This window comes from Artemia franciscana, chromosome 11 (genome assembly GCF_032884065.1).
Source record: "Artemia franciscana chromosome 11, ASM3288406v1, whole genome shotgun sequence".
NCBI lineage: Eukaryota > Metazoa > Arthropoda > Branchiopoda > Anostraca > Artemiidae > Artemia > Artemia franciscana.
The window spans coordinates 40,063,491-40,171,972 of record NC_088873.1 but is presented as its reverse complement, the minus strand read 5'-3'; the positions used below and the strand labels follow the sequence as shown (position 1 = coordinate 40,171,972).

The 108,482-nt window shown below is 34.6% G+C and overlaps 1 protein-coding gene across 1 annotated transcript; it reads right to left on the bottom strand.

Moving 5' to 3' along the window:
* Positions 1-215: 215 nt before the first annotated feature.
* On the bottom strand, positions 216-95,744 carry LOC136033218 (uncharacterized). Its single transcript, XM_065713928.1, has 14 exons — positions 95,645-95,744; positions 84,375-84,561; positions 72,467-73,623; positions 67,571-67,973; positions 56,978-57,306; positions 55,990-56,332; positions 48,119-48,304; positions 44,295-44,456; positions 41,504-41,653; positions 35,635-35,745; positions 33,119-33,181; positions 22,002-22,039; positions 14,015-18,384; positions 216-344 (listed from the first exon to the last, which is right to left on the bottom strand). The coding sequence occupies exons 2-14, from the start codon at positions 84,544-84,546 to the stop codon at positions 338-340; spliced, it is 7,491 nt and encodes a 2,496-aa protein (XP_065570000.1). The 5' UTR covers positions 84,547-84,561; positions 95,645-95,744; the 3' UTR covers positions 216-337.
* Positions 95,745-108,482: the final 12,738 nt, after the last annotated feature.

Sequence of the window (108,482 nt, the reverse complement as noted above, 5' to 3'; positions counted from 1 at the left end):
AGAGAGGTTCCTCTTGAATGATAAATATTATCATTTACAACTCTGTGAAATCGATTAAACTCGAGATACAATTACCTCTTAGCACATAGTACCAAAAAGAAGACAAAAACACATTTAAGCACAAATTTTCAATGAGTTGGAATAAGATACCAACCTGACAGAAAGAGTCTAGGAAATAAAACAAGTCAAACTGTGTCATCTAACTTCATTGTGAGTCAAATATTTATCACTTTATTTATCACTTCGGTTATTCTTTAATATTTCAAGTAACATGCACGCATAAATAGAAGGACATACTCTCTAGCTGACACCAATCTTCCGTCCATTTCTCAGAGGGCTACAACCTAAAATCATCAAGTGCAATTAATTAGATTAGAAATCTCAACAAAACTTGGTTCTCAGAAGACACGACATTTTAATTGCAACAAATGGCAACAATTCACAGAAATTAAGGTATGACAAACATGAATTTTTTAACATGTAGGGAGGGGGTAGTAATTTTGCTAACATTTCAATGTTAGCACCCAAAAACAGCCACTTCTCAATGAAAAATGACAAGAAATGCATTTTTCAAAATTTAAGGATGATTTTTTTTTGAAGGGTGGGGAGCAATACCCTCTTCCCAATTGACACCACCAATCGCAATGTAGTTTTTACACTAAGATAAAAATTAACCTAGGATGGGAGATTTGGGGGGGGGCAATGCCCCTTTAGAAAATTGACGCAGGTGGAGAAATTCAACCATCACTGCGACACTTTATTGCCTAAACTGTAAGTTTTGTATGCTATCAAAGATGATTCTGTTTCAACCGTGTCAGCGAAATTACCGACTTGAGAATTAGAAACCCACTTCTGAAAATGACAAAAAAAGTTATAATTCACAAGCTTATCTAAGGATATCAATTGATTTTTTTATGTTGACTCGCGGAGTTGAATACGAAGTAAGTAAATTTTAATAAAGAACTAATAAACCAAATTTCTGAAATACAACTTGGTACAGTACGGCTGTAGAAATACAAAACGCGGTATGTGACATAGCAGTCAAAAAAACAAGTTATATATCAATCCACGAACGCCCAGTCCATTGGTTTAATCAGTATGTACTTATCTCCTTTGGTTCTCGAGATACTTGCAATCATAGAATCCTGCAAAAACCATCTATAACCAAAATTTGAACATTTTTCCAGACCAAAAAGCGTTAAGTGCACGACTCTTCCACAGCAATGAAGACTGTCACATAAGGCCCACAACGAGGTGACCAGGAAGGCATGATAGGAGCTCGAAAGAAACATGGAGGTATATTTTCCAAAACAGTCTTTTGCTTTTCCTGAATACTTTGAAAAATGTTACTCAACGTCTTTCGTATTTCCACAGCAGAGTAGGCTATTAAGTATAAGATTTTTTGGAATACAAATCCTTATTTCTAGTAAGTTTTCTTAGGTACATTTCCAGTTTGAAGTCTTAAAATTTACTTCTTATTTCCTTTTCTTTTTACAATCAACATACAACAAATGTGTCAATGGTAATTTAATAATTGTGTAACTTTTGACACCCAATGAATATTTTCAATGCTAAAATGTACCTTGTATACAAGCAAATACTGCGTTACTTCGCAAAAAAAAAAAAAAAAAGTTTCCGATTTCTCTCTCTCTTTTTTTGAAGGTGCCTTATGTATATGGATCAAGTACCAATTAAATCTATATTAATCAAAACAATATCAGTTAAGTATCAATGTTAGTCAAAAATAGCAATCTAATTTTTTTGGTCTATAAAATATATTACACCTTATGTTTCTATTAAATTGAGGCTGCCATTTTATAATTGAATGTCATTAAAGTTTTTCAAAACTAGATATTTACTTCCCAGGGACTCTAAAACTTATTCAGCAAGTGAGTAAAATCTTGTTAAACATGCACCTTTTCGACAACTAGCGTACTTCATCATGTAAGAGCAATCGTCGGAAGTCTTCATCATTATCATCGCACAATTGTGCAAATAAACACGTATTCAGTGCACTAATTCTACACTTCCCTCCCCCCCACCGACAATTTATTCTTCAAATGTAAAATTGAGCGGCCAACTAGAAAATTAAAACAAAACAAGAGCTCATATGGCACTTGTGACGAGGCTGGAAGAGCCAAGAGCTCATATGGCATGATCTCTAGCAAAATTCTAAGAATCAATAGATTGATTTAAAAGGAAAATAAGAGGCGTAATGCCGGTCGGGATTTAAAATAAGAGCTCTGAGACACGAGGTCTTTCTAAATATCAAAATTCATTAAGATCCGATCACCCACTCGTGAGTTAAAATACCTCACTTTTTTCTAATTTTCTCTCTCCCTTCCGCCCCTTAGATGGTTGAATCGGGGAAACATATTTATCAAGTCAATTTGTGCAAGTCCTCTTCCAAGTCCTTTTCCAAGATTTCCGGTTTCCCCCTCCAACTCCCCCCAATGTCACCAGATCTGGTCGGGATTGAAAGTAAGAGCTCTAAGACATGAGTTTTTTCTAAATAACAAATTTCATAAAGATCCGGTCACCCGTTACTAAGTTAAAAATACCTCAATTTTTTCAAATTAACACCCCCCCAAACTCCCCCAAAGAGAGCGGATCCGTTCCAATTATGTCAATCACGTATCTATAGCTTGTACTTATTTTTCCTATCAAGTTTCATCCCGATCTCTCCACCCTAAGCGTTTTCCAAGATTTCCGGTTTCCGAGATTTATGTTTCCCCCTCCAGCCCCCTATGTCCCCGGATCCAGTTCGAATTGAAAATGGAGCATCTGAGACATAAAATCTTTCTATATATCAAGTTTCATGAAGATCCGATCACCCATTCGTAAGATAGAGATACCTCAATTTTCACGTTTTCTAAGATTTCCGGTTTCCCCCTCCAACTCCCTCCAATGTCACCGGATCTGGTTGGGAATATGAATAAGAGCTCTAAAGACCAAAATTCTTCAAATATCATATTTCATTAAGATCTGATCACCCGTTAGTAAGTAACAAATACCTCATTTTTTCTAATTTTTCCGAATTACTCCCCCCCCAACTCCGCCAAAGAGAGAAGATTTAGTCCCGTTATGTCAGCCAAGTATCTTGGACTTGTTATTATTCTTCCCACCAAGTTTCATCCTGATCTCTCCACTCTAAGCCTTTTCCAAGATTTTCCGGTTCCCCCACCCTAACTCCCTCCAATGATGGATCCGGTCGGGATTTAAAATAAGAGATCCGAGTTGCGAAGTCCATCTAAATATGAAATTTTTATTAAGATCCGACCACTCCTTCGTAAGTTAGAAATTCCTCAATTTTTTTTAATTTTTCAGAAATAACCCTCCCCCCCCAACTCACCCAAAGAGAGCGGATCCGTTCCGATCATGTCAATCACGTATCCAGGACTTGTGCTTATTTTTCTCACCAAGTTTCATCCCGGGCCCTTCACTCTAAGCGTTTTCCAAGATTTTAGGTTTCCCACTCTAACTCCCCCCAATATCACCGGATCCGGTCGGGATTTAAAATAAGAGCTCTGAAACACGATATCCTTCTAAATATTAAATTTCATTAAGATCCGATCACCCGTTTGTAAGTTAAAAATACCTAAGTTTTTCTTATTTTTCCGAATTAACCGTCTTCCAACTCCCCCCCCCCCACCAGATGGTCAAATCGGGGAAAATATTTGTAATTTAATCTGGTCTGGTCCCTGATACGCCTGCCAAATTTCATCATCCTAGCTTATCTGGAAGTGTCTAAACTAGCAAAACCGGGACCGACCGACATACAGACAGACCGACAGAATTTGCGATCGCTTTATGTAACTTGGTTAATACCAAGCGCCATAAAAAGAACGAAAAAGCGCATAATTGTGCATCAGCAATTATGAAGGAATGGCAGAGGGTCTTTGCTTAGGATGGGGGAAGGAGCTAAAAGAGCACATTTAAATGCCCAGATGGAGATACCAAAGACTCAACAAGCCTTCAGGTATACTATGGGTCGGGGAAGCAGAATTAATTTACCATGCTCGTCTCAATAAAGGTGCTGCAGGATGATACCTCCCTTCTTGTTCCAAAAGATTTTTTCTAACGTTTATTTATAAGCTTTATTCAACTAAACAAATTTGCTTCATATTTCATGAAATTATGTCTAATTATGTGTAAATGTTAATCAGCTAAGGAGTTGATGCCTCAAAGAGTATATTTTATGGCCAAGCATCCTAACTCAAATTAAACCTTTAGATAAGCAACTAATTAATTCTAGAAAACGGGAAAGGATGTGGAAACCGAAATCTAATCCCTCTTGAATCAGGGATTATCTGTGGTCTACGTCTTTATTATTAAAATAAGGAGAAGAAACAAACTCTAAATGAACATTTTTTTTCCGTATAGAAGGGGAATACCCCCTCGTGGTCGTAGAAACTTAGCAAGATGCTCATTCGATCAGAAACTGAGAGCTCTAGTGCAACAAATATTTTTCCTGATCAACTGAAAACTTCCAGTCGCAAGTCCCTGAGCCTAGAGGACTAATGTACGAACAAATTATTCAAACGATTGGTCACTTTGAGATTACCTCCCGCTCTGACAAAGGAGGCTAAAAAAGCACCAATTTTTTTTCGATTGACCTGAAACTTACAGCAAACTTTAGGCTAAAAGGACCCCATTGCAGAAGTAAAATATTGTTTCACCTCAAAGTGCAGATCAAAAAAGGACAAGAAAAGTGACAAAATGTTTTTCCGCCCACTTTAAATGGAAGGGGCTATTTTAGAAACTCGAGAGGATCATTCGAATGACAACTGAAAGTTCTTGTGTCCTATATAAAGGCCGAAAGGAACTGGAGGGCAATAAGCCTCCCTTTCGGTTTCTTTTCTACTATTAATGTTTCCATCCTCTATGATATCGAATCAAATTCTGAGATATCCGTTTTGTTCAAAAGCTTCAAAATCTCTAATAAGTTTGCTTTCGGGATCAATATCATCCCCAAAGCCCCAATGTTAAACTTTACCTTACCCTGCTATGATACACCAGCGCCTAGAAAGCCAAAAAAAGAATTAGAATCGAATAGAAATATAAAAATAAATACTATAAGACATTCTATACCATATTTTTCCCTATTCGGAAATCTTTCTTTTTTCATTATTTATCACACTCTCTCTGGCTGCTCATTTGGCATCTGAGGAGGGGAATTTTGTCCGGAGGAAACTGTCAGGGGACAAACAAAGTTAGCACTATTTTTTTTTCGTCTTGATTGTTATAAAGATACTTTCACATAATCTCAGCACTAGAATAAGTTCTGAGCCTAAATGTTTGCTTATCTGTCGAGTAAATCGAAGCTATTTAGATAATTTCCATACACCTAATATGACAGAACTCGAGAAGCATTGCTTAGATGAGATGAGATGCGCTAGAATGGAAGGACATTGTTAACCAAGAAATACCAACTATGAAAGGTAGACAAGTGAATTTCTTGGAATGGTATTCGTGTATAGCACAGCTTAGATACCAATACAGTTATGAAAACTCGATTTATTTTTGGGACACAGTGCACCGTAGCGATGCTAGCGGCTGGAGACAAAAAACTGGCAGTCTGAATCTAAAAGTCGGAGCAATTGACAGCTTAGATACCAAAATTGAGTTCCCGCCTATGGTGTTGAAGTACGATCTACGCGTCGGAGCGCGGGATTGGAGGAGGTGCCAAGTTCAGAGCTCTGTACCAAAAGCTTCTCAAGGGCAAGGTAGGAGTTTTCATAACTGTATTGGTATCTAAGCTGTGGTGCATAGCTAGATATTGTTGCAGTACAAAGAATATGAATACCTAAAGAATTACAGTCTCTCTTCAGTCTCTGACCTGTTAAGACATATTAAGACCTTTCAAATAAGTAAGGCTTAAACCTGTGTTGCAAGACTAAATGACGAAATCAAAACAATTTTGTCCTGAAAGCAGATTATGGGTTACTTCAAACGCAGTCAAATGTGTTAATTGCAGTTCTTAGTTCCATGCAGGGACTGAAAAGTGTGCTAGGATAGAAATCACTAGTTGGAACAACTCCTGGATGTGCCTAGATTGCTATACTAAGTCTAAGGTAAATTGTAATTCTTCTCCAGTGCTTTCTATCCCCCCATCCAGAACTTCTCGGACACTCCGTACCCCTGTTGAAAGAAGAAGGATTCTTAGCATTCTAAGTGAACTCAGCAGCCCTAAACATCTTCCAGACACTCCGCTCAGCCAGTTTCCTCTATTGACTGAAGAACCAACCGTTTCTAACAAGGCTGGCACTAGTTTGTGTGATCCTACAATTTCCCTTGTCCCTCCCCAGCGCCGAGGCTGTTCTGAAGGGAAAACAAATGCATCTTGCCAAACAATTGACTGTAGCAGTGATAAATCAGTTCAAACGGACACTGTCCCTACAACCAGATATTACCAAAATCTTGGTTTTACGCGAAAAGTTGACGGATGCATTAACTTTCATCTCCAATTTTTTGACAATTCACCAAAGCGATCTAGCAAATCAACCTGAATATAATTCAATTTTGAATGAGGTTAATAACACTTTCATCTCTAACCATAAAACAAGAGCTAAGAGCTCATATGACACTTGTGACAAGGCATGAAGATCTAAGAGCCAAGAGATCATATGGTATGAGCTCTAACAAAATTCTATGAATCAATAGAATGATTCGAAAGGAAAATAAAAGGCTTAATGCCGGTCAGGATTTAAAATAAGAGCTCTGAGTAACAATGTCCTTCTAAATATCAAAATTCATTAAGATCCGATCACCCACTCGTATGTTATACCTAATTTTTCCTCTCCCTTTAGCCCCCCAGATGGTCAAATCTGGGAAAACGACTTTGTCAATTCAGTTTGTGCAGCTCCCTGACACACCTACCAATTTTCATCGTCCTAGCACGTCCAGAAGCACCAAACTCGCCAAATCACTGAACCTCTCCCCCCAACTCCCCCAAAGAGAGCGAATCCAGTACGGTTCCGTCAATCACCTATCAAGGACATTTGCTTATTCTATTCACCAAGCTTCATCCCGATTCCTCCACTCAAAGTGTTTTCCAAGATTTCCCCCTCCAACTCCCCCCAATGTCAAAAGATCTGGTCGGGATTTGAAATAAGAGCTCTGAGACATGAATTCCTTCAAAATATAAAATTTCATTAAGATTCGATCACCTACTCGTAAGATAAAAATACCCCAATTTTCACGTTTTCCAAGAATTCCGGTTTCCCCCTCCAATCCCCCCAATGTCACAGAATCTGGTCGGAATTTAAAATTAGAGCTTTAAAGTACAAGATCCTTCTAAATATCAAATTTCATTAAGATCTTGTCACCCTTTCGTAAGTTACAAATACATCAATTTTCAAAATTACCCCCCCCCCCAACTCCCCCAAAGAGAGCAGATCCGGTCCGGTTATGTCAGTCACATATCTTAGACAGGTTTTTATTCTTCCCATCCAGTTTCATCCTGATCTCACCGCTTTAAGTATTTTCAAAGATTTCCGGAACCCCCCAACTACCCCCCCCCCAATTACACTGGATCCGGTTGAGATTTAAAATAAGAGATCCGAGTTACAAATTTTCACGTTTTCCAAGAATTCCGGTTTCCCCCCTCCAACTCCCCCCCAATGTCACAGGATCTTGTCGGAATTTAAAATAAGAGCTTTAAAGCACAAGATCCTTCTAAATTCATCAAATTTCATTGAGATCTGATCACCCGTTCGTAAGTTACAAATACTTCATTTTTCCAAATTACCCCCCCCCCCCAACACCACCAAAAAGAGCGGATCCGGTCCGATTATGTCAGTTACGTATCATAAACTTGTTTTTATTCTTCCCATCCAGTTTCATCCTGATCTCTCCGCTTTAAGTATTTTCTAAGATTCCCCCCCCCCAATGATGCTGGATCCGGTTGAGATTTAAAATAAGAGATCTGAGTTACAATTTCCTCTAAATATGAAGTTTCATGAATATCCGATGACTCCTTCGTAAGTTAAAAATACGTCATTTTTTCTAATTTTTCAGAATGACCCCCCCCCAATAGAGCGGATTCTTTCCAATTATGTAAATCACGTATCTAAGACTTCCGCTTCTTTTTCCCACCAAGTTTCATCCCGATCCCACCAAGTTTCATCCCGATCCCTCCAATCTAAGCGTTTTCCATCATTTTAGGTTCCCCCACCCCAAACTCCCCCCAATGTCACCAGATCCGGTCGCGACTTAAAATAAGAGCTTTGAGACACGATATCCTTCTAAATATCAAATTTCACTGAGATCCGATCACCCGTTCATAAGTTAAAAATACCTCTTTTTTTTTCAGAATTAACCCCCCCCCCCAACTACCCCAAAGAGAGCAGATCCGGTCCGGTTATGTCAATCATGTATTCAGGACTTGTGCTTATTTTTCCCACCAAGTTTCATCCCGATCCCTCCACTCTAAGTGTTTTCCAAGTTTTAGGTTTCCCCCTCCCAACTCCCCCCCCCAAATGTCACTAGATCCGGTCGGAATTTGAAATAGGAGCTCTGAGATATCATATCCTTCTAAATATCAAATTTCATTGAGATCCGATCACCCGTTCGTAAGTTAAAAATTCGTCATTTTTTCTAATTTTTCATAATTAACTTCCCCTCCCAACTACTCCAAAAGAGAGCGGATCCGTTCCGGTTATGTCAATCATGTATCTAGGACGTGTGCTTATTTTTCCCACCAAGTTTCATCCCGATCCCTCCACTCTAAGTGTTTTCCAAGTTTTAGCTCTCCCCCTCCCAACTCCCCTCCAATGTCACCAGATCTGGTCGGGATTTAGAGCTCTAAGACACAATATCCTTCTAAATATCAAATTTCATTGTGATCCGATCACCCATTCGTAAGTTAAAAATACCTCATTTTCTTTAATTTTTTAGAATTAGCCCCCCCCGACCACCCAAAAGAGAGCGGATCCGTTCCGGTTATGTCAATCTTGTATCTAGGACTTGTGCTTATTTTTTCCACCAAGTTTCATCCCGATCTCTCCACTCTAAGAGTTTTCCAAGATTTTAGGTTTCCCCCTCCCAACTCCCCCCAATATCACCAGATTCGGTCGGGATTTAAAATAACAGCTCTGAGACACGATATCCTTTCAAACATCAAATTTCATTAAGATCTGATCAACAGTCCGTAAGTTGAAAATACTTCAATTTTTTCCGAATTAACCGGCCCCCCACTCCCCCCCCAGATGGTCAAATCGGGAAACGACTATTTCTAATTTAATCTGGTCCGGTCCCTGATACGCCTGCTAAATTTCATCGTCCTAGCTTACCTGGAAGTGCCCAAAGTAGCAAAACCGGGACCGACAGAATTTGCGATTGCTATATGTCACTTGGTTAATACCAAGTGCCATAAAAAGTGCAATGTCCATAAACCAAATGAATATTGATGAAGGTCTTAGAGGATTAAATCCAGTGATGCCTGTCACAACAAGTGACACAAATCCGGAAATTTTCATTGAGCTCAATCCACCCTTGATACAGCCTAATTATAATGGTAACCTTGATTACCACATTACAGATGCCCAAAAACGTGTGGACATTAACAAGGTGAAGAGCCTGCATAATAGGACTATCTCTTCTGATAATAAACTAAAATGTGTTAATATAATCTTGGCAGGTTCTTGCCAATTAGGAGACAATTGTGTATTTGAACACGTTTTTTCTTCAACCAAGCTCCAGCCAAAAAGTGTTTTCGAAAATAGAGTTAAGGCAAATTACACTAAAAAAAATGAGCTCAGTGATTTTCAACCAAGTGCATCAACAAAGTTCCAGCAAAAAAGTTCAAAAAAAAAAAAAATGTGATATGCAAACATTTTAATCATAATCGTTGTAAATTTAGTAAGCAGTACAAATTTTTACATATATGTCGTAATTTTATTTCAGGTAGTTGTGGTTCCGTTAACTGCAGTTTTGACCATGTGAAGCTTTGACCAGTTTTAGCTTGTAATAACAAATATTATAGTTTTGCCCATGCACCAAAAGTAGATGATGTTAATTCTCCTCCCTTGGGCCCTGTTCCAGTGTCCCTGTCAAAAGATAAAGATTGTAAGAGCCGCTCATCTCCCTTCCGCCGTCCTTTTTTAGTGCACCCCACTCAAGCAAAAATTTCTCATCAAAGTTCATCAGGCACAGCTCAAAAACTGACAAACCCTTCCCGATCCCGAACTCCTCCCTTATCCTTTGTTGCCCCCTCCCCCTCCCCGCATACAGAAGTCCTATTTCCTCCCCCCTCACAGTATGCTGCCATATACCCTCCCTACTCTGCCACAAACCAGCAATTTCTTGACGGACATGAATCACTATTCCCAACCAGCCCCCCTTTCCCAGCACCTTACGAAACCCCACCCCCAGCCCATTCGTTTTATCCCTCGTGCCTACCCTGTCAACATGACCCAGGTCTGAGACTTTTTGCATTCAATAATTGTCTTGTAATGAATCCTAATTGTTCTCCTCGTGCTTCATCCATATCATTGCCCGACCCCCAAATCCCCAAGACAAATCCTTCTCTTACTCTAATAATTCATCTATCGATGTTGACTCTAATATCCATCCCATAAAAGTCAAATGTGCTCCCTCGGTCCCTTGTTCTGACTACATTAATCTGGCCCCCGCTAAGAATCCCACCACACCCCGTGTACCCATTTGTAATTTAAATAAAGTTAAGTGTAAAAATGGTACCTTTGCAGGTCGTTTTAAATTTCCCACGCTTTTGTTAAGCAACGCTGAAAGTCTTAATTTTGAAAAACTTAATGAATTAAGACTCCTTTCTAAAATATATAGATCAGACACAATCGCTATTACTGAAGAACACGCTCAAAATTCACACATGTTAAAAATGAATAATTTCACCCAGTTTATTAAACTCAGACCCGAAACCCATCCTCTGGGTAAGAAAGGGAGTGGAATTCTTTTCTTTGTCCGTAATGATTTTTATCCTTCAGAAATATTAGTTCCTTGTCTTACTCCCTTTGATGAAATTTCGTGGATTTGTGTTCGACCTAAGGTCTTACCACGTCCTTTCAATTTGATTGTCCTATGTTGTTTTTACTACTCTCCTGGGCAGAGAGCGGCTGAAAAAATTAATTTTACTGAAAAATTGCATGGCAGTGCTGACTATGTACTATCTAAATACCCAAATGCTGGAATTCTCCTCTTAGGTGATGCAAATGAATTAAAACTTGAGTCTACATGTAATACTTTTAGTCTAAAACAAATTGTAAAAGTCCCTGCTACCAAAGGCAAATCTACTCTTGATTTAATATGCACCAATATGTCAAATTTCTACAGACCCGTCACCGTTCTTCCCCCTCTCGGGGGTAGTTACCACTTTAGCCTACTCCTATCTCCACTAGCTACAGTTAAACTTTCCTTTACTATTACTGAAATCGTCTTTAGACCTCTAATTGACTCAGGACTCTACGATTTTGGCTCTTGGATCAATAGCAAAAATTGGTCCCCTGTGCACCAAACAAATGATGTCAACTTCAAGGCTTTGTCCCTCCAAAATTTATTGAGGAGTAATTATGAAGCCCATTTTCCGGTGAAAAAAATTAAAATATGCTCTACCGACAAACCTTACATTACTGCGACTTTTAAAAAACTAATAAGGAAAAAAATCAATTTGTTCAAGCAAGGACATATCACACAGGCTAATGATCTAAGAAAGTTCCTGAAGAGAAAATTGAGAAAGGCAGCTTCTGAGTATTACAATAGTAAGGTTAAGGATTTGTATTCTAACAAGCCCAAACAATGGTACAGGAAAATTAAAGGGATTTGCGGAAAAAACCCTGTTGAAGTTAATTTTCATCTCCCTGAGCCCCCTTACAAGATAGCCAACGATTTGAACCTGCATCTTGCGCCCATAGTACAAAGTCTCCCCCCTTTCACTGGCTCAGGTCAAACTATTCCTCTCTCCACCTCTTTCCCCCTCTGATGTTATAAATAAAATCCGAAAGCTCAAAAAATCAAGTACTTGCCCATTAGACATCCCAATTGACTTGATAAAGCCTTTCCAGACACAATTGCTGGACCTTTATCTGATATTTTAAACCAAATTACAAAATCTGGTAAATTCCCAAGTTGCTGGAAACTAGGTTTTATAACACCCATCCCAAAGAAATCTTCCAGTCTGACTATAACCAACATGCGTCCTATTACACTCACTCCAGTTTTTTCTAAGCTTTACGAAGGGTTCCTTTGTGACTGGCTTAAAATTAAAATTATACCACGCATTGACATCCGACAGTTTGATAATTTAAGAAAAACCTCCACCAACCATTACCTTGTACACTTGATTCACACGATCCTAAGTGAACTAGAGAAACCAAATGTTTGGCTAAACCTGGTTTTAGTGGATTTCCTAAAAGCGTTTGACTTAGTTGACCACACTATCCTAATTCGTTTACTACATGATAACTTTGAAATTGACCCACTTTTAGCAAATATTGTTATATCGTTCCTTTCAGACAGATCACAAGTTGTAAGATACAAAAATACCTTCTCTAACCCCCTCTCTAGGTACTGTGGAATACCTCAAGGAACCTTATTGGGACCACTATTATTTCTTGTCATGATTAACGAAATTGGCAAGGAATTCCCTCAAAGACGGAAATATGTGGATGACTTGTCGATCCTTGAAGTATGTCACAGGAATATTAAAAGTGACCCAGTTGAAATCCTTACCCAATGTTCGGATGAATCTAAGAATCTAAATATGACAGTAAATCCCAATAAATCACAGGTAATGACGATCAACTTCTTGAAATCTACTCCTGCTTTTTGCGACCCGATCCCAAGCGAAATGCTAGTGAAACATGTTAAGCTTCTTGGTGCCACAATTTCTAATGATCTTAAGTGGGACACACATGTTTCCAACATTGTTAAACAAGCAAATGTTTCACTATCCATTTTTAAGCAGCTAAACAGATTTAATTGTCCTAAGATACATTCCCTCCGTGTTTACTTATCCTTTATCAGGTCGTTATTGGAATATGCATGTTCGGTCTGGCATTCGCAACTTTCAAATGAACTTAGTGACAAAATCGAGTCGGTCCAAAAGCGTTTGCTCAGAATCATTTACAAAGAAGGTAAAATTCCATACTCCTTCCTCCTTAAAGCTGCACGCATTACCACCTTAAAAGAAAGGAGGGAAAAAATTTTCCTGCTTTTTGCTAAATCAGTCATTTCCAATCCCCATACTGAGGACTTACTCCCTGATTTTCACAATCCCATTAGACTCCGACTCCCCCGGTCAGCCTCCTAAGCAATCCCAACTTACTCTCCGATCCATGCTGTTACAGAAAGGTTTCGTAAAAGTTTTATACCCTTTATTCTGGAACACCTTAATAATAATTCGTGATTATGTACTTGCCAAATTCCCCTTTTCCTCTATTGCCGTTTTTTTTTTTTTTTATTTACTGCAATGTTTTTGTAATTTAATTGTTAAGTTTACTGATTTGCTCTTTATCTTTGATGATTTTGCTTTTTTAATTTCTTTTAATTTTAAGTGTTTGACTTAATGTACTGTTTTGAATGATTTTTTTTTCTTAGCTTTTACTGACATATAAAGCGAATTCGGCTCTATAGAGCTTGTGATAGTCTTTTGAAAATAAATATTATCTTATCTTATCTAGTGGTATCATAAGTGACGCTTGTAAAAAAAAAGAAAAGTTATGTGAAGTTAATAGATACGCCTGCACATTTTTATTAGATTATCTTCGTCTTTTAATTGAGATTGTGGCAGTCATATCATACATAGGAAAGTCTTTGGCTTTTTTTTCTGCTAGGACCTATTAAGACCCCCTTTTTTTAAGATATTGCTCTTTGATAGGAAAAACATCGGGAAAAAAGAAGGACAAATGAGTGATAATTTATTAATAAGTTCTAAAGTGATGACTTATAACTCATTTGTGCAGACACGTTCATTAAATTAATTAAAATATAATTATAGCAGTTAAAAATAAAAATTCTTAGAACTGAAAAAGCTACTTACAAATCACTCACTGACTTCTCCTCGTCTTCGCAGGGAACTAGGCGTCCTTCTCCTTCAAAACATTCCATATCCTTCAAAACATCCTTATCATGTCCTGTATTCTCACTGGTGTTACAGTCAATTCCATTGTCAGTTACATTATCTGGTTTTGTCGATTCTACATCAGATGTTATTGTTTTTACACAAATATCCAAGTTGGTTTCTCCATTCATAATCTGCGACTCATCAAAACAGGAAGTGAAATTGTAAACAGAAGCCGGAATCTCTTTCAGCTTTTCATGGCTGATGGAACTCAAAGATGGGACTTCCTGAAGAGTTTCTTCAACTTTTATGGGATCTGTTATCTGATAATCTTGAGCTTCTAGAGAACTTAGAGGTGTTACATCTGGGACAGTTTCTTCCACTTTTGTGGGACTTACTTTTGGCAAATCCTGAACTTCTGCATTATTTAAAGACGGTACGTCCTGGGGAGTATCATCAGGTTTTATAGGACTTTTAGTAGGAGAATTTTTAACGTCTACCATGCATGCAGATGATGTATTTTGAGGAGCTTCACTAGTTTCAATGTCACTTTTGCTTGGTGAGCTTTGAGTTTCTAATTTCCCTGGAGAAAATGCAGCTCGATGGGCTACTTCGGGTTCTGCAGAGACTTCGTCAAAAGAATCTCGAACCATGACGTCTACCATGCATGCAGATGATGTATTTTGAGGAGCTTCACTAGTTTCAATGTCACTTTTGCTTGGTGAGCTTTGAGTTTCTAATTTCCCTGGAGAAAATGCAGCTCGATGGGCTACTTCGGGTTCTGCAGAGACTTCGTCAAAAGAATCTCGAACCATGACGTCTACCATGCATGCAGATGATGTATTTTGAGGAGCTTCACTAGTTTCAATGTCACTTTTGCTTGGTGAGCTTTGAGTTTCTAATTTCCCTGGAGAAAATGCAGCTCGATGGGCTACTTCGGGTTCTGCAGAGACTTCGTCAAAAGAATCTCGAATGACTGTCTTGTTAGGAGACGGCATTCCCCTGGGAGCTTCTTCAAATTCTTGGGTTGTTCCCAACATCGAATCTTTAATTTCTATTTTACTAAGAGGAGGTATATCTCGAATAGCCAGAGGGACCTCGTACAATTGGGTATAATCAACTAAAACTGTCTTTCCAATGTCAATCAAATTGCATGTGATCTTATCATGACAAGACAAAATACGGGCCCGTTCAAATTGTCCATCAAGTTTACAAGCGATTAAATCGCCTACCTCGGCATTATTGATAGAGTTTAAAGGAAGTTCAAAAGCTGCTCGAATTGCTTCCCAGGCATTTTCAGTCACCAAGCTTTCATCTTTACTATTCTCGTATACTAAACTGTCGATATCTTCTTCAGCTACAACACATGCTGAGATTTCTTCCACAAAAAGCGGGCGAATGTTTTTGACTAGTTCTGGTATTTCTTTCATATTGGCAATATCGGTCACATCTTCATTTCCATAGTCAATAAAAATTACACGAGCTTGATCATCATGGATCGACTTTATTTGCGCCCTATAATAAAGCTTATCCAGATTGAAGACAGCGGCAACTAAGCATCCTTCTTGTGGTGCCGTTTGCAAAGGAGAAAGCTCTCCTATAAGGGCATCTTGGATTTTTTGTTCTAAAACTTCGATTGAATCCTCTCCTTTTGGTTCTTGCTCTTCTAAGACAAGTGCAGTATCTGAGTCATTATCAATTATTTCAGGTCGGAGCTGAGGTGGGTAGCTATAAATAGAAGAAGGAATTTTCTTCAGCTTTGTAATAGCGACTGTACAAGTTTTACCATAATCTATTGAAAGCAAATCTGCATTTCCCTCGAGAAGTTCCATGACTTGAGCCCTGTAAAATGGACCTGCATCGTCAAAAGCGGCAGCTACAAAGTCCCCAATCTGTGGTTCTTTCTTTAAGGGCTCAAGACCTTTCTTCAAAGCTTCACTAATGATAACTTCCACTGGCTCCTTCGATATAGCCTCTACTTTCTCTGGCTCCAATGTTTTAAGACCTTTGCCTGAAGTCTCATTGATGACAGATTCAGCTTCAGCCTCTAATTGCGGTGGTATCTTACATATAGATTCGGGAATTTTTCTTAAATTTTTTACTTCTGTAGTATCTTCATTGTCATAGTCCACAAAGTATACATTTATTATGTTTTCTTTGATAGAAGAAATTTCTGCACGATAATAAAGATTATCTACACTAAATATAGCCGCAACTGCATCACCAACTTGTGGATCACCTAACAACGGTTCAAGGTCACCAGCCAATTCCTTGGTAATTTTATCGATTGGTGTTTCTGCTGAGCCAGTGGCAGGAATAGAACTCGATACTACCACTGCAGTTGATTCGTGTAGATTAATTTGTTCCCGCTGTGGTGGTATATTACGTATACTTTCGGGTATTTCTCTTAAAAGTTCGATATCTGTGGTGTCATCATTGCCGTAGTCAATAAAGTAAACATTTACTGTATTTTCGACAATACAAGAGATTTCCGCACGATAATAAAGATCATCTACACTATATATTGCTGCAACTTCATCACCAATCTGTGGATCACCTGACAATGGTTTAAGGTCACCTGCCAATTCCTTAGTGATTTTATCAATTGGCGTTTCTGCTGAGTCAGTGGCAGGAATGGCACTTGATACTGCCACTGCGGTTGACTCGTGTAGATTATTTTGTTCCCGCTGAGGTGGTATATTACGTATACTTTCGGGTATTTCTCTTAAAAGTTCGATATCTGTAGTATCATCATTGCCGTAGTCAATAAAGTAAACATTTACTGTATTTTCGACAATGCAAGAGATTTCCGCACGATAATAAAGATCATCTACACTATATATTGCTGCAACTTCATCACCAATCTGTGGATCACTTGACAACGGTTCAAGGTCACCTGACAATACCTTAGCGATTTTATCAATCGGTGTTTCAAGCTGAGGAGGAATGCCGGCAATCGAACTAGGAATTTTCCTTAATTCTTCAACTTTTACAGCTGACTCATTACCATAATCAATTAAATAGACATTAGCCTGACCATTTTCAATAGACTTAATGTTGGCACGATAGTACAGACCATCTTCATCAAAGATTGCTGAAACAAAATCGCCAGCCTTAGGTTCAGAACCTAGTTCTTCAAGAGGACTAGCTAACGCATCAGCTATTATATTAATGGGTAAGTGCTCGGGTTCCTTTAATACAACACCAGCTTCAATAAGGGCTGACGCAACATCGGTACCGTCAGAAACAATTGATACAGGATGAAGATCATCAACCGGCTCAAAAGGGATAATTTGGACAACACTTTTAGCAAGAAGTTTTGATTCAATTATGCTCGAAGTGTATGACTCAGGAACAACAACACCCTTTAACTTACATCGCAAGGCTCTAGCTGGTAGGTCAGCAAATCTTGGATGAAGACTGTGGAAATTCTTTTTATCATAATGTATTTCATGAGCTCCGTAATCAAGGAGTAAAACAGTAAGTTTCTGGCCTTCGATCTGTTCACATATTGACCTGTTCCACTTGCCGTCGTCTGCTGATCGAACAACAAAAACAGCCCCAACTTCAATAATGTCCTGTTTCATTTCGGACTCAGTCAATCCATTGTAGAAGTCATTAAGCTCATCAAAAAGTCTATTAAAGTCGTTTCTTTTGGAAACGTTACCAATGCCAAAACAAACAGGTGACTTGTAATAACACAAATACGAATCCTGAGAACTTCCAATCGTGAACATGGGTGGCGACAAATTACCGTGGAAAGGTGTTTCTACACCTAAACCGCCATATTTGACGTTAAGTGATTCACCGTCGTCTCTTAAATTCACTAAGAAAGTTCGCGCCGAAGGGATTTTTCGTACTACAGTAAGAGAGAGCGATTTGGCACTTGTTTCCTCCTCAAACCGAGATTTCATCTCTTCACCAGCATCAACAAAACTAAGAGCACATTTACATGCTTGAGCTGGGAGCACCACCTGATCTTCCTCTAAATCTCTCAGATCAGAGAATTCTGTTTCTTGTCTATTCCCGTAGTCAACAAAATATATCGTGGCAGAATTTGCACTAACTTTCTCAATAACCCCACGATACCACATTTGATCTACCGTGAATTTTGCACAACAGACAGTATTCTCTTTGAACTCCGTTTTGGGAAAAATATTGCCAGAAAAATAAGAGTTAATCTTTTCACTCATTTCATCTATTTCGGGAATGTTCTTCTCTAGCTGAACATAAAATTCCTTAGGTGAGTTGACGTAAACAACTTGACATTTCTCGGTGGCTCCAACTGACAAGTTTACAGGTTTAAACTTCAAAGCTTTTTTGGCCACTGGGAAAGCAGGAGTTGATACCTGCAAAGAAACAATAGTTTTAAAAGTCAAGACCCAGTGGACAGCCTCTTTATAATTGAAAGTAGTTAAGGGGTTTTAGCCCCCTTCTCTAGCGAAAGAACGTAATGACGATAGATTGTATCCATACCCAAACGGAACCCCCCCCCATATTACAGAACGTAAACAATCCAATCCAACCCATATGTGAACTAATGCATATCCCCTTGAATTTATAAGGGTAAGAGCCCTTCAGAAGCCAAATTCATGTTCATACAACACACCAATGGAGAATTTGAAAAGGAAGTATTAAGACCTAGCTTTGATATTCATAGACCAAGCGTCTTTTTTCTATTATTACGTCTTATAATATGGGCAAGGAGGTTTTGAGCCTTTTAAAATGGATAAAGTCATATTGACTTCTGAAAAATGATAGACAATAATAATAATAATAATAATAATAATAAAATTCCTGGAATATTCCCAATTCAAAAAACATAATTGGACGAATAAAGAAAACAAACAAAAAGAAAAGGGCGAAGATAGGAAAAAAAGATAAAAATTAGGAATAGGGAAACATACACTAAAAAATTAAGAAATCCAGTTATCTGTAAAAACGTGTTTTTCTCTTTTTCATAAAGGTAAAATTTTCGAAAACGCAAATCGTAGTTAAAGGAACGTTGGCTCTCTTTCTTGCGAGCAAAACAATATCGGTCTTAAAACACAACAATGATATTCAAGCGTTAGAACACGAATACTCAGCTGATACAATATTTATTTTAAAAAAAGACAATATGCATTTTTCGAGCAAAAAAAAAAAAAAAAAACACATTTCATTTACAAACAATTTAATTTATATATCCACACTTTGCCTTACGTAGCTTCTACCCTACCACTACAATCATCGTCCCATACAACCTAAAATAAAGCGGCCAAGTTCCAAGACTAGGAACAAGGCACAAATAAACATAAACTAGGCACAACCTAAAATAAAGCGGCCAAGTTCCGAGACTAGGCACAAGGCACAAATTTATTTATGTCTCTCCACCACTTATTACTTTTTTAGGAATACTAGTGAAACTAGTTTCACTTTTAAAGTGAAACTAGAAGGCCATAGTAGGTCTGGCATTAAAAGTAAATAACCGTGTGTGGCCCCATCCTGGCTCTCTTGCAAATACGTACGTTTTATATTTTCTCTAAATAGTATAGGGGTCAATGCTTGTGTTCATATGGAGGGGGGCAATCAGGATGGCGAACAGCAAGTAATCTTACTATGATTATTTGGCATTGTCGGGGAAACTGGTATATGCCGCGCTGCGACTTTATTAAATTGCATAGTAAAAGAAAGGACCTTAAACTAAACCATGGACTTGGAAGGACACCTTAGCTCAAAAATAATTCAAAAATGATCGCAAAAAAGTTTAAAACCGAAAGATGATAGTCATTCGCACCCCTTTACCGATGACGCAAAGCCAAGGCAGTCGTCTCAAAGAACGAAGATTTCATTACTATTTTCCTGTACCTTAAAGCCAGTCTCATGGAGATTAAGAGACAGTCTATAACTTAAATGGTCAACACTAATGCACTAAAGCCAGAAGAGTTCCGTATCTGGCAATTGTGTCTCCAGAGGAATTTTACCCAATTAAAGCCGTGAAGAGAGTAGAAGAAGTTCGCTCCAGGGAATTCGTTTATGACCTAATCTTTCTTAAAGCACACATCTCAACCATTTCAATCCTCCTGCGCTAAAATGCGGGGAGTATTTTCCATTTAAATTGGCCATTCCTCAACAAGTCCTGCATAAAGTGTGTTACTGAATATGGCTTCAAGTCTTTGCAGGAGCTCCCCACAGAAACTTAGCACCACTCCAGAGCATACAGAACAGGGCAAATAGGACAGGCTCTAGCACCGTTAAAGACTAACTTCAACATTTAAGGGCTAAGTTTCATATGGCGTCTGTCTTCTTCAAGTACATCCACTCGCTTTCCTCTAAGGAGCTTCATCTTCTTTTACCACCAAATCACGGAAGTTCGACCTGATTATCCGTAGGAGGTAAAGAATAGAAAATAGAACATGAACAGCAGTTTTTTTTTTGGTACTGCACATCCATTTGGAGCCATTAGTGAGGAGTGAATTCCAATAAGGCCATGTGTACATTCTTAAGAGGAAGAACTAATAAAAAAGGATCGTAATACCAGACAAAGTGGCTGGGTTATGGCTTGTAGTAGATTGGGAACTCATAATTTACCAGGTACTGCCAAGAGTAAAAAGAAACTTTTCATTTTTTAGACATTAATGTAAGACATCACATTTAGTGGTGTACTCATCCCTCCTCCCTCTCCATTTTTTACATTTAGACTTAATATTCAATTGTGCCCCCCCCCCCCTCCCACGAAAACGCACCCTAAACAAAGTTTTACATTGCGCGAGTTCGGAAATATGGTGTTATACACATATTGTGCACATATAGTATAAATTATTTTACATCAACAAAAGGTATTGGGAAAAGTAACCGCATAATAATTCACTAATACAGAAAAAATAATAGGAGAATACTTTCTAATAAAAGTTGCATTTTTACAGTTTGAAAATTTAGCAGTGAGCATTGAAAACATTTTTTTTTATTCACAAGCTACATCATATAGTTAACTGAACTTCAAAATTTCATCTCATTAAACGTTGTTTATACTGTATTACAAAGTCTTTACAAATAAAATCTACTGCAAATTTTGTACAATGCCGAGTAAAACCAAAGAATAGAGTAAACCCTTTGAAAATAAAAATAAATAAATCTACTAAAAATATGCCTTAATACACACTGAAAATATTGTAAAAAAAAAAAAAAAAAAAAAAAAAAAAAAAAAAAAAAAAAAAAAAAAAAAAAACCTTTTAAAACAAGAGTTGACCAACTGGTCAACTTTGTTGGTTTTCTTGAAGTAAGCTTTCATTATGAACTGTACATTAAATGTTGCTTCGGAACACTTTTATATTTATGTGGTGGTTTGAGCGAAGCCAAACGAAAGTCGAAGCTCTGACCCGCACACTGCAGCAAGCGAACAGAGCGGAGAAAGGCGAAATTGATCTTCCAAGATTTGGTCACCAGAGGGTTAAAGTCCAAACAAGGGTTGAAAATCAAGACGTCATCAAATCGAAGTAAGGGCCCCTATACAAGTGAGGAATGTCTTGGTGCAGTTCAAGCGATATACCAGCCATTTGGGAGGGCTGACGACCCTCTCTTTTAATGGAGCTACGTAGATAGCAATACTAGTAACCGTCGGCAAGAAGAGATCGTAATGGATGTCTAAATATACATATCAAAACTTATTTTAAATTCTGTCACTTGGCTAAGTTATAAAAACAATCATCATATCTGATAATGGTTGGTCATCCTAATACTAGCCTTTGATCATTCGATTATACATCTGTGGCGTGGAGTATAAAAAGACTATATGTCTTGACCATATGACCATGTGTACTGTAGTAAATCATCCTTTTCAGATAATATTGAAAAAAAATATACGTAAACTATGAAAGACCGTATATATTAGAGTAATTAATATGTTACTAATGAATTACTGACTTTTACTGACCAACTTTAATAAATTTAACTAAAATAACAATAATTAAAATAGAGAATAACTTACTTGGTCACCAGTGTCTGAGGTAGTCCAATCCTTTTCACCTGAAAGAAACGTCCATAAGCTTTAACATATCCAAGGAAGCAAAAAAAAAAGAAACAGGAAAAGGCCAATAATCCTGAAGCATTACAATACATATGATGTTGTTGATGTTACTAGTATAGTAATTGTTGATTCTGGACCACCTAGATCACCCCATCAATTTACAAAGTTTTCTGTTCATTTTACATCATTTTAACATCAAACATTAAACATTTTGAACATTGTCTATCCCGACATTTCAGATGTAAACAGGTCCTTGGAAATCAAAGTTTGATCTCATTTTTAGAATTTTTCACAATATAAACATGGGTCTGGGCCCCACCTAGATCACCCCATCAATTTATCCTATTTTCAATTGAATTAACACCATTTTAAATGAAAATTTCCAATATTTTTACAATTTCATGATTAATTTCAGATTGTTTAGGATTTGATCTTTAACAATTTCTTGTTGTAAATTGTTCAACGTTGAAAGATTAACTGCATCTTCACCATTTTTTGGGTTTACAACATTTTGGTTGTTCAATTTCAGACATTTACATCTTCTTTTGTTATTTTTAAAGTATTATTTTATGATTAATACTACAACCTCGACTATAGTCAACACATTATCGGGTGATTGGTAAGGGTCTATTGGTTAACAACTTCACCCTTGAAATCATATATCAGACAATAGTATCATTGTCTGATTTTGCATCACCTAAATTAATTAAGCGCTTACCCTGTAAATCAAAATTACCATTATTATCGAAAAGTCTACTTCCGTTATAATCTTTACTGGTTATATTTCCTGAAATTCCAAATTTTTTAATTTATTATACAGATAAATGTATTAACCAATTTCATTAAGTGAGTAGTATAGCATTACACGTCAGTAGTACTTAAAACAAGTCAATGATTTTTTTAAAATGTTATTGTTGTTTCTATATTTAAGAGATTCTTTATTTGTTTTATATCAATAAGTCAAACTCCATGCTCCTTTATAGCACGATTAAAATAATTGAAATTTTTTTTTTTTTATGTCAGATGCATGATTTTGTCTGATTCTACCAATTTCGTGCGGATTAGACCATTTAAAAAATGTAAAATAATTACAATTTAATTGTATAATTTGGGGGGTATTAAAATAGCTTTGAGAAATACATACTATTGATGTGTTTCGTTTTCTATCACTCACAAATAAATCTTCAGTGTTTTTCTTATGATTGTCAATGATAACAAAATTCGTATAATTATGGTTTAAGTCATCTACTTCTACAATATAGTCTTTATCATTAGTTGCAAACAATATATTCTGTCCACTTTTTCCTTCTAAACAGTTTATGGTTTGAATTAAGTCTTGATATTCGGTTTTCTTCAAGATCTTTAGCATATAAATAAACTTTGTCGGAATATAAATAATCAAACATTAAATTTAAAAGCGAATTGGTTTTACCACTACCTGAAGTTCCGTAAATTAATAATCTAAAAGGCCATTGAGGTGCTATGCGATTTGCTACTCGTATGTTTAAAATCATATACTTTAATAGGCGTTACTATTTGTTTCATTTAATTAGTATAACACTTTTAATATATAAAGTACTTAACTACCTAGCTAACATAACTACCTAAATAAATTACTTGCTTAACAAACCTAACTACCTAACTAACTTAACTTCCTTACTAACTTAATTATCTAACAAAACTTAACTTCCTTACTAACTTAATTACCTAACAAACTTAACTTCCTTGTTAACTTAACTTTTTACTAACTTAACTACCTAACTAACCTAACTACCTAACTACTCAACTAACTTAGCTATCTAACTAACTTAACCAACTAACTAATTTATCTTCCTAACTTACTTAAGTACCGAACTACTTAATTAACTTAACTCCCTAACTAACCTAGCTAAATTAACTTACTAACTTATTTATCTAACTAACTAACTTGACTATATGATTAAATCTTAAATCACCGTGTTAACTTTATTTTTCAATACTTTTCTTTTAGTGTCATTAGGGTCTAGAGCTTTTTTATTCCGTTTTTCTAAGGATATTCTATGTTAATTTGTTCTTAAAGCGTACTGAGTTTTTGATAAGATTTCCACTTTTCCGAATAATACAACTTTATAATTCTGTAATGATATTTTATCTTTAACGATATTCATTTTAATACCTTTCAATTTTTTCTTTGCTTTGGTTTCATCGTCACCTCCTTTTAAATAAGCGTATTCTTTTCATCTTAATCTACAAACTCAGACATTATTGCTCAAGATAATTCATCCTACATCATATCTATCACTTTTTTTAATGACTTTTATAGTTTTCTATTTTGTATTTTGAAGAATTGAATTTTCTTGGAGGTCAGCTTTAATGTCTTCGTATAAATATCCTCAGTTCGAATATAATAAATAAAGCTATCCATATAACGTAAGTCAATGTTTTCGCTATATTTTGGCATCATGTATTCATAATGAAATTCAACATCAGTAACTTAGATAACTCTACTATTGCAAATACAGTGTAAATAGGTTTATCTCTAATTATATTTTTGATTTAGCCATTCTAGCTGCTGAAAACGTATCGCTAAATATGATTTCAGATCTAAAGTTGGATTTTTTTTACAATTTTTCGTCTTTGCTCATCATTAGTAATTATTTCAATATTTGTTCTTTTTCTTACATTTTCCATAGTCTTTCCAAAACATACATAATTCAAAGTTTAAAGGATTTTTTTTTTCAAAATATTTCTTTATGACGTAGTTTAGTATTACGATTGATATAGCCTTTTTTATAATCTGCTTCTGAGAATACTAGTATTCTATGTACTTTTTTAGAACTAAACAATGCTTTAAATAAAATTCTAAATTCTTAAAATGTAAAACAAAATTCGTTTTATTATGTGGAGTTATAACAATTTGTACTCATAATGCTCAGGAGCTTGAGATAAATCTTAATGTGGGACATGTAATTGCCTTGGGTATTCTAAATCAGCTTCACAAATTGCTTCCACATTATCCGTGTTTATTCCTGATTGGACATGTTGTTTTAATTGTTGGTAGTAATCTAAGGACTTATTCTCTTTTAAATACTCGGGTATATCAATATATTTAAAATCATTTTTAGAATAATTTGGAAGTTGTGCTTTATATAAGTTTTTTTCTATGTTTATTATTTACTTTAGGATATCTTCTCATACGCTGAGACACACCTCGTCTTATACCTTTTTCAATAAAGGTTTATATATCTTAATCAGAAATGATGGAATTTTAGCTTTAGTGTTTGAGAAAAGCTTCCCATGTTAGTCCTGGTGCTGGAAAGAAGTGCAGTGGATCTAGTTTATAATTATTTAAACATACATTTATAAAATTTTCAGCGACATCTGATAAAATTAAAACATAACTTTTTAGATATAATTTAATATGATCTAAGAGTGTTTTAAATTTAAATAATTTCCAAGTAGGTTTTGCTCTTTTAAAATATTCTTCAGAAATATTTTTTCCTGTTAATCTAGAATAAAAGTCGTCTATTGAAGGTGATTTTGTATAATTTATTTTTCCTAGCTATCAATATAATCATAGGGGAAAATCCCTTTCCTTATTATTTCTTTAAACTCTTGAGTATTTTATACATCAGAAGTATACTTAAAATCGTTTCTTAAACAATTGCAATTTACTTTACATTCACAATTGTAATTTACTTTACTTACACGATTGCAATTTACTTTTCATTCACAATTAGCTAAATTTTCAGAAAGGTTATCTAACGATGAAGCCATAAAACAGTAAACCTATGAACCGCATTCCGTATCCGATTTTATTAACAGTAATTCTTTTATAAAATGATACAAAGCTTTCCGCTAAATCAAAGACGCTATTATCAGGTACTAATTCTCTCAGAAATAAATGAGTCATATTTTGAGAGGTTATGCATTACAATAGGGATATGTTTAGGAACTCTTAAAGTTTTTATTACATTCAGCATGTGGAAATCCATGTATATTACCAGTCATATGGTCGAGATCTAAATGGAAATTATTATCTATTATTTTTTTCACAAATATGACAGCTTATATTAGTTGCATTATTCGATTTCCTTTTACTTGTTCTTTTGTATAACTATGATCTTTCTGTCTATTTTCATACTCATTGGCTTTTTCTTTACACACTTCTTTCAAGGTAGTTACAAAATGCCCGCTAGCATCTTTACCAAAGTATTCGTAATATTTATTCTGTGGTGTATCGAAAGAGCAACATAATTGGAATCCACAAGCAAATGGCTTTTGCTCTACTACTTTAATAGGCTTTTTACCTTTCTTTCGATTAACTTCTTCATTATAAGATTCAAAATCAGCTATTATGCAGTAGGTTCATTTGTTTAGCTATATTTCTAAATTCAATTTTAGTTCCTGGTTTTGGCATAATGATGTCAGAACCTTCACAATTTTTCATGTTTTTCAAATTTTTCTTGTTCATTAAAGTGTCTTCCAAAGAATGTACATAGCCGAATTTCATGCCGATTTTTAGTTATTTGAGATACAAGTAATCTACTTATATCTTTAATTAAAACATGATGATTATAAAAATAGAGTAAATTAATCAAATATGTAGAAACTTTTTCATTTATCTTATTTTTAGGAATATGAGCTCTAACCACTTTATTTTTACTTATCTCAAATAAACAAATTTTTAAAATAATATTTGTGTTAAAATTTATAAATATCTTGAGTCTACCATGGAAAATTAGTAATACCTTTAACGTTGAATTTATTTTCATATTTCTGATAGTTTGATAGTCTGTCTACATGATTTTTAGCTGGATGAAGATAAGCAAGTATTGACTAAAGAAAGCATTTATGATCATTATTTTTATATTCATGCAAGATTTTTTGTTTTTTACAAATTCAGGCAATTCTTTGTAAGTAAGTCCTACATAATTTGGTAATCTTGTCGTTCGATAATCAATTCCATCTACTCTTTGTGAATTGTAACCCTAATCTGGGTGTATTTACTATGACTAATGTGTGTATATTCCTGTGATTACTATTTAGTTGGCTTTGTTGGCTATTTTTATTACAAATCCAGGAATAGCTATTATAATGAATAGGTTCGATTTCTTCATTATCCTTCTGAGAATAAAATATCACACGTGTTGTAAATTGAACTCTGTAACTACCTCTATCATTCATTCTATTTTTAAAATCTCCAGCAGCAACCTGTTTTGATTTAAAGAAATTTTTAAGTTCAATATCTAAATTTCTCATAGTGTTAAATTGATTTCGTAAGTCCAAAATGCTTTTATTCTTTTCTATTATTTCATTTTCTAACACTTTTTTTTTTTAACTGGAACAATATTAAATCTGTTGGATTTCTTATCATCTCGACGCTTTGCATTGCGCTCTAACTCAATCAGATTATCTCCAAGTAATATTTTATTTAAGTTATATCATCTTTTCTATCAACAGCTTTATATAAAACAGTTTCGCTTCTGCGCGTAGTTCATGAATTGTGTGACTTGACGCTTTGTTATTTTTATTTTATATTTTTTATTTTTTATTTTATTTCATTTATTAAAAATTGTTATTTTTTACTTGACACTTTGGATTTTCGTTGTAAACAACTTTGAATCAATTCTGCAATGTCATTCAATTAATAGGCGATAATTTTATTAAACAAATGTTCCATATTTCAAAATAGTAAAGCCTGAGGAATTCCATTGTTTTCTTTTTAGTGATATTTATTATTTAGAAAATTCATCTAATAATTTCAGTCTCTTACAAATGGAAATGAATTTACAAAGTAAGATCTATTGAATGCGATGCAAAAAGCTTAACGCAACTACTTCAACAATCAAGCAGTTGAACAAAAAAAAAAAAAGAAAAAAAAAACAACCATAGGACAAAATACTTGGTACAAGCAAATCGAAGCTTTTGGAAGACAAGGTTTTAGAATTATATTACTTTACATTTTCAGGGATTGATGATTTACATAGAAAATTAAAAGTATATGATTATACTGTTTCGAAAACTAAAATAAAAGAAATATTGCAAAAACAAAATATTTATTCCTTACAATACCCCTCTTATCACACATTTGAAAGAAGACGCGTTTATACACAAGGTAAAGATGAACACTGGCCAGCCGATTTAGTGGATATGTAATAGTATAAAAGGAAAACAATAATTTTAATTACATTCTTATGGTGATTGATTGTTTTAGTAAATATCTTTGGTGTATCCCTTTAAAAAACAAAATGGGTCAAATGAAACCAATCAAAATGATATCAATAGAAGCTAGTGGAAAAGTAAATGAAAACAAGGTATTAAAAAATCTGTTTGCAGACATAGAACCTCAAATAACGAAACATAAATTTAATGTAGATGATTTGGTTGGAATTAATAAGGAAAAGAGCTAAGAGCTCATATGGCACTTGTGACGAGGCCGGAAGATCCAAAAACCAAGAGCTCATATAGTATGAACTCTAGCAAAATTCTAAGAATTAATAGATTGATTTAAAAGGAAAATCAGAGGTTTTCTGCCGGTCGTGATTTAAAATAAGAGCTCTGAGTCACGAGGTCCTTCTAAATATCAAAATTCATTAAGATCCGATCACCCACTCTTAAGTTATAAATACCTCATTTTTTCTAATTTTTCCTTTCCCTTCAGCCCCCAGATGGTCGAGTCAGGAAAAACGACCTTATAAAGTCAATTTGTGCAGCTCCCTGAGAACCTACCAATTTTCATCGTCCTAACACGTCCAGAAGCATCAAACTCACCAAAGCACTAAACCCCACCCCTAACTCCCCCAAATAGAGCAAATCCAGTACGGTTAGGTCAATCACGTATCTTCGACATTTGCTTATTCTACCCACCAAGTTTCATCGCGATTCCTCCACTCTAAGCGTTTTCCAAGATTTACCCCTCCAACTCCCCCAATGTCAATAGATCTGATCGGGATTTGAAATAAAATTTTTGAGGCATAAGTTCCTTCTAAACATCAAATTTCCTTAAGATCTGGTCACCCGTACTTAAGTTAAAAATCCCTCAATTTTTCTAACTTTCCAAATTAACACCCCCCCCAGCTCCTCCAAAGAAAACGGATCCGTTCCAATTATGCCAATCACGTATCTAGAACTTGTGCTTATTCTTCCCATCAAATTTCATCCCGATCTCTTCACTCTAAGCGTTTTCCAAGATTTCTGTTTTCCCCCTCCAACCCCCTAGGTCCCCGGATTCAATTCGAGTCAAAAATGGAGCATCTCAGACATAAGATACTTCTATATCTCAAGTTTCATTAAGATCCGATCACCTAATCGTAAGATAAAGATACTCCAATTTTCACGTTTTCCAAGAATTCCTATTTCCCCCTCCAACTCCCCCCCCCTATGTCAGGGGATCTGGTCAGAATCTAAAATAAGAGCTCTGAAGCACAAGATCCTTCTAAATATCAAGTTTCATTAAGATCTGATCACCCGTTCGTAAGTTACAAATACCTCATTTTTTCTAATTTTTGTGAATTATTCCCCCCCCCCAAATCCACCAAAGAGAGTGGATCTGGTCCGGTTATGCCAGTTCCGTATCTTGGACTTGTTTTTATTGTTCCCAACCAGTTTCATCCTGATCTATCTGCTTTACTATTTTCTAAGATTTTCGGTCCCCCCTAACAGCCCCCTGCAATGACATTGGATCCGGTTGGAATTTAAAATAAGAGATCTGATTTACGAGGTCTTTCTAAATATGAAGTTTCATGAAGATCAGATCACCCCTTCGTAAGTTAAAAATACCTCATTTTTTCTAACTTTTCCGAATTAACCCTCCCTCCAACTCCCCCAAAGAGAGCGGATCCGTCCCAGTTATGTCAATCACGTATCTAGGAATTGGGCTTATTTTCCCCACCAAGTTTCATCCCGCTCCCTCCACTCTAAGCGTTTTCCAAGATTTCAGGTTCCCTCCTCCAACTCCCCCCAATACACCATATCCAGTCAGGACTTAACATAAGAGCTCTGATACACGATATATTTCTAAATATCAAATTATATTAAGATCCGATCACCCGTTCGCAAGTCAAAAATACCTCATTTTTTTAATTTTTTTCCGAATTACCCGTTCCCCCACCCCCTAGATGGTCGAATCGGGGAAACGACATTTCTAATTTAATATGGCCTGGTCCTGCAACGCCTGCCAAGTTTCATCGTCCTAGCTTATCAGGAAGTACCCAAACTAGCAAAACCGGGACAGACCGACAGAATTTGCAATCGCTCTATGTCACAAGGTAAATACCAAGTGCCATAAAAACTGGATATGTACAGCCAGCGAAAATGAAATACAAATATTTCAGTTGAGACTTCCGCTAAACCATCCTCACTGCAAAAAAAAACCCTCAAAAAGCAGTCACTAAATAAATTAAAAACCAAACTATAAAGACCACCGCTAAAAATTTAATATATATATATACACTGATTCTGAAAGAATACATCCTTCCTGAAAGTCATAAAAATTTTGGATTAATTGACCTTAAGGCAAGACGGGCTCTCAAGGAATCTTCCTATATGTTGAACATTTGGAGTTTGCCTGACGTTCCTGAATAAGTGATTTCGGCGGTTTTTTTTTAAAAATATAAAAAAAAATCTGTTGAAATTTTTGATCTAATCAAACCTTAAAGCTGACAATAATTTTTTTATAATTCCGAAATAATTATAAAACCTCTTTCGGGTTTGCATTCAAGATTGCTACACTTGACACTGTTGTTGTGGAGTATCAAAAAATAGAGCAAGAAATATTCTATTCAAAATCAGAAACTTATTTCTATAATATATACTTGCTGGCTGCAGTCCCTTCAGATACTTTACATATTTGTGCTCCGAAGTCAAAAATTCCCCTCAAAAGACTAGATGCAGCTGTAATCGGAGCGCGTGAGAATGCATAAATTAGACCAAGGGATTAGCCACTCGGAATGTTCTTTAGCGGTTCAGTGAAGTATTAGTTAGTTGTCCCGAGAATAAGTGGCGTGCAGACACCAAACTGCCGGTTAATATATATATATATATATATATATATATATATATATATATATATATATATATATATATATATATATATCAGGCACGTACGCATGAATTTTTTTCGGGGGGGGGGCCAAAACCTTCGAAACAGCAGATATAAAGTAGCACTTTTTTATTTAGTAATGCAAGAAGCAAGTATAGCGGAAAATACAGATCCTGTAGTGTTGTAGCGGATGGGGGTGGGGAAGAAGACTGAAGCCTCAACAGTATGTTTTGGGCTCAGGTTATGTTCATAGCGATTTAGAACCAGTGATTAATCTATTATATCCCACTGAAAGGGAAATTTTAGGGTTGACAGTGCAATATGGATTCTGTGGGGGGTAGTTCTTTTATTGCAAAAACGTAGATTTTAATGAAAAATGATAGTTTCCAAAATTGATCCATTAAAAGCTGTACTTTATCCTGAAAGGGGGGGGGGGGGGATAAAAAAAAAAAAAAAAAACAGCACAATTGCTAATTACTTCAAAGAGGGTAAAAAGTTAGACAGAAAATGGGTTAATGATTGAGCAGTGACTTGACCGGATAATGACATGCTGTAAAATCCCCCCAAAAAGGCTTCACACATGTATCTAGATTCTTAATAAAAGTCCTACTTTTGCAAGAAATCCCAAGAAACCAAAGGGAAACAAAACATTTCACAAATTTCCGGGGGGGGCCCGAAAGCCCCCCCCCTCCGTACGTGCCATATATATATATATATATATATATATATATATATATATATATATATATATATATATATATATATATATATATATATATATATATATATACATATATATATATATATATATATATATATATATATATATATATATATATATATATATATATATATATATATATATATTGTATAAATAATTACGAGACGAATCGCTAAGGATAACCTGTGCTTAATCGTAATTTTGAGTGAGAAACCCCCTAAGTTCAACCTTTTCATGTTTATCTAGTTGAAGCGATGAAGAAAACTGATAACTTTGTCTTTGACCGAGTTGCCGCCCCTGAAGAAGAATTGACTAGGGAGTAAAATGCTTGGACTTCCGCTAGGCCTTGAAAAGAGAAAACGTCTAAAATGCTTTACAAAAATTAAAATCTCTGTAATAATCCAGATTTTGGTCTACTATTTATACTTCAAGCAAAAGTTTACTAAATTTTTGTTAATAGTCTTATTCTAATGCTTTAAATTGATGGGTACGGGGGAAAATATTCAAATATACCGTTTTGAATATTTGCATAATCCTTGGATAGGGCTTTTAACTCCTATTATGTTACAACTTTAAGCATGGAAAATATTAATCAGCTATCCCCTTCCACCTACCCTGACTTTTTATTTTTAAGTCCCTTGACCTTCTGAGATATCCAGATACACCCTTTTCACAACCTCGGATGCAAATAGTACAAGTGTCTTTCGATTCAGTTTAACATCCACAAAAACAAACCCTTAAGTTTCAACATCTAGCTCTGAGTTTATTCCTGGGATATCGCAGACACCCTTTTGACAATCTGGATACACATAGTTTATTTTGATTTAGTTTTACATCCCATCAATTTACCCTGTGATTTTCAACTAAATACCCTATTCCGTTCCTGGGATATTGTATCTGTACCATTTTGAACAATCCAAAAATTTGGACAATCAATTTGAAAAAATCAAACAATAAATGGCAAATCAAGAAAATAAATCCGAGTTCATTTGATTGAATTAAATTAATACTTAATTCCTTGAATTAATTAATTAGTTATCGAGTTTTATCTTGTCATGCTTAGCCACTGTGGTCTGAAGAATTATTTAAGCCTATAACCAACGAAATAACCCATTTTCGGGCTTCCAAAACTAGACCAACTGTGAGAAATAATTCCATGATTGGTTGTCAATTCGTTAAAAAAAGTTACAGATTCTCACACATCAATTGGATTGTAAGTTAAATTTTTTTTCATAAATAATGTTTTTTTTATTCACAGAAAAAGCAGCGGTAACAATTAAGCAGCACATAGATGCACAAAAAGCAGATTCACAAATCCCAACACATATTCAATACCTTGAAATTTTGTTTTTTGCAGTTGCCATTGATTTTTACTATTGCTTGTGTGACGGTACGAGCCTTGAAAGCAGCAAAAAAACGAAAAAAAGATTAATCGACTGAATGTGTATCGAAATTTCAGCACAAACAGACAACTAAAAGAGGTCAATTGGGGCGAGGATACAGGGGGCCCTCGCTTTTTGCCCTTCAACCCACATCTTTAAAATAAATCATTGCATCTTCCTTGAAAAAAATACCCACTCATACTCAAACTTAAAAAAAAAACCTTCACCACTTTTCCACACACCACCTTTTCGTGGTTTGGACAACCATGACATAGACTAAAGGTCACTAAATTACCTAACATATTTGACAAGAGGGAAAACCTTGAGATCACTTCATGAGTCGACAAATAATGATCACCAAAATTTGTTTTATTTGTGCTCAAAACATGAGAAAGTATTTTTTCCACATCTGCTAATTATGACTGAGGAAGCAGTCCCTTGCCTGTACATACATGATCGTTTGTTTTTCTAAAGGCCCAAATATCTTCAATAATTCAACCAGTATGCAAGTTATGGCATAGATCGTCATGACGTAGAAAGATGACGATCATATTGGAATTTTGACTGACCTTAAACGTTCTGAACTGGGCTCCTTGAGTACAAGTTACGCAGTTTTGTTCGAACATTAAAGATTTATTTATCAACCAAGTTAGGGAAACACAGTATTGTGTGACAAAGAATATATTTTGCTGGTTCAAAAGGCGGGATATATAGGCTGAGAGTAATACTCATAATGAACAAGAAAAATCCTAAGCCTTTTTTAGGTTGGGAAGAGACCAATGCCAAAGTTATAGTGGTTGGTTACGTGATTGAAGTACAAGGTATCAGTCACAGCCGTTTAATATATATATATATATATATATATATATATATATATATATATATATATATATATATATATATATATATCATAGTAGCTGATTATGCGTAGGAGAGGAAAACTGTAATGGTAGTAAACTATTACAATAATGCAGGCAGAAAAAAAGCTTATATTAAATAAAGCGTTTAGCCACGTTAGGCCATAAACCATAAGTCTGTCCATTCACTCGGTTATATATTTCCCCATTAATTTCGTTGACAGCCAGTTGATTTTCTTGTTTGAGATACAACAAGATTACAGGGCTTATTTTTTTAAACTCGTGACGTAGTGTACCCCATAGAAAAGTCGCATTTGATGCTAGCTCCAACACCTCCACACCTTCCGCGGAAACACCCTGCTTTAACCATCAACACCTGCAGGAAACACCTGCTTGAATCATGCAAGGATTTACGTTCAGTATGATTAGAAAACCATAGTAGCCTCTACATAGCCCTATTCCGCTCCAACAGCTTGTTACCGATAAGGCAACGAACGGCAAGCTGATCTTATTTCTCCAAAGTAGATCTCAGCTGATCTCCAAAGTAGATCCTTAAAGTAGAACCAGAACCAAGAAATCTCCTAATAAGAACCCGGCTGCTGGTCCAGAGGGTAATAAACAAAATAATATACAAAATTATCAAATAGTTGATCCATATTCTTTTTTATCTTTTTCTTAATAAGGGGACAAATTCCACAAGCTTGGTCAACAGATTTCTACAATATTTTAATTCTTTGGATCTTTTTAAAACAAATCAAAAGTACAGTTTTAGACTCTAACACCTTTTTTTTAGTTTTTCCTTTTTAAGATTGTGTGCGTTTTATTTCTGGCACTAACACCTTTCTTTTTAGTGTTTCTTGTTTAACTTTGTGTGTTTTATTATTATGTTATAAATCCGGCTTTCTTTTAGAGACATCCTTTATTATTGTAAATCGAACACTGGTAGGATCAATACACTAAGGCAAGGTATATGAGAATGACTTTATTTATTTTAAAAGTACCACCTAAAAGTATCTACGGTTGGTTTCACGATCAAGTTTATGAGAGGTGCCTATTCAACAGGTTGTTTTGAAAGACAAAATCACTAAGTTTTTAGGATAGTAACACTTGTTGTCAGTATTGGCATGCTGAACTCTGAAAAAATAATTATCAAAAATAATTTGTCAAAATTTGACGATGCTATTCGTTAGTAAAAATTCAAACACTAAATATCTTTTGATTCCAAATGTGTAGCAAGGATTTTCAGTGCCCAGAGACAATATCGATTTTAAAGCCGGCAAGGTGGATTGCCTCTCCCGAGCTAGTCCACTCTTTGGTTCCACTATTTTCATTTTTTTTTTTCTAATTCCATTTCCCCTAATTTTTTCCCTTTTCTCTTATTATTTTTGTCCCTTTTTTCTAATTCGGCACCCGCTACCACCAAAACTGTATATGGAGGCCTTTCATCAAAAATTAGTTTCAATTTTTCTCCGATCTTTTATGGTATAAATATTTGGGAGTCCCCATTAACCATTTCAAGCAATCTTGTTGTATATTCACTGCCCTTGGTCCTTGGAGACAAATAAAAAGATTTCATAAACATAGAATAAAGAGTATAATGTTCGATATTTACCTTCATCACATCTCGATTTTCCTTTACTTGGTTTTCGGTCATTGAATTCACGTGGTTTTCCTCCTGCAAAGTCTCCTCTCTCCCTAGGCTGACGTATGAAAGAATCTCCATCTAAAAACAAATTTTTTTTTAAGGACTGGCGCTAAAAGTGGCTAGCACCGACAACAGAAATAGTAAAAAACAACAGTAACAATAACAACAACAAAACAACAATAAACGGGAAAAAATGATTTGAGAAATTATTAATATTTTGTTGTATTTTGGATGTCCATAAAATATTCTTCGTTAGAACGACTGCTTAATAGTAGTTAAACAACCCAATACAATATTGGATTTTCCATTCTGTGGTAAAATTTATACATACATAAATATAATATATAAATCTATAATGGTTTGCTCGTTTTATTATATTTTATTTTATTATTACTGATACTGTTTTTTTATGATAGATTTTTTCCTTTTCTTTTTTCTCAATAGATAATGCGAAATCGGAAAAAAAAAAAAGAATTAAAAATCGGCAATGGTGACTACAGACTGATAAAAAGCCTGTTAGTCCCTTTAGGATCGATTTCAATGTTACCAATATACAAATCTCTGCATATATATGGTTTTAACTACCTCTGTGTGGTTATGAAGCTTTAGTAGTTTCAACCGTCCCAACCAACCTAGCGAAGAAACTTATATACACAAATGCCAGCTGTTAAGCTGGCATTTGTTACCATGTTACCATGACAGGTTACCATGTTACCAAATTACCACGTTACCGGTTACCATGACAATTGAGAAGTTATTTCCTGAGATCCGTAAGCTCTTTTATACAAAAACAAGATACTTATCAAAATAGAGACATATTATCACGTAAATTATCGAAAGAGGGATCCCCACTCGTGGTCGATATTACTAAAACGAAGATATATTAAAAATAGGTAACTTTTTTGAAGTTCAAATGTTTCAGCTTCCCATCAAGCCTAAAGTAGCCTAAAAAAAGCTATAGATATGACAGAGATAAACAGACAGACAGACAGACAGACAGACAGACAGACAGACAGACACACACACACACACAAAAAAAAAGAACCTTATTGGATGATGTTTAAATACAAGTTTCCTTTTAGTTTATGTGCTGTGTTACTGTCTTTTTCATGTTTTGTTTAGGTTAGTTTTTATTTCTTGAAAAAGGTTTAGGAATGTGAAGTCAAGATGTTCGGATCAAAGTTAAATTATTAATTAGTAAAATCAATGGAAAAAATTACATAAATTTTATTAGTTTCTAAAGTTGCTAAAACGCAAATAAGCCACATAAATTAAATTACGTTTTAGAATAAAATAGTAATATTAGTTATATCCCTTTTTCTCGATTTAGTATTTGTACCTATCCTTCTGATAAAATTTATCAATACTATCACAGACTACTTTAGATTCCTGCCGAACCGATATTATAAACAATACAGAACAAATGAATAATGGATACCACAAATACCTTTTTAAATAAGTCTACATGTAGAGCTACAGGGAAATCGGTGATTTCTTTACAAAAAGAAAAAAAAAAAAAAAAAAAAAAAAAACATGACAATATCCACCCAGTTTTACTCTTTACAAAAAAGATTTTCAACATGTCTAAGAGAGAAAAAAAAGGAAAGGTTTTCAGACGAAAGCAAAGACCGTAGTTGAAACTCCAAACAAACAATAATACTGTGTCGGGGTTTATGCACCGTATTTTTCGCGGTACTGCTCCAAATTAACTACTCACTGCTGTACTGCTCATGATATTTGTACATGATGTACTGCTCACTGCGTGGTACTGCTTATGATATTTCCCTATGTTTGTAGAATTCTGAAAACTAGTGCTTTACTGTTAACACAAAACCGGCTCAACAAAAGTGAAATGGAAACAGGAAACCCCATAAGTGTCCTTCTAAAACTAAATGAATACAGCTTAGTTTTCAGTGAAGTGCTTGTTTTTCAGACTTCTTACAATATAGGGAAATATCCCGAGGCAGTTTGTTTGAAAAAACTTTCCAAAAATATGTTGCATATACCACGAACCAGTAATTTTTGCAAGATTTTTAGGTTTTAAAAATATTGACAGTAAACCTTATAAAAAAATTTTTCCCCCAGCTTAGGCAAAGAAACTCATGAACATGAGTTTTTGCTAAAATAGGGCATTAAATATAGGTTAACTTCACTTCTCTCCTAAGCTTTGCCTTAAAATCAAGGATTTGGGACACAGAGAGTCCATTTATAATTGGCATCTTTGAGGAATTACAAATAAAAAATTCACTTTATGAAATTACTACAAAAAACTCTCATTCTTTTAATTACATATCTAAATTACGTAATTAATTAACTCACAAAAATATGTGTTCTCATTATTTTTGCTTCTTCAACTCTAACATTTAAGGAGAAACTGATCATTGGATATAAATCGGCACTTGAAAGAGAACGCACATTTCAAAAAAAAATGTCCTATCCCCAATCAAAACTTCTATTACCAAAGTCACAAGATAAACCTATTGCCACTAAGCTAGAGCGGTATTTTATTGTAATTTCTGTTCGTTTTGGGTTTAATTCATTAATTTATGGTGGTTTATGGTAGTTTTACGCTTGGAAAATTATTTTAATTTATTTCTACTCATTTTTGGCTTAACGAGGCTCTCTACTATACTTTGACAAACTTGTTTTGTGGAAAAAGTTTTTTATATTAATTTCTGTTCATATTTATTCACATAGTCTTTTTCATAAAAAAAATATTCTATACCTTTTTAAATTTTTTTCTACTAAACTCCATAGCTTTTACTTTGAAGATTACTTGACTTTATTTCTGCTCATTTTTGGTTTAACGAGCCTCTTTATTCTTCTTTAAAAAACTTATGTTTCCCATTAACAAATACTATCTGTAAGTAATTAAATTAAAAGAAAAAGCGCATTTTTCAACTGAAAGTAAGGAGCAACATCAAACCTTAAATGAACTGAAATTATTACGTATATGAAAGGGGTTGACAAGGGATATGAAAGGGGTAAATAAGTCGTCTGTATACTATCTGCTTTTTCAAATCACTTGTTTATTATAGGTAGAAATTTAAGACAATAAGGCAGCATAGACTTCAAAATATTATTATCGTCCGATGCAGCTTTTAAGGGCTCTTTTCCACAAAAAAAAAAACAACTTTAAAAAAAGTTAATAGTTGTGAAATAAGCCATCAAACATCTCTCTACAATGTTGCCAGAGAAATATTTTTATCAGTGGCAATTGAGGGAGAGGGTTCCTCTCCCCCATAGTTTTTGAAATTTTCTTTTTTCAAGTGTTTTATTGGGAGAAGGCACTTTTTGTGTTTCATATATATATGAAAAAAAAAAAAAAAAAAAAAAAAAAAAAGTGCAATTTTCAGTGCACTATAAAGCAATTTATGATAACCTTGTCAAGTCGAATTTATAAAAAAGCGATTGGATATAAAAATTAGCTTTCATATGGGCCCTTAATACATTTCTTTACCATGCTGCAGTAACCTTTCCATTCCCAGCCTCTCCGTTCTTGAAATGGCACCCAAATTGCACTATTAGGGTGCTATAGGACACTTCATAATGGTGTAGCCTAGTAGCTGCTATAGGGCGCTTCATAATGGCGTTATCATGTCGAATTTATAAAAAAGCGATTAGATATAAAAATTAGCTTTTATATGGGCCATTAAAACTTTTTTTTACCATGCTGCAGTAACCTTTCCATTCTTCCCAGCCTCTCATTTCTTGAAATGGCACCCAAATTGCACTAGTAGCTGCTATAGGGCACTTCATAATATCGTTATCATGTCGAATTCATAAAAAAGCGATTGGAAAATTGCACTATTAGGGTGCTATAGGGCACTTCATAATGGTGTTATCATGTCATATTTATAAAAAGCTATTATTTATAAAAATTAACTTTTATATGGGCCCTTAAAACATTTTTTTTTACCATGCTGCAGTAACCTTTTCATTCTTTCCAGCCTCTCCATTCTTGAAATGGCACCCAAATTGCACTATTAGGGTGCTATAGGGCACTTCATAATGGTGTTATCATATCATATTTATAAAAAGATATTGGTTATAAAAATTAACTATTATATGGGCCCTTAAAAAATTTTTTTAACATGCTTCAGTAACCTTTCCATTCTTCCCAGCCTCTCCATTCTTGAAATGGCACCCAAATTGCATTAGTAGCTGCTATAGGGCGCTTCATAATGGCGTTATCATGTCGAATTTATAAAAAAGCGATTAGATATAAAAATTAGCGTTTATATGGGCCCTTAAAACATTTTTTTTTACCATGCTGCAGTAACCTTTCCATTCACCCCAATTACACTAGTAGCTGCTATAGGGCACTACATGATGGTGATATCATGTCATATTTATAAAAAGCTATTAGTTATAAAAATTAACTTTTATATGGGTCCTTAAAACATTTTTTTACCATGCTGCAGTAATCTTTCCATTCTTTCCAGCCTCTCCATTCTTGAAATGGCACCCAAATTGCACTAGTAGCTGCTACAGGGCGCTTCATAATGGCGTTATCATGTCGAATTTATAAAAAAGCTATTACTTATAAAAATTAAATTTATATGGGCCCTTCCCTTAAACCATTTTTTTACCATGCTGCAGTAAGCTTTCCATTCTTTCCAGCCTCTCCATTCTTGAAATGGCACCCAAATTGCATTATTAGGGTGCTATAGGGCGCTTCATAATGGCGTTATCATGTCGAATATATAAAAAAGCGATTAGATATAGAAATTAGCTTTTATATGGGCCCTTAAAACATTTAAAAGCATTTACCATGCTGCAGTAACCTTTTCATTCTTCCCTGCCTCTCCATTCTTGAAACAGCACCCAAATTCCACTATTTGGGTGCTATAGGGCACTTCATTATGGCGTTATCATGTCAAATTTATAAAAAAGCTACTAGTTATGAAAATTAACTTTTATATGGGCACTTAAAAAGCTCTCTACCATGCTAGAGTAACCTTCTAGTTCTGCTAGTCAGTAAACGGCTTATAAGTAACACTGAGGGGGGCTGGGAGACAGGAATATAAAAGAAGGTGGATTGTAAAGCTCAAAACTAGGGTTTCAAACCACGGAGATTATGATAGAACCCTTATCATTCTTCCCAGTCTTTCCATTTCTAGAATGGCAACCAAATTGCAATACTAGGGTACCATATAGCACTCTATGATGGCGTTATCAAGTCAAATTTATGAAAAGCGACTAGATATAAAAATTGACTTTACATTAGCCCTTAAACAGTTTTCTACGATAACAGAAACAGGGAACAGAGGAAACAGAGGCAGTAAAAAGAGGACACATCAGTACTACCCATGCAAAAAGGCAATTTTCCTCTTTGGTTTCGAAACCCGAAAATAGTTTCCGGATACGGTGATTCAAATGGTTTTGATGGTTGTTTCCCTTTTGTTTTTTCCTTTTGATCCAAAGAACTTTTTCGAGTCTTTACGCTCTTTTTCAAAATTGCTGTAAATTTATATATTAAACATGGTTGCAGCGATCACTGCAACCATGATTTTTGTGGTTAAGGTTTTTTTTTTCACTTTAAGTCTTATTTAGAAATTAAACCTGTTTTACTATTTCTGTTTCAGTTGTAAATAAAACGACAGTGAGGTGTCATATCTATTATTTCAAATTCGTATCAGCTCATAAGGCACAAAAACCCCAAAATTTTCTGTTATTACTTGGAAAATTTACACAAAATCGGATGTGCTTAAACCGGATTCGCTTTGTCTCTCTCACAATGAAGAAATAAAGTCAAGGGGCAATAAGAAAATCCCGCAATTTCTCTTTATTTCGAGTAGGCGTCAAATAAATATACATAAAATAAATAGCCAACCTCCAGTGTTCCGCCAATTCTTTGACTCGTAACCTCTTTGCGGACGCTCATCTCGCTTTGGCTCTTTCCAAGTTAATTTTGTTGAAGGTTCTGCATCCCAACCACTTTCGGAAGTCTGTTGCTGTTTCGAATAATGGTCGAAATTAGGATCTTAAAACAAAACAAAAGTCAATCCATTATTCGTTTCGAGTTAAATTTCATTTCTTCCGAGGCTAATTTCCACAGAAAACACAAATGACTAACTATGACTAGCTATGACTAAAATTATTAAGACCAATTTTTATGTTCTAAAGATTTTTATATTATTTTCTAGAGTAATATATCATATAATTTATAATTAATTTACTGGAAGTATATAAAAAAATAGAATAATTAGAAGAACCACGCTGGCTTGCAGGTGACACACCTTAACTCTAAACTCTTCGGAAGTCCGGCAAATATAATAAAATCCCCTAAGATTTGACAAAGCTTGTTCGGAATGGATAGAAATTAGCAAGTAATTTCAACAGATACCCTACACGTGCTATGTACAGATATGCATTGTGTTTGAAAGAAACAATGGCGCAAGTGCGTACTCTCCTTCGTTATACAGACTTTGTCACAACGTCACAGATTTTTCGTTTTTATTATCTTTCTTGAGAGCACACGGATAGCATCAATCTCTCGTGCCGAGCTAAAGAAAATCAATGAACATGTAAATTTAATTTACAGAGATTATTCTTAAGTTTTATGATCTTCAATCACAAGAACATTAAATAGGTTTGTCACAAACCCTATATCTATAGCTATAATTGATACAAGAGCTAAGAGCTAAGAGGTTAATTAAAAGATTGTACTATTTACAAATAACGTCTATCGTATTTTTAAATCTGAAAATTTTCTTTAGAAAAATATTGAATTAAAACTTACATAAAAACTGACTGGAACAACTATTATGTGTGTCATACGAAAGCTGGATAACACAAAAAATTCAAGACATTCCACTTGTTACCCTCCAGCAAGGATGTATTCGTTTTTTTTTTGTTCGGGGGGGGGGGAATTAAAAAAATTGTTGATATTAAAGCAGTTTGTTCCGAGCAATGTTCCTTAAAAGAACTACGAAACGTTTGCATTCCTTTGAAATATATTTTTTTTTTTTCAAAAGAAAGCTTTTATGCTTTCTTCCTAAGTAAATCGAAATGTACACAAAATAATAAAAAAACAACAAACAAGAAGTTTTTTCTTTTGAAAGAACGCCACAAGGTACAAACAAATTATGTTTTCTTCCAAAGCGAAAAAAAAGAAAACAAAAACAAAAACAAATGAAAAATAATAAAAAACACCACAAGTATGTTTTCTTTTGATAGAAACCACTTGTCATTTTTGCAATTTTTTTTAAGCTTTCTTCCAAAGTGAACAAATATACAATTATATATATATATATTTTTTTTTTACAAAACAAACTAGTCTACTGTTGAACACACAAATGGTTAAACATTAGGCAATTGTTTAAAATGGCCAAACAGTATGCAAAAGGATGAAAGTTGGCAGTCCACTGACTACATAAATATTCGATATTTGAATCGATCTGACTACCAAGATTCAAGATCGAATTTAAATTTTTCAATTGTACTTTCAAAAGCTTTACTTTTAAGATTAGTAATTGCTGAATTGTTAAATTCTTTGCTCATAGTAACCTTCAAATCTTTCCAAAGGATCTGGAGAGTTAGTTGAAAATATTATAGAGACCAAAAGGTAAAGAAGACCACAATATATATATATATATATATATATATATATATATATATATATATATATATATATATATATATATATATATATATATATATATATAAATAACAACCAGGCGCAGAGCTAGTTAATATACAGAGCTTGTTGTTCAGATCTGGATGTTCACTTACGTGCAATGAGCACTGAGAATGAGCCTAGGCATATTTAATTAGCAACTTAGTTAAATGGGCTCCTAAAATGATTATACAGCATTCAATTGACGAAGATATTTTCTTAAAACCTTTTGGTTTAATCCTTATTTTTAGAGTATAAGCTAACTAAGGTAAAAACGTAAGACTCACTCAATATGTTTCATGCTAAAATCTTAAAATATGAAAAGTTGAAAACTTTCTTGTTCGAATAAAATTGGGCATAATAAGGTTATATACTTTTCGAAATAAGATTTTAACGTTAATCCCAACATAAAAACTACCAGACGAAATGAAACTTTTGTAATATATTGGCTACTAAATAATAATTTTGCATTCAATTTCCTCAATAATTTTCTCTTTTTTGGGTATCAGTCCATTCTAATTAGATTTTTTGAGAATATTCGCTCATTAGATTAATTGGTCTTTAGAGAATACGGAACATTTTAAGAATTATCTGTAGTTTTTAGAAAATATTTTATTCTAATGAAGGCAAGTTGAATCGATCAAGCACTTGGAAATAGAACCCCAAGCTTCAAAAGCTAACATTAACTAAATTGGATCAACCAAATTTTTACTCGTAGAATTTGTATCTAGATAAAACACTATCTAATTAAAAGGAATATCCCCGGAAAAATGCTATCTGATTCTTTTAAAATTTAGGATAATATAATATCGAACTTCTTCAAAGTGGTACTATTAAGACTTCAAAAATCACTGGGCAAAAATCTGAAAATTCTTCAAGAATTTCCATGCAAATAATTTTTAAGGTTGAACTCAAAATCGAAGTACAATACCATTCAATTCATAGGTGATAAACGTTGCAGATATAAAAGCAAAGAAATTAACTCCCCTCTTGGAACGATTATTACCCTTTTTCTGGAATTTAGAATCGAAGTTTCTTTGAGGCCGCTCATCTTGCCCTTGTTCGCCCCATAATGGTTTTGTAGAAGGCAGCTGGCTCTGAGTATCTTCTGGAGTCGCTAGCCGTTTCGGACGGTATTCTTTCCCTGTTTTCTGATCGGTAATTGGACCTTAAACAAATAAAATATTACCAATAGAATAGATCATAATAATCGCAGACCAACAACTTCTGTTAATGATTAAAAACTGGATTAAATAGGCGAGTTTTAAAGGACTAGAACCAAGGATATCAAGGAAGAATTCGATTTATAATAGGAAAAAGAGCAATTTTAGCACCATCCAATTACTAATTTCTACAAACGTAAGAATTATGTTTACAACCTAACCTGGATACACCGAGATTGGTTCGGGTGACTCCCCGGTCAAATCCTCTTACACCCCACTCACATAGGTTGGATTTATTCCCAATATACTTAAAACAAAAAGAATTTCAGGTTCCTTTCAGAAAACCTGGTGAAGAGATTTTATCCACTCTGAAAAGGTACGATCTAATTTAAAATTTAATTCTAGCTGAATTGTTCAATTTCTCGATGATTCATATGCAAGACCTCTTTTTAGTTCCGAGGTGGTCTCATGGGTGGATCTCTTTAAGATTTCAGAAAACCTTTCAGAAAACCCGATTAGGAGATTTTACTAACTCTGAAAAGCTACGGTCTAATTTAAAATTTAATTCTAGCTAAATTGTTCAATTTTTCGATGATTCATATGCAAGACCTCTTTTTAGTTCCGAGGTGGTCTCATGGGTGGATCTCTTTAAGATTTCAGAAAACCTTTCAGAAAACCCGATTAGCAGATTTTACTAACTCTGAAAAGCTACGGTCTAATTTAAAATTTAATTCTAGCTAAATTGTTAAATTTTTCGATGATTCATATGCAAGACCTCTTTTTAGTTCCGAGGTGGTCTCATGGGTGGATCTCTTTAAGATTTCAGAAAACCTTTCAGAAAACCCGATTAGCAGATTTTACTAACTCTGAAAAGCTACGGTCTAATTTAAAATTTAATTCTAGCTAAATTGTTCAATTTTTCGATGATTCATATGCAAGACCTCTTTTTAGTTCCGAGGTGGTCTCATGGGTGGATCTCTTTAAGATTTCAGAAAACCTTTCAGAAAACCCGATTAGCAGATTTTACTAACTCTGAAAAGCTACGGTCTAATTTAAAATTTTATTCTAGATGAATTGTTCAATTTCTTGATGATTCATATGCAAGACCTCTTTTTAGTTCCGAGGTGTACTCATGGGTGGATCTCTTCTAAGATTTCCACCCAAGCGTAGATTCCTTTAAATCAAATGCAGCTAATAGAAAATCATAAGAATGGTAATATATGTTGTCGACTATCTAAACATTATGTAATCACACAAATTTTAATATGGATTAACAAAGAGTACAATTATTTCTATGGAAGAAATAAAGCAAGCAATACAAAGTGTATTTTCACCTTTTCATGAGTCACCTTTCAACAATATATTACGTCCTAAACGTTTAAGACTGAAGCAGCTTTAATCTTTGGCCGTATGAAAATGGCAAATACTCTAGAAAATAAAGCGCATGATTTTCCAATTCAGAATGAAAATACTTGTATATTTATGATTTTCTAGGTCACCTTTCAGAAAATGTTAAACTTCAAACTTTATATGCCTAGATGAAGCCCTGATAACTAGGGACCCAAAACGAGGTACTTAGTGTGCCAGACAGATTAGAAACAAGTCCAGCGTTCTTATCCTTGGAAAGTTTGAGAAGTTAGAGTATGGAAAGAGTTGGTACGACAAGTCTAACCTGGGAAATCAGTTGCCATTTAATGATAATTTATTGATTGCTTTTATGAAAGAAATGAAGTTTAAAATAGAGAAATATGATGAGAAAAAAAGAAAATCACCTGAAAGTTAGGACTAAAAACAAGGGCTAAAATAATACTGGTACGATCCTGAGTATCATTGAAGGGCCTAGAATAGGCCCTTCAACCAGGAAGTGCAAAGAGAGGTTGGAGCCAGCCATTCTGTGTATCGCACACCCTTCCTGTTTACCTTCCCCAGATTTCTCCAGGTACCTTTTTAGAAATGGGTGAGCTCTGGCTCGTCTTAAAAATCACACCACGGACCCCATTCCAAACCAAATAGCCAGCAACAGTATAAAAGTACATGGACAGGGAATACCAAGTCTAGCATGCCTTCCGGTCGGCTGGTGGTCTGTAACTAATGAATTAAAAGTCTAGCAAAATAATTAAACTAACGATTTATCTTTCCAAGTGCAAAAACGGTCAAGTTAATGTATATGCATATACTATCATGAAAAGAGAAATCACCAATGCAACAGCACAAACACACACACACACATAAAAAAAAAAAAAAAGAGACAGAAGGAGAAAAGGAAGACTGTTTTCCTAAATTAGTGATTAATATAGACCAGCACTTGAATGAGGCCTTAACCCTACTGATCCATACAATCACATAGGTCAAACAGCATAGCCATGCACAATCAACCATAAAGAATAATCCATGGACAGGCAGTCATGTCGTCAATAAGTATAAGTCGTCATTTACCAAACAATAGAAAAAATAATAAAGACAAATAATTCAGAGGCAACAACCCAACACAAGGGCTCATCAGGAGAATACACTTTCCTATAGGGTTTCGCCACTTTAAATTCTCTACCCAGCCAAGTGTTGTGGCTACCACAGAATATCCATGGCATCCCCGCGTCAGGTATCACCCCCAAAATACATGCCTATGAAAAAAAAAAAAAACAGCAAATGTAAAACAACCAAGTAACACCAAAACAAGCTTATCCTGTTAATATATCCTTCTTTTTAGCAACAATAGGTAAACCAAATATGATAAATTTTACCAAATCACAAATATTAACACATTGCAAAAAAAAAAAAATGAATGATCTAGACAATTATAGAATTCATCTTTACCATGTGGCTATTTTAAAAAAAAATCCGCTCTATTAGAAACACAATTCAAAATAAATGGCGCTGCATCATCATTTGTCGAACCTCCGAAATTAGTTGAAAATTTCTTTAAGTATTTCCAGATAATTCTTTTGATATTTATTTAAAAGTTCGTTATAATGAAAACTAAATTTTTTAAATTGCCAAGTTAATTTATTTGCAGAAAAACCTCTTGATATCAATTTTTGGCTTAAGAGTTTACATCTATTTTTAAAATCAATATATTTACTACAAATCCTTGCGTAACGAAGTAACTGTGAGAAAACCGCCGAATACGTGATATTTGAGTGTAACTAACTACCATACGAAATGAAACTTTTGCAAAAAATTGGCTTCTTAATAGTAATTTTATATTAAATTCCCTCAATAATTTTTCTCTTTTTAGGGTATCAGTCCATTCTAATTCGATTTTTAGAGAATATTCGCTCATTAGAATAATTAGTCATAAGAGAATACGGAACATTGTTGAGTCGATCAAGTACTTGGCACTAGAACCTCAAGTTTGAGAAGTTAACATAAAATAATTTGTATCAACCAAATTTTGACTCGTAGAATTTGTATCTAGATAAAACACTATCCAACTCGTAGGAAGAATCCGGGAAAAATACTATCTGATTCTTTTAAAAATTTAGGATAATATAATATGGAACTTCTTCAAAGTGGTACTATTAAGACTTAAATAATCACGAGGCAAAAATCTGGAAATTCTTCAAAAATTTCGATACAAACAATTTTTAAGGTTGGACTCAAAATCGAGGAACAATACCATTCAATCCATAGGTGATAAACGTTTCAGAAATAAAAGAAAAGAAATTACCTCCCCCCTTGGAACAAGTATTACCCTTTTTCTGGAATTTAGAATCGAAGTTTCTTTGAGGCCGCTCATCTTGCCCTTGCTCACCCCATAATGGTTTTGTAGCCGGCAGCTCGCTCTGAGTATCTTCTGGAGTCGCTAGCCGTTTCGGACGGTATTCTTTCCCTGTTTTCTGATCGGTAATTGGACCTTAAACAAAAAAAAATTTAACAATAGAACAGATCATAATAATCGCAGACCAGACAATTTCTGTTAGTGTTTAAAAACTGGATTGAACCGGTGTGTTTTAAAGGACTAGAACCGAGGAAATCAAGGAAGAATTGGGTTTATAATAGGAAAAGAAACAATTTTAGCACCGTCCAATCACTAATTTCTACAAAAAGGTAAGAATTATGTTTCCAACTTTACCTGAATACACCGAGATTGGTTCGAGTGATTCCCCGGGCAAATCCTCTTACACCCCACTCACACAGGTTGGATTCGTTCCCAATATATTTAAAACAGAAGGAATTTGAGGTTGCTTCCAGAAAACCTGATGAAAAGATTTTATCCACTCTGAAAAGCTACGGTCCAATTTGAACTTTAAGTCTAACTGGATTGTTAATGTTCTCGACGATTCGTATGCAATACCTCGTTTTAGTTCCGAGGTGCACTCATGGGTGGATCTCTTAAAATTTTCATCCAAGCGTAAATTCTTTTAAATATGAAATACAGAATGGTAATACATGCTGTCAATCTAAACGTTATGTAATCACACAAATTTTAATATGGATTAAGAAAGAGTACAATTATTTCTATGGAAGAAATAAAGCAAGCAATACAAAGTGTATTTTCAGCTTTTTTATGAATCATTTTTCAACAATATATTACGTCCTAAACGTTCAAGACTGAAGCAGCTTTAATCTTTAGCTGTATGGAAATGGCAAATAGTCTAGAAAATGAAGCGCATGATTTTCCAATTTAGAATGAAAATACTTGTATATTTATGATTTTCTAGGTCACCTTTCAGAAAATGATAAACTTCAAACTTTATATGCTTAGATGAAGCCCTGATCACTAGGGACCCAAAACGAGGTACTTAGTGTGCCAGACAGATTAGAAACAAGTTCAGCGAACGTTCTTGTCCTTGGAAAGTTTGACAAATTAGAGTATGGAAAGAGTTGGTATGACAAGTCTAACCTGGGAAATCAGTTGCCATTTAATGATAATTTATTTATTGCTTTTATGAAAGAAATGAAGTTTAAAATAGAAAAGGATGTTGAGAAAAATAGAAAATAACTTGTTCGTTCCTGCTATGAAAGTAAGAAACACAATTTGCAAATTATGACAGAAACATTTTAAGGTAGTCATTCTTTTGGCAAACACATTCACTCAATCAATTTGTTATCACAGATACTGGTGAATTTTCTCTTATCTTTTTCTACCCGTTCGTGACGAAGTTTCCCTTGTACGTTTTTTTTTTTAATTCTTATTTTTCTCGACTTGTTTTAAGGCCCATTGGAAGCTTGAAATTTTCAAAATGGTAAAAAGCAAGAAAGGGACACGCAAAGCAAGGGATAGGGATGCCAACAAAGATAGGGATACTCAAAAAGCAAGAAAGGGATGCGATTTTTACACTTACAATCATTATTATGCACTTTTTCCTCTTACAACAAAGATAATTGACATATTAAACCAGTGCTGAAGATAATTAAAGCACAATTAGGCCTAGAACACGAAAGTGGATAATTAATTGGCTTGTAGCCCTAAAAACAATAATTGATGCTAAGTATGAGAAATTTACCACCAGCGGAATCCCACATAACAATTCATATAAATTACCTTCAACAAAAAAAAAACAAATAAACACGAAGAAACAATTAATTAAGAAATCAAAACGAGGCTGACTGTCACAAGTGGAAAAGAAACAATGAAAGACAAAGCTCATATTTCAGCAAGGATCTCCGCCAAGCCGTCCTCAGCGCTCAAAAGAAGAACCAAAGGATATACTAAAAACTAACCTTTTTAAGTCAGCCGTAACGACACAGAGAAATAACTGGAACAAAAAATAAGCCAAACAAATGAAGGACGATTCAAAAATTAGATTCATTTTTATGCGCAATAGTCACTTCTATTTTGAAACGCGGGAAAAACCCCTTGGATTGCAATTTTTATAGACCAATTACAGTTGCCTGCTATCGAAGTAAGGTATTTGAATATATTCTTCTGCCAAATATCAATACAAACTGTGACCTTGATGTGAATCAGTTCAGATTCAAATCACGTGCTGGTTGTCAACATGCTCATCGCGCATTACCTACTCTATTACAGGATGCTCAGGCCAAAAGTCACGAACTTCAGATTTGTACGCTTGACTTAGCGAAGGCATTTCATTCTGTTTGCCACGCCCAGCTTTGGCATTCTCTCGCTATATGAAGAGTTAATTCTTCAATTATTTTATTGCTGCGTTTTTGGTATGGTGATCAAACAGTTCGTGGTAACGAACTGTAGTAAGGAGCGACCCGGCTCAATAGCTACCAGAACTCTAAAAAAAGGGGGTTTTGATATCAATAGCTACATCAAAAGAATCGCATTTTAATGCTGATTTTAAATATATAAGTTTAATCAAGTTTAGTCTTACGCATCAAAAGTTACGAGCCTAAGAAAATTTGCCTTATTTTAAAAAAATAGGGGAAAACAACCCCTAAAAGTCATAGAATCTTAACGAAAATCACACTATCAGATTCAGCGTACCATAGAACCCTATTGTAGAAGCTTCAAGCTCCTATCTACAAAAATGTGGAATTTCGTATTTTTTGCCAGAAGACAAATCTCGGGTGCGTGTTTATTTGTTTGTTTGTTTTGTTTTTTCCCCAGGGGTCATCGTATCGACCAAGTGGTCCTAGAATGTTCCAAGAGGGCTCATTCTAATGGAAATGAAAAGTTCTAGTGCCCTTTTTAAGTGCCCAAAAAAATTGGAGGGCACCTAGGCCCCCTCCCACGCTCATTTTTCTCCAAAGTCAACGAATCAAAATTTTGAGATAGCCATTTTGTTCCGCATAGTCAAAAACCATAATAACTATGTCTTTGGGAATGAATTACTCCCCCACAGTCCCTGGGGGAGGGGCTGCAAGTTACAAACTTCGGCCAGTGTTTACATATAATAATGGTTATTGGGAAGTGTGCAGCGTTTTCAGGGGATTTGTTTTTGGTTTTGGGGGTGGGGTTGAGGGGAGGGAGCTATGTGGGAAGATCTTTCCTTGGAGAAATATGTCATAGGGGGACAGAAATTCAATGAAAAGGGCGCAGGATTTTCTAAAATTACTATAAAAAAACAATGAAAAAATAAACATGGAAAAGTTTTTTCAATTGAAAGTAAGGAGTAGCATTGAAACTTAAAACGAGCAGAGATTACTACGCATATGAGGGGTTCTAAAAATACTTTAGCATAAAGAGCGAGGTATTTAGGAGGAGATAAATATCTCACTCTTTATGCTATAGTATTTTTTAGTAATTTCAACTATTTATTCTACGGCCATTCGGATTCAGTGGTCATTCTTAAAGAATTGAGACAAAACTTAAGATTTAGCGTAAAGAGCAAGGTATTAACGAGGGGACAAACCCCCTCATATACATAATAAAAATTTAAGAATATAAAAGTTTGTTACGTAAGCTAATTCTTAAGTTACGTATATTTTTACTAATAAAAACATTCGTTAAAAATTAAAATTCATAGTTGCCTTTTTATGTAACCGAAAAATTGCAGGGCAACTAGGCTTTCCCCACCCCTTATTTCTCAAAATCGTCCGATCAAAACTAAGAGAAAGCCATTTAGCCAAAAAAGGAATTAATATGCGAGTTTCATTTTAATAATTTATGTGTGGAGAGCCAATCAAACATGCATTAATTCAAAAACGTTCAGAAATCACATAAAAAACTAGTTTTTTAAACTGAAAGTAAGGAGCGACATTAAAACTTAAAACGAATAGAAATTACTCCGTATATGAAATGGGTTGTCCCCTCCGCAATCCCTCGCTCTTTACGCTAAAGTTTGACTCTTTGCCACAATTCTGCTATTTAAAACAATTAAAAGCTAAAGTACCTACTTTATTTGCCTCGTTCTTACCGTAATCACGCCATTGTTAGTAAATTCGGTGCTACGGATATTACCGAGTCATATGAAAGATCAAATGTCGTTTTAGCTGATAATGCTGTTTATTCTGTAGGTTGTTTCCACCCGTTAATTAGATTGTTTTACCGTTAGTGACTGTGCACTATATTTGTGTATTTTGAAGTTAATTTATTGTTTCTTTTTTCCCAGTACTCCACTTGCTGTGTTTTGAAGCGGGTTAAAAAATACACTAATTGTCATTATTATTGTGCAAGAAATCTTTCCCTAAGCCTGTTTGTGTTAACACGATCACTGAGGACGGCTTGGTGGATGTCCTTGCCGAAATATCTGCTTTGTCTTTTCGTTGTTTCTTTACCACTCCCCTCATTTCAGTTTCGACATTATTTTCATTTCCGAAATTCATGTATAGCCAGTGTGGTCTTGGAACATATTTCCCTCATAACAACTGTACTCGACTTTCAAATGTCAGGACTTTACCTCCAATTTCAAGACTTGTCTTTCAAATGTCAATAATAAATTTATCCTAGGAAATCACTTGGATTTCAACAGCAGGTTAAAAAAATACATATCAGAGTTTACACAACTTTCACAGTTGTGAAACATAATAATAAATAATAAAGGTACATAATAATAAATAAATAATATAAATAAATAATAATATAAATAAGAATAATATAAATATTTATAAATAATATAAATAAATAATATAAATAAAATAATAATATAAATAAGTAAATAAATAATAATAATAATAAATAAATAAAAAACATAATAATAATAAATAATATAATAATAAAAAGGGTAATAAAAAGTTACAACTGCTGCAACGATGATTATATATTTCTATGCAACAGAGTTTGCTAATTCCAAATAGCCTATAAAATTTTTATAGTACAAATTAACCGATGACGTTATTTGCATAATAACATGAAATTGTTTTTAGGAAAAAGATAAAACACTCCTTACACTGCGTTAACCTCAAACGTGGCGTAATTTAATTTTACATATGATCTATACTCCATGGCCTTAAAGTTATTTTTTTTTTTTCAAATTTCAATGCTTCAAGAAGGAGCGCCCTAAATCAAGACCAATGTCTTCGTATTTTTATGATATTGCCCAAAATTGCAGGGGTTCATTTGTTGTATTTGCTTTCAATAATTAAGTATTTAGTTCAACCTGAATAAAAGGCAATTATTAAATTAAACACATAAAATTACCAACACTTGAAACTGTTCAATTCGAAAATGCTTTAAGGAAAACACCAATCGATTGTTAGAGCATAAGATCTGGGAGTGGGGGTCTTACGAAAGCGGCTGTCCCTCCCATACACTAGATAATTAGCTTTCATTCAAATTTTTAGCGCCGTCTTTTATTTTATTACCAAAAGTTTTTTTTTTAGGTTAAATTCACTGGATTATAAGTAAGTAAAAAAAAAGCTGAAACTATATAAACAAAATTCCCTGAGAGAATACCAAGAAAGAAACTAGTAGAATCTAACCAAACATGACTTCATTTTCGGTCGCCAAAACCAACTATGACCTCAAAATAACGACGAAGACAACACTGCCTTATTTCGTCAATGCCTTATTCAGAATTCGCGGAATTTATATGACTAATAGCTGTCTTGAGCGGAATACAAAACAAAACTAAAAAAAAAGAAAAAAAAAACTAACTCACCAAGAAATTCTTTGGTAAAATAACAATACACTAAAACTATTTACAGTCTTTTAGTTTATAAAAGGGTCTATTTTTTATCATACAGTTTCAATTAATGCTTTAATTTTAGGATTGACCAGCGTCGTTTTTATCATTTTAACCCCTTGATAGAATAGTGGTTTGATGCTCTGCTTGGAAATACGGGCCGCAGAGGCGAGAGGGGGGGGGGTCGATCCCGCTGCCGTGAGTTTAGACGGTAGGATCAGTTTCTGCCCCAGTGAAAAGGACCCAGCAACTGAGGTGTCGATTCGACATCTGATGCATCATCAATGGCTCTGATAGACTTTTACCATATCCTGATCAGTCTTTATCGTTTTAAATAATTGATTAAGATCATAAGTGGACTTTCTGGGTTTTCTTTAACTGTGAATAAGGCCTGGATTAAAGAAAAAATATATATAAAATAATTAGCAGAGAAGCAGTACGGCTTCCCAGTTTTGGTTAATAACAAAGTATTATTACAACCCTAACCAATGGAGTGCTATATCCGATGTGTCGGCTTTATGCATAAATAAATAGAAATTTACGCCAAGTAATGAAAAACCTTTAGACAACAAATAAAAGGGGTAAAATAACAAGAGAGAAAAGACACAATGAACCTAACCAACAGAAGCCAAAAAACCAAAGTTACAACCACAGCCAATGGATTGCAGAGGTCTATACATCGACTTAGCGATTTAGGAAAACTTAAACTAATACCCTATATAAGAAAGATGATAAGAGTGTGGTAATTATATAGGCATTAGCTCGGTTTCTGTAGGAAGCAAATTACTTAGTATGACGATACTTTTTAGACTTGGGAATTCTGTAGATAAATTTTCAAGAAAAGAACAGTGCGGTTTTAGGTAGAAGAGATGATGCATGGACCAAAATTTCTCCCTTAAATTAATAATTGAGAAGAGCTCGAGTCATCCCCCCTTCGGTCATTAGTTTTTAAGACTATGAGCTAGCGTTTGACTCAGACGATAGAAGAACTATAGCGAATGTCCTATCCTTGTATAGTATACAAGATATGTGCGAGAATAACATTGCTGCGGCTTAGATCGGAAAGACGTTGATAGCTGGTTTGGTATTGCGTCCTAAAGATATCGACAAAGGGAGAGCATGGACTCAAATGCGAAGTCAAACTCTCCTAGACAGAGATTATGCTGATTAATTAAGCACCATAGATGACAATGTTAGCAAAATGAAAGGTTTTGAGAGCTCAGAACGCAACAACAGACTTAAAAATTATTGTTAAGAAGATTAAGTCACTTGCACTGGGAATAAATGAAAGTAAGAAAGTGATGCTGGGTAACGATAAGAATGATCAAGAGGATAGCTTCACTTACCTGGGTAGTATTATTGGTAAAGATGGTGGATTAGGGTGTTTTTCACAGTTGAAGAAAGTTTGGAGGAATAGGAAAATAAGTCTACGACTCAAGATTAAGATATTGGAAGTAATGGCCAAGAATGGCTCTGAAACGTAGGCACCCCAAAAGACGGAATAGGATTTATTAGATTTTTCGAGAGGAATTGTGTATGGATTTTTTTAGGTACCTGTCTGACTGACCGAATTCCAAACAGTAAGCAGTACAGGAAAATGTAGTTCTATACAACTTTTTAGGTGTACCATGAGAAAAAGGTTTGAGATGGCTAGGACGCGTTCTGCGGATCGAGGATGACAGATAGGCAAAGATCGTTCATTTCAGCCAACCAACTAGGACCAAACAAAAAGCAGGTTGACTCCAAATAGGGCGGGATATAGTTGCAAGGAAGGATTTAAGGAATGTGTAAAAAGGGAGGTCTCAATTATATTGCGGTGGAGGAGTGCGTGCAGCTGTTTTGGCCTAAGGCACCTGTTAGAAGTAATAGCAGCTACATTATACTAAATACTAAACAGCTACCAATCAATATATTATCTTTGAGCCTTACTCAGGCTTAGTTTTATGCTTTACAATTCGTCCCTAGTCGTGAGGGCAAAAGTAGCTTAAGAATTAAAAAGGAGGATAAAAAAAGGATCTTCTTTAGGTATTGTAATTCGAAGAAAAGAGAAACCAAAACTCACCCAGTCTACTGAAGACACTTCCCTTAGGGTTTTGTTTATAATGATGCTGCGACAACATAGACGCAATTGGCTGATTTTTAGGATCTTCTGAAAATACACAAATAGCGATGTTTTCATCCTGCTTTACTATTTGCAGCTCAACAGATTTGTCAACAAGTAAAGGACTCAATTCGTCGCAGGTGATAATGGGAACATCGGCGTCAAATTGGAATAGGTGACCAAACGGCTTCTGATTCCAGTATTTCATAGACACAGGACTGAAAACTTCCGATCGGTCCACAGTCAAAAAATTTCCGTAGTCAATAAACATCACCTCTACATCTTGTGCTATTTCTTTGAGAACCTGTAAATAGAATAAGTGAGTTCACAGCTTAAATTTGGATGCCTTGACCTATATGATTTAATCCCATCCAACCTCTGTGGATGTATCTAGGATTCTTGTCTTCTAACTAGGAGATGATTATGGCAAAAACATAAAATCGCGAAGAAAGGAAGAAAACGAGGACAATGAACAACCAGTGAAAAATAAAAAAATTATACAAGTATTTCGGTCAAGACCTCCGCTTGACCGTCCTCAGTGCAGAATAAAACTGATAAAAATATAAAAAAACAAACCTTAAAACGAAATACAAAACTGATATTCCCAAGATTTTCCAAAAAGAAGAAGACAAATTACAAGAAAAAGAAAAATACCTGATTTCCTATCCATGAAATTTAAGTTTCAATTTGCCAGAGACAAATTCAGTATTCTTAGGATATTTGCTACCATGCTAGTTCATATCTGAGAAGACATAGCAAAAAAAAGACTTTGTTGCCCCTTTATATTTGTAATGTCCAAGTTAGGGAGGCCCCTGCGTAGCTCATAAGTCGAATTTTTGTGTAGATACCAGGTCTGACAGATTACAGCAAAACACCAGTGAAAAGGTGACATACTGGTAACAGATACTTCACAAAGAGAGATAACAAATATTCAATTTCATTCACATACCTTAGCTCTATAGTATGCATTATCTTCTGGAAAGCGTACAACAGCACAGTCACCAATATGACTCTTCACATCAGCATAAAGAAGTGGGGGATTGGTAAGTGCTTTATACACATCAAGGAGTTCACACTGCATATTGTCCAAGTTTTCATTTGAAAACCGTTCTAGCTGTCCAAAAAACTTATTTTCCGGGAAAACCAGCATACACCATACTGATTCTACTTTATTTAAAGTCAAGCGAGGTGGATTGCGGATAGGCTTTGATACTGCCGCTCTTATTCCAGGTTGAGGTGTAAGTGCATGCACTGCCAATATTTGACTAATTTCTTGTCCTAAAAAGAGAGAACATACAAACATAACATAATAGAGGAAGACTAAAATTAGAGTTCATAGTAACTATAAAATACAGACCATTAAAACTACTAGATACAGTCCAGAAACACAATTTCCGCAATGCCTTCCCATTGCCAACAGATAAAACGCGAGGATAACTAGAAATGTGTAATCTTGGATGCTTAATATATCATTCAATCCATTAGAAAATTTAAAACCTACCCAATAGCATAGTCCGATGGCTTCACATTACCCATCCCCCAGAGAGAGTTTAAATTTAGTAATGCTGAAAGGATTCCAAATTGTGTTTCAGTTATGATACCAAACCCGACTTCACAGATCTGATGTCGGCGCAATCCTCTACGATTGATGGTCCTGTGCCATATACAAATTTGTATCTACATTTTAGCATTGGACTACCCCTAAAGGAAAATTTTCGCAGTGTTGTTGCTTTATTTGATTCTCAAATTTTCCAGTCGAATATTTCAAGAGTACCTACACGTCGCATTTTGAAATTTTTTTCTTTTAGGGTGACTTGAACCGTGTTCTTTAATATATTCTTATCAGTCGGAGCTCTAACTTCAAAAATTACGCAAATGTATAAATTGTTCTGTTCATACAATGTCTGCTACTGCTACCATAAACAACTCACTACAGGACTAGCCGTCTATAATTAGCATAGCTGTGCGTACTCCTTCGCAATCTATTTAAAGTTTCAATCTTTACCCACTTACACAAAGTTCCGTTCTCTTTTTAAAACCTCTTCCCACGCGTTTCGTGCACGACCTGCATTTTTTTCACCTAGATGGATGGCCAAAAAGCACAAACTTTGATGTCATCCTTCATACACAAAACGTGGCCTAACCCTCTGAACCTTTCAACTATTTATAGTTATTATCCAGTCAACCTCAGTAGCTTTAAATGTGCCCAAAGTGCCAAATATATCACTTTGAAATTCTACCCCATCCGGTGCTAATCTTGATTATTTTTCAAGTCTCCCAAGAGGTCCCCCCCCCTTTTTTCTTTTCCGAATCGTGACCCCATTACAGTCTCAGTCTGCTAATTGTTTCTCAATCTCGTTCCCTTTTTCTACTTCATCTCAGTCCTTATTCCTTCCCTAATTTCCTTTTATAATATATATATATATATGTATATATGTATATATATATATATATATATATATATATATATATAATATATATATATATATATAATATATATATATATTTAAAATATATATCCATCAGAAAATATATATCCATCAGAGCTTATTCTTGAGCCTAGTCATGGCGCTGGTCATGAAGATCATTTCTTAGATTTAAATATTAATATTTGTGATAATAATAAATTAAGTTTTAAAATGTATAATAAAACGGATGATTTTGATTTTGAAGTGATCAGTTTCCCATTCCCTGAAAGTAATATACACTCAAATATCACATATTCAGCGTTTTTCTCACAGTTACTTCGTTATGCAAGGATTTGTAGTAATTATATTGATTTTAAAAATAGATGTAAAATCTTAAGCCAAAAATTGATATCAAGAGGTTTTTCTGCAAATAAATTAACTTGGATATTTAAAAAATTTAGTTTTCATTATAACGAACTTTTAAATAAATATCAAAAGAATTATCTAGAAATACTTCAAGAAATTTTTAACTAATTTCGGAGGTTCGAGAAATGTTGTCACAGCGCCATTTATTTTGAATTGTGTTTCTAATTGAGCGGAATTTTTTAAAAATTAGCCACATGGTAAAGATGAATTCTATAATTGTTTAGTTCATTCAGGTTTTTTGCAATGTGTTAATATTTGTGATTTGGTAAAATTTATAATATTTAGTTTACCTATTGTTGCTAAAGGGAGGGATATATTAATAGGATAAGCTTGTTTTGGTTTTACTTGGTTGTTTTACATTTGCTGTTTTTTTTTTTTCATAGGCATGTATTTTGGGGGTGATACCTGACGCGGGGATGCCATGGATATTCTGTGGTAGCCACAACACTGTGCTGGGTAGAGAATTTAGAGTGGCGAAACCCTATATAGGCCAGTGTATTCTCCTGATGAGCCCTTATGTTGGGTGTTGCCTCTGAATTATTTGTCTATATTATTTTTTCTATTGTTTGGTAAATGACGACTTATACTTATTGACGACATGACTGCCTGTCCATGGATTATTCTTTATGGTTGATTGTGTGTGGCTATGCTGTTTGACCTATGTGATTGTATGGATGAGTAGGGTTAAGGCCTCATTCAAGTGCTGGTCTATATTAATCACTAATTTAGGAAAACAGTCTTCCTTTTCTCCTTCTGTCTCTTTTTTTTTTTGTGTGTGTGTTTGTGCTGTAGCATTGGTGATTTCTCTTTTCATGATATATATATATATATATATATATATATATATATATATATATATATATATATATATATATATATATATATATATATATATATATATATATATATATATATATATATATATATATATATTTTTGATACGAGTTTCTATATTTTTTACGTCCTCTTGCTACAAGAGAGGAGAGCTCATTTTTTTGGCCGTTCTGAACCTAAGTATTAAAACAGATAAAAAACAAAATCCAAACTTTGATACTCAAGTCCCAGCTGTTTTTGGGTCTTTGGATGAATTAAACTGAAAGACTTGGTATATATTTAGCAGCTGGCCTCTCCAAAAGGAAACACTAATATATTCTGAAATCTACTTTAAACTTCTTGGGTGTGTTCTGTATAATTAGCGAGTACCCAAAGAGCTTTATGAGTCTAATACAGTTTAGGGGCCTCCCCCAGGACCTTGCCGTCAACTATTCCCACGAGATGTAGCCCCCTAGAGGAAATGATAGCCTAGTAAACGACAAAGCATTCACAAGGGATTCTGATTAGTGGATAATTCTTCTGAGCCTGGTCTGTTTTGACGGACGTTTTCGGGCTGAAAAACCTCTTCCTAGCTAATTTATCTACTATGAGTTGCCTCCTCGTAGTAGCATAATATTTGTAGGCATGAATATAATGAGTCGGAGGGAATAGGCTTAGGACTGTCTGTGCAGGATTTCGACTCTTATTGATAGAAGAGCGTCGCCAAGTACTGAAAACCATGTTGTGATCAAGATGGGCCCAGGATTGCCCAAAAACTCCATTCATATTGGAGGTCCCAGGGACATCTTGCTGCCCGGTTCTAAACTAGCTTAAGCGCTTCGGTGTAGACATGAGAAGATATGTTGATCCCCGTCCTGCACCAGTAACCGGAATCATTGCTTTCCCTGAGACCAAATAATTTCAATGATTTAAAGAAAATGAAAATTGGAGCTTGGAATTTTACAACGTTAAAAATGACTATCGTATTGACATTTTTACTGACGAATCTAGACGATTCGACCTGGACTTTCCCAGGTGTAGGAAGCATGAAATTAGGTGACACAGAATTTTGTTTACTCGGGCAGGAAGGATGGGGTACATAGACAGGGAGTAGGGCTCATGGTGAATAAGGAAGCTGATAAGTCTTGTTTAGGCCGGGAAGGTATTAATAATAGAATACTAATTGCTCATTTTATGACTTTTATGACTAACTGACGGGGATATTAGTGACTCAGATGAATTTCACTTACAGTTACAGGAGCAAATAGACAGGGTTCCAGGTAAAAATCGGGTGTTTTTACTAGAAGATTTCTACACCCAGGTCGATTGAAATAGGTATAGATAGTATCCTAGCCTATATAAATTAGGTGTAGGAAAAGAAAACAGTAATGGATACAGACTTTTGCAATTTTGTAGGTATAACCATCTAGTTATAACCAATACGGTGTTTGGTCATAAAATGGCCCACAAGTTGATACGTACTCACGTGATGGTAAGACAACAAACCTTATTGATTATGTTATAGTATACTGAAGACTGGCAGGAACAATACAAGATACTAGGGTATATAGGAGTGCTGTTATTGATATTAGAAGCAAAGATCACCATCTAGTAGTGGCTAGGGTTAATTTAAATCTGAAATTTCGGAAGGGCAACTACCTCCCGGGAAGTTATGATGTTGGTAGATTCCAGGATGAGAATTTGAGGGAAACTTTCCAGGAACAGTCGAATGCTAGACTTAGGAGTTTAAAATTTGACAATGTGGAAGATGGTTGGAATAATTTTGAAAAAAAACATTTGTGAAGTTGCTGATGGTGTCTTAGGGAAAAAAAGTTAAGACTGCAGCTAGGAATATTAGTGAAAAAGCTTTATGTTTAATAGAGAGGAGAAGGGGTTTGTACAAAAATTATCTTAGTGATAGATCATATGAAAGCAAAAGGAATGTAAAGAAAGTGGAGAAAGCATGAAAATATGAACTAACGAGGTTTGAAGTGGAAGCAATGGATAAAATTGCCGAGGATCTGCAAGATACAGCTAGACGGCGTAATAGTAAAATATTGTACTGGTACGTTAATAAATTGAGAGGCAGTAGTCAATCCGGACTTGTCCTAGTTTAAGATGGGAACGGGGCCACAATTAGTGATAAGGAAAGAGTTAAAGAGAGATGGGCCGAACATTTTGAGAATGTGCTAAACCGAGATACAGTTGCAGGAAAATATGTAGAGGAAAATGAAAAAGTTTGTGACACCTTGGATGTGGAGCAGGATTTGTTTTGTGAAGAAGAATTAGCGACAGTACTAAAAGGATTAAAAAATAATAAGGCTCCAGGTGCTGATAGTGTGGTAAATGAGTTTCTTAAATATGGTGGCTCCGAAGTTAGAAATGAGTTACTGAAGATTATGAATATGATCTTGAAAAAGGGGAAGTACCTAAAGATTTTAGGAAAACCTTAATTAAACCACTGTATAAGAAAGGTGATAAGAGTGAGTGTCGTAATTATCGAGGCATTAGTCTGGTCCCTGGAGGTAGCAAATTACTTAGTATTATGATAATTTTTAGACTGAGGGATGCTGTAGACAAAATTCTAAGAGAAGAACAGTGTGGTTTTAGGAAAGGCAGAGGATGTGTCGACCAAGTTTTACTCTTAGGATAACAATTGAGAAGTGCCTTAGTTGTCAAACACCTTTGGTCCTCAGTTTCATAGATTATGAGCAAGCGTTCGATTCTATTGATAGAAGAACTTAAGCAAAGGTCTTATCCTTACATGGTGTACCGGAGAAATACATTAAAGTGATGATTGCTGTGTACGAGCATAATACTGCGGCAGTTAAGGTAGGAAATGAGGTTGGTAGCTGGTTTTGTATTAAATCAGGAGTTAAGCAGGGTTGTGTTCTATCCCCCTTTATATGGATTATTTTGATGGACTTTGTCTGAAGGAGCACAGGGAAGGCAATGTGAGACCACGGAATCAAATGGGGAGGAAAAACTCACCCGGACTTAGATTATGCTGATGATTTAAGCATCCTAGATGAAAGTGTGAGCAAAATGAATAAGCTTTTAGAGGTTTTGCGAGTTCAGGGTGCTAGAATAGGTTTGAAAATTAATGTTAAGAAGACTAAGTCACTAAGGCTAGGAATAAGTGAAGATGAAAACATGACGTTGGGACGCAAAAAAGTTGATCAGGTGGGCTGCTTCACTTACCTTGCTAGTATTATTAGTAAAGAAGGCGGGAGCAGTGAAGATGTTAAAAGTATAATAGCCAAGGCTTAGGCTGTTTTTCACAGTTAAAATAAAGTTTAAACGAATAGAACGATAAGTCTGCAAACAGATGACGGGGGTCAAGTATGGCTCTGAAGCATGGGCGCTCCGAAAAGCGGATGAATATTTACTAGATGTTTTCAAGAGAAATTGCCTACAGATTGTCCTGGGTACCCGGCTGACTGATCGTATTTCTAACAGTAGACTGTACGCAAAGTGTGGTTCAATCCCGCTATCTAGGGCTATAATGAAAAAAAAGTTAAGATGGTTAGGGCACGTTCTGCGGATGAAGGAAGACAGATTGCCAATGATTGTCCTTTTCGGCCAATATAGGGCTAAACAGACAGCAGGTCGTCCTCGTCTGGGGTGGGAGAATGTCATAAGGAAAGATTTAAAGGAAATGGGAACTTCTTGGAAAGGTGTAAAGATGGAGGCTTTAAATATTTTGGGATGAAGGAAGAGCGTACGTAGCAGTGTTGGCCTGAGACAGCTTGGTGCTGTGGTGAATTGTTAGTAGTAGTAGTAGGTATAAATAATACAGAATTGAAATTGAGAGATCTGTCTTTTAATTTCAAATTCGTTTCATGAGTCGTTGAAAAAAGTTACCTTGGATACATGTGATGCGCCCCAGTCGAATCCGGCATCGAAAAGAAAAGTCCCTATGAATCCTTGGATGACTCCTGGACTCCTTAAAAGTTGGAGGAAGAAAAATAATCTTTGGAAGGCTTACAGGTCCTCTAAGCTATTATTACATGATCCTCGGCTTCAACTTTTCGACTTCAAGGCTTATACAAGAGTTTACAATTCGCTTTGCCGAAAGGCTAAATTGTTGTTCTATTATAAAAAATTCTCTTGCGTGCGGTAAAGACAATATGAAGACATGGCAAGAAATCAAATCTGTTATATGGCCATCTTCTCTGCCTCCTGTCCTTTAAGTATTGTGATTGACGGTGAAAATGTAGAGGGTAAGCTAAAAGTTCAAGATGCGTTTACTTCCTATTTTGCTAATATCGACAAAACTACAGTCTCTTCTGCAAGTCCTTCTTCTTTTCTATCTGATTCTAGGTCCACCTTGTCCTAAATCAATAGGATTGGAACCTGTCTCTGAAGCTAAAATAGCCAGAATTGTCAATAGTTTGAAGGATTCTTCATCTTCTGGCCCAGACTGTATTTCGACTAAGGTTGTCAAGTTCATTCTTCTAGTCATCGTTTCTGCCCTCAAGAGACTTGTCAATCTTTCTTTTGAAAATGGTGTCTTCGCAAGTGCTTTAAAACGTGCTCGTGTTATTTTTTTTAAAGGTGGATCAAGGAACGATCCTGCAGACTATCGTTCCATATCACTGTTTAGTAAAATTTTTGAAAAAAGCTATGCTTTCTCGACTTCTTGATTTTCTTAATTCTAAACACTTTTTTCATGATTTTCAGTTTGGTTTTAGGGCGATGCATTCAACTGAGCATGCATGTGTAACTCTCTTGAATTACTTACATTCAATTCATGACGTTATTTACAGAGGGTTGGGGTATGGCTTCAACCATCTGACACCTTGCAACAGAATCTGGAACACGCTCTCAGAGTCTGCACGAAGTTGCCACTCGTTTGGTATGTTCACAAATTATGTTAGGGAATTTCTATCTAGTAAATACGTTTTTTCCAGTTTCCCTTGGAGTTGATATCTCAGAGTTGAGTTGGATATTTAATTGATTTGATGAAATCATGCACTACACCCTGCCCAGGTTGTCATTTTGGGGATTATTAAGGTGGGCGACTGAATTTTTATTTTTTTTTTTTTTGTGTTGGTATTTTTTTTCTGTTCTTTCCCAGCCATGGAGCCTTATGGGGGAGATTGTGTTGAAGCAGTTTTTTGTTTATGAAATTTATTGTTAAATAAAGAACTTAAAACTCAGTGGTAAGAGGCAGAAACCTGGCATTTATGAATCAACCGCTTCGAACCCACTCAGTATATGTACCTAGAAATAACAGATTCGGTGTTGGAAAATATCCTCATGATGCAAAAAGACCACAACCCTCTAACGGTTTTACAATACCCAAAGGGTAGTAATATAAAGAACGGATGTCCTACATTTCACAAAGATTAAAGAAATTATAGTTTCTTGGGGATTTTTTTTTTTTGAGGGGGGATAGACTGGGACAGAGGTAGGATGAAAAGATAGTAGGATAAAAATATGGTATGATGACAGAGGAGTGTCCACCAGCGCATATGCCACAGGTGACAAAGCACTTAGACAAGTTTTAGCAGGATACCTTTGCTGACAAGACAGTTGACTTGATAGTTAAGCTCTGGGCCAACTTTTCCCTTCTGTTTTGCACTGTATAAAACAGACTAGACTTTGCTGCTTTCATTGTTTTTGATCGCTCTATTGTTTATGTTTGTAATTGTTTTAGTTTTTAGTTTTTTACCTTTTTTTTTAGCTTTTTTAGTTTTTTAGTTTTTTTTCTTTTTAGTTTTTTTTGTAGTTTTTGTAAGGTTCCTTCCTGGAACCTCTCGAACCTAGAACCCCTAGAACCCCAGCCCACCCCTCGAACCTAGCTGTTGGGGTTCTGTCAGATCAGTTCCTTATATTGTCAGTAGTGCAGTTTGGAACAAAAAACTCCAAACTCCTTACTTAAATTCTATTGAATTATTCATAGCAGATTCTGCATCTGGCAGGTCTTTCTCCATCAAGGTTCCAACCTACACTTCATAAGATATACAAAGCACACGCTACGTGGTGCTCAACAGTACCAGTTGAGTACTGGTACTCAACTGGTACCTCAACAGTACCCTGTTGAGCTTTTTGGAAACGTCAAATGATAATTTCATATTTAAAAGAGCTTGAATTGTTCTTACCACTGTGAAACGACCAAAAGGTTTAAAAGTTTTTAGGTTCAACTTGATTACTTACTTTAATCTCTCTCCATTTTAGGCTTCATCTATTCATTCATATAAATTTCGCTTCGTAGTGCATTTGACTTAATAATTCATTTCAATTTCTGATCATTTTAAGTCTAACATAAAAAAAAGTTTAATTCTGCTTATTTTAAGTTTTGAATACTGTTCTTTATTTTTATTCGAAAAAATTCAAAACACTTCTTTTCTAATTAATAATAAAATAAATGTTGTGACAGTTAGGTCACATTTCACGAGTGAAGTTTAAGAGGTTGCCAAAATGGTGCGTTTCAGAAATCCAACTGCTACCAAACTATAAAAGTTAGACATCATAAAAACGGGAGCGGGCCATAAAAACAGATTTAGAGAAAGTGAAAAATTTCTATTGATGGAAAATAAAATGATGTTCTGAAAAAAATGCAGTAGGGAGGGATTAAGCACATCTTCTAAGACATTCAGGCGGCCTAGTGCTGCGATGAGACGTTAGGAGTAGAACGTTAAGTGAGCATTATCGACCACTTAAATAAACCTAATTGTCGTGTTTTAGATTTAGATCAAAATTGCCATTTCTTCAAGTTTGTTGACAATATCGTTTTTCCTGATACAAATAAACAGAAAAATATTTTTGGTTTTTAATTCCAGAATTTGTGGATTTTTTACCAGAACTAGCGAATTTTGAAAAATCAATATACTATTATTTTAACATTTATTTTTGATTGGTGTCACCTACGTGTTTTCACCTTACTAAAAATAAAAAAAATAATAACTTTCGTGGAAAAGTGCCAATGCCTCAAACTTTGATAAAATAAAAATTTAAGGCAGAACTGTCATATTAAATACAAAAATAAAAATAAATTCAAGATGTCAATTTCATAATTTCACAGACAACCTACTTATGAGCTATAGATCAAAACTAGTTATGAAATTAGCAACAAAAATATACTTTTTTTTATTTTGCTTTTTAATTCCAAGTAGTACTTCATGTATTATTATTTTAAATTAGAAACATTTCCTTTTCTAAAAATTTTAGATTTTACCCAAAAATCAGCAACTAAACAAGAGAAAATTATATATATAAGAAAAAAATAAATATAGGTTCCGATTCAGTCCGATAATAATTAGTTTCATGTTCTCATGCAAAGCAGAATTTCACTATGGAAAAAAAAAATTACAAATTCCCCAAAATCAAATAATATTCCCAATAAAAATAAAAGCATTAAAAAATAAGAAGACATCAAAATCGGCATCGACATAAGACTCTAGATTTTTGGGGAAGCATTTATTCCCTAAAAGGGTGACACCTCAATAGGGATTAAATGTCTCATAACTCAAAGAGCGTAATTTTAGGACAAAATTACATCATTTGAGAAAAGGCGATTTCTGGAAAGAAGTTTTCCAAAACAGTGGATAAAAAAAGAAAGTAAATAAAATCTAAATAGGAGTAAACTAGGGAGTTGTAAATTTCTAATCTGGAAAGACTCAAACCAGATTGCAAATAATGCTGAAAACATTAGAGCATGATGAATATGGGATTAGAAATTTAATGATTTTGCTCAAGGAGTACACCAGCTTAAAATAGACAATAGTGAAAAAAAAAAAAAAAAACATTTTACAAACGGACATAAAAAAGTTTTTTTTTTACATTTTTTTCTAGCTTCCATCAGAATCTAGAAAACCATCTATTTCAGTCACTGGTTGCTTAGAGCGTATTATTAAAAGCCTGAAAAAGAAACAAATCAGAAAACTAACCGGATTCCAAATCTAGCAGGTTAACGACTAGCTTTTCTCCGCATATTTTCAACACTGTCATCTTCAACAGTTTATCAGACACCAAAAACTTAAATTCATCCAAAATCGACTTTGGGACACTTCGCCCTTCAAAGCCATCAAGTGTGCAGTTTAAGGCTTGAGCAGGCATAATTGTCACTGTCTCTGTGCGTATTGGCATAACTTTATCAATTGGCACGTAGCTCACGATCCCTGTGTCAACAGATTTCAGGTAAACTTTAGGTTCTGTCGGCTCTGTAAGGATAAGACAACGCTGATATTGTGAGTTTGGTCCAACAGCACCCAAACACGGTTTCATTGCAGACATTTGACTAACCGGCATCTGCTCAAGGCTGCTTGTATAATTCGGCGAGTTTAAAAACGTCTGCAAGAGAACAATCAGGAAATAAGTCATTATAATAAGTAGTATTTGTGTTTGACTAAAGTGCAAACATATGGATAAGAACCAGAACTAACTTTAGTCAACTTGCCACAAGGCATAAATAAGGTAGGGGAAATGCACTACATGATTGAAGTGCTTCCAAGACTTCAAACTGGCCAGCAGAGACCAAAAAGCTTGAGTAATGGCTCTCAACTAATCAAATCCTAACAATTTTGGACCCGAGCCAATAATAAACACCACGAAATTAAGAAGTCTTGGCTTTCTTAAGACACCGGCTGATGGAACTGAGAAGTCAGTTTATACTCGCACACTAAATGCTCGGGAAATATTTACTCCTCTCTAAAAAAAAAGCAACTACCTAAGAAGTAGGCTAGAGATCCTTATAAAAAAAAGTCAGAGCTTTGAACGCAATTGTCCAAGTTATGCTGTTCTATGCTTGTGAGACATAGCCAATAAAAACTAAAGATACGAGCACTTTGGACGTATTCAACCACCACTGACTTAGTTATTTTGTCCGCATTAACAAATGGAACAGAGTACCTAATCAAACAGTTCGTGGCAACAAACTGCAAGTAGAGAGTGACTCAGCCCAATACTTGTAAAAACTCAAAAAAGAAAAAGAAATGCTGACAACCTTGGATACACAAAAGAATCGGAATTTAATGCTGATTCCAGATATATATAGTTTGAATTTTAGTCTTACCTATCAAAATTACAAGCACGAGAATAATTTCCTGATTATTGAAAAAGGGAGAAAACACCTCAAAAAAGTCAAGAGATTCTGATAAAAATCATGGCATTAAATTTAGCTTATCAGAGAACTTAACTATATAGATTTCAAGTTCCTATCTACAAAACTGTGCCTTTAGGGATGATACCATTGTAACTTACAGCCCTTTCCCCAGTTCCTGGGAAAAGGGTTGCAAATTACGTAATTTGTGCATTGTTCACATATAGTATCTGTTATTGGGAAATATATAGAACTTTTCTTGGAGGAGGGTGGGTCCATAAAAAGATTTTCCCGCTGAGAGGAAAGATTTTGGGGGGCACTTTCCAGGAGAAATTTTACACAGGGAGGGTTGGGGGGTTTCAGGCACGTTTGAAAAAATGGCTAGAAATAAAAAGTGCTTTTAAGTGAAAGTAAGGAGCAACATTAAAAAGGACAGAAATTAAACGTATGTGAAGGGACTGTCCCTTCTTATACCTTCACGCTAAAGTGTGACTTTTTGTCACGGATAAAAAAAAATCAACCGAAAGTAAGGAGCAACATTAAAAGTTAAAACAAGTAGAAATTATGATGTGGAGAGTGGCCCCCTTCTCGACAACCTTGCCCTTTTCACTAAAGTTTGACTCTTTGTTCCAATAATTTAAGAATGACTCCTGGAACACAAAAGCTGTTTAATAAGAAAGAGTTGTTTTAAAAGTTCTTGAAAAACTTTATCTTAAAGACCGAGGTATTGAGGAGGGAATTACCCCCCTAACACACCTAGTAATTGCTGTTCGCTTTAATGCTGCTACTTACTTTCAGTTGAAAAACCTTGTTTTTTTTTATTTAATTTCATATCGTTATTTCGAATAATAATGGGAAATCCACCTCTCCATCCATGTGAAATTCCCTTACCCCACGACAAATACTTCCACGGAAAGAGCCTCCTATGTTAATCTCCCCCCCAAAGATGTCTGTATATTTTCCAATAAATACTATACGTAAACAATGGGCTAAGTTCATAGCTTGCAGCCCTTCCCTCAGGAGGGGGGGGGTAATTATTCTCAAAGACATAGTTATTAGATCTTTCGACTATGCTGAACAGAATGGCTATCTCAAAATTTTGATCGTACAACTTTGGGGGAAAAGGGACGCGGGAGGGGTGCTAGTTGCTCTTGGATATTTTTGGTCACTTAAAAAGGGCACTCGAAGTTTCGATTTCGATAGAATGAGCGCTTTCCCGATCTTCTAGGGTCACTGGTTCATATGATGACTCTATTAAAAAAAAAAAAAAAAAAAAAAAAAAAAAAAAAAAAAAAAAAAAAAAAAAAAAAAAAAAAAAAGCTAAGAGCTCCTCATATGGCACTTGTGAAGAGGCCGGAACAGCAAAGAGCTCATATGGCATGAGCTCTAGCAAAATTCTAAGAATTAATAGATTGATTTAAAAGGAAAATCAGAGGCTTAATGCCGGTCATGAGTCACGAGGTCCTTTTAAACATCGAAATTCACTAAGATCCGATCACCCACTCGTAAGTTCAAAATACCTCATTTTTTATAATTCTTCCTCTCCCTTCAGCCCCCCAGATGGTCGAATCGGGAAAAACGAATTTATCAAGTCAATTTGTGAAGCTCCATGACGCGCCTGCCGTTTTTCATCGTCCTATCACGTCCAAAAGCACCAAACTCACCAAAGCACTGACCCCCACCCCCTAGCTCCCCCAAAGAGAGCGGATCCAATCTCATTACGTCAATCAGGTATCTACAATATTTGCTTATTCTACCCACCAAGTTTCATCCCGATCTCTCCACTCTAAGCGTTTTCCAAAATTTCCGGTTTCCCCCTCAAACTCCCCCCAATACCAACAGATCTGATCGGGACTTGAAATAAGAGCTCTGAGACATGAGTTCCTTCTAAATATCCAATTTCATTAAGAACTGGTCACCCGATCTTAAGTTAAAAATACCTCAAGTATCACTTATTAAGCATTTTATTCCCTACTATTTAGGTATGCAAGAATTTGCAGTAATTACACAGATGTTAAAAAATAAATGTCAAACGCTTAGCTAAAAATTGATCTTAAGCGGTTTTTCTGAAAAACAATTTGATGGCAATTTAAAAAATTGTTTTCTGTGTAATGAAATTTAGGAAAATAAACAAAAATTTTCAAGAAATACTGAAGAATATTTTAATGTAATTTCTCTTTTTATTTGTCCTTTAGGATTTTCGTATTTATAAAAGGTTTCCGTACCAGCTTGAAGGACTTTAAATCTACATTTGGTTCCAGGAACCAATAAAGCACTCTGTTTTATAACCCAACTATGGCCCATAGAGTCTGTAATTGTTCCAAATTTGTATTCAAGTTTCACTGACCAATGGCATTCCAATATGGATAGAACTAATCTTATTTTGTATATATTTTTTGAATAATTTGACTAATATGCATGTATTTTACTAGTTTTACCTAACATAGGTATAGCATATAAGAGCTTTATGGTAGACGCTCCACCTTGCCAGGTAAGGAAATTAAAGCTTCGAAACATATTTAGGCACCTGGTATTCCTCTGATGATCCCTTATGGAAGATAACTACATGGAAATATTTCGCTAGATTTAAAGTACTTCTGCTTGTAAATTTACAACGGCTTACATTTATTAATGACGACTTTGCATGGATTTCGACTTGGTTGACGGTTTGGTTATACTGTTTTGTCCTAAGCAATTGAATAAATAAGTAAGGTTAAAACCTCGTTCAAGTGCACATTTATCTTAATTGCTGGATGATAGCTTTTTTCTTCTTTGCTCTCCTTTTTTTGCCAAGTAATTACCTCTAAAACATTACATAAATATAATATATTTACACTATATATATATATATATATATATATATATATATATATATATATATATATACTGATCTCGTACTTTAAATATTTGCGATTTTGAATTTTCAAGAAAGGTTTGGAAACTTTTGATTCAAAGATTCCAGAATTTATAAAGGCTTTTTTGTTGAATATTCACTCAGGTTATACTAAAACCTTCGAGGATGGGAGCTTTTTTATAATTAAAATCAGTTGTTTGCAAAATTATTTATCGAGTTGAAAAAGATAAGAATAGCGCTTCATTCGAAAAAGTTTTAGATATGAGATTTCTTTATTCCTATAGTTCCATAGGTTTAAATTTGTGCACAGAGACGGTCATGGACCCCGATATTTTAGGGGCACAAAATTTCAAACAATAATCTAACGATTACAACCATTTGGCAATTTCTGATTTTTTTTTTTCAAATAAAATAGGGAATACAGTTAATAAATGAAAAAAAAAATTAATAAATCAATAATTAATAAATGAAACTAACAAAAAAATAATTGGATGATAAAAATTAAAATAATTTTGTTAATAAATAAAAATTTGCTAAAATGTTGTGGGAGATAGGGGTAGGCTAATGAAAATTTTGCCCAGGCGCAAGAGAAGCCAGAACCACCATTGTTTGTGTTTGGGAGCCCAAAAAAAGTTTGTCAAAAAAAAAAAAAATTCAATTGACAAGATATAGATTAAAGAAGAACTAACCCTTAAAATTCCCAATCTTTTAAATAAGAGAACTTTTTTGGAGCCAAACATCTAGATTTTTACAAAATTGAATTATATTCCTCAGAATTTTCCTTTGTGGATGATAAAATCGACATATTTTCATTGAGTCCTAAACAAACCTGACCTAAACATTAGAGTACAATTACTTTTAAAGTAAAAAAATATTTAAAAGAAATCTTACTTCAAATGCTTGAATACCACTTTGATCCTTCTCTTGAACAACATAGAAATTGGAAGGAGATTCCATGTTTGTGACTACCACATTTGCTTCAAAATTGCTTTGGATATTCAGTTTCTCATAAGAAGTTGGATTCCCAGGAGCCAAGTCACAAATGGATTTGGGTGCAATCCAATCCCCCAATATATGTGAAACATTCCTTGATTCATAGTACAAATGAACTTCAGGGGGGTAGGTTTTCCCAACTTTGCAGTCAAATATTTTTCCTTTTGTATAAGCTTCAAATTTCTCCGAAAAAATTGCTTCTGAATTGAAATCAATAAGTGAACATCGAACGGAATAAGTCTTTGGGTTTAGAATTTCGCTTGGTATCTCATATAGATTTTTAATAGGCAATACTTCTTTATGTCCGTAATCTACATAGTACAAATGTACAGATTCAGGCGATTTGACTTTAGATATAACAGCACGGTAATATTTTCTATCTGAAGATGATAGGGCTATACATGGGAGCGTTTGACGAGCTTCTGTCAAAGGCTGTAACCTATGATTCTGGGCAATCCTTGCGCTGATATTCTCTATTTCTTGCAATTCATCTGCCAATTGGATACTAAATTTCAAAGGTCCTGTATCTACAGAAGATACCCTCACTTTATGAATTACACCCATATCCAAAACAAGGGGTTCGTAAGTTGTTTTAGTTGTACTCTGAATTGGGGCAGGTAGTGGTGCTTTCGAAACTGGTGGAGGCTGGTCAAGAGCTGGTACAAGAAGCCCTACTTGTAACTTAGCAAGAGCGTCTGAAACATTTCCGTGTTCGTTAGCCATTATCACTGAGTCTATACCCCCTGTCTTCCCGAGTTTTCTTATTGAGAAAATTTGGTTTAGAAGAACGCTTACAATTATAGTATGACTATGGTCTGATAGGTGTTCAGAAGGTAGTAAAAGCCCAGATAGTAAATATTTTACAGCAAGAGGCGGAAAGCGCAAGGTATTACACAGAACAGGATCCAACGCTGACACAGGCGCGACACACGTCAGTGGAACAGTTTCTTCATTTCCATAATCTATAAGCTTCACAGTACAGTCATAATTTGCTGGAAACGCTACAATTTCGCCACGGAACCATTGTTGTCTGTGATATACAAGAACAAGTTCACCTAAAAAAAAAAATAATTAGTCTATGAACACGGTTCAGTTTTGATCAATTCTTAATAATTTAGCTGTATTATTTGTCACGATGATAGTAATGCTTAGGCTTATCTTAATTATGGATTGTAATTTTTGTGGATAGAATTTCCTTAGATTTTTGTAGGTGAATTGTATTAAAACCTAAATCTGGCTATTAACTCATTCATTTCCCTATATATATATATATATATATATATATATATATATATATATACGTATATATAACCCACTTGCATCAAAAGATAAATAGTGGAGTAAACACAAACGAAAATCAACAATAACATTACACACACAAAAAAAAACAATAAATCACCAAAAACAATTAAGCAATAATAACATTAAATCAATAAAATTTATGAAACAAACTAATTAAACCATGTTGAGGCGATAAATGCCGGTACACAGTTTCCGACATCTTTTTGTGTAAACGAGTCAGATTTTCAGTAATATTCGGGGGGTGAAACTTATTTATTATTTTTCTATTCATATACCAAAGAGGAAGATAAAGAAGATATTTACAAGAACGGAAAGAGGTCATCCGAATATCACTAAAATCCTTATTCCAAAGTATAGGATAAAGCCCAGAAATATAAAGAACCGAATGATCTGAAATAGTAGAATACAGCGTTTCAAGGGCAATACGATTAAATTTGTCTCGATTAGCTACAATTTTAGAGCGACCAATCTGGATCTTCGTTCTAGCATCCCGGACGGCACGCTCACGAAAAGTTTTTTAATTTTTGGTAAGTGTAATACCCAACCACCGCATCGAACCTACATGAGGGATGGAAAATATTTTGGAGCTTAGAGGTTTAGGAGAGGATGGAGAATTGAAAGAAAGATGCTCACATTTACCAACGTTAAGCGAAAGACCAACTTTAGCAAAAGAATGAGAAACTTTATAAACCATCTGCGATAGTCTGAGTTTAGACCGGCTAATTAGAAGAATATCATCAGCATAAGCAAGGTATGAAATATCAGTTAACCCAACAAAACACATAAAAGATATAATCTCAAGAATATTAGAAAGAAAAATTTAAAAATGCTTGGAGATAATACTCCGCCCTGCCGTACCCCCCAACGAACAGGGACAATATAAGTAGAAAGGGTACCACTAGTTTTAATTCGAAGATAGGATTTACCATACCAGAACTTGAGAAGAAAAATCAGCGAAAGGTTAATGCCGTGACTATAAAGAGAATAAAGATCCTGACGGTGTACAATATTATCGAAAGCGTTAGAAAGATCAAGGGCACAAATATGAAGACCATGCACTTTAGGAGAAGCATCTTTAACAAGAGCTAAGAGCTCATATGGCACTTGTGACGAGACAAGAAGAGCTAAGAGCCAAGAGCTCATATGGTATGAGCTCTAACAAAATTCTAAGAATCATTGATTTAAAAGGAAAATCAGAGGCTTAATGCCGGTCAGGATTTAAAATAAGAGCTCTGAGTCACGCTGTCCTTCTAAATATCAAAATTCATTAAGATCCGATCACCCACTCGTAAGTTATAAATACCTATTTTTTTCTAATTTTTCCTCTCCCTGTAGCCCCCAAGATGGTCGAATCTGGGAAAACGACTTTATCAAGTCAATTTGTGCAGCTCCCTGACACGCCCACCAATTTTTATCGTCCTAGTATGTCCAGAAGCACCAAACCCGCCAAATCACTAAACCCCTCCCCCAACTCCCCCAAAGAGAGCGAATCCAGTACGGTTACGTCAATCACGTATCAAGGATATATGCTTATTCTATCCACGAAGCTTCATCCCGATTCCTCCACTCCAAATGTTTTCCAAGATTTCCCCATCCATCTCCCCCCAATGTCAAAAGATGTGGTTGGGATTTGGAATAAGAGCTCTGAGACATGAATTCCTTCTAAATATCAAATTTCATTAAGATCCGATCACCTATTCGTAAGATAAAAATAACCCAATTTTAACGTTTTCCAAGAATTCCGGTTTCCCCCAGGTTTTCCCGACAGGTTTTTATTCTTCCCATCCCGTTTCATCCTGATCTCTCCGCTTTAAGTATTTTCTAAGATTTCTGCCCCCCCCCAATGATGCTGGATCCGGCTGAGATTTAAAATAAGAGATCTGAGTTACGAGATCCTTCTAAATATGAAGTTTCATGAAGATCCGATCACTCCTTCGTAAGTTAAAAATACGTCATTTTTTCTAATTTTTCAGAATTAACCCCCCCCCCCCCAATAGAGCGGATCCGTTCCAATTATGTAAATCACATATCTAAGACTTCTGCTTATTTTCCCCACCAAGTTTTATCCCGATCCCTCCAATCTAAGGGTTTTCCATGATTTTAGGTTCCCCCACCCCAAACTCCTTCCAATGTCACCAGATCCGGTCGGGATTTAAAATAAGGGCTCTGAGACAAGATATCCTTTTAATAATCAAATTTCATTGATATCCAATCACCCGTTCGTAAGTTAAAAATACCTCATTTTTTCTAATTTTTCAGAATTCAGAATTTCAGGATTCTCAGTTCAGGGTCACACGACCATATTGGTTTCCTTGTACTTCTTCTCACTCGCTCCTGAGGGACGGCAACCCCGTCAGCACGTTTTAAACACCACACAATTTGGTTGTAGTATTGATTCAATTCATAATTGCTTTTTGTAGAGCGAATATTTAGCTGGAGTAAATGAAAGGGTGCACGTAAGGAACCAAGGAGGAACCAAGGCCAGGGTCGAAATATATAGTGACATATTAGCCGTTTTCCAGTTACTCCAAACAAACCATTTAGAGCCAGGGGAATCTGCCAGGGCTGAAGTATTTGTTCTAATCGAAAAGTAGAGTGATAATGGAAGGTGAACAATATCCTACTCATCTTCGTGGACGTGCACTGTTGAAGATGCAATAAACGGGGAACAAATCACATGAACAATATCCGATAGGCTGCCAGAATTATGGACGTACGAAAAAGATAGATCCTTCGTAATTAAATATATCCCGATTTTCCAGAATTGGGACGTCGGGAAGTGCTCTCCAGATGTTTCTACAGATGTTGGGAAGTGCTCTCCAGATGTTTCTACAGATGTTGGGAAGTGCTCTCCAGAAGCGTCGGGATGTGAATTAAAGCAGGTGACATTTCGGAGTAGCTTTCAATTTCACACTGCATTTACAAAAAAAAAAATGTGCACATTAGTCATAAATATAACGTTAAATAATTTCACAAAGCCGCTTGAGGCCAACTCCCTACCATGGAATTCTAATTTCCTTTAAATCTGCAGTATGATCTCACCCAATTCGGGGATAGCATGTTTTTCGTTTGGCCTTTTTCAATGACCGTAACTTACATCGTTTTCTTTGTTGTCCTATCTTTTTTTTAAATTTGACGTTATAATAATTTTTTAATAATTTAATAATTTATTCCAGAAAAAGCCCGTGGGCCATAGGAAAATTACATAACAAAAAACAAACAACAAATTAACTAAATTAAATTAATACTATAATTAATTAATTAATTAATACTATAGTAAATGTTTCTAAAGAACAGGTATTGCATTTTCATAGTATCAGCTCATTTGAAGTTTCAACACAAGCTTTGTTAGATTTCTTATGTTGTCCTATATTCTTGTCCTAATAATGGATACTGTTAGTTTCTATCCGCTTCTTTGCGTTCTGGATCACAGAAAAATTTAATTCTTTGTTGTCCTATCTTTTTTTAGATTTGACGTCATAGTAAATGTTTCTAAAGAACAGTTTTGAATAAAATTAAGCAATTAGAGTATGCAAAATAATGGGGGAAACATAGTTTTTAGTGAAATTTTGTAAAGGGTAGTAAACCAATATAAATGTCACCTTTTCTTTACAGCCCATCTGCTTCCTTTCATATAGAGAAGAGTACTGTTTTATGAGTCGAAAAATTTTTTTTTTTTATTCAGAAGTCCATTTTAGCATAAATTTCTTATCAAATTGATAAATACAATTTTTTGATAACTGTAAATATTTTTAAAAATCCCAAACACAAATGAAAATTTAAAACGTAAAGCAAAGAAGAACTTCATATTCGTTAATTTAAATAGTTATTGTGGCATTCAAAAATGAACACCAATTTATACTACTTTTATAATTAATTACAAAGAAAAGAGTTCAAGTCAGTCTTCTAAGTTTCTGAAAACACAACTAAAACAACGAAATTAAACGGGGTGTTAAAAATTATGTAAGATGGTTTCAGCTGTTTGAAAGGCTTGGCAGGGCAATGTGAAAACATATGAAAACACACATAATACACATACATAACACACATATATATAATTTATAAACAAAAAAAAAACTATGTTACATTGACCATAGCTTTCAACACAACGCAATAACGACCACAACAATGTAACTAAACGGAGTGTGGAAAACTACGTAAGATGGTTTCAACTATGTGAAAGGCTTGGCAGGCCAATGTGAAAACATAAGAAGACACACTAAGTTACTAATCTGCAATAAGAGCTATACATAACTTACAGATATTTGTCAAATTCCAACAAAAATATGTGATGCTCCTATTCTTGATATAGTATTTAATAGACAACTTAAAAGATCTGGTCAGATTTTTTCAAGAGCTTGTAGATTTTAAGTAAAAAGTTTCAGAGGTTCGTTTAATCTGAAATTCTAAAAAAGCAAAGCTATGCCTACAAGAACTGACGACATTTTGAATTGTACATAATAACCGCAATTAAAAAACTGTTGAAATGAATTCCCAATAGTATTCACGCTGAACTTTTTAAAGAGATTGAACGAATCTTAAAGAAGCCACACGAGGCCGTATCCAGGGGGGTACCGTATTCCCGATCTCCAAAATGCTTTTCCCACTCACAAAAACGTAACAAAAATGAATCTAACAAATTTTGTAGCAATTTGAGTTTTTTTTGTAAAGCTCCCCTGAAAAATCCTGTTGTATCCACCCCAGAAAGGAATTCTGGATACGGACTTGAAGCCACAACATGGAAAGCATGAAATAATAGTAAAATTTGAGTTATCAGAGATAGTTTGCAATGATTAGCCTTGTTCCCTAATGGCAAATGAATCTACGCTTTCAAACAGGAAACAATACCAAAACAAGTGATAGCCATTTACGAAACTATTTTTTAGATTTTTTTATTTTCAATTGATTCCTGCTGGAGCAATGAATCTTACTGTAATAGTTACAGATAACAAAACCCAGAGTTTGTTCGAAAATCAAATCTCTAAAGCAAAGTTGACAATTTATAGCAAGGAAGATGATGAAATTTGTAAATGATTTTTTAATCTTAAAAAAAAGCCAAGAATGGCTTGAGGATCTTTGTCCTTTCATTTTCCAAAATATAAAAGAATAGGGAATCCAGAACAAACTTATATCCAAAAATTACGTACAGTGAATTCATTATAGCTAATGCGCAATTATGCATCACTGTAAACTGTTTTATGAGCCATCAAGTTAATCAATTTAGTTGAATGAAGCTTTAAAAAACTCAATAGCTCAATACATAGTATTTTGACTTTTTTAAATCCATTGGCTATCTCAGAATTTTCAATCGACTGCAATTTGGCCCTCTTAGGAGCAAAATAGTAATTTGGTAATAACAGATAATAACAGAATAACAGTAATAACAGTAATAACAGAAATAACAGTAATAACAGAAACTGTCACTTTCCCATGTCATAATCTTAGGCTACTGTAAAAGGGCACATAGAACTTTTCCGCTCAAATAAGCTATCTCTCGTCTTTCTATAACCATTGATTTTATACAATCACCCCTGAAAAAAAGGATAACATTGAGGAAAATTCAAATTCCATATTTTTGCGGATAAGAAGTTCCTATCCGACAAATTTTGCGGAATCTTTTTCATTTTGTGGAAACCTCAACTACACGGTTCTTTAATAGGACGAGTTTAACATTATGATTTATGGGGGTATTATGATCTTTTTGGAGGTATTCCTCTTTTTTTCATAATAAGGCAGAATCTACTCAGATCATAGCTTTTGATGGGCAGCTGTAAACTTACTGAATTTTACATATATTATATATATGTAATATATATATATATATATATATATATATATATATATATATATATATATATATATATAAATATTGGGCTTTCTTTCAATGTTGATAAAACTGCTGTTGTAGCTTTCAATTTTAAAGAGACAAATGGCCCTATTTTTTTATCTTTAGCTAATGTACATGTCCCCCTTTCTCAAAAATTAGTTTACCTTGGAATGCCTATTGGAAAAAATATGAAAGAAACTGTGAATTTATCCCTTGAACTTTTGAAGAAAAAACTGAGAATTGCTTATGCTTCAATTGCATCTAATATTAAACATATTGATAAATTAAATCTTGCGAAAATTTATAATAGCCTAGTTGTACCTCATCTCCTTTCTCTTTGTCCGGTTTGGCAGTTTTTTAGTGAACCTCAGAAACTATCTGTTCGTAGAGTATATTTTCGTTATGCTAAATTCCTTCTCAGTTACCCTCCTTGGACTAGAAATAGTTACTTAGTGAACAAATTCCGCCTAGTTTCTCCTACATCTATTATTGATAAAAGGCTTCATGATGTTCGTTCTTCTATGTCGATAGTGTCTCACCCATGGTCAGCATTACTTATTTAATTGTTTGATTGTGTTGATTTGTATTTATTTGTACCTTTTTTTCTCTCTTATTACTCCATCTTAAGGGCGTTCCGCCCTCTTTTTGTAGATGGGTTATAAATAAATTGATTGATTGATTGATTGTTTGATGTATATATATACATTGAATGTACTATGTATTTATCTTTTATGTTTTACCAACAATTTATTTCACACATATATACAAAGCAAAAATGAACACAGTTCGTTGCCCATTAGTGTTGCGTTCGACCGTCATTACTCTCTCGTGTCTGACAAACATAGCAAATTTATCTGTCATTTTATTGTCAATCGATTTATTGTCCATTCAGTTGGTGTATTGCTTTTTAGCCATACAATATTTTACGAACAATATATTTCACACATATACACAAAGCAAATATGAACACAGCTCATTACCCATTTAGTGTTGCGTTCGACCGTCATTACTCCCTCGTGTCTGATATACATAACAAATTTATCTGTCATTTTTTGTCAACTGATCATTGTCAATTGAGTTGATCTATTGCTTTCTAGCCATACTATGTTTTACAAACAATATATATCAACAATATATTCCACACATATATACAAAGCAAAAATGAACACAGCTCATTACCCATTTAGTGTTGCGTTCGACTGTCAGAACTCCCTCGTGTCTGACAAACATAGCAAATTTATCTGTCATTTTGTTGTCAATCGATTTATTGTCCATTCAGTTGGTGTATTGCTTTTTAGCCATACAATGTTTTACCAACAACATATTTCACATATATACACAAAGCAAAAATAAACACAGCTCATTACCCATTTAGTGTTGCGTTCGACCGTCATTACTTCCTCCTGTCTGACATACATAGCAAATTTATCTGTCATTTTATTGTCAACTGATCATTGTCAATTGAGTTGATCTATAGCTTTCTAGCCATACTATGTTTTACCAACAATATATATCAACAATATATTCCACACATATATACAAAGCGAAAATGAACACAGCTCATTACCCATTTAGTGTTACGTTCGACCGTCAGAACTCCCTCGTGTCTGACAAACATAGCAAATTTATCTGTCATTTTGTTGTCAATCAATTTATTGTCCATTCAGTTGGTGTATTGCTTTTTAGCCATACAATGTTTTACCAACAACATATTTCACACATATACACAAAGCAAAAATGAACACAGCTCATTACCCATTTAGTGTTGCGTTCGACCGTCATTACTCCCTCGTGTCTGACAAACATAGCAAATTTATCTGTCATTTTATTGTCAATTGGTTCATTGTCAATGGAGTTCATGTATTGCTTTTTAGCCATACTAAGTTTTACCAACAATATATATCAACAATATATTCCACACATATATACAAAGCAAAAATGAACACAGCTCATTACGCATTTAGTGTTGCGTTCGACCGTCATTACTCCCTCGTGTCTGACAAACATAGAAATTTATCGGTCATTTTATTGTCAACTGATCATTGTCAATTGAGTTGATCTATTGCTTTCTAGCCATAATATGTTTTACCAACAATATATATCAAGAATATATTCCACACATATATACAAAGCAAAAATGAACACAGCTCATTACCCATTTAGTGTTGCGTTCGACCATCATTACTTTCTCATGTCTGACAAAAAAAAAGCGAATTATCTTATATTATCAATTCAGTTGATGTACTGCTGATTAGTCATACTATTTTTTGCCTAGAAAAATCGACCCAGCTTATTTCCAAGCGTTTAAAGAATTGCGCCTGAAACTGAACACTGTAAAGTGTGAACACTTATTTGACGATCCCAAAGGCAAAAATTTACATTTTCATAATCCTTTTTCACGTCCATGTTCACTGCTTAAAGCACGGATGCTTAAAGCCGTGGCTAGTTAGACCGCTGCTCAAGCGGTAACCATGCACTACACACATACCAACAATATATTCCTTTTTCATATGGGATCCCATCTAGCCCATGTCCACTGTATAGCATTCAAGCTTCTCGCTCTCTTCGGGATAGGCGGGGGGGGGGTGCCCACTGTCTCCAATTACTTTCCAAATAGTATCTATTCATTGCCTCAGCTCAGTCCATCTTTATCAGCCAATCTCATTTTTCATTATTTTTTCATCTAGTGACCAGCTCATATACGGTCTGTGGATTATGGGCAGGGGTTCCGGTTGCAAATTTTTAATTATAATTAATGATTTTCTTTTTTTCCCTCGCCTACCTAGTCTGGGGTAGAACCATCTTACTGACTATCTGGGCATTTTGGTTGGTAAAACTACCTGAGCTTGGGAAAAAACCTAGACAGTCAAACCCAAGACACAAGCACAGACAGTTGAATTTTTTTGAGCCCAACTGTCTTAGTTTATAATTGAAAGTTCACTTGCATAACATTCGAGGCAGATAGGAGGCCCTTGTAGGCTTTGGACTCTTATTCACTGTTGCATTTTCAGTCAACTTGTTGTTCAACTAACATTAAATTAACTTTTTATTAGTCTAGCAAATGTCTAAGTTTATAAATTGAATCTGCCTTGCCTGATGCTCATTGCAAAATGGCCACCTTTTGACTTTAGACGTTTGTTTGCCTCTGATTCTAGGCGAAATTAACGGTCTCGTGTTTCAATTCTAAATTCTTGGTTCAACCTTCCTAAAGCCATAGATAAGCGTCCCTTGTTTGCCACTAATTCCAGAAAATCTAATGGTCCTTTGTCAATTTTACATTATTGATCAACCTGCCTGAGACTCCTGACAGGCATGAGTTGCTAAAGATAACAAAGAAGTATTGGTCCAATTAGAGAGGCACCCGCACACTTCCGCCGTTTACCGAAGCCAAATTAACCAAACACTTGGAAAACTATAGGTTCTTTATATATCTTAGCTCTAAGACTATCTACCTTGGTTCTACTGCCCTAGCAATGATGCATGGACGAATAATAGATAGACATACCTATTAATAAATGAACTAACCTCCTTTTTTTACAATCCTGATAAGGGGGGAATTGACGCCAGGTTTGCTTCTCACTCGATTGGAGTATCTGTCTTGGCTTTTTCTACAATTAGCCATGACTTAATGCCCACAACTATTCCATTTTAATTCAAATCTTTTCAGTTAATGTTTGTTACATTGGCTACTTATTAATATTTCCCCTTCTGTTTCTACTATTTGTCCTAGCGTGCTAGCTAAGGTAATGAATAATCTTAAAGCAGGTTATGCAAAAATAGTCCAAAACCAATTTCTCATGCAACCTTGGCAAGACTTTATCCAACGTATTCTGATCGTTCCATTCTTTTTCGGTGAATTTGTGACTATTATAGAATGCTCTTGATATGCATAATATAAGAGTTTATTTGTTCCCATATATATTTATGCCATCTAAATTGGTGGTACAGGAAGAGAAAGATTATTTGGAAGTTGAATACAAAAGATATAAAGACTCTGTAAGCTGCATTCAAAGTTGAAAGAAAAGGCTTACTAATGATTAGATCCATTTTACCCTGTTATATGGTTTCTGTGTGTATATTTTATGCATTTTCTATTTCTTTTTTGTGTAAATTTACTGTGCTAGTTATATAGTGAAAGAGGATTAAATATTTACTAATTCAAATAGGGGCATTATCCTCAGGGTCACACAATTTACTGAAATCAACATATGATATAATTCAAGACAAAATCAACATATGATATAATTCAAGACAAAGTGAGAAACTATTACTTTTTTTGTCAAAAAAAGATTCTGGCCAGACACGCATGCCACAGAGCATAAGATTGTCAAAAAGTATGCTTAAGGCCACTATTTTTCAATTTCTTCTTGAAAACTCCCCTTAAGCTTGTTTTAAGTCCCCCTCCCCTTGCTTGTGGGAAGTCCCCCTCCCCTTGCTTGTGGGAAACTAAAAGATTGTGGCCAAGAAATACATTTTTTTTGCACTTTGACTACCCCCTTGAAAATCTTCAAGTATTACCTCTCTTAAGTGATAGGTCCAATCCTTAAGCAAGGAGTTAAAAGAAATTTTCCTATGAAGGGGCACCAAAAACACACTTTTAGGTCACTATTTTTTTCCTGGGGTGACTTCCTTTGAGCCTCCCTTGAAATGTAATACCAAACAAACAAAAGATCTTACCTGCCACAAGGTTTCCAACTTTTGGGACTTGGAGGAATATATTCGAACAACTAGAAAGAAAGCTAGCCAACTGCAAGAGACGGTTCTTTGCTTCAATATTGATTCCATAAAAAGTAAGTAGACGCTCAGAATGATGGAGTTGGGGTATATAAGATATGCATATATCTTCCATCTTAATAAACAGCAACTAGAAAAAATATGATAAGTTTAAGATCTCATTTACAAAGCATATACCCAAGGGAGACTGTACATACAAATTCATTTTTTTCTCACAACCTGATTCTCTTTGGTGACATTAGTTTTTCGACATTGTATTTTTACCTTTTCATGAAAGATTATTTATTACAATTGTGTAAACCAGTTTATACCTTGGACTTAACAGTGAATTGGATGCTCACTTGTTAAATTAGATGAAGGCAACAAAAGCAGTTGTGATCAATTGGCTAACATTGCATCTTCATGATGTCTAATTTTGTTGGCATAACAAGATTTGGAGAAATAATTTTTCGTTTTCAATAGCAGAAAGACACAAAAACAAAATTTATATTTTATTATCCTAAAAACTATCCTACTAATCAGCTAGTGTATTAAGACACAGGAGGTTAAAATAAACTTTTGAAAGCAATTTCGAATCCACGAAGTTAATATAAACAGTTTCTTGGATTAAACAACTTGATGATGTAACCAGATTTAATCAACAAATACATGAGGCAAACAAACGATCACGTTGGTAAACAGATATTTCTATTGGTGATATGTCAAACAGGTAAGTCTTAAGGAGGAGAGAGAAGTAGTCCTGGGCCTTAAAAAAATATTCATTTTAAATAAACTCTTTAAGTTTCAGTTGTTTTTATACAAGAAAAGGGAATGTTAGTACATCTTCCATTGAATTATAACCACACAATGCTTGTAAATTTTTGACAAAACCCTAAAATATTTGGTTACTAAAATTGTATTACAGACAAATGGTGGATTCAAAAAATAATTTTTCATTTGTTCTACCTTTACCATATGAGAGAATATTGTGTCTTCAAGACAAGTTCTTTAAATATATTCAAATAGCCTTAAATAAGCAAAGGACATCATACTGATGAGGGCTACTGCTCTTTTGTACTCTCCTCCAATTGCTATATGCAAAAGGATGACAATTCGCTACTGAATTCAATTATTTATGGCTCAAATCCTCAGTGGTTTATTTGGAAACAGTATTCTAAGCAAAGGGATGAACAGTTTCCAATCAACTTTTTAGTGGGAGCATGGACTTCAGTAGTAACACTCTATCCACTTCAAAATTAAATGTGATTAGTGGTTGTAACTTTTCATGTTGTAACTCTTTACTTATAAGTAAGCTTTTTGTGGTTTTAATTGCCTACTTGTTTATGCTATTTTTTTTACAAAATAAATGCCTTCAATCACATAGCAACCAACAAATTTCAACTCATAGAGTAACCTTCTGGATCATTACTAATACTTACAATATTTTAAAACTATGCTCATTTGTTTGTGATATTTTAAAATCTGGTAGCATCAGACATGGGTTAAAGCAATATTTAGTCTTCAAAATTTTTTAGTGCACCAGAATACTCTTCAATCTAAGGATTATTATTCCAAAAGCATCAAAATCAGTCTCTGCCTATCATATTCAACAAAACGTTGTCACTACAAGTCTCATGAAAATTTTTGTTTTTGCTGAAGAATTCTTTTGAATAGAATTCCCAGTAAATATATTTGTTTGCACTATACTGAATAACATTACACTGATATTCAAGATTACACACGTAATTTCATTGCAATTCCATAAATCACCTACTGCTAATTCCATCTATTAATAAATTTCAAATTACCAATTCAAGGTCATCACAGATATTCTCTCAAAGGTTCTGTTTGAACTGAAAACAGACACGAAACTATAATTCCTACTGAAACTGAAAATAGGTTTTTAGCAATATTATGATGAAAAATCAATCACCTTTCTTTTACTAGTCAATTAAAAAACTTTCTGGAAAAGAAGTTTTTCAAAGAAAATTAAAGGCCATATTAAACTTAAGATCAGCTGAAATAGAAACCTATAATAATTCAAACTGGAAATGACCAGAAATTACTACTAAAGAGTAAATGAAAACCAAAGCAAACAGAAATTAAACAAACAAACATACAAAAGGTACTTAATAAATGAATAAGCAAATCTTAAAACAAATATGCAAATCAAGTTTAAAACAGACAAAAATCACTACAAACATGAGTTTGGCAAATAACCCTTCTTTAACTGTATAAGTCTAAATTAGGGCTTTCTTCAAAAGTTCATACAAGCGCCCCTTGCATAAAAACTTTATATGCAGATGATGGGCAACTATCATAACTTATAGCCCTTGCCCTGAGGGTTGTGGAGTTTATCAAATCTAGAGCCATAGCTATTTGGTATTTGTACCACTTTGAACAAAATTACCATCTCAAAGCTTTGATCTAATGCAATTAGAAAAAATTAGGTGGGGGAGAGGACTGGTTGCCATCTAATCACTATTTACTTTTAAAAAAGAGCTAGAACTTTGTATTCCAAATCAAACAAGTCACCTCCAAATTTTATACAACCAACCCTTCCATAAAAACCTTAAATGCTGAGTGGAGAGCTTGCACAACTTACAACCTTGCCCAAAGAATTTACAAATAAAGCATAAAACAAACAAAAATCTCTACAAACAAGGGTTTAGCTACTATCTCTTCATTAATTGTATAAGTCTAAATCTGGATTTTTTACACGAGTTTATACAAGCACCCATCCCATTAAAAATTTATATATATAAATGATGGGTAGCTACCATAACTTACAGCCTATGCCCCCAGGGTTGTGGGGGTTATCAAATTTGGAGCCATAGCTATTTGACATTTGAACTACTTTGAACAAAATGGCTATGTCAAAATTTTGATTAAAAGCAATTTTGGAAAATTGGGTGGGGGAGGGAATAGGTAATAGCTCAAAACTTTTAAAAAGGGGTCTAGAACTTTGAATTCTATATCAAATGAGCCTCCTCCAAATTCTATATAACCAACCTTCCATGAAAACCTTAAATGTTAAGAATGGATAGCTTGCAGAATTTACAGCCTTGCCCACAACTATTTAACATTTGGACTACTCTGAACAAAACAGCTATCTCAAAATTTTTATCAGAAGCAATAGGGGAAAATTGAGCAGGGAAAGGGTTGGTTGCCATCTGATGACTTAACTTTTAAAAAGGGAGCAAGAACTTTGAATTTTAAATCAATGAGCCTCCTCTGAAGTCTATACAGCCACCCCTTCCGTTAAAATTTAAATCATAGGTAGCACTGTACTGCCTCAGTAAAAAAAATGTTGGTAAAATGTACTATATATATATTTTTTTATACCAGGGCACTTTGTATCAAAGTTGTCATAGAACTTCAAAAAGGGCTTGCCCTTTATAATAGTAAAAAGAGATTGGAGGGCAACAAACCCCTTCCCACGCCAATCCTTTCCCCAAATTTATTCATTCAGAATTTTTAGATGGTCATTTTGTTCAACATAGTCAAAAGATTTTTCTTGTGAGTGGAGCCACACTAAAGATCTTTTGCAAAATTTTCAGAATTCAGACACTTCATGTAAAAGACAAAAGCAGGCAAAGCAAGTAACATCCTACTTAAGTGATTTTGTAACCATGTCGACTTTGGGGAAAACTATCTTGCTGAATTGAAAGATTCAACTGAAAATACTTTCAGAGTGGTTCAGTTTCTTCTGACAGAAAGACTATGCTTTCAGTTTGAAACCCACTTCATGAACGTTCTTCTACTGTTAGAGTCAATGTCTGCACTAGACGTTGATTTGCTGCATTATTTCAATACTAGCTGACTAGCTAGTGCAGCAGTGCATTACAAAGAAGCTTACATTGACACAACTCTCTTGGCTTTGCCAATGGATCTTGTGAGAAGATATATAGACTCAAAGCCAAGGAGCTAAAAGATTTTTTTGATCTTTGTAATAGTCTTAAGGCAATGCCAATACAGTACTCTGAAGTTTTAAAAATTATTCAATTCTTCATTATTCTTGTCTTTCAAAATGGCTAGCAATGAGAGATTCTTTTCTACACTAAGCCTGATTAAAATCTTATTTCAGACTGAAACTGGGTGGTGAAAGGCTCTGTGATCTGGTGTTGATGATTAGTGAAAAGGCACTTGTGAAATTGTTGTATTTAAATGCTTTGGTTGATAGTTTTGGAAAAAATGAGCCTTGTTGGTTACCTGTGTTGCAATAAAACTGTAAATTACTTTCCAACTTAAGTTCTTTCTGTATTCATTAAACACTTTTTAATTGCTTCTTACTATTATTAGTTGATTTTGGGAAAGGCCTGTGCTAACCACTGTGAGGAAATATTGCTCTTCAACAACTGTGAGCTGGCCAATTTAGGGGGCCCACAGAGGTTGCACAGCCCCCCCCCCCCAGCTCAGAATGAAATGACACTGCTAGATGCTGGAAGGTATGGAAATTATGTCTTTGAAAAAACACCACTAACCACACAGCTCTCAGGGGAAGGGCTGCAAGTTATGCCCAGGGGGTATATAAGATATTTTTTTTATAGAAAGGCTGGTTGTATATACTTTGAAGGGTATTCATTGGAGTGGTAATCATAATTTATAGTACCCTTTTTAAGAGTAAAAGTGATCAGAGGGGAGCTATCTCCCCCCTGCACATCATGTTTTCCTGAAATGCATCCAGTAGAAACTTTGAGACAGTCATTTTATTTAAAATAATCAAAAGATCATATAAAAAGGCTTTTGGGGTTGCTGCAAACACAAGAGCCTGAAGACAAGGGTTGTAACTTATGCCCCAGGGGCAATGAAGGTTTTTATTGAAGGGATGGTTGTTTGACTTTAGAGGAGGCTCATGAAAATTGGAAGTTTTAGTTCCCTTTTAAGAGTCAAAAGTGATGGAGGGTATCTAGCCCCCCTCCTGATAACCTCTCTTTGCCAAACACATGTGATTGAAATTGAGAATACATCTGATAGAATTTTTTTAATAGTTCAAAGAACATATAACAATGCCTCTATGGTTGACACAACCCCCCAACACCCTGGGGACAGGTTTGTAAGTTATGCCCTGAGGGTATATACGATTTTCATGGAATGGGCTGTTGTACAAACTTCAGATGAGGCTCAATTGATTTGAAATTGGAAATTATAGTGCCCTTTTTAAGCATCAAAAGTGATTTAAGGGCAGCCAGACCCCCTCCCATCATTTCCCAAACATCTCCAATCAAACATAAGAGATAGCAATTTTGTTCATTCATAGTCTAAGGGAAATTATGTCTATGAGGAAGACCCCCCCCCCCCCCACAGCTCTCAGGGTAAGGGTTGCAGGTTATGTCCTGGAGGTATATAAGGTTTCTTATAGAAAGGGTAGTTGTTTATGTTTTGAAGGGGACTGATTGGTTGGTAATCAGAAGTTCTAGTGCCATTTTTAAGTCAAAGTGATCAGAGTCCAGCTACCCCCCCCCCCACACACACACATTGTTTCCCCAAGATGTGTCCAATATAAATTTTGAGAGAGTCCTTTTATTCAAAATGGCCCAAAGATCATGTAACATTGATTTTGGGTTTGATACAAACCAACAGAGCTTGGGGGCAATTATTGTAAGTTACACCCCTGGGGCATTTAAGGTTCTTATGGAATGGAGTGTTGTTCAAACTTTAGAGGTTGCTCATTTGGTTGAAATTGGAAGTTTTAGTTCCTTTTTAAGAGTCAAAAGTGATGGAGGTCAATAAGTCCCCCCCCCAACTATCTCTACCAAACACATCTGATTGAAATAGTACAATTGTCATTTTGTTTAAAATAGTCCAAAGAACACATAACAATGTCTCCTGGGTTGACTCAACCCTCCAAAGCCCTGAGGCAAGGGCCTTCAGTTAGGCCCTAGGGACATTTAAGGTTCTTAAGAAATGGGCAGCCATATAAAATTTATATTCATCTTCTTTGATTTGAAACTGGAAGTTAATGCCCTTTCTAAGAGTCAAAGTGATTTAAAAGCAACTCACTCCCCTCCTCACAATTCCCATCTTTTCCCAAAACAAACATCAAACAAAGTGTTGAGGTATCAATTTTTTTTCAGCATTTTTGAAAGATTCAGTAATTATATGTTTTGGAATGTCAACTCTCCTGAGGCCTCAGGGAAAATGCTGTAAGTTAGACAATTCTTTCATTGTTTACGATATGCATATTTGACTTCTACTTTCCCAAAATATGAAGGGCATTAAGATGCATCTTTCAGGGAATGTTGATGGGAGTCTTGAACTAAATCAAAACACGTTATGTGTACATGGGTTGTCAAAAGGGCATAACTCACAAAGAGTGAGCAGATTAATTTGGAACTTTCAGGAAATGCTAAGGGAAATGATCAATCAATAAAAAGGCTATATTTGTTCACTACTACAACTACTGCTGCTTCTTCTGCTACCACCACTACAATTACTACTATCACTAAATTACTAGCTCTGTAGCAAGTACTACTATAACTAGGGACATTGAAAAATATTTGAGGAAACATTGGTGGGAAAATTGAACCAAATCATAACATGCTGCACATATTCTGATTGCTGATACATGTGCATCAACAAATTTTTTTTAATGGCTTGTTGTATCAAGAGGAAACTTCAGGGGCATCATGAGTAAAATGTTCAGTTGATCAAAAGGCAAGTGTACCTACTACTGCTCCTATTAATACTGCTACTACTACTGTTACAACTAATAATAATGCATTATTACTGCTACTACTGTTCCTACTACTACTATGATACTAGCGCAATTTGGGCTACATATATGAAGCTGAAAATTTGATGGAATACTGAGGGGGAATTTGAACTAAAACCTTATTTTAGCCCCCTCCCCCTACCAAAAAATACATTTTATCCATTTTTAGTTTTCTATAAATTACAATTTGTCAAAACTTCTGTAAAAAGAAAACTTTATATATCTAGCTTGTCTGTGCTGAAGAAATAGTTATAGCAATATGGTAAATAAGTTGCAATTATTTAAAATTGTGAACCCTGAAAATATTATGTCAACTCTGAAAACATCATAATATATAATTTTTAGATTGTTTTGAGCAAAATGGCTTTCTCAAAATTCATATTTATCCATTTGGGGGAAGAGGGCATGAGGGAGGGCCTGTTGCCCTCTGATCACTCTTGAACCTTAAAATGGGGAATTAGAACTTTTAATTTCCAATCAAATAAGCCACCTCCAAAGTTCATACAGCCACTCCTTCCATAAAACATTTTGTATACCCCTGAGTTGTACCTTACAAACCATACCCCCAGGATCTTGGGGTTTGACCAAGCCTGGAGATGGGGTTATAAGGTCTTTGGACAATTTTGGACAAAATGGCTGACTCAAAATTTTCAATCTGATGTGCTTGGAAAAAAGAGGTGTGGTGGACCTGTTGCCCTTCAATCACTTGCGGCTCTTAAAAAGGAAACTAGAACTTTCAATTTCTAATCAAATGGATCTCCTTCAAACTTTATACAGCCACCCTTTCAGAAGTAGCATTATAGCATTGCCTATAGTCAAGGCCATAAAGTTTCAACATTTTATCATTATTTTTTTCCATGGAGGCTTCCATTTGGCAGGGGTGGTGGTATAAACTTTGGAAGAGGTCATTCAACTGTAAGTTTTAGTGTACTTTTTAAGAGTCAAAAGTGATTGGAGGGCAATCCTATTTGCCACCCCCTCCCCATTAATGCCCAAATGCATTCAAAGTATTGAGATAACCATTTTGTCAAAAATAGTTCAATGATCATGTAACAAAAATTCCAGGGTCAATACAACCTATAGATGTTGTAGGTTATGTCCAAGGGGTATATAAGGTTTTTATGGAAGCAGTGCTCATATAAACTTATGGGGGACTCATTTGACTAGAAATGAAAAGTTCTAGTTTACTTTTTTAAAGGCAAAAGTGATCAATTGGTAATTAGCCTCCCAGTATAACTTTTTTTTCCCAAAATGCACCCAACAAAATTTTGAGATAGCCATTTTGCTAAAAATAGTTCAAAGATCAGATAACAGTGCTCTGAGGTTAACACATCCCTCTGTTGTAAGTTATGCCCCAGTGGGTACATAAGGCTCTTATGGAAAGGGTACTTCTAAGTTCAGAGAGAAAGTTCAACCACCACTCCCACAAAAGGACATTGACTTTTGGCAACTTTTAAATATCTTTCTGCTATAAAATTGAAACCTTGTAGGCTAAAATAGATCTTATACATAAACAAAATACAAGAAACTGTTTTCAGTTTCACAACTTTGCTCAATCTCAATTTATGAGGTTTCAAAGATCTATACATTGCCTACATTTTGTAAATTTACAAAAAAACCTTGATATAGCTTAAAATTCTACTCAAATGACATTGCATTTTTAGAACTAAAACCAGAGAAAAAGAAGCTAAGGATAAAATTCTAGTTTAGTGACTTTTGGCTATCTTGGAAAGAGGTTAGGTTAGGAAAATGAAACTTTTGGGGATAGGCCTACAGGCTAAAGTATATCCTGGGAAGGTATTTAAAGTACCCACATCCACTCCTTCTCCCTCTAGAGGGCCCTGGAATTTGCTGACATGACAGGTCACATATTGAAATTTTGACAAAACAACATTTTACCTTAATTTTCAGTTACCAGTTGCTTTTTCTCTGTCTTTAGTTCTGAAAATTGAATTCATCTTATTTGAGTAGAATTCTAGGCCATATCAATGTTTTTTTTTCAAAATTTAGGAAATGTATTTGCATATCTAGAAAACCTTATAAATTGGGGTTGAGCAAAGTTATGAAGGTGAAAAAAAATTTTTTGTACTTTATTCAAGTAGAAGATCTATTTGCAAGACTTCACTTTTATAACCCACATATTTTTAAAGGTCATCAAAGGTCTGGAGCCTTTAAAGGGAGTGGAGGTAGGTACTTCAAAATATCTTCTTGTGACATACTTTAGACCCATCCCTGAAAGTTTCATTTTCTTAACCTAACCCCTTTCTGAGATGGCCAAAAGTCACTAAACTAGAATTTTACCAAAGCTGATAACTACAAATTAAGGCAAAATTTTGTTTTATCAAAATTTCAATAGGTATAGACTTGTTAGGTAGGCAGATTTCTAAGACTTAGAAATTAGAAGACAGTTAACATAGAAACTGGACAATACCTTCCCAGAATATGTTTCAGGCCCTGGATTCATTACTGAAAGAAGTTTACCCTAAAACTGTCTAAATAAGTAGCCTTTGTGATCCAGCTTGAATATTTTAACCTGATACAACTCTCAGGATTTTAAATGTAGCCTATTAATAGTTAACAATTGGCCTAGAGTCAAGGCTAATAGCTTTGGGCACACATTTAAAATTTAAGTGTCATCTTGGAAAATGCTGAATAAAGTCTTAGGTAAGGGGACATTGATTAGGAAACACAGTAAAAAGAAAACAATTCTTCCTATATTTTATTGAGAATAATTATAGTGAGAGCAACCATTCAAAGGGGTTCACGTGAGCCCCTCCAAACTTTCCAATCAAATAAGCCACCTCCAAAGTTCATACAGCCACCCCTTCCATAAAAACTTTATATACCCCTGAGTTGTATGGCCATCTCAGAAAGGGGTTAAGTGAGAAAAATGAAACTTTCAGGGATGGGTCTAAAGGCTAAAGTATGTCACAAGAAGGAATTTTGAAGTACCTACCTCTACTCTCTCTTCCTCTAGAGGGTCCTGACCTTTAAAATATGTGTGTTACAAAAGTGAAACCTTGCAAAATAGATCTTCTACTTGAATCAAGTACAACAAATTGTTTTTAGCTTCACAACTTTGCTCAATCCAAATTTATAAGGTTTTAAAAATATTCAAATACATTTCCTAAATTTTGAAAAAAACAACATTGATATGGCTTAAAATTCTACTCAAATAACAGGAATTCAATTTTCAGAACTAAAGGCAGAGAAAAAGGAACTGGTAACTGAAAATTAAGCTAAAATGTTGTTTTGTCAAAATTTCAACCTGTCATGTTGGCAAATTTCAGGGCCCTCTAGTGGGAGAAGGAGTGGAGGTGGGTCCTTCCTAGAATATACTTTAGCCTGTAGACCCATCCCCAAAAGTTTCATTTACCTAATCTAACCCCTTTCCAAGATAGCCAACAGTCACTAAACTAGAATTTTACCATCAGCTTCTTTTTCCCTGGTTTTAGTTCTAACAATACAACTCCTGTTATTTGAGTAGAATTTTAAGCTATATTAATATTTCTTTTTTGTAAATTTACAAAATGTAGACAATATGTAGATCTTTGAAACCTTATAAATTGAGATTGAGCAAAGTTGAGTAACTGAAAACAATTTCTTGTGCTTCATTTAAGCAGAAGATCAAGTTTGGCCTACAAGGTTTCAATTTCATAGCAAAAAGATATTTAGAAGTTACCAAAAGTCAATGTCCTCTAGAGAGAGAAGGAATGGAGGCAGGTAGGCTACTCTAAATACCTTTGCAGGGCAGATCAGTCTCTGAAAGTTTCATTTTCCTAACCTAACCACTTTCCAAAATAGCAATAAGTGGCCTAGCTAAACTAAAATTTTACTGGTTAAAGAGAGTTCAGTGGTGAAACAATCTATGGTAAATATTTTGCTGTTTAAATTATTGACTTACAAAAAAAAAACTAAATTTACCATTTGATGCCTTTTTATGTTCATTCCAAATATGATAATCACTTTTGCTGTAAATGAATTTTAACCCCATGCCTACATAGGCCTATATTAATTCAGGGTATATAATTGCATATTAGAGGTGGTAGCAGTGAAATTTAAAATTTCACCTCTCATTTGCATAGAAACTTTACCATCACCCCTAATGTGCAAATAGGATAGGCCTAGGGCCTACCCTGAATTGGTATATAGAGGGTTGGGTATTCATTTGCAGCAAGTGATTAATATATTTGGAAAGAGCATGAAAAAAAAACATCAGGTAGTATATTAACTTCATTCATAAATCAAAAATATGAACAGCAAATTATTTACCAAATCTATTTTCTAGGTGATATATTAGTGATTTAACTGTGAAATGTAGCCTTGTGATTGGCTTTCTAAGTAAGCTGCTAAAGCAGAGCAGTCTGTATTTATTGATTTGCCCTTTAAAAGCTAAATAAACATTGTAGAATGTTTAAAAGAAGTTTCCACAATTTTATAACATTTGCTTATGGTGGGAATAGGCTACAAAACTAATAACCTTTACAAAATAAATTAAGTCAAGGTTAGCTAGACCAACTTCAAACTTAGCTGCTGTAAAATAGTACCCTAGGAAATTCACTAGTTTTAAGTTAGTGAAAGCAAAAGCATGCTTTGAGTCAAAATTCAGATATCGTTGAAATTTGTCGATGAAAACGACGAAAACAATCAACGATAACTAGCTCCGTTCGCTTTGGCCATTCTACCGAAATCAAATCTCGGTTTACTAATAAGCCGTTTGGTTTATACTTTGTACTTAGAATTCGTCCATTGAAATGCCGTTCTTCGTTCTCATTGCGTTGTTCTTAGAACAACGAACTTAGCCTCGCACTCCTTTCACTACCTTAGTTTTTCTTTTGAAAACCAAACATTAGAATAAACAGACATGACAGAGAAACTCCTACAGGCCGCCCTATAGGTCTTAAATTACCGGAGATAGATAACTCAAGTACCCATACTTCCCACAACCTATCAATAGAATTGAGAATTTTAATTTATGCTGAAAACTGGATCAAATTGCCAAAATTCGTAATTTTTGATCTTACAGAGGTCCCGACTACGCCTGGTGAGTTGAGTGCTATTGTTACTCAAAAAGTAACAAAAGACTCCAGTAATTTGAAGGACTTCATTGAAAGTGAGAAAAAAGCCCGTGCAGCTGAAAAACTTGCTACATCCATGAATCAATCAGTCACTCCACCGGTCATGCCTTCCTATGCAGTTATTCTCAAGAAGCCCCTCTTAGACCTTAAAAAGCCTCACTCCCGTAAAGTTTATCTGTAGCATGTATGTGGAGGAGCTAGTGGGAATATAATCGAGTTTCGTCCCAGTATAGACGCCTGGAAAGTAGTCGCGAAGGATAAAAGCGGTGTCGAATCTATTATGTCACGCATAACCGGGAATAACTATGAAGTCGAGCCTAAACTACAATGCCTCTCCTTTTCGGCATTATCCGTTATGTTCCTGAAGACCTGAACGAAAATAATCTATGTGATCTGATTGCCAATTGTTCGAAAGCAACTCAAATCCGAAACACCCATTCGCTTAAGCTTGTTTTTGAGTCTAAAGAGGACCTCGAGTCTTCTCTTCGCTCTCCACCCATCATAGAGTACGAAAGACTCCCCATTAGTATATTTCAACGCTTGCCACCCCAACGCTTCTCTTGCCAGTCTCATGGTGATTTTGCATCTGCGTGCTCAGGTACCCAAAAATATTCCAGGTGTGGTGAGGCTGGTGTTTCCACAACCAAAGGTAATCCTTATACCAAGGTACATAAGTTTTCTCTTTGCATCTCCTCCGACAACCCATGTTACAGTTTTAAGTGTCCTGTTGCTCAATTTCTTCTAAAAAATTGCAATGAATGAAGAAACCTTAAAAATTGTATCGTGGAACATCAATGGGAAAATTCTATACCGGAACATTACCTACTGTCTGAACTTTGCTTGCTGTTCGACGTGGTGGGTCTGCAGGAACACTTCTTGTCAAGCGACAGTCGACAACTGTTGGAGTTCACGTCTACACATAATCGGTTTTTCCACCATTCTTAGTCCACTCGTGGTAGACCTTCAGGCGGTTTGGCCCTGATGATACGGAAAGAGCTACTAGGTAATCTGGTTGCTAAATCTGACAGTTTCCTTGCGGTTAAAGTTTTGAATGTGGTCAAATTCGTAGTTTACTTCCCTACTAACAACCGTAATGATACATATGAGAGGAAGTTCTCTTTCATGATGAAGGCCTAAGTTGTCTCCTGTTTGATGACTTTAACTGTGAACTGTCTGACCCTGAAAACAATAGATCTCATATCTTACTCCATGCGCGTCCAAGTCTCACCTGTGTTGGAAATGATCCCAATTTCACGTAAATCCATCAATCTGGCTCCGTGTATCGGTTGGACTATTTCTATTGTTCTTCTATGATTAAACCCTCCTCTGCTACTTTGGTTCTTCTTGATTACTCCATCCCGACCACATGCCGATCCGTATTTCTAAACAAATAAAACCCTTGCCGTAAACTTCAGCTGCAGTTCCTGTCCGCAAAGTTCGCCACGGCATGGAGGTGCGTAACTGGCAGAATAATCCTAATCTCCTAGCCGCATGTGATCCAGCAAAATTCTGGCTACAATTGTGGACAGATTGTGGGAAGCCGAGCTCCGGAGTAGTCAATGCTGCTCGTGTTCACACGAAACGTAAATTTTCCAAATTCATCGCACAGCATAAGGCTAACGAAATTGGCGGTACGAGCGTGATTGTCGATAATTCGCCTCCTGCTTTATGGTGTCTTCGAGCAAAGAAAATATCTAGCAATGGCCCACCCTGCATGCCAGAAAAAGACTGGTGCGACTACTTCAGAGAACAATTGTCAGCCGATAATTCCTACGTAGATAACACTTTTGCCAGGCCCTCGATAAGGAGCTCCAGTTTGCAGTTAAGGATATTGGCTTCCTGGTCACTCCGTTTTGATGAATTCCAAAATTGTTAAGCTAAAAAAAAAAAAAAAATCTAAGGGCATCGATGGTATATCTGGCACCCATTTCAGATTTGCCAGCAATCTTCTCCTAGAGAACCTTTCTTTGCTATTTCAAATGATTTTCATTACTTGCATCGTTCCAGACAGCTTTGGTGTTGGATTAGTCCATCCTATTCTCAAAAAAGGTAAGCCAGCTGACAAGTGCGCTTCATATCGTCCGATCACTGTTTCAACTACTTTTTGTAAGCTATTCGAATACCTTATTTTTGATGAAATTGCACTTCGATGCACTACTCCAGATGACCAGTTCGGGTTCAAAAAGAACAGGACGGGAACACGTTCACAGCATTCTTGTAAATCTTCTTGTTGATGCAGATAAAAATGGTGATCTTCTCGTCTTTGGAGCACTGGATGTTAGTAGAGCCTTCGATTCTGGCATCCATGGCCATATCTTGATCAATGCCCTTCAGCGAGGTGTTTCCTCTTGTATTATTTCCCTTGTTTACAGTATGTACAACAAGCCTTCGGCTGTCATCCTGATCCCTTCTCCGTCCGGCACTTTTCCTTCTAAAGAAATGCTGAGTGTCAAGAAAGGCGTACGTCAAGGTGGCAAAACTTCACCATCACTGTTTAATAACTCTATCATCGAAGCACAACAAGTAATAAAGTCGTCGTACTTTTTCCGTGGGATCAATCTATCGCTGCTGAACTTCGCTGATGATATTTTTCATGTTTCTCGTTCGATATCTTTATTTCAACGAAATTACGACTCACTTGCAGCGGCATACAAGCATATCGGACTCTCCATCAACAAATCTAAAACAAAAGTTCTTTTCTTCAATGGTTATATGGACTGGTATATTAATAAATATAAAATATTTTTCAGGTGAATTTTGAGACATTGCCTAACGTAAAAGCTATTAGAATCTAACTACAGTAAATAGTTTTAAGGTCACGTTTTATCAAAGATTTTCATATATTTATTATTAGCTCTAGCATTTCTTTTCATACATTGAGACACACCACCTCTTGTTCCTCTTTCTATAAATTTATACATATCTTCGTCAGAAAATAAGGGAATTTCAGCTTTAGAGTGTTTGAGAAAAGCTACCCATTTTAGTAATGCTGCTGAAAAGAAATCTACTCGATCTATTTCTTAGTTGTTTAAAAATACATTTCAAAAATTTTCAACGACATCTGATAAAATTAAAGCATTACTTTTGAGGAATATTATGTGTAATATAATAGTGTTTTATATTAAAATAATTTCCAAATAGATTTTGCTCTGATATATTCTTCTTCAGAAATATTTTTCCGTGTTAATCTAGGATAAAACTTGTCTGTTCATAGGGATAAATCCTTTCTTTATTATTTCTTTGAATTCTTTAGAATTTCTTAAACAATTGCAAATTACTTTACATTCACATTTAGAAAAATTTTCAGAAGGCCTATCTAAAGAAGAAGCCATAAAACGAAGTAAATCTATGAAACACATTTTGTATTGGGTTTTATTAACAATGTATTGGGTTTTATTTAAAACGATATAAAATCTTCGGTTGTATCAAAAATACAGTTATCAAGTACTAAGTCTCTAAGAAATAAATGAGAGTCATATATTGAGCGATTATGCATTACAATAGGGATGTATCTACGAATTCTAAAGTATCTATTAGATTCTGCATGAGTAAATCCATTTATATTAACAGTGATATGGTTGTAGCCCCAAAAGAAAATCATTATCTACTATTTCCTTTGCACAAATATGACGGCTTTTATTAGTCATATTATTCCATTTTCTGTTACTTGTTCATGTGTATAACCATAATCTCTATGTTTATTCTTATACTCACTGTTTATTTCGGTACACACTTCTGTTCTGATAGCTACAAAATGCCCGCTCGCATCTTCACCGAATTATTCATAATAGTTATTTCGTGCTGTGCCAAAAGAACAAAAAACTAGGAATCCATAAGCAAATGGCTTTTGATATGCTTCTTTAATTGTCTTTTTACCTTTCTTTTCATTAAATTCTGCGTTACGATTCAAAATCGGCTATAATATAGCGGGGTACTTTCATTTGTTTAGCTTTGTTTTTAAATTCAATGTTAGATCCTGGTTCGGGCATAATTATGTCTGGATCTTCAGAATTTTCTTTTGTATTATGTTTTTAAATTTATTTGTGTTCATTAAATTGTCTTCCACAGAATTTAGATAGAAGAATTTTATGCTCATTCTCAGCTATTTGAGATGCAAGTAACCTACTTAAATCTTTAATTTAAACATAATGATTATCAAATTAGTGTAAATTAATTATATGTATCTTTATAAGTACTTCCAACATAATTTGGTAATCTTGTCATTCGGTAATCAATTCCATTGACTGATTTTAAACCTGATCTGGGCGTATTCACCATGACTAATGTGTGTTTATTCCTGTGATTACTATTTGGATGGCTTTGCTCGATGTCACTATTTTTATTATAAATCCAGGAATAGCTATGATAATGGATAAGTTCTAGTTCTTCATTATAATTCTGAGAATAAAACATTCCACGGGCTGTAAATTGAACTCCATAACTATCTCTATCATTAATTCTATTTTTCAAGTCCCTAACAAAAGAGTCAAACAGTGGTCCAAACTAGCTCCATTTGCTTTCATTGAAATATCTACTTAAAGGGAATTTTCTCTCATCCATTGAATGCTTAGATATTGTTTTCCTCTTCTTTAAACATGTAATCTGGGATATCTGAAGCTTCTCTGGTTATTTCTTATTTATAAATAAATTCATAATGTCAATTTTCCTATCTTTTTAGCAGTTTTATACCGCATAAGTCTCTAATGAGTTTTGAGTATCCTATTTCATTTTCTTCTTAATCTCAAGTTGTTTATCGAAATAACCTTTTGCTTTATTCTTCACTTCGTTATTATTTCCAGCAGTTAGAATGTTTTTATTTTATTTTTAAATTTAATAATATCTTTATTTTTATAGTGTAGAAATGATTTTGTAAATCTGAAATGGTTTGTTATTTTTCATTATTTTATTTTCGAACCCTGTTAATAAATCTAGAATAATATTAAAATTGTATGGTTTCTTATCATCTTGACGCTTTGCATTACGCTCTAACTCAATTAGATTATTTTCAAGCAATTTTTTATTATTAAGATGATTATTTATTTTATTTAAAACTTTATCTTTTCTACCAATAGCTTTTATATCAAATAGTTTCGCTGCTGCACGTAATTAATGAATTGTATGACGAGACAGTTTGTTTTTTATCCTGGCGAAGTTTAATTCTCGATGAAAGCAACTTTTAATCTCTTCTGCAATGTCAACCAATTATTAGGAGCTGATTTTACGAAATAAAATTCCAAATATTATAAATAGTTAAGCCTGAGGAATTTATTGCTCGATATTTACTATTCTTGAAATTTTCTTGAGAACGTAGAGTTCTGTTAGTGTTTATTAATATATTTAATAAATTAGATTGGTTTAATAATTTAAAATGTAATAAATAGAGAACACACTGGTAGAACTCTATTATTTAAAATTATCAGAGACTGGTGACACATTCCAGCTTATAATTCATTTAAGAGAAGATGTGTTTACATTCATAGTGTCGATGACCACTGGCTAGCAGATTTGACTGAAATGCAGCAGTATAAAAGTGGAAATGATACGAATAATTATATTCTTAGTCATAGACTGTTTTAGTAAATATGCTTCGTGTATTCCATTAAAGCATAAAACAGGTAAGGAAATGAGTAATATTTTCACGGATTTATACAAAAAAAATAGAAAATCAAAAAAATAAGTAAAGAATTTGCTGTGAAAAACGTACAAATTTTTTTAAGAGTCATGAAATTCATTGATTCTCATCTGAAAGTGAATTTGAAGCTCAAACTGTTGAATGGTTTAATAGAAAAATCAAAGAGAAACTATGGAAATACTTTGCTCAAAACAACACAAAACGTTGGATATATGTATTACTCTCTTTTGTTGACCATTATAACAATTCTTTTTCTTATCATCAATCCATCAAAATGAAACCAACGAGGAAAAGTGAGTAAAAAAGGAAATGAAAACAAGGTGCACACTAATTTACTTCTTGATGGCGAAGTTCAGAAACCATCCCAAAAGAAATTCAATTTTTGAGATTTGGTTATAATCAATATAAGGAAGGGTATTTTTGATAAAGGTTACCTACCAAATTACACAATTGCAGTGCTTCAAATAGCAGCACATTACGCAATACACATTACACAATACGCAACATACACCCCAATAACGTAAAAACTGTCAGAAAACTGATGAAATTACTGGTGGTATTCACAAAAAAGGACTCTTGAAAGTTATTGAATAAAAACTTTCTTTCTATAAATGAATCCTATAAAGTGGAAAAAATTATTAGCGAGTATACTGAAAAGTAGAGAAATACAATTAAATATAGCTCAAGAACTTTCCTTAGAGCGAGCTGGATTTCGTGACTATGCTGAAAAGTTGAGTGCTCTAGTCGTTGAAGCTAAAGATAACATTACAAATATGATTACTGATAAACTACATGAAATTGACACTAACTTAAGAAGATGACTTAAACGACTGGATCAATCTTTGAGCAACGCAGCAAGTTTTCAAGCACGTAATCAAGCTGACTGCAGTCAAGCTATTTTACCCCAAAATTAACCGAATTTAATTGCAATGTTGATTCAGGGATATATAAAGAACTTTTGAGGGAAATCAAATAAGGACTATGGGATTATAAGGGATTCTATTTTGAAATGCCTAGTTTTTATTTAAAAAAATCAATATTTAAAACAGGCAAAACATGAATCAGGAACACTTCATCAAAGATATGAAGGAAAGATGAAAGGTGTGAAATCTAGTGAATTGGGAAAAGAGTCTCAGTTCGTAAAAATCTACAGAAGAAGGTTAAAAGCTATTACAGATAGCTTACAACTTCAGCAAGGAACTGGGATTTACATGACTGGAAATGATTTGATTGAAAATTTTTACAGTTTTCTAGGCAGCAGAGTTACTGGAAATACATCTAATAAAGTGAAAATGAAGCTATTGACCTGCTCGACTGATTTTTCAAAAATAAAATTATTAAGAAAAATGACTATAATACTATTTACAACAACTATCTCAGAATTTGAATTTTATGAAGAAAAATACTTTTCTAATAAATGGTTTTTATTATTATTAGTGGTAACAAAAGAGAAATCGAACAATCTTGTACAAGTAACCCGATCAAGTTAAATTTAAACTCTGATTATGAAATAGCGTTTACTCAATTTACACTACGGTATTCAAAAACAATACGTTGGAAAAACTAAGGACGAATGGGTTGACGTTGTTATACCCAATGGGTTGTATGACGAAGATGTTTTAAATTATTTCTTAACTGGTTATTTCAATTTATCCCTGGATCGATGCCCAATCAGTATATCATACAATCTAGCAATATTGAAGTTTGTTAATATTTTGAAAGAAAATTGTGAATTTTTGCTTAATAGTGTTTTGTGTATTATTCTAGGATTTGAAAATGAAGCTGAACTAGTAGTAAATATAGTAAATGTACTAAAATTACCAATACTACAAGGAATTTTGATGAAATACATATTCACTGCTCATTAGTGGATAGTTCAATTGTGAATTGGAATACAATCTCTGATGTGATATGGAGTTTCCCTTCAAAAACAGAACCTGGAACGCTACTCTGTTAGGTTCCTATAGACCTATCTTCCAATCAATCAAAAGGAATATATCTTGCTCTAAAAATGACTATAACTGATCTTTTAGGTAGATTAATTGACCTGAATGGAGAGAATATGAATATGAATATTGAATATGTTTGGATTTGAAAAAAGTTTCATGAAAGTATTTAACAAAATTGGTCAATAAGAAACAACTATTGTATAACAGTGTGGTAGCAGGATTGGTTATATCTTTAAAATATCACCAATTCTCAACTATTCAAGATTTTCATAAAAAATAAAAAAGATGAAGTATGTTCCATGTGTATCACTATGATTAAACATCGACTTGAACTATTTAAAAATAGAGTGATTAAATACGGAGCATACTGGATAAATTATAATAAAAGAGAGTTAAATGATATGAGATCTCTAATTGATATAATTTCAATTAATAAGAGATACTTCAAGAAACATCTTGATGAACAGAGGAAAGGCTTATTAGATGCAATGAGTTTGGGAAAGGGACTTAAACTACACCCCCGGTGATGCTCTTGATGACAAGCTCAGGGACAATCATAGATTTTTGTCCTTTTAAACCTTTTAAAGTTTATTTTGTAATTTTTTCCGTATATAAATGGCAGTCAATCAAGTGATTTCTCCTTATTGGGAAATATTTCATTTCTGCTAAATGATGGTTATCTTTATGTAAAAGTGAAAATAACCCGAATGGATGGAACAAATATACGAAATACTGATGAAGCTACTTTAACAAATAATGGACTACTTTAACAAAACAAACATGGAGGGTAGTCAGTGAACGCTATAATACAACTAAAATTGTTTTTGTGTTAGAGAAATCTGAAAAAAATATGACAATTATACGCAAAACAAGATGATATTTGACCATATGAACACTAATTGAATTGAAACGAGAGTAAATGAATATAAATATTCACAAGAAGATCTAGAAGGCAATCATTGAAGTCACTGATAGTAAATTGTATGTTAATATATAAATTATTTTTGATTTGGAAATTTGTTTAATAAAATTATTTAATAATAAATGGAGAAACTTTTAAGCGAAATGACAATGGAAAATAAAAATCGAACTATTAGGAGCGAAGATTTAGACATTAGAATGGAATACACGATTAAAGCAATGAAACGTGTTACAAACTAAATATGGAAAGAGAAGCGTTGTCAGTGTTGATTTTAAAGGTAAAATAGCTGATCAATTTGCACCTAAGCGTTTTGATTCTAAAGCACCTGATCTTGAAAAGAAATCTAATGAAATAGATAAAGGTAAGATTTTAAAGGTTATAGAAAGAAAAGAAAAAGATTATAACAATTATTTAGATACTGATATCGAACTATTCACTAAACATTAATTCATATTAAGTTATTACATTTTATCAGTAGTAGAGGAAAAATGGAATATAATTAAAGTCTTATTTCACAAATTCTTTTTTCACAAGACCTGTTTTGATCTTAAAGCTCCTGATGAGAAATTATATAAATGTCGAAATTTTCATTTAAAATGGTGTGAATTCAATTGATAAGGGAGTAAATTGATAGGGTGATCGAAGTTGGGCCTAAAACCCGTGTTCATATTGTGAAAAAGTACAAAAATGAGACCAGACTTTGTTTTCATGTTGTATGTAGTGATGGAAAATGTTCAATATTTGATGTTAAAATGATGTAAAATAAACTGAAAATGATATAAATTGAATGAATGAGATAGATGGGGCAGAACCGGCAGCTACTATACTATTCTTAGAGCTTTACTCCTTCTGTCTTTTTAAGGAACACATACGTATAATTGAAGCTTTGTTCATTAGTATCTTAAGGGTGCCTTATATTTCTAACCTCAAATTCGATGCGTTTGAACGGTGATCAAAAACAAAGCTAATTCCTTGACCTTGATCTATATTCTCCACTTTCATTGGGATCCTCCATATTCTCATAAGTTTATCACTTAAATTCTGAAAAATATTAGCTGACTATAAATCTGCAAGGCTTTTGCTGCAAAATATTATTAAAATTGGCAATACCAATAACCTATATAATAGATGAAAATAGTTGCTCCTGCTTTATCACCATGAAAAAATCTTTGTAGATAAATTTTCCTATGATTAGGACTAAATTCTGAAATGCATTGATCAAAACTGGTCTTTACCACATGATTGAGAATCAGGTTCTTATTTAACAGAGTAAGATATGATCATCTATTAGAGGCCATTCAAATGGGGCTTAGATATAGTCGTCCTTGCCCCTAGTTTACAAGCTTCTCTGTTCAGATGGAGCGTTCTTTCTTTAGCCTGGTTCTATGAAACCGACTAATCACGGCTTATGAATTTGGCACAAGAATTGAAAGTTGAAAAATAGTGATGAGGAGGTTCAGGACTGGGCGTTTTAAGTGAAGTTTTGTCTTGATTCGGACTATATATGCTTATGGTAAGACAAGCTACCAAAACAAAAGAAGGATATGCACAAAGGTAATTTTCAAAGATCAATGAGTTTTACTTCATAGAAGTATTCTTGTAATTTTTCTCGGTTTTATCATACAGATATCTTCTGTTCTCCAAATGCACAATAAGTTCTTCAAGAAAATATGTTATGCCACTCCATTTCTGTGCTACTTGCTAAACCTCCATTCCTGTCAAATTTCTTGCAACTAATCATTGATATTTTTGGTCGAAACCTAGTCTTAGTTGCTGGTGAGTTGATCCAAATTGAAATATTATTGCGCCTGGGACTGAGACTTTGAGACCCATGTGAGCAAGAAGTTTTTGCCTAGTAATAGTCATAGTTATGACTAAGACTACGACTAAGCCCAATGTGAACGGTCAGGTTTTTTTATCCTCAACGTTTTAAATTGGAGAAAATTTAGGTATCTATCTTAGACATTAGCTGTTTTCGTTCTCGCCATTTATCGTTCTTAGATCTACTAAGATATTCTTGGTTTTACTCTTATAATATGTTTTGTTTTGTCATTCTAAAAATGTCGTTTTGACTGAAAAACGGTTTATAAGAGTTTTCCTTGGTCAGATAAAATTTCAAACCACAAATAGAATTTAAATCAGCAGTATAGAATTTCAACCACAACGAAAATGGAAAGGAGACTTCTGGATGCAGCAAGACAAGCATTGCTAGAGGAGAAAAGTGACTCTTAATTCTTCGACTCCAGCTAGAAGCTGAAGCAAAGGGTGTCACATCAGGAACCTCATAGTTACGTTTAGCAATTGCTGCTGTGGAATTCATTAAAGCTGGCATAGAACCGTATCAAAGCTGTGAATTTTTTTCTGAAATTTGTCTTAAAAATGTACAAAGTTTAGAAAATCGTCTAAATATTCTTCTTGCTGATAAGTAAAATGGTTTTAAAATCCCCGCTGTTTTAAAGCATTTTAGAAAGAAGCTAAGCCAATCTAGGCGTACTGCTGTCACAAATGATTTGTTAGAGACCCTAATACAAGCTTGAATTAAAATCTAGTCGCCATCAAGCCATGGCTAATTGGAGAAAAAGCCAATACAGATACTCTGAGTGAGAGGCAAATTTGGCATAAGCCTTTTTCAGGATTGCACAAAAATTATGTCTTTCCACTTTTTACAGACAGTATATCATTCATCAATCCATCCTAAAGCAGAACTAAGGTAGATAGTCATAAAACTAAGGGAGGATCAAGATTTTTGGGTTGACTCATACGGACAATGTCCACTGGTCATGTATGCAAAATGGTGGACTGAATTGGCTTGGACTCACAGGCAAAAAATATGACCTAAGCCTATAAGTCTTGGCCGGTTAGAGTCTCAAGCTTCCCTATTTTAACAACTTTAGGTTGTTCAAAAATGCAAAAAAATATTTAAGTACTGACTTAGCCACAGAAGGCTTCTTTTAAACTATTAAATGTAAGATCGAATTGTAAGTAAGTTGATCCTTACCTTAGCCTGATGTGTGGACGTATAGAGGAGTATTGGTCATGAGATATATGTGTGCATGGAAATGAAGAGTATGAAAAGTGTAGGTTTGTTGAGAAGTGACAGGTGAGTGTGATGAGGGATGAATGTTTTGCAGAATTTGAAATTTAGGACAATTGTTCAGCTTGGTAATGGAGCACGAAGTAAAATTTTGTAATTTTGTTCTTTTTTCTGTTACGTTCATGCAATGTCAGGTATTTAAAAGTTAATGTTATGTTTGTTTTGTATTGTCATGGCCCTAGGGTGCTAGTGAAATAAAACTTACCTATGCCCATCCATTTTCTTTAAACAGACAGGAGGTATATGCCTCCTAGCTTCAACAAATTCAAAAGTGATTTGAGACCAGTGATTCTAAAGTAGGTCAATAACTTGTAAATAACCTCTGACATGAATGAGCCATTTGTCAAAAATGTGTATCAATTTAAAAATAAAAAAACATACTCTTGTAGAAAACAAACAAGACAAATGATTAAAGAAAAGTACACCTTTTCACCCATCGAATTTGAGGTCATAAACGTAAAGCACCCTTAAGATACTAATGAACGAAGCTCCAATTATGCATCTGTGTTCCTTAAAAAGACACAAAGAGTAGAGCTCTAAGAATAGTATAGTAGTTGCCGGTTCTACCCCACCTATCTCATTAATTCAATTTATGTCATTTTCAGCTTATTTTACACCATTTTAACATCAAATATTGAACATTTCGAACACAACGAAAACATGGTTCCAGTTAGTGATGCAC

Bases quoted from the DNA above. Each gene is read 5' to 3' on its own strand.
- LOC136033218 (XM_065713928.1), bottom strand. From the start codon at position 84,546: ATGGAAGATATATGCATATCTTATATACCCCAACTCCATCATTCTGAG. The intron at 57,307-67,570 runs GTTAGTTTTCTG...CTCTCTTTTTAG, and splicing joins CCTGCTAGATTTGGAATCCG to GACAAGAAATTAGTCAAATA. The intron at 41,654-44,294 runs GTAATAATCGTT...TTTTGTTTTAAG, and splicing joins TTCTAAATTCCAGAAAAAGG to ATCCTAATTTCGACCATTAT.